The sequence below is a fragment of the Electrophorus electricus genome, chromosome 3 (assembly GCF_013358815.1).
Source record: "Electrophorus electricus isolate fEleEle1 chromosome 3, fEleEle1.pri, whole genome shotgun sequence".
In the NCBI taxonomy this organism is placed as follows: Eukaryota; Metazoa; Chordata; class Actinopteri; order Gymnotiformes; family Gymnotidae; genus Electrophorus; species Electrophorus electricus.
The window spans coordinates 21,642,010-21,768,052 of record NC_049537.1 but is presented as its reverse complement, the minus strand read 5'-3'; the positions used below and the strand labels follow the sequence as shown (position 1 = coordinate 21,768,052).

The following is a 126,043-nucleotide window of genomic DNA, read 5'->3' as shown; positions in this document are numbered from 1 at the left end:
CTGCTGATTTTGGAAACAGATTGACCTCAATTCAGGGAAGTTAGGGGGTGCAACAGGAAGTGTGCGTGTTTGACTTGTGCTGCACTTGAGTGAGATGCCACTCTAGGTCCATCTTGGGATGAAACAGAAAAGGGGGAGATGCAAGTTGAGTCAGAATCTGCCGAGTCCATTCCCAAAAGGGAGACGGAGTCTCGGGATCTTACACTGTGATCCTTGATTTGATTTCCTTTAGGGTACTTTCCTTTGGAACAGTCTCAATATTAGGAGGAAAGATTATAATCAAGTGATAGTAATCAATGGACAGCTGCTTGATCCAAGCGCAGTACTGACATATCCTCATTTCTTGATCCTTAAACTTGACTTTTATAGAATGAAGCGGGATACTCAGAATAATGAAGTGGTCACTCATCTCCTGATTCCAAAAGGTCTCAAGGAATTCTATTCCATATAGCCCACAGTAATCCCATGGCAGGGCTTTTAGGTCAGGATAAAGAACTAAACTACCTAATGACCCAGTTTTATTGTTCCAGCATTCAAGAGGATGTATGCAGGGGGTATGCATATTCCTCAGATTATCAGTTGGTTAGTCCCCCTATGAGCCATAGAATGCCTTGCATCCACTCCCCTTAACTGAGTTCCCATATGACTGTATCGACCTGGACCTTGTCGGGTCATTAGAGTGGAGTGCATGGGGACATTGTTTTGTATTAGTCTTGGTAACCTATGCCTGGGATGCTGAAGCAATGCCATGCCTCATTATCTCTACTCGTAGTTTGCAGAGGCACTCTTCAGAATCATCTCCTGATCTGATAACCACCTTATGTTGTGCAATTTACATACACTATATAATCTATTTGGGATTATGCCCATTCATACCAGTGAAAACCCTTAAAACATTATAAAAGGCTGGAAGCCCTTCTGTGTGCAGTGCAAGAGGTCCCACAAGCCTCCACAGGGCTTCTACCCTTTGAATTATCATACCAAAGGCCTGGGTGTCATCTGTGAAACTGGAAGGAGGGGCCTTGTAATAGAAAAAAACAAAATACAGTACATTCTTTACCTGAGAGCAAAACTCGACAAGCTGGGGCACTTAATGCAATAGAATTTAATTTAGGTTTAAGAATGCCAAGCCTGCACTTAAAGACACCCAGGAGACAACATATTCACATTGCTGCCGGTGTCAAATTCCAAATTACTTGACAACGGCAAGGACTTTTTGAGGTCCATGTAAATGTAAATGTAAAATGTCACATAACAGGTAGGGGAGGTTAACTATGAGATCAACTGAACGGCTAGGGCAATGTGCTCCAGATACATTACCTCAGCTTCCTGAAACCATGAAGGGAACTGGTCCCAGTTTCCTTGATAATCGTGAGAGAGATGAGTTGGGACCAGAGATTCCAAAAAATAAAAAAGCTTGTTTGATCTTGCCTCTATATCGTCTTCCCCTCTGGATTAGTGTCATGTATGGTTTTGGAGAAGAAACTGCTGTTGCTTGTTGTTAGTTTTGATTGTCTTGAAGCAATTTAAAAAGGGGAGCTTCTGAAATAATGTCTGCATTCTGGTAATTCTGGTAGCCCAATTCAGCACTCTAGACTGGTGATGTATGGTAAGGGATGGAAAGCGGTGGTTAATAACTTTCTTGGTGCACCTAATCATACACTGTAGGTGGTTTCTGGAGCATGCAGTAGCAGAGTAGCAGAGCTGAACCAAACAATAAAAACAGGTAACTATACAGTTGAAAATTACTTTGTAGAAGTGTATGAGGATTATATTATAAATTATGTAAGGTAGACTTTCTCAAGAAATGTCTCAAGAAAAAAATATGCACTTCTTGATTTTGGATAGTTTGCTCAAATAATAAATCAGGTATGATTGTCCAGGCTAAAATCTACAAACAGGATTCTGGCATACTGGCATTTTGGACCCTATGAAAAAATATCACATTGGGCTTCACCACCTAATAATATAATATTTGTACCTTTTCCAATTCCTACTTTTATGGGCTGCTATCTTAGCTGCCCAAAGTATTCTCAGTTCCTGAACTGTGAACCATGGTTTTGCATTGTTGTATTTTTAACAATATTTTTTTTTAGATGTGAAGCACCTCATGGACCCAAACTTCAACTCACTCACATAATCACTCACATTGCTGTTAGCACAGACACATAATTATCTGCACTGTGATTTAGCGAACTGTTTTGCACGAGGGATTTATATTGTGTGTGTTCTGCACTATAGGTTCACTTGTACTGTGCAAAAGTTCAAAAGGTTCAAGGTTCAAAAGGGCTTTATTGTCATTTCAGCTATATACAAGTACACAGCAAAATAAAACAATCTTCCTCCAGGACCATTGTGCAACACAAAACCAGTTCAACTGACAACACACTACACGAGTGCAAACAATGCAATACAGTGCAATAATGTCATACAATAAATACAGGACAGGACCAATACACAATGAACAGACCAGTTTATTTTGACCAGTACACACTACTGGGAATATGTAAAGTGAGTTTGTGCATAAGAGTCAGCGACATGCTATACTGAACATAGCAGTCACCGGTAGCAACCAGAAACAGTTCAGAATAAAGTACTGATTTAGTACAGTATTCTAGCAGCAAGTATGAAGAATGTGCAAGAGTGCAAAAGGAGTGCATATTATGTGTGTGAAGTTTGATATCAGCAATTTGTCCGATACAAAAACAATGTGTGTGTGTGTGTTTGTGTGTATGTATGTATGCATGTATGTATGTGTGTGTGTGCATGAATATGTATAAGCATGTGTGCATGTATGTGTGTATAGAAGTGTCCATTTGTTTGAAATTGGAATTGAAATTAGCCATAGTTCAGAAGTCTGACGGGAAGAAGCTGTTGTACAGTGCAGAGGTGAGGGACCAGATGCTGTGGTACCTTTTTCCAGATGGCAAAAGGGTTTGTGTGAGGGGTGTGTGGGGTCTTCCACAATGGTGGCTTTGTGGACACAGCGTTTTGTGTAGATGCAGTCATATTGCATCAAGGATTTGGAGGAACAATATTTTGTTCTGCTGTAAATGCTGTACTGTAAGTTATTTGGTATGAGCAGCATTTCATAATTTTATTATGTTATTGTTGAATCAAAATGACTTGACCATAACCTTTGTAATACTTAGAGGGGTATAGTATACTTGAATTATAATTTTTACTTTGATTTCACTTTAATCAAAAAGGAAAAGCATATCTTATGGACCCATGGAGAGGACGTTCCAAACTACGTGATATTGTAACGACCCGAGTGCCGCGGAACAGGACGAACAGACTCCCTCGACAGTGACAGACGTTTATTAAACAACGATGGCACTCACACTTAACATAAACGGTGAACATGAACCTAACTAGCCTGACCACTGACAACGACAACAAGAACGAGGGCAAACAAGAACAATGACCGACAATAGTGCACACACCACTCTGGGTTTAAATACATAGACATAACGAGATTAAAACCAGGTGCAGGTGCGCGCAGGCGTGGTTACAAACACGAAAAACAAACAAGACCCTCCCACTGCACGCGGCGGGCCAAACCACGTGATTCGTGAGAGGAGAGCGTTCTGTCACAGATATCCGATAGCCTCAGATAACTATTGGGCTGCAAGGAAACAAGATAAAATCTAATTAACAAATAATAATATATAATGATGAATAATGAATAATTGATAATTAGCTGTATAAAGGATGAGACAGACACCATGCTGAACATCTTGGTCTGTCTATACTACAGCTTTTCCCACCACTCCCTGTCACACCCAGAACAAGTCATACATGCACCTAGTTATTCTAATGCAGAGGTAGGGTAAAGGTCATTTGATGATGAAACAGCAAAGAAACTAAAGATAAACTAAAACGAATATATGCCAAACCCTGGTCTATAAAGTCCTGCTCCCATCTGCCGCAATTACTATACAAACCTGTTGTCTCTCACAAAGATCAAAATCACAATGGTCAACCCAGCCCAGCACAAATATTCAATTGTAAAATACAATTGAAACATGACATGACTTTTAACACACTAACATATTTCCTTATAGAGCACACTAGATGGATCTAAACAATGCAATAAATGTCACAGTATAACTAAGATACCTACCTAATAGACCTAAACTGAAATCCCAGCTCAGTAGGCTAGCAACTTCCTATAACTTTGACACTCTGGACCTGTGTTAAGGCTCTAAGAGGTTGCCACACCCTGATACTTTCAGGATTTGTAATTAGGCTGCAAAGATGCCAAAAAAATGACAGAACAAGAGTTAATGTAATCTTTTAAAAATACCTTTGCACTGAATTTAACATCTACTTAAAATAAAATACACTTTAATAAAAACTTTGGAAGAAGGTGTTTGAAACAAAAATAAACACTACATTGCCAAAAGCATTCATTCTTCTGCCTTCGCACGCATATGAATTTGACATCCCAATCTTAATCCATAGGGTTTAATATGCTCTCCGCATTTGTGAGGTCAGACACTCAGACAAGGCCTGGCTCGCAGTCTCCTCTCTAATTCATCCCAAAGGTGTTTTATCAGGTTGAGCTGCAGGCCAGTCAAATTCTTGCACACCAAACTCACTCATCCATGTCTTTATGGAACTTGCTTTCTGCATTGGTGCGCAGTCATGTTGGAACAGGAAGGGGCCTTCCACAAACTGTTCCCACAATGTTTGGAGCATGAAGTTGTCCAAAATCTCTTGGTATGCTGAAGCATTGGCCGAGCCCAACTCCTGAAAAATAACCCCACACCATAATCTCCCCTCCACCAAACTTACACTTGGCACAATGCACTCAGACAAGTACCATTCTCCTGGCAACTGCCAAACCCAGACTTGTCCATCAGATTTCCAGACAGTGAAGCATGATTTGTCACTCCAGAGAACATGTCTCCACTGCTCGAGTTCAGTGGCGGCATGCTTTACATTACTGCATCCGACACTTTGCATTCCACTTAGTGATGTAAGGCTTGCATGCAGACGCTCAGCCATGGAAACCCATTCCATGAAGCTCTCTATGCACTGTTCTTGAGCTAATCTGAAGGCCATATAGTTTGGAGGTCTGCAGCAATTGACTCTGCAGAAAATTGGCGACCTCTGTGCAATATGCACCTCAGCATCCGTTGACCCCGCTCTGTCATTTTACGTGGCCTACCACTTCGTGGCTGAGTTGCTGTCCTTCCCAATCACGTCAACTTTGTTATAATACCACTGACAGTTGACTGTGGAATATTTAATAGCGAGGAAATTTCACAACTCGACTTGTTGCACAGGTGGCATCCTATCACGGAACCACACTGGAATTCACTGAGCTCCTGAGAGTGACTCATTCTTTGTAGAAGCAGTCTGCATGACTAGGTGCTTGGTTTTATACACCTGTGGCCATAGAAGTGACTGGAACACCTGAATTTAATGATTTGGATGGGTGAGTCAATACTTTCGGCAATATAGTGTATAAACAGATAAAGTAAACCATTATTCATGCAACTGCATTTTTGGCTTCGACAGAAGTATTCTCTGCTAGAATTTCACTGTTACTCTCCTACTTATTGTGAAAGCTCTAGTAAAACTAGCTTTCAAGTATTATATTCTACTTGACAAAATGGATGTTAACACTACACTATGTTTAAATTGCATTAACTTTAGAAGGAGCACAATGGTAGCCCCCCAGTAAAGATTTCAATAGTTAACTGATGATAAGGATTGCTCAGGCCACATATTTTTCTAATACGTGAAAATGCTAAATCAAGTTTTCCCCAGCTTACATTTGGCAGAGGCTACTATTAAATATTCTGCATATCTCTTTTCAAAATTGTATCAAGGATTTACCAGCCTACTGCTCTATGCACATGTGCAAGTCTGTACAATACAATGTAACTGAATATTGGAAGTGTAGGGATATATAGAGGCACAGAATTAAGCAAATAGTCCTATGTGACAGAACAATGGAACACAAAGACTACTGCCATCCAAAAACATTCAGCCAACAGTAGTTCTGAAACAGTTACATTTATCTGACACTTTTATCCAAAGTGACTTACAATTATGACTGAGTACAACTTGAGCAATTGAAGGTTAATGGTCTTGCTCAGGGACCCAACAGTGGCAACTTGTGGTAGGGCTTGAACCAGCAAGTCAAGTATCTTAACAACTGTGCTACCACTGAAACTGACCATCAGTGAAGAGCTGCAGGATAGGTAACTGAAATCCAAGTTCACACAGCAGATCAGGAAAATGTAAAACTCCAGCAACACTGCTGTCACCTAACAGTCATACCAGCACATTACCTACTACTGTGTACCTACCCAGGAATGGGTTCCTGATCCGGCCATTGGGACCAGTGCGTTGGGGCCACTGACTCCCATGGGCCTTTGGGGGCCCTCAGTCCACAAAGCCCAAGGCAGCTCAAAAAACTGTGGAAGCACCACTACAGGTGTAAAAATGAGATCCCTAGATTATGTACCAATCACTAAATCAATTAATTAAAAAAGAATAATATGATATAGGCTCAGGCCCGTGTAATATTGCCTCAGGCTCATGGGTCTATACACTGCCCACTGTGCTCTGGAGGCTCTGTCTACCCACCAGTCCAGGAAAAGGTCTACATATTCACCAATTGCAAAACATAGAAAATATATGATTGATTTTTCATTTTGGTTATGCTTTGATATTGAATGTATTATTTGAACAAGGTGGGAAGATAACTTTTTAGAAATACTCTTACTTTGTGTATTCAAGTGATATGTTGAATGATGGACATATAAATTACATTTTTCTATCATAGACTCATGGAATACTGTTGTTGACAGTCCTAAATAATATTTTGCACAGTGTGTGATCATGATATTTTTGTGGCTATGTGCATAATGTGTCCTTATACAGTTAACACCAAATGTTTGTGTATGAGTCTGTGTTGGGGCAGGGGGTGCAAAAATTAGGGCATTACTCCCTTTCCAGACACAATGAACAGCTATCATCTCTTAGATAGGCCTTCAGCTCTGTGGACTTGGGAACACACATGTTAAAGTCCATGGATCTGCAATTTCGAGATGACTGAAGCCTTAGATGAAGCATTAAAGTGTGTGGAAACCCTTTCTAATTATTGTGTTCAGGTGTCTCAGCCACACCCACTACCAAAATGCATACGAAATCAAGCACATATAAAATCAAGTCATGCAATCTCTATAAACAGATACTGGTAATAGAATAGGTGAGTTTAAATGTGGTGCTGTCATAGGCTGTCACATTCACCACAAATCAGTTTCTGCGCTGCTATATCTGCCTGGTCAACTCTAGTGCTATTAGTGTTAAATGTAAGTGTCTATCAGCAACAACAGCCCTGCCACAAAGCTGTATACCATGTATTCTCACACAGGGACACAGAGTACTGAAGCAGATATCTTGTAATAATGTCCTATCCTCTGGGCATCACTCAATACAGAGTTCCAAACTGCCTCTGGAAGCAACATGTTGAATTGTATGTTGGAAGCTTCCTGAAATTGGTTTCTATGGCTAAGTAGCTGCACACAAGCCTAAGCTCACCATGCAAGGGTCACTATGCCAAGGGTCAGCTAGACTGGTATAAAGCATGCTGCCATTCAACTCTGGAGCAGAGGAAACATGTTCTATGTAGTGTTGAATCACTTACAACAGTTTGGTGGATTCCAGAAGAATGCATCATGCCACGTGCCTTGTTGAAACAGCAGTTTCGTATCTAAAACTGATTTTCAGGAAAGTATACCATGGTACATCAGAAATACTGAAAAGTGTCTAATGAAGTAGTGGGTATTTATGTCAACTGATTTCCATTTATTCTATGACCATGAAAATAAATATTTGCAACAGCAGGATGGAGAGGAAAAGGATTATCTGGCCATATAGACTCCAAAGGCAATTGTTACTGGTCCTGTAAGTGTAATAAATTAGTGAAAAGTGGTTATACATGTGTGCCTCCCTGTTTTTGAAAATGGTCACCCTAAATCTAGGAAATAATGAAGTTAACTTTCATGTGACACTCACACTTTCATGTGATACTCACAAACACATCACTGACAAGACCTACCAACTGGCAAAAGTGGTTTTCACTATATGACTTGATAGCACTGATATAGCACGTTTGGTATGTTTTGCAGGTTTATAGTTTTAACGCTGTAGCTCTATCTTGGCTCTTTAGCTAACATGTATAATAAATCTGCCATCTCAAGTTTCAGTTTAGTTTATGATTGCGATAGATCTCTGAGTTGCAACAAGTCTCCATGGCTTATCGAGGACATTTAGAATACACAAACGCTTAAGTTACAGTCTTTGCACATGGTGGCATTCAGGAAGGGTTTCTCTGTGAATCAACAATAAAACACCCATTAACTACACATGCAGTTTATTGGGACTGCATAAGCAATTTTCCCCCCTTTACTTGGCATCGGAGTATATCAAGATCAAAACGCACCATTTGAGATGGTGAAGGTATAAATATATCTACTTGTACTCTGCACTAAAAGACAATTTATTTTATTGTATTAATGGTTTTTGTAAAGTGTGCCTTAATCCAACCTTGTACCAGACATATGTCTGAAGTTTCATTACTTTGAGAAAGAGATTAAATGTCTTAAGAATTGCATCCATTTTTCACAAATGGACCTGTACAGTGTGTCACATTTTTGAGGTCCAAACAGGGCAGTAAACTCAGATGTTGAGATGACTCATGCCACTGGTTTACCTAACACTCTGCAAAGCAAAATTATTCTTCACAAAATGTATGAACTGATAAATACCAAAAACAAAACACGATAAATATAACCATGTATAACCAGAATATGTTCCTCTGTACAGTGTCCCTCTATATTTCTTAAGTACATCACTTAGATTTGCTGCCTTTGAAAAGACCAAGTTCATGCCACTCAGTGAAACAAATCCTGTCCGCTACAATGCAAAGGGGAACGTCACAAGACCTGCATTTATATATGGTCTTCTTCTGTTTCTTCCTTTGCTGGCAGAGTACACAATATTTCCTCCCAGCTGTGGCTCTGTCTCTTTTAGCAGAGGCTGATGTGTCCACAATTGTAATTGGGTAGCATTTAATCTTCTCCTCCACCTGTGATGGTTGCACAATGGCTACCACCACCTCTGGCTTAGTGGGTCCCTGCTGTGTGGTAGTTGCATCATTCTCAAAGTCTGCAAGTTGTAGGCAGAGGACCTCCCTGAATTTCTTCTGGGTCAGAGGTTTCTGATTCTTAGCCAAAACCTGCTCTTTGTAAATGATGTAACTATTTACCAGTGCAATGTCAACAAAATGAAGGAACAATTTCCTGTACCACTTTACTGTCTTTTGGGTCACGCTGAAGTATTTGATGAGAGCATCAGAAAGGTCAACACCCCCCATGTGCTTGTTATATGCTTTCACTGGTTCTGGAACGGGGACGCATTTCAAAGACCAAGTTCCATCATGATTTCGGACACGACGCTGCACTGTTTCTCCCTTGTACGCCTTATGGATGGTAGAGCACACTGTGACCTCACGAGTATCCATCCATTTCACATACAGGAGTGGGCCATCTCTGATCCACTTGATGTCCCCTCTGATGGCTCTTTTAGAAAGAGCATTTGTTGGGATTTGGGCAAAGTCAATCTGATTGTTCCTAATGGTACCACAAGCTTCATATCGTTTCTTGTGCAGGTCACGGAAGAGAGTTGTACTTGTATAAAAGTTGTCCACATATATATGGTACCCAGTGCCAAGAGAGCAAGTAGACAGAAGGTTCATAACAGTGTCATAGGCCAGGCCTTTACCGGAATGGGTCTGAACTTTGCCCTGATAAATGTCAAAGGCACATGTGTAGCCATTCTTGGAGTCAGCGAGGACAAACAGTTTATAACCCCATTTAGTTGGTTTGTTTTTCATGTACTGTTTCATGCTGATGCGAGCTTTTGTGGCCACCATTCGCTCATCTATTGAAATGTTCTGATAAGGATGGTAGTATGCTTTGCAGGCAATGAGAATCTGCTCCATGAGGGGCTTCAAACGGAAGAGCCGATCACAGCCTGGAGTGCCTTTTAGTTTGTCGTTCTTCATAGTTTCTTCAATGTCGCTCATATGCAAGTTCGAGGAAATTGCTTCAAACCTAAATCCTGCCATGACAGAGGAAGGGAATGGAAGATTAAGGAGTCTGTCCTTTCTCCACAGGTCACGTATTGTAGATGCTTTTAGGAGGCCGCAGTAAATGACTAGACTCAAGTACTTGTATATGTCCCGGTCACACACCGGATTCCACAAAGTCTTCATCCCATTTTTCAACCTGTGCTGTGCATACTTGTTGGTGTTTTTGCAGAGAACCTTGATCACAGATTTATCAAAAAATAACTGAAACAGTTGGAGGGGGGTGTATTCTTGGTGACAGTCAAGTTGTACACCAGGGGTGCGGGCAGGAGAAAAGGGGTGCAGAACTGGGGACACATCATCCTCATCAATATTGTTCCACCTGTCCTGCTCAGAAGTGGCCAGCACAGCAGCACTCGCTCTCTTAATAGCGGGAGAGGATGTTACATGATCGCTGACGCTTCTCTGTCTCCTCACAAGATTTGGGGGGGGATGGGTCATTGTGGTGGTAGAGAGTGAACTCTTCTCTGAAAGAAAGATGGGGGGGGGAGCCCCTGTAGAATTGAGTGAGCTGGGGATAGACAATGGAGCATTTCCTTCCCTAAAAGAAGAAATAAAGTTGTACATGCAGGAAAGGCCAAATTAATCATTAATAAAATTAATATTTTTACTGAACAAAAAGTGGATGCTAAAGTTGTTAGTACCATATTTACCTAAGAGCTATTTCTGTTTTAATTACTACATTAGCAATAATCATGCAAGGTTTGCTACTTTTGTACTGTCTTCTAACATATAAGTAATCCTGCTGTCACTACATGACCAAGAAAAAAACCCGGCATATATAGTGTGGCATTTATCTAGCGTAAAACCCCCGTTCTCCGACAGTTCCAGGTTCTTCCGTCTTTCTTGTAGTTTTAAAATATTACCCAAAATAACTTTTAAATATACTGGTCATTTCCCTTATTTATATGTTCATGAATATAGGCATTTAAAAAAAAAAAAAAAAAAGTTTTAACACAAGCGCACTTTCCAGTGTGAGCCTGTGAGCCCGCGTTTTCACTATACCTTTTACCGGTAGCTAGAGGAACTTTATCTTAGAACTTGAATGTACTTTAAACTTAATTCACTTACCAAAAGTAACTTATTTTGGAAGTTAATTAAACATTTCTTTTAAAAAAACACACTTATGTCATTAGGAAGTTTGGACTTACTATTACGAATATTGGACTTAAACGTGCAATCAAAAAAACAAAAACAAATTCACTAATACGAGTTATTAGACCTTTAACTGTGGATGCAGTACTTACATGTCAAGGACTGACTCTAGCCCTTGCTGGAACGCTTGTTCCTCCGCTGCATGTGCACCGTTTTTCTTCAACGCATTAGTCCCATTTTCCTCGCCGGAGTCACTCAGAAATGTCAAAGACTTTTTTGCACTCGCCATGACGCCACCCTAAGTTCGGACCGCAATGTGTCCGCTCAACCCGCGCACGATACAAAAACTACCTGTATGAGTAACCAAAAGCCACCAAAAACCAAAGTGACGTCGGAAATATCCAAATGCCGATGCCGTGCAACTCGAATACCTTGCGCTAATGATAGCATTGAGTAAGTGGATAAAACCAATAGTGAGGGAAGTTTCTATAGAATAAAAGCCTAACAAGGTGTGAATGTAAGTATGTACCTACGAAAGTACAGAACGGTCCTGGGTATGACAAGATAGCAAAACACATTTTATTTAGATAACAACTTATTTTCCTTGTCACCTCACCATAAAAGTTGTTTTCCCAATTTATTTCAATTTCATTGTGTCGAAATATGTATTTATGTATTCATGTTATACATATGTACAAAATGAATTCAAAATTGTCACATTTAAGGCAGTTCATTAGTGCAGACTGTATGAAGATCTTAAGTAATGATTACACGTCCATTTTTCCAGACTTGACTGCAGGATGGCTGTTCATCAGAGATGGTACTGGGAAAAAAACTACTGCTACCTCTTGTTGGTTTTGAGCATCATAAAGCATAAGAAGGGGAGTTTCTGAAATAAGTGACATCTGGAATGATACAAATTTTGAAGGTTGGTAAGCAATGGCAACCTGCAGAAAATGGCATCCTTCATACTCATAATGATAAACTGTAACTGTTTTTTGGACTGTGCAGTATCATTCTTCTAATGATGTATCAAATATATATTTGTATTCTGTGCTTTCTTTACAAGTGTTATGGATCCATTTGCAGAAGGTCTGGTTGACCTTGATTTGGCAAATTTTCCCCAGTAAAAAATCAGGAAGGATTGCCCAGGCTAAACTCTACATACAGGATTCTGGCACCCATGCATCCGAGGATGAAGTGCAAGCCAATATTTACAGCATCATCCACAGATCTGTTTTCCCTGCATACAAACCAAAAGCAATTAAGGTATGAAGCAGTAACAGTTGTCAGGCATATGAGAATCAGGAGCACAGATACATGCTACTAGACACTCAGTGAAGATGTTGGTGTTCAGCATGGTGTTTTAATGTGGTTGTGGATTTACAGTCAGGTCTAGCTGCCTTTATACAGTTTTCTTTTTTTTTCCAAGTGCCATATCTTGTTCCTTAATTAGGAGGGTGATGTCAAGGACTGTGGAAGGTGTAGATTCTGTCAGACTGGTTGGGTGGGGGTTGGTGTGGTACAGGAGTAGACTGGGGGACAGCGGGTCCTCTTGAGGGTGTGAAGTTACAGGCTGTTATTGGTGTTGATGGCAAGAAGCTGTGGGTGGAGGTCTAAAATTGCTATGAGCAGGATTATTGAAAGCCCTTTGTGTTTCAAATCTGCTGTATGTCAAGAAAAGGCTTGCCAAGATACATTTGATATAGTGATATATACAGTTTATACAGTAAATATATAGAGTATATAGTATTATATAGTACTATATTAAACATAGTAGATACAGTTTGGAGCCCTTTCCAGGCAGTGAAAGCATTTTTGCAGAGTTGAGCTCATGTCTGGCACATTTGTATCTTTTCCTGTTCCTGCTTTTATGGGCTGCTACTTTAGTTGCCCAAATTATTCCTGAACCATGAACAACAGCTTTGCATTGTTGTATTTATATACAACAGTTTTTGTTGGATGACAGACTTTCACACACCTCAATCAGCTACATCCAGATTTGTGTTGTGTTCATGTTCTGATCTCTGGACCAAGTTATACTGTCTGTATTTATTGTCCTATAATTGTCCTGTAAACTGGTTAGCACTAGGGATTAATACTGTGTGTTCTGCATTGTATGTTTACTTGTATTGTGCAGTCATATTGCAAAAAAATGTGGAGGAACATTATTTTGTTCTATATGGTTGCAATGACAAAGGTCTACTTGACTGGACTATAATAAAAATATAGAAATATTGTGAAGTTACTTTGTTAAGAGCCATCAATTTTAATTTATATTGCACAGTTTTATTATCTGTTACTGTTAAATCAAAATTAACTGGACATATAATTTGAAAGACTTAGAGGTGTATAGCATATTAACCAAAAGTATTTTTTTTTAATGTTTAGTACAGAAAATGAGTAAATAGACAATTATTCATGTTTATTATGGTTCCACTTTAATTAGAAATTAAAAACATATCTTACGTACCTATACAGAACATAAGTACTAATCTGTGTTAGATCTACTTTGTTTTAGCCAGCTCTTGATAGCCTCACAATTTAAACAGATCATGATTACAGTAGTGGAGTTTAAATGTAAATTTAGAGAGGAGTCTTCATTCAGATAGCATCCTCACTAAGTAGAAAGAACAACAGAATTACTAGCTAAAGGTATTAAACGCATGTTAAAAATGAAGATGAAAACTAGACTCAAATAACATCTTTATTCGAATGTGTGTGTGTGTGTGTGTGTGTGTGTGTGTGTGTGTGTGTGTGTGTGTGTGTGTGTGTGTATGTGTGTGTGTGTGTGTGTGTGTGTGTGTATTTTAATTTGCTGTCTATGAAAAAAAAAGTAAAGATTTGTTGACATCGAGCAGTGGGTGAAGGTCGAGCAGTGGGTGAAGCTGACTCCAGTGGGCTGCTGAATGAGTGGGAAACCACTTGTCGTAGGATGTGACGCTCATCTTTCTGGACATTTTTTGCTTCAATGGAATTTACATTTTAGAAGTGTTTTGTTTTCACACTTGTCTATGTTAATATGCACACACTCAAAAGATCACATGCTTTCATGATATTGGTCACATTTTCAGTGACTGGTATAATTAGGAAAATGGAGGAACAATATGACATTTTGCTACTGAACTAAACAGTCTGCAGGCGTTTGTTTGTATTTTATAAACAAGTGTTTATACCCACACACACACAACACTAAATTCTGTAAAATAGAAGTAACAATGTAACACTTAAATTTATTTTATGAATAGGCTAACACACAGGTTTAAACAAACACAGCACCAAATTCCAAGATGCACACAACAATGTGACACATGTTGAAACTCACAAACACTGCATTAAATTAGATTAATGTAAAATTTCATCTAAAATTCATTTTACAAGTGAGTTTTACACCCATGTTGAAATACACACACTGCAACAAATTCAGATATGAATGTAACATTTGTTCAAATTTCCCTGTGAGTTTAAAAAAAAAACCAAACAAACACACACACACAGAGAGAGACCAGTGGATGATAATGTGTACTAATACTAATTATTCACTATTCTACGAGAGTCTTTACTAGGCTATATTTTCGATCCATAAATGTTCACTTACTTAGTCATGACTTGCATCTGTGACGGCTCCGCAAGGAGCAGGACGCAAAAATGTCTCTCGATGCAGACAGACATTTATTTACACTAGACGAGTCACTGAGAAACAATAAACGATATGGCACTCACATGAATCAAACCGTGCAACGTGATACAAACGATGACCGATAAACAAGCGCACTAACACAGACGCTAACACCTACAGTGACCGACAACAAGCTACCCCAACACAGGGGTTTAAATACATACATAAACGATGTGAACAACCAGGTTCAAGTTCGTGGTAACAAACAATGAGACAGTCACACAGAAAACAGTCAACAGTAATCTGACAAGTGAGAAAAGGCGCGTAACGTTACAGCATCCTAAAACACTTTAGTTTTAGTACATTTTGATGCATATAATACCTGAACAAGCCAGAATACCTGGTCTCACAAAGGGTTTGAGAGAATTTGGAATTTCATGCCCAATGTGTGGCTGTGATTTGGTCCAGATTATACGTTGGATATATTTCAAGGAAGACTGGGTTGTGGCTGAAATATTGCCCAAATGATCCCTTAAGTCATTGCAGTCATTTCAGGGTGGTATTTGGGACAAATGAAAGTAGTAAGTGTGGATCAGAACTGGGCCGTAAATCGTTTGCTACTTGGGTTGCCAGTTATAGCAAATCGTTTTAGCGGTTATTCTGCAGATTTAGACAATGCCGTATATTATTTTCACAGTTTCACAGCGCGGTCCAAATCGAACAGGTTCGCTTCTGTCACATCTTAGGGTAGATAGCCGGAACGCACGAAACTACGAAGGGCTCAAGAGATGACCAAAATTCGTGTGTGGGGTGCAAATTACCATACTGTGTAGGAGCTGACGAGGAATATTTCTCGATAAATAAACTAATCATAGATAAATAAATACCCGTGCTCTTTTGTTGTTGTTGTTGATGATGACGTTACGTCTTAGATGCAGTGCTCTTCAAAATACCACCATAATTCAGCATTAATTTAATGCATCTCTGGCACTGTCACTGATGTTTTAAAGTGACCTAAAATATCCAACAACTGGTATTCACTAAAGAACAATATCAACATCACACAAGAAAGTAATTCAGTAATTCTAAGAAATATCCTGAACATCAAGACAACTTAATTAAAGGAAGAAAGGCATACGTTTACCATTAATTATTTGCTACATTGATATCTAGATGTGTAGAAATAACAATTAGAGAGGGAAAAACAATGTAATCTAATTAAAACGCAAGAACTGTAATGAATATAGATCATATATGGTAACATCTGTTCCAATTAAATTAACATTGGGGGGAATCGTTGTTCACCACAGCTATTATTATTGTTGTTGTTGTTTTTGTTTCTGTTGTTGCTTTAAGAACATTATGTTATTACTAGTATACATTTTATCACGACTCAAAAGAGACTTATTTTCATTAACACAAGCCTGTCAAACCTCTGACGGCATACGAAAAACCGACTTTATCTTTGCATCTTTTTAAAATCGGAGAGATTTTCTTAAGCCTGAGATGCTCCTTTTTGCCTTTGAAAACACTTGATCTTGTGTGCCTGATCATAATCCATCCTCTCAGGTGGGACTATGTATCTTACCTTAACTGGTGATAAAAACGCAAACTAGCCCTATTTACACATTTATTTTATTGTGTTTAAATAGGCTAACATTATTTTTAGTGTGGTAGGTGTTCATGATTCTCTGATATCGAGAAAGCTTTGTGTTTTCCGTTTTTTCACCTTTGGTGTCGTTTCATGGAGAGGTGTGCAGGGCCCACACAACAGAAAGTTTTCATCCCTCTCTTTCCGCCGTCTTTGCTCGATACAGTTACGATATTTTATACCAAGAGAGAAAACAGTGTCCTAATACATTTTATACAGTATTCATGAGGAAAGCGTTTCATTTGTTTATATTAGTATCCGCCGGTATAAAAAGTAGCAAAGGAACGAAGCTCTAAGTATAAATGGCCAGCAGAGGGCAGCATTAACTCAGTATTTGAGCAGCTTGTTGTTTCGCGTCAACCTACTTAAAGAACCACCATTACAGTAAAGGGTTGAATGAAAAGGCACTAAAATCTAAACTTTTAATGCAGCATATTCAATACTGAACAAATGCCTACTTACAAAAAACAAATCTTATATAAAGTTGTAAAAAACAACTGCATGTTTTGTAGGGTAATGGTTTTCCTAAAATACATCTGAAGTTAAACCTAATTTTGACTTCCCGGAAATCTAATTCAGAAATTTTCAGTCGTCTGCATGTACGAAGACAGTTGCTATTTAATTTAGCTTTTTAAGTTAAAGGGCTGCTGTGAATATATCAATAAAACGTAATGTCTAACAGTAAATAGTAACAATTTATGGCTGACTCCACTGACCTGTCTGACTAACGTTTTACAATTTGACTTGCAAAGGTTCAGCTGCATAAGTCTTAATTCATGAAATAATTCTGTCAATTAGAACAGGGTGCAGCTAGCCTAACTGCTTCTTCTTTTGCATAGTTTCCCCTTTCTTCTGACACTGATAGAAACTAATGAGTTTTGTGGTTACTGATGTATGAAACTGAAGGACTGTGAGTCATGACATCTGACACTGGGCAAAAAGTGAACACAGATGGAAGGCTTCTGCATTTAAGGCTCCTATTGTTATAGTCTTTGCCCACTAAATGCCCACTTAATTAGCAATTGGCTTGCATAATTTCATGCTGATCTGTGAGTCTTTTATTTTTATAGCATAAAGCTCATAATGTTTTCTTGAGGTAGCAATTTATATGAATCAAAAATGATTTCTAAGATATATTTGGTGATCAACATAAAATGCAAATCCCTAGTCTTAAGTAATATGTAATATAATCAATTTAGCATAGGCAATTTAATAGTGCTGCACAGTGCTCTTTTCAGCTATTTTAGATAGTGCTACTCTCAGCGTGGATAACAAGTACACCCAAGTTCATTGACATCTCTTTAGTTCTACTAAAAGAGGTGATGTCACACAAATGCACATGACAGCTGATGGGTTCTAGCCTGAGCTCAGTTAGCCCATACTTTTAGGGACAGAATAGAGAGGCTAAACACAAAGCAACCAAACTGTGGAGTTCATTTGTCAGTACATTATTGCTGTCTAAAGACCCATTTCTTATAATTCTAACAGCAACCACACTGTGCTTGATACAATAAAAAACTCATTTTGAATAAAAATTATAACAGAGCTTTGAAAAAGATTTTAAAGAGTTTTGAAACATTTAATAATGAATTTTGTTTTAATTTCCAAATGTTATATGAGAGAGGATATTTTAAGACATTTAATTTTAAGGCTTACCATGGCCATAGTGTGTCAAATTTAACTGCAGGTTTTGAGCTGTATCTCGGACTTAAGATCTGGAAATCCAACAAAGAGCAGATTTCTTTCTCCAGCCTGTAGAAGAGCAGCCCACACAACCCCCCTGACCTAAGGAAACCTGCCAGAGGGTGAGACGGGTCAAGAGTTTCAAAAGAAACTGGCCTTATTAATCATTCACGCGTGCCAGTTGACGAGAACAGCTTAACCCAAGTCTTGACCCAGCATCAGGTTGGTTAAATGATTAATAGCTGTCCTTATTGTATTGAAGGATGCTGTCGGAGACATGCTCACTGCAGTGGGGTGTTTGAGAATAATATGCTGGGAAGGTGTAGGTGGTGTGCACATGAGCTTGTAAAATGCAACGTGTTAGAATCAATAAGAGACTACATGTTCTTAACCTAATGGAACAAAAATTTAAGAAACACAGCTTGGGCAAAAATCCATGTAACCTTCTAATGTAAATGAATATCCTCACTTTTGGAAAACTATCAGTGTCAGTAGAATAATGTTTCATAGTGGTTAATTTCTAGCTAAAGACCCACTTCTTGTAATTCTCTTTTTTTGAGCCAGAATGAGTAGGAGCTCCTTTTGTATTTCTTTTTTGGCGGTCTATGTAAAAGAGCACTCTCCTGGTTAGCCTGCTTGTTAATTAGGATTTGAATAGATTAGTGTCTTGAAACAGTCACATGCTAAGTATGTCATCTGTAACACTGATTGCCCGGCAACCATTCATTACCATGACTAAAGAAAGGCTACTTATTACTATGTAATGAATCTCTAATGAGGTAAGTAATTCAGTGATTGAGCTGTGATTATGTTCTTTGTAGCATACTGAATTCTAAGTGGAACAAATATCTCTATGCAGAATATATTCCAAGTGTGTATGTCTGTGTACTTAAATCATATTGCTATTTCAGTGGAAGAGGTTTCTATAGATTATATTGTTTGTTTATCTGGCACTAAAGGGTGATTGAAAACAAACAAGTTCCAAGAAATGGTGATTTACAGTGGGACTATGGCCTTGCCACTCATTTACAGCCCTACTTATGCAGTGGTTCCCCAGCCCAAAATCAAATGAGGTTTAATTAGAAAATGTGCAATTAGCATCACTCTTCCTCAGTCTGACAGGGGCCTGGGTCGGCGCCAGATCCGGCTTGAAGCACGTCTGAGACAGCTGGTCCGTTAAAGGCCGGCAGCCATCTTCTACTGCTATGCTGCTGTTTAAGGCAAGGTGCTGAAGAGGAGATCTTGAGGAGGAGATCCGAATGCTGAAGGACCAGGGGGATGAGAGGTCCCACTGGTCACTTGTTATAAGAAGTCACTTGTTATAGAAAGGAATAAGGCTCATACTTCAGAATGTTGTGCTGGTATTACTAAAAATCTAGATTTGAGTCATGCATAGATCTTTCTCCTTTCATCTGTGCTTCTGTGTACTTAACGGTGATCCAAATCTATGGGTATTCCAAAGCATTTCTGGTAGCACACACCATGCGGCTGACATTTTGTCCATTTTGTTTTTTCTAAGAAATGTCTGCACCAACTGGCTTGATTGTAGTCCCAACAACGCAGTAATCATGGTATAAGATGTGAGACAAATACTGAACTGTCACTGTTGTGGACTGATGCTAAGCAGAGCTGCTCTTGTGGGTTTTATTGTCTGACCCACTTTCTGTGCTTGACTTGACTGGGTGTCTGCTATCGCTGGGTTGTAAATCATTCAGAAATGTATCATAAACTGTGATATTCTAACGGTACATATAGTCTATTGTTCTTAGTTGTATGTTGCATGGTAAAGTGGTAACAGATTTGTTCACCCCTTAAGCTAATTGTATCTTTGTGTGCAGTTGTTTCAGATATTTTTCGCTAGGGGGCTGCGTTTATTCGATGATGTTATTGTTATTGTTGCTGTTAATGATATTGATGATAATAATGATGACAATGATGACGATGATACTATACATAATTTAAGTTTGATCATGTTGAAATTCATGGGTAGTGCAAAACAGTCTAGTGCCAGTTTATTTAAAGCAGCGTGATGAAAGCTTTAGGCTATATTAACCACACCTTTTGACTCATCGGGAGTTTTTCATTTCAATGAATGACCTTATAGAGTACAAGTGTGGACTGGGCTGGGACGCACTGATCAGCGCTCACGTTTCTGTGAGGCATGTTGGGTTGCGGAGAAATTGAACCCAGTCTCGATGGTTGTTACTAAAACGCGTTATGGATTACAGTTACACAGGACTGTGATGCTAAACAGTTTAAATGCTGCTGCTGTGATATCTAGAAAGAGACACTGAGAATGGGTAAAAAACAGGATTATAAATGGGACCGAAAAATATAACATTGCGAGATATGTGCACAAGAGCGCGCATGCTGGTGATTTCGGTAATATCTTGGTATTGAACCAGAGGGTTCTAGTCGAACTTAGTTTATGTGAGCTATATCCACGCCAGCGAGTGTGGAAACAAACCTTGACACATCGGACTAATGTAACATTTAAAAGGTTTAAAGGACATAACTGGGTAAATAAAATTGTGTTTTGGCACCAAAATAATTAATGACAAGATCCTCCCATCTATTTGTGTCACGTTTTCTAGTTTACTTGCAGTGAATATAGTGAATAATAGGCATCTAGAACAATTTACTGAGATTTAATCAAAAAAAATGTAATTCCACAGAGGCAGGAGGAGCAACTGATCTCGGATCTCGGGCTACTCTTAGGGGCAGAAGATATGAATAATGTAGATCGTCACCGTCATAAACATCTATAGGTCGCACTTTTTTCTAAAGCAACAATTATGGTCGTGAAGGGTAATGTGGAAATAAGTATTCGTCTTCTCTTCTAATTTGAGTGTGACTTCAGGCATGGAAACGGGCTTGGTAGCGAATCATAAACTGAAAAATGTTGGAAGTGGAGATCCCCCTCCTTCGCCTCGCCATCATCACACACCTCCACAGCAACAGTCGCAACCATTCAATCAGTTCCAACAGCATCACCAACGTGAAATCCAAAATAATATTAACAACCATCCGTTTGGACATGGAGACGTTGCGAATCGACAACATGGTGGAAAAGAGAATATTTATGGCAACCAAGTCGAACGCTGTCATCATTCGCTGAATAAAAGTGAAGAGGAGGATCAGCCGTGCAAAACGGGGGCTCGGATGGGCAGCAGGTACGACCACTCTAACTTTGGATCAGCGAATAACAACAACAACACTAGCATCCAGTCTCAAAGTGGGAACAGTTCAGTTTTTGAGTTTAATCATTATTATGGGAATGGAAGAGGAGGGCCTTGCTTTGATCAACATGGCGGACAACAAAGCCCTGGTACGGGTATAATGCATTCGGCACAGAACAACATGGATCAAATACAAAATTCACACGAAGAGTATCATAATAACCCTTATAACCACTATCCGAACTACCGACCTGGCTACGGTGGAACTGGATATGGTATGATGAGTCCATCACGACAAGGAAACATGATGGGCCCTGGTAGCAACTCGGCTGCTGCTAGTCATGGTAAGGCTACCATGGCTTCTACCCCATCTCCGGGTGGAAATGTTGGAGGATTTCAAAGGTTTCCAGGACAAAATCAACAGCACCCTTCAGGTGCCACCCCAACTTTAAATCAGCTTCTGACATCCCCTAGCCCAATGATGAGAGGTTATGGCAGCAGCTATCAAGATTACAATAATCCTGCTCAACAACAATCAAGCATGGGACTAAGCAAAGAAATGAGCTCCCAATACAGCTCAGCAAGCCATAGTTGGGGCGGGCAACAAAGAAATCACCCAGCAATGAGTCCAGGAAATAACGGGCAAGGAAACAACAGATCCCAGGTAAATGCGCGGTGAACTGTTTGTTTGTGTATTAGGTTTGTAAAACATCTATCATCAAGGTTTCTGTTAACGTTAGCACTGTTGCTAGCCAGACGATAAGTGGCCCGCTGCTAGATCGCTAGCTACTTGTAACGGCAATGCTAACGGTAGCCTATTTTTTATGCTCAAAAGCAAGGGCGATGACGAGTATTTTCATTTGTTGTGTTCAAAAACGGTTGTTTAGGACTCCTAATCCAGGATATTTAATATATATAATTGGTAATCTAGTATCTTCCAAATGCTTGACAGAAGTAACTTGTCAAGCCCCGTCCAAGGTGACTTGTGTAGTTATCCTAGCTAGCTAGCTGGCTGGCAAGATAGCACTTTGTTAGCTAGCTAGCTAGCTAGTTGGCCTACGTTTTCTTGCGTTGAGCTAACGATAGCTAGCTAGCCAAGTTTGCTAACGCTAACACCAACACGTCATTCATTCTCGCGGAAACTGAAGACTGTATTTAGCTAACTACTTTCATGCTAATGTAATACATATCTACATGTTGTTCTTTTATTATATTAAAAACAATGTCGAGTCTTTTAAAAGCAATAATGAACATGAAATAATTACGTGAAATGATCGTAAAATAAATTTTCTGATGGTGGAACATTCTAGCACAAGATCCTGGCTATCTTAACATAAGCTAGCTAGTGTAACTAGTAGCCTGTTATTTTTGCATCCTGCTAACTAGCTAGCTAGTGCGGTCACTTTTTCACTGCCAAGACTAATTTTAGCTGTTACGTGTCCGTCTTTCTTTAAAAAAAAAAGTCGTTTTTTTTTCCCTCTCGGAAATAGCTGAACTAGCTAGCGTTATCGGTTAGATACATTCGAGTCAAAGCCCAACATGTAGCGTAAGTGTAAGCGTTAAGGCTAAAGCTAAAATAAACTTAGCAGTGGTTGCTAGCTGAAGGACTGAGGATAGCTGAGCTAACCTAGCTAGCTTGATTTTTGGTCAGTTAGCTATCCTATCTAACTACTGGGCTAAAAACAGCCGTTCTCTAAGTTTTGCTTATTGTTACATTGGCAAACTTGTATACAATATCAGAATCTTGGTTATTTAAATGAAATATTGTAGCCAACATATGTTGTGGGACATTTTATATTGTGATGAGAGCTTAACCAAATAGACAGATAGCTAGATAGCTACAGTATTTTGACCAGATCACCCATGTGTAGCTGTGATTGTTGGTTCGCGGCGGAGACAGCACGAAAAAGAATTTGGAGAAGTTCAAGCCTGCTTTACACTTCCAATTTTGATGTCTATAGAAGTGACGGATAAAGAATCTTACTAATATAGTTCCCTTTTCTTAGTCCAATGTCTGAACGTTTGTTGAATGCTTGTGTTCATAACCAGCTATATAACGTTTTAATTCTGATAAATCTGTGCAACATTTTATTTTCGCTACATTACAGCAAAATGTTTTTAAGAGGATTACAGATATACCTAACCACATTTTTTACATCTTGTGCCATTTTACAGTGCAAGTTAAAATATGTTTGTGCTTCTGACTGGATCATTATGGTCTGTAATAAGGAAAATGCATCTTCAAAACGGTTATTATATTAGCAACACGTTTTTGTTTGTGGTGGATCAGCAGTCCCTTTAGACTTGTATTCTTGGGTGATGTGCTTTTGGGCAGTGCATGCTCTTCAGTAGCACCTCTGTGGATGAGTAGCTCTGACCTTCACACATGCAGATTAGCCATGTGCTCACTAGGTGTTATTGCCAGCTATCTCAGCAGGAAATGTATGGAGCATTTGTGCTCCTGCGCCCTGGTTATTCCCAGGGCCTGTCCAGCCTCGATCTGACTGAAGGAGGTGCCAAGATACTGGCCAGCCCTCCTATGTGTCACTGATCCTTGTGTTGTGAAAAAAGTTGTGACCACTAGGCAGTGTTTATATTCATTTAATGATTTTAAAGAGCAGTAAAAGGTCATATATTGTAGTCGTTTTATTTCCTTTAGGCTTGGCTAACTGTTTATTAGTTGTTTTTAGTGATATGTCATTATGATAAATAGCCTATTTCCGCCATTATTGTGATGTACAGGGACTAAATAGACTAAATTAGGCAGCTTCCACTCAGTCATGAACCATTTTTTGCATGAACAGTAAAACATACTTTTGTCTTGTAGAGCAAATAATATTAGAATACAGATAATAATTATGCTATAATAAGAATCCCCATTTACTTCTTATTTTAGACCACCAGGTATCCTTGTTTAATTATATGATGATTATTCAGCATGACCCTTTAGAACATTAGTTGGGCAAAATGAGCTCTGTTTAATTGCTCCTCTCTTGTTGTTCCAATAAAAATTCTATATCACCATTTTCCTAACTTTAATATCACATGTGGCATTAATGCTTAAAAAACAGTTATTCTTGTCAGTTACAGTAAAAGAAAACTTAGGCTACATTAGGTGAGTAGATTTCACTTGACAACTGACTTTCAAAATGACAGATTACTGTGTGATTGTGATTGTGATGAGTTTTCTTCTATAAAGTGTTTTGCTGTAGTGTTAAAGGAGGATCTTTTAAGTCAAGAGTTAGGAGTATTTTATGTTAGTCATTATATGTATACACGTATGCATGTATCTGGGATATAGGTGAGGGTATGTGTGTAAGGGAAGGAGAGAGTCAAAGAGAAAGAAGGCAAGCGAGTGACTGGAAATTGCAGTGTGCCACAGCACAGTTGCTGACACTTAAACTGCTCGTTTAAAGTGTCCTTGCACGCTTTCTCGATTGCAGACATTTTCTGAGAGTGCTGCTTCAATTGCCCTGAATTTGGCAGTGATATGAGAAGATTAGCTTGGATAGCTCTCACTCTTTTTGGCAAAGCCAACTCATTTGAGACTAAACCTGACTCCCCCTATCAGGGGATGGCACACTGCCCTGAATTTCTGCACTTGCCTGCCATTGGGCTATATGAGTGCTATCGTCAGCTCAGCAAGGTCAGGAATGATAGCCTGTGTCTTTGTCTTCATTTTGTAAGGTCATAAAAATGATAATGATTTAGAATTGTCACACTTCACACTGCACTCTCTTGGTAAACTACTGCAACACCCTCCAACAGGTGGCACCTATGGACGCAATGGCCATGAAGCGATCCCAGATCTATGGCATGGGTAACAGCCCTTATTCTCAGCAGCAGCCAGGTGGAACTTATTCCAGCCAACCATATGGAGCACCTGCTCCACACCGATACCCAATGGGGATGCAGGGGCGTGGCCAAGTTGGTATGGGAGGGATGCAGTACCCTCAACAACAGGTATGGTCATTTCAAGGTAACTTTTTTGGCTTTCTGGTATTGTACAAGAATTATATTTCTTGAGAAATTTACACCAAATAAACTTGTTATAACAGTTGGTTTTTGCTGGGGGCTTGTAGAGCTATAGAGAGGGTATATGATCCTGTGGGGGAGTAGTACATGATGGATCACAGTGTTGACTGAGCACAGTAGGATCTAATGTTCCTCTCTGTTAGGGAAGGCAAGGCTTGGGTAGGTTGGGCTCGATAGTCGTCTTCTGCTCTACTGCTATATTTAGCCTGACCTGCTGGTTGGAGTGAAGCACTGCTCTGAAGACTAGATGGCTCACACATTGTCCTTGGCTGCTGATACATAGTATGTGTATGGGATGTATGTATATGTAAAACCTAAATGCAGTACCACACACAATATCTAACTGTATAGGCCCAGTGGAAAAGAATAACCGAATGTCCTTTTTGTATCTGGTTATTAAAATCCTAACCAAAAGGGCTGGAATCCAGCCTTGCTTTGTTTTCATTTTTATTCTCACACATGCACAGTCACTTACTCACCCATTCCAAGAAACAGACTAAAAACATTTGTCTTAGCATTTGTGTTTAGCAACACTGAAACCTATTCACTTTGCATATATTTATTGGAATGTAGTATTATTGTTGGAACAACATTATATCCTGAATGCTGGCTATTCTCTGCTGCCTTCCGTGCCCATTCTGCTGGTTTCTGATATAAGATAAAATTCTGCCAGTCTCATTGAGACTGCCTAGTGTGATTTCCCCTGGTCATGGCTGAAAGATTGAAATCGGCAGAAAACATTCTCTGCCTGTAGAAGAATGGAAAAAGACACACTGACCAAAGACCACCACCTCATTGTGGCCATCGCATAATTAGATCATTGCAGGCTGGAGGCTTTATGTAATCTTTAACCCGAGGGAGGGTAACGTGTCAGTAATGCTGTTATTTTCGCTCTCGCTGACCTGAAAGGCTAGTAATGACTCTTTATTTATTTTTTTTTTTGCTTTTGTTTTGTTTTGTTTTTTGCCTTCTGAGGGCCTAGACAGCTTGAGTACAGAGCTTTCTCCAGACTTACATGAAATTGGGCATTTTAACCATTCAGATGTCAAGGGGGCTCTGCTGTTATTTACACTGACAATATTAGGGAATGTGTGGTTCAATGGGTGGGGGTGATGCTGATTACCGATTTCATGCTTGCAGGATCAGTCATGGCCAAGAACCGTGATGATCCTCTGAAAATAATCTGTTATTCTGTTATTGAAAACAAACAAATCGCATGTCATGTCACAATGGCATTGGCATAAACACAGCACCCTGGCGAGCTTCTACGGACCTGTGTGACCATGCATCACCTCCACACTGGCAGTTCACTGTAGGGCTTCCAGACACTGACAGACTCTTGGGCTGAGCACACCAAGTTAACTAACTTTAGGATCATATTGTAAGACTTATGGTTAAGCCCTCCAAGCTTAAAATATTTGTCTTACAGCTTTTTGATATTTGTGTTTTTACTGCCATATTGTAGAGCTAAGAGGCTTCCTGCCACTCACAAGTGGCTAGAATCAGACCTTTGAGCCTTGGGGGGGGGGGGGTCTTATGGGTGCATAGTTTAGCATTTTTGGCATGAAGCCTTTTCTGATTTTTGTACCATGCTTCTGTGTATGATGAGCCTTCACTTGGGTGGTGTGCTACATCATATACTGGATGACTGACCATGCTTTGTGACTGCCTTTGTTGTCAAGTTTCAGAAAATAGAACATTAAGGTATAGCATTAGAATTTTTGCTAAGCTTTCTCCATATGTCCTTATTTTAATCACAACAATGCTAAGCACTATTAAGTTTACAGTTAAATTCACATCTGGTGATTTTTAAAAATGGCTTCAACTTTGCTTCTTCTGCAGAACAGGGCTATTTGCTGTTTTTAATAAAAATGGACAGGACCCTAAGATTGGGTCCTCAAAATGACTATCTCTAGTGAAAAACAGCATTACACTGGGTGTCAAAAAGGATATCTTGGTCAAAATACTGAAAATGTCCTTTAATACTCCATCTGTGCTGTGAGTTCACTGGTTATGGGGAGGGGCGTTTGAGTGTGCACTGTCATAATGGTGACTGGCTTTTGTTCTGTATTTGGCCTGAATGACAAATGCAAATGACTTCAGATGAAGCAAAGGGATGTGCCAAATAGCATCTGTTCCCCTGTAAACCTGTTACATAAGGCTGTCACAGAGTCAGATTGCAGTGGTGTGTGTGTGTGTGTGTGTGTGTTTGGGGGTGGGGGGAGGGGTGACGGATCTTGCTGCATTTCAGTATCAGTTACACACACCCCCAAACCCCCCTCTGCCCCTGCCCCCATACTCGACTCATCACGGTCCCTCATACTGGCAGCAGCCTGTTGAAGGTGTGGTTCTACCACTCCTGATTTTTCTCTTTTGTTGGAAGTGGGCCCATGTGTTGCAGCTCGTGATGAATTGATATAGGAGACAGCAGTGGCAGCAATGTTCCCAACAGATGGCTCCTTCCGCATTCATTCGTTCGCTAAGGCAAGCTGCCGTCAGACCTGTTTTCTCAGGCCTCGGGCGGCGACACTATAGTGTCTTTCCGGCTCCCGCTCCTGATGCAATCAGTTCGTTGTATACACTAAACTATGGAGTGCTGCAGCACTTCAGGATATATTAAAGTCCTGTTTTAGAGACAGTTCAGAGACCATGGACTTTCAGCATAAGCTACATTGGTACCACTGCCTTCCACATCAAGAGATGTGCTGAGGGGCTGGGAGCGACATCACCCATGCCCTTGTGTGGTGCCTGCGCTGAGTCTCATCATCCTGGTGTCTTTTTGCTTTCGCCCAGCAGGTGCCGGTGCAGTATGGACAGCAGGGCATGAGTGGGTACTGCCAGCAGGGCCAGGCTCCATACTTCAGCTCTCCGCAGCAGCCGCAACCCACCGGCCCCTCACAGTCCCACTATGCCCACCCCCGTGCTCCGCCTCAGCAGGTGAGTCCCCGCCTCTGTTACCTCCATACCTTTACACAGCTGGCCACCGGGAGAGATGCGCAGACATTTGCTAGTTTTGGTTGTTTTTTAAAACAGGTTTTTCATGTTCTAAAATCATTCTTCTGTTACTATTGCAGCCAACACTGCATCTGGCCAAAGCGAACACAAACACACACAGCTTGAACCTCAGGATTAGTTAGTTGGCTGTGTGTACAGCCTGCTCCTTCTGGTTTACACACCACTAGCATGTTGTGCTCTGCTGCGCGCGCACACACACACGCTCTGGTGAAGGCTTCAGTAATAAGCTGACCTTCAGTAGATTTCTCTGGGTTGTGTGCATGGGCGATACGGGCATGTTAATGACGCCAGTCATATCACCTCAGCTTCTGGTTATGACTTTGTTGTGGTGCTGGCGTTTTTTGTTTGTGTGTGTAAGGGGGAAGCGTGTAATCCTTTTTTTTTTTTTCCTTTTTTTTTTTTTTTTTTTTTTTTTTTTCCCGAATGTCTGGACTCCGACAGTCCGTGGCAAGAAGCAGGTGCAAAAGCCGAAGAAGATGGTAGGGAAAGGACGATTTTGGAGGGAATTCATTTTGTTATTTTCCTATGAGTAATGAATGGCTTTATCAGGAAATCTCAAACTTAAGAAAACATTAGTATAATTGATCTTTTTTTTTTTTTTCAGTTGGAAATTCAAAGAGGAAGCCCTTCGTTGTGTAGTGTCAGCTAACTTTACATATCTGAAACATAGATGAATATTTGAATGGTGTAAGGACGGGGCGGACAAATACACTCTCCTCCTGTGCCACCCTCCACTCCCAGTGCTGCTCCCTCCTGCAGTATCTCGGCTGTGGCTCGTGCACAGCTAGAGCAGTGCTGACTAACAGCCCGCTTTTAGATCAAAGCCGCACACCTGCATAGAGTCTTGGATCGCCTGGCTGGCCTCGCCTTTTGGAAAAACGACGGGCGAGCTGACCTGACCTCGTGCTCTCGCTTGGCGCCGGGTGGAGCCGCGCCGTGACCGTGATCGGGACTGCCTAGAAGAAACAGAATCTTCTCTTGCTGGAGAGATCGTGGACATCTGTCAAGGATCCTGGAGCAAAGCTCTGCAAATGAATACCAAGGCCTCTTCTATGACTGATTAGGGATATAGCATACAGCAGAAAGGATATTGTTAGGATTTATCTGTTCTCTCCTCTATTTTGTAAATTGTAGAGTGCTGTGGGGGGTGGGGGTGGAGAAAGACAGGAAGTGATTTACTTTCCTTCCTCTGGAGTTGTGATGTTTGACGCATCTAATAATTCTTGATGCACAAACAGTGTGCTCCTGCCCCAACCATAATCGCAAAACTACAGTAAACAAATGACAAACTAAAGACCTGTAATGTGGTCTTTCTGAAGCTGTCAGTCATTGTTTATGGAGAGTGGCACAGCACACTGTTCTGTACTCTCTGTACAGTTCTGCATCATGTGGTTTTGGGTTATTTGCTTGTTTAACTTCCTTTTAAATCAGGAGTTTTGTGTATATTAAAATGAGCTTGCCTCTTCTTCTGAACAAAATTCCTTTAGCCTTACATCTAAGCAATGCAGAATCTCTCTCTCTCTCTCTCGCTCTCTCGCACTCTCTTGCACTCTCTCTCACACACCAAAGTCAAGGAGTTGTCTCATCCATCATGGCCAGGCCTGTGGAGTGATGTGAAAGCTTGGAACAGCTGACTAGGTTAGGAAAGCACATCTCAGCAGGAGCAGCTTTTAGCTTCACTGCACTTCAGTGGCGCTGAGTGTGCTGAGTCCATACCGCAGACGCAGGTCATGGCTGGGCCTGCAGCAGCCGAGGGTGCACAGGAACTTCTGTTCAAGGGAGAAGCAAGAAGGCACATCTGTTCCCCAGGAGAGTGGTGCCTGACCTTCACGCCGCATAGTTTTCTGCTGATGCCTTCCATCTCTAGGTCTCTGCCTCTCTGGGCTGCCTCTGCCTTTTTGTTGATCTGGAGGCATCTGTTCTTATTACTGTTGAGCCATGATGTCATGGCTGGACTGTAAACAGCAGTCTTGTGGGTGTGACCTGGCCATGACCCAGTTATCACGGCACTTCACTACCCAGACACACACACACGCATGTTTCTAAATAAATGTCAGACTGTGGCATGCATGGAATTTTTTTCCCCTCTACTACACACCCACCCTATCCTACTCCACCTTCCTGTGCTGCTGTTTTGAATGGAGAAAGGTTACGCAAGAGTGCCATTTGTGTACACTGGTGAATCAAGCACGTGGCTACCTCAGACTGTACGTTGTAGAGCGTCTGTGTATTTGTTTGTCCGACGGAGTGCATTGTGTGACATCGGGTTGTAGGTAACGACGCAGCAGAAGTAAACTCTCACATTGGATTCATCTCCAGCCTGTTCTAGACCAGACTAGGCAGGAGTGTTTTCACACCTCTGGCAGCCATGTGGAATCCAACCTTTAGATCTTCCACATGCCCTTAAACATTTCAACCTTACAAGCAGCTCTGCTTGTTTGAAGCACGTAGCAGCTGAATTATGGGATGGTGTCACGGGGTGCTCCTGCATTTTTGTGAAAGCGTCACTGATCACACGCGAAGTCATGTCCTGTTGTTTTGCCATGGAAGAAAACTTGAGGCTTTCTCTCTGGCTCTCTCTCTCTCTGCAGGATTCTTCTCAGGAGGGGTATAGTAGCAGAGGTCAACCTGCTTTGACTCCTGGGAAGCCAAACCATGATGAGATGGGGATAAACCAACAAGACCGGCCGTCTAGCCTTCCGGTGAGTTCTGCCCGAACTTCTGGGCTCTGAGAAGTATTTGTTAATTTATCTTTGTGTGTGTTTAATTTCTTTTCCAGGTGCATTTGTAACCATATGTTTTTAAACTAGCACCGTTTTTCATCTGTATTTTTGTTGTAACTCTTTTTGCAGTGTCTGGCATGTTTCTCATTTTTCTTGACCTAAAGCTGGTTATGAGAGAAGCAGCAGCTATGTGTTTTGTTTTTGAGGTCAGAAACTCGCTAACAAAAAGAAAATAATGGTTCCTGGTGCCAGGGCTTCACTTGAGCCTGCCCCCCCCCCCCAAATCTGAATTTGAGAAATTCACAAGCTTCAACTCATGGAGCAGGAAGAACAGCCTTTTCTGTTAAAAAGCCATGCTGCCACTCTAATAAGCAACACAAAGCAGGGCTTGAGAAGGCCAGGAAAGTGTTTTTTCACAAGTGCTGAAATCGCCCAAAAATGTGCCAAGGAAATGCAATGGAGTGTGAGCAGGAGAGGGAAAGAGAGAGGCTGTGTGTGCGCGCGCATTCCTCTCTCACTGCAGCACTTCCTCCACTGGTGCTCTGCTCTCCACTGAGCTGTCAGCCAGCCATTGGACGCTTGGCCTGTCAGTCAAGGTGGGCTCACGGGCCTTCCGAGCCTATCACATCTGATCCAGCACACACGCATTTATATTTCTGTTCTAGAGAGCAGAGCTTGTAGATTTTACTTACCCATTTATCCATAAATTACCTCAGTGATACTATACACAGAAAAATAGCTTTTAAGATATTTTCACACTTGTATTTTGGGCCATTTGGATATAGAGTTAGTAACCCCACAGAGAGAGTCATGCGCCCTGCCCAGGAGATATGTTAGAGACACAGGACAGTGAAACCATCCACACCCCAGGGTTGGGTAGTGGGTTAACTCGAGTTGCGGTGTCATATCCATGGTGCCGTGGCATGGAGAGGCAGAGGCAGCATTGTTTCAACACCATGGCTTCTCCCTGCTGATCTATTTTTAAATCTCTCTTTGTGTCCCTCTGGCCCATTGGCCCAGTGAACCCTGCCAAGTAGGAGGAGTGAAATAGAAGAGTGTGCGTGCGTGTCTGCGTGTGTGAGGGAGAGAGAGAGCGAGAGACACAGACAGGCTGTGTGAGCATGTGTGCGTGTTGTTAACTATCTGTGGCTGACATTCAGAATCTCGTGACTCATAATGTCAACAGCTAAGATACTACAGATCAGACCTGAGGTGTTACTGAAAGCAGATTATGTTTACATATGGCAGCCTTTCATAAACTGTTAAACAGTAATTATTTAGAAGGTGGTTTTATCAGTGTTATGTTCTAAATTATGAACAGCCCTTCTTAGTCTCTTGGTCTTCCACTTTAAAAATGCGATAAAGCTGTGAGTCTATTTCTATTGGTAAACAGAAGAACACTGGTGCTGGTATTGTTAATGTGGCTGTCACCTGTGTGTGTACACACACACACACACACACACACACACACATGCAAACACAGTGAGTCTTCCTCTCAGCTCTCCCTCTGAAGTCTGAGCTGAGGCTTTGAAGTCTGGCTGCTGCTGGTAGTGTTGCCATGGAGATGTGTTGAGTATCAGCCCACTCATGGATGTGCATAGGGCTTCTTATTGATGTCTCATCAAATCATTCTTCTAATGGAATTTATAATCAGTGAACTGTTTGTTTTCCCTTATGAATGGTAAAATATTAAATTTTGCACTGCTAAGAACTCTAGTGGAAGACTATCATAAGAATGCTTGTTGTATGTTTGTTTCTCCTGTGAATCAGGGTGAGTATGGAAATGAGCTTGCTTGTTTGTTGTGAAAGAACGGAGTTCTTTACAACCGCGCATCTAACTTTTCCTCGCCAGCTTAAGCCCATCTCCATGCTGGCTGGGCTTTTTGTACTTTCCTTGTCTCTGTGGTGTACGTTTCATTTCAACTTTGGCTGGGGGGGGGTGTTGACACCACCCATCCTGGCCCATCATATGAGTAGTGTGATGCCCCAAGCTGCGCCTATGCATGTCCTTATCTTAACTAAGGAATCCCCATAAAATCCAGTGTTGGGAGGGTTTTTTTTGTTGTGGTTTTTTTTTTTTTTTTTGAATGTTCTGAGGGAACATTGCTCTCCCACACATAAACACAATGTAATCCACCTTGTTGCTACTGACGGGCCCCAAAGGAAGCATGACCTGCTGAGGCTGTGATCCAGTGAGTCTCAGAACAGCAGGCAGTTCAGTTTTGTTGGTCTTGTTTTCTCCAGTGTCAGCATGGCCTCTGTGGAGACACTGAACCTTGCACAATCGCTCTGATGGACAGCTTTTGAAACAATATGTGAAAAATGTGTCAGGATGCTGCTTGTCTAAACCTTTTGGCTGAAGAAAATGGAATTTATTAACGGATGTTATCTGTCATAGTGGAGGTCAGGAAAGAGGTTGTCCATTTCAGATGTTTGCTAAATTTTGACAGATTATTCTGGTGCATGAGCCATGGTTATCAGCACTCGTATATCAGCCTAATGCCAGCAAGTTAAAGGTCGGCCAGTGTGACCCAAGCACCTGGTGTGTCTTTCTCTGGACGCTCATCTGCATTGTGGGGTGGCCTGTTCACTGGGCTTTGCTGGGGTTTTCTGAGATGATGATGGCTTCATGTTGAATGAAACTGTGGCTGCCTATGTCTCACTGTACATGTGTGGGGGGGGGGGAGGAATTGGGTGGGGGGTACATGGCCATCTGCTCTACTGCGTAACTGGCTGAATCACCAGGCATGCTGCCCGCATGCCGGTTGGGTAATACGCAGCCTAGACCATGTTCTCCATAGCAGCCATCAGGTAGGATGAATTCCAGGATGGACAGCGTAACTCATTGCACACATCATGATACAGTATTCTTATCATCTAGTAAGACAGCCATGTTTGAAGAGAGCAGATGAAACAGGAGCATGAGTTAAAAATAATTTGATATATACCTTAAATTGCCAAATGCTGTATAAATCATAAACATTTGTCTATATAGTCCATGGGGTTAATTGATGGTTCTCTGAGATGTTTCTCCTTTTTTTTTTTTCCGCTTGTAATCTTTTCACACTATACTTGAAACAGTGATGATATTCAGGATGGTTGTGAAACCTGTATCTTTATCTTTATCGTTAGCCGTCTGTCCGTATCCTGCTTTACATCCTATTTTCGTGTCCTTGAGGTAATTTCTGCTGTGTGCTGCTGACCTTTGTGTGCATCCCCTTATAAATTATTAGCTGTCTTCTGTGAAGATTTTGAGCTGGTGCCTCACCTGGAGTAAGACAATAAAAACTCAGACTCGTTGAGGCCTTTGGTCTGCCTGTTGAAGACTCATCACTCACATCGTGTTCCATGCTTCCCAGCCAGCTTCATTCCCCTGTTCTCTCCCTCTGTCTTCATTTCCCATAAGCACATGATTAAATGAAGTGTTTATGCATGTGAGAGTCTCGCTGCACATGTATGAATAGGCTGTGATCGTGTCCATATATTCATATTCAGTATGGTGTCATATGTTGTCATGCTCCAGAAATGCTGTCTGCTGCTTAGGGACCATTGCTCTGCTCAACACCCTCCTCATGCATATCCCATCTCTCTTTATATATATATATATATATATTTTTTTTATATATTATACATGCATGCATGCATGCATGCATGCATAGATACATAGATAGATACATAGATAGATACATAGATAGATAGCATATTACGTGGACTGCAAAGTGCATGTCTGCATAAGATGATGGTCCTGAGATGTGAAGCGCCGATTCCCAGGACGGGGCTGTGTACTGCCATTGCTACAGTAAGTAGAGCAATGACGAGGCTCCAGAATTAGATGCCACGCTGGCATCAAAACAGGCCCCCTAACATTCTCACATCTTCATGCGTAGACCATGGAAAAACCAAGCAAAATCCTCAAAAAGCAATCTTGTTACAAAACTATTGATGGTGTACTGAATGTATAATTAGCAGGTTATAGGTAAAAATACGTTTAAGGTGTGTGTGTGTGTGTGTGTGTAATACACACACACACACTTTTTTTGTTTGTTTCATGTGAAACAAATATATATATATATATATATATATATATATATATATATTTTTTTTTTTTTTTTTTTTTTTTTTTTTTTTTTTTTTGTGTGTGTGTATCACGTAGTGCCAATCAATTCTTTTGAGAATGGATAGCCAAAGGCAGTGGTTAGTAAGATTAATAGGTGAGTGTTTTAACAGAGTAGCAAGGACAGACACACACGAAAGCACGCGCACACCCTTACTTCATTCATACCTCAATCAGCTGTGTCATCGCTCACTCGGAATAAATACTGCTTTGGTGTGCTTTTTATCCCCTTCCTCTCTCGGTGCCTGGAGTATTTTTGGCTCATGCAGAATTGATGTGCATTTTATCCTTTTTACCTGCTGCTTAGAGCTTTTCTTTTGCATAGCGGGGGAATAGTTAGCGTGTGTGTGTGAGGTGTGGTTGTCTTTCTCCCCAGTTTGTGCCCTACATGGAGTGTGGGCTTTTTAAATCGTTCTGTATGAAAGAGCAGTTGAAATGGCTCTTCTTGGCTGCTATGTACTTCATCAAAGGGTTCCTTTCGAAGGAGAACACAGCTAACACACGCTGGTCCTTGTTAAATTCCCTCGGCTTCATTTGGCTTTCATTCCCGTTCTCTCCCTCTGTCTTTTTGGAATAATAAGGTTGTACTACTTGGCGGGACCTTACTCTGATAAGAACTCTATAACAGGTCTGCGCTCAAAGTCCCAAACCAAGAAGTCGTGGCGAGCTTTTCCCCTAACTCGCTTGGTTTCTGCTTGGGATACAACCCATGCATCAAAGAGCTCTGCTTGAACAGTGTGGCTGTGTGGGTTCAACCTAGAACCACATTCATTAAAATGTCCTTATAATAGGAATAGCATGCTTGTCAGTCAACAAGGTGGCTTTTGGCTATTCTGCAGGATTGCACAGTTAATCCTGCATCAATTATATCAATTATATTGGGGGAAACACAGCAATTAATGCGTTAAGCATTACGCTCAGTGGACTGCAATTTCTGGTTCCAAATGTCACTGTATCAAAAAGGGTTTTGTATGGGCTGCAGTACGGAATCTCGGGTGACATTGGGGAGGTGATCAAAAAGAAGTTTGTGTTGAGTGTTTCGGCAGTGTTGCTTCCCCAGTGTGCCATCTTCTGTTATAATCCTTGTAAAATGAATTGATTGTCAGTTTTGTGGTAGTAGCACAGATCTACATTTACACTATGACCAATTAATCTTTTGTCTGTACCCATTCTGTTCACTGGATTCTAATTAGCAGATTCTGATATGTAATAATAATCAAATGACATAATTGGCCTACTTTTTGCCAGGGGATTTTGACTCAAAATTAGAGCAAAACTCTTATCAAACCATGTTACTCAGACAGGTCTTACAATCTGCTTTGGGTGAACGTGGTGTGTAATGCGGCCACTGGAAACTTGCATCCCTCGTTTACTCTTGTCTGTGTTTTTGTTAACTAATTAGTTCCCAGGCCAGAGATTACATTAGAGCTGTTATTATGGTTCCCAGGTCTATGCAGTCCCAGTGTAAATGGCGCTCTGTTCATGTGTGTCTTGTTTTTGAGCTGACCTCCTTTTGTTCTTCCTTGTATGGGGCCTCTGCACTCTTGCTGCCTGCCATTTTGGCGTGCTGGGATGTCTTGTCCAGTTGTCTACGGCACTGTAGACCTGAGTGGTGGGCTGTCCTTTCGTTGCACGCCTGCATGTTGGCTTGTTGGAGGTGTGTTGGATTTGATCTCTTGCTGGGTAAAAAGTGGTCGTCGTGGTGGGGTGGCATCACAGCCGCGTGCGCACGGAGCTGAGGCCGGGAGCGTCTTGTCCCGCGCTGCTCTGTTGAGGCTTCGAACACGAGACACCCAGAGGCACCGAGCCGTAGAAAATCAAAGCATGTCGTTCGGCGGAAACGCAAGACGCGGGTTGGTCTCTCTCGTGCTCTGCAGTCAGGTGTGTGAGAGACCCTCATCTGAATTGGCTATATTTTTTTTTAAGTTGACATCTAGCCGCAACTTGCGTCGAGATCTCTTTTAGCATCTCATGAAAAGGAAATGTTAAAGATGTGAAGATATTGGCGTTACAAACAGTGTTTCTAGCTTACAAAAGGGTGGAAGGAGAAGGGAAGCTGCTGGGCGTGCATGTGCGCGCGCACGCTCTAGAGAGGGCTGGAAGCCGAGCGGTGCCTTAGCGTGCGGCATAAGAACAGGTCTAAATAAAGGAAGCGCACTGGATGTGGGGAAGAATGGGACAGGATGGCAGACGGTTCGGAGAGCCAGCACACCCCTCTCCACACCCTCACTCCCTTTGTGGATTACGGTTGTCTTTTCACTTGTTTCAGATGTCTCAGCTGGGTTTGATCCCCTCTCCTGAAACAAGCGCGTCTCCCTGCTTTTTGCAGTCCTGGCTGCTGTTCCTGTCTCCCTCCATCACCCCCCCCCCCCCCCCCCCCCCCCCCCCCGAACCAATCTTCCTCTCACTCTTTCTCTAGCTCTCTCTGACATCCTCCCTCTGTCTGTCTCCGTCTCTGCTCCTGTCCCATCCCTCGTGCATAAGCGGTGATGGTGAGGGGGAGGCTTGTCTTCACAGAGAACACAGCTGTGCTGAAAAACACCCAACCGTCTTTCTCGCGCGCGCTCTCACTCACACTCTCACACACACACATTGTGTACACACCCCTTTTGTGCTGCATTCTAATTTACTCTGAGTGTGTGCTTGAAAGCAGTGCTGTTTATTCTTCAGCCCTGGAGGCTGGCGTGCATCTTGTCAGTGCTCTCCTCTCCTCCATCCCTCCTCGCCTCTCCTCTCCTCCATCCCTCATTTCTCCCCTCTTCTTGCTTCCCTGTTCCTTTTATTCCTCTCCCTCTCTCTGTGCTCTGTGACTCGTTCTCCATAATTAGGACGGGCATGGAAAATGAGAGGGGGGTGGAAGGTGGGGGGTGGATGCTGATGAGGCAGACAGGATAGGGAGCTGATAGGCTGAGCAGTTGGCAGGGGGCGTCAGGGGGATGGGGAGCAGCGATGCCATTGGCTCGCCTTGCCCCAGAGGGACTGAGTGATGGATGGAGGGTCTGTGTGTGTGTTTCTGCACGGAGCTAGGCTCTTCTCATCAACAGCTCATCAAATCAGCCACTGCTTCAGCTCTGCTTGCTCCACTCACCCTGCTGCAAGTGTGTTAGTCATTGCCTGCGCCAGGGAACGGAGCTCTTTGCTTTTCATCCAAATTTTTATCTGTTGTGGGTTTTTCCCCTCACCTTCCACTTTTCTTTCTCTCGTCACATAAAGACCACACCGTCTCATTAGAGCTGTCTGCGTGCAAACACAAACTCAACGCAGCCCTGTACTCCTGCGTCATTGTACTCATCTAATTACATCGCTGCATTGCTCTAATTGACTGAGTGGATCATAGTAACGGGGCTTTCTGGCCTCAGACCATGCTGTACCGGGGCTCGCTAATTGATGACTAAGGCAGAGCTTGGCTTGACCATGCAGTTGTGATGACCTTGAGAGTATCAGGGAACTACGCTGGCTCTTAAAGTACCTGATGCAAACTTTAAGCCAGTGACCCACTGTCTACCTGAAGCTCAGAAGCTGGTAGCGAATTGGGGGCCTTCCGAGGTAGAACAAACAGGAGCTTCAGCTAGTGAGGTGTTTGCACGCTGGCTGGCACCCAAGGTGCCTCTTTCGTGCCCCTCGACATGAAATGAAGAACTGTCTGCCATTGCAAAGATTAGATTAGTAAGTTATGAAGTGAGACTTGTGAGTGTAGTGGGCAGGGGTTGGATATATATGCATGCCTGCATGCTATGATTACATGGAACCCAGCTCTGTCTTTGTCTTTTTGTTCTTACATTGATAAAATAAGAAAAAAATGATTACGTGTGTCTCACAAGCACCTACTGACTCGATTAGACTTTCCATTTATAAGTCTTGCGTGAGATTTAGCTTCAGATATGGAGTGGTGCGGTTGTTCTTTCCAGTGCTTTCATCTTCCCTTCTCTCCTCTCATTTCCATCACCAAGATACCAAAACAAAAGTGAGCACACTTTTAGAATGCCGCCGGAAACGCACTGCTGCTAAGACCTTGTGTCTGCCCTCCACAGCCAGCTGCACATGAACGTAAATGGACATCCTGTCAGACCTCTAGGCATCAACCTCCCCTCCAGAGGAGCGCAGGGACGAGCTCGGAGCCGTATGAAGATCAGAGCCTGTGTTGGAGCCGTGTCTGAACACGTGCTTCTTTTTTGGGGTCCCCTGATAGCGTATGCTTGTGCAGGAGCCATGTGGTCTGTTCCTTTGATTTCGGGACAGGATTGTTCCTGGGGATCCCAGGGCTCGGGCCATCAGCACTGCTCCCCATCAGCCGCCTCCCAGCAACTGTTACCAAGACAGCAGACAGCAATGGCAGCAGCTGGCATCATGCCAGCTCCAGTGGTTGAGGAAAGGGGGTGGAAATAGATGGGGGATGGGAAACTGTCACTCTCTCACATGTGTTCTCTCTCTCTCTCTCACTGTCATTGATTAGTGCTGATAGGAACGAAGGGAGGCAATTAAAGCACTTTAATGATGCCTTTTTTCATGCTTGACATCAGAGATAATGAAAGTCTTGGACGGGTCCCAGAAATCTCTGTCTGTTTATTTATTTATTTTTGTTCTCTCTTTGTTCCTGAATGTGCTTGCTGTCCTCCTGACACACTCAAAGGCGGCGTGTGAGCAGGCGCTCGGAGGGAGTCGGCCTCTCTCCACCAACTCCTACACCAGCCTCAGATCTGCACTGTCACAAGCATCATCTGTCACCAAGCTGCCCTGCTTCAAATGATGCCAGGCAGTCCCGTGTGGATGTGTGAAGTGTAAGGTGTGTGCGCGGGAGGGCGGGTGAATACTTGATAAGGTGCGAGCGTTTGTGGAGCTCCCGCTGAGAACATCGGGGTCTCTGTGGACATGTGCTGTCACTGCAGATGCTAGAACAGTGACATCATCTACGACAAATAGCTTCCATCAGTGTTCAATACTCAGTGAGCCATAGGAAAGAAAGTAAGTGTGTGTGTGTGTGTGTGTGTGTGTGTGTGTGTGTGTGTGTGTGTGTGTGTGTGTGTGTGTGTGTGTGTGTGTGAGAGAGAGAGAGAGAGAATGCGCTGTCATGGCAATAGTATTTGCTCTATCGCACAGTTCTATGATGTTGAAGCTGACAGCTGAAGATATGACAGCTCAGGACCTGATAAACCTGACAGATATATGTATACACACACGCATGCGTGCACACACATGCACAGCCTGCCCTGAACTACTGAACTAGTTTCTTCTGTTTGTTGAACATTCAGAATGCTTTATGGTTCGCACGCACGCACGCTACTGCTGCTGATTTTGGCCTCTCCTCCTCTTCCCTGGTATTCTTTGTTGTGTGTCTGAAAATGGAGAGAGCTCCAACTCTTCGTCCACACACACTTTCCCAACCCTATCCTCCCACCGGGGGCCCAGATGGAGAGGCCTTAATTTCTTCTTCCATCTGCCTTCCCCTTGCCTTAGATAGGCTGTGTGCTTTTAAACACACACTTTTATTTCAGAAGTAAACCTTATGAATACTGTTAGAAGCTTTTGGTGATCTTTATATTAGAATCTGTGTTCTTTTTATTCTTTCATATTTTATTTTCTTAATCTTTTTATACTGCAGTCTTTTGTTCTCGTTCTCACCCTCTGCATCCTCCTGGTGACTGTCTAATCCCTCTCCTCACTCCGCTGTAGCGCGATCTTTGTCTAGGGAGCTCGTTTGCTCGCTCTCGTCAAACTTAATATGGCAACCAGCTCTTGGATTGTCATGCTTCACAGCAGGGGAAGAGGATTCCTGCGCAAGCACAGAGGCCATGTCCTCACCCCCATCATACTGCTGCACGGCTTTGCCACCTTATTTCTTTGTGGTGAAAGTCTACATTATCACGTCATTTTAGTGCTGGGAAGGCATGGTGCAAATTGTCATACCAGAGGTTTTAACAGGGCAGGAATGGTCTCCGGCTTGAGTGTTGTTACTCCTCATAGTTCTGTGCTGACAAAAAGCCTGGATAAGACCACAGAGCGTTATGAGAGTGGCATGCGGTCCTGCCGTGTATGAGCTTCCTAAACACACAGCAATCTGCCTACTGGGCTTCGGCAAAGCTTTGTACAAAGGCTCGCTCGCTGCCATACGCCGTCATGCCTGGCTCCCCAATTAGCCCTGATTAGTCTTCAGAGCTTTAATTGGCCACAGGGGTGCGGAGGAGACGGGCCCAGGAACAGTGGCGAAGAGGAACACATGGGGATCTGCGTCGTTCTACCCTCCCAGTCGCGGAGCAAGAGAGGGGGGGAGAACAGAATAGCAGGAAACTCAGGTTAGTCTAAGAGGGCAGCCTGCAAGAAACCTGCATTAATGTATTTACATCCCCTCGCACCCTCCCTCCTTTCCATCTAGTTTAGAGTGGCAGAAAGAGCTTGAATGGCCAATGAGGCTGAATAATTACATCCATCAATTAAGGAACCTGAAGCGTTAACGAATCTGAATAATTATGAACATAAATCATGCAAGCAAAAAAGTCTGCTTTTTTTTTTTTTAAAGGTTTAAGTGGCTAGGCCAATGCTCTCCATATGAGAGACTGAAAATACAAAGTAGAGAGACTTTCCTAGTTATACTATTAAAAGTTTGTGCTATTTCAGTTCTTCAGAATATTCCACTTGCACAAGATCAGAGGACGGCCCTCACAGCTTACGGCTTTAGCAGCTGTTTGCCGTTGAGGACGGTGCTCCTCAAACCCCACCCTGGGATAAGACAGAAGGCAGAGATCACACCAGAGTGTGGAAGCGAATGTTGAAGCCGTGCGTTATGTTGAAATGAGACTGTCCTGTAACTCACAGAGAAAAAGCATGCAAGTCACAGTAGAATTACTATACAAGATGAGTGGAAATTAACTCATAGGAAAACTTACCAGTGGAAATATTAAGAGCGATGTGGGCTCATCTTTGACCTCTAGCATGGCTGCTTTGCGGCGGGTCTCGGAGCCTCGCTCCAAGGTCCGCTCCTCCCCATAACTAGGTCAGCACCATCAGGCCTTTTATTTCAGTCAGCAGGCGGACAGGAATGAAGTCATCCCTCCCTGACCAGTCAGAGGTTTCCATACTGCTCATTCCCAGAGCGCCATATGCTGTTGCAGCAGAGCCAGTTCAGCCTCGTGCATGGCTCTGATGCTCGGTGTGCTTCACTGGGGTGGTTCTGGTCTTTTGTGTGTGTGTGTGTGTGTGTGTGTGTGTGTGTGTGTGTGTGTGTGTGTGTGCGCGTGTTCAGCCTCGTGCATGGCTCTGATGCTCGGTGTGCTTCACTGGGGCGGTTCTGGTCTTTTGTGTGTGTGTGTGTGTGTGTGTGTGTGTGTGTGTGTGCGCGTGTTCAGCCTCGTGCATGGCTCTGATGCTCGGTGTGCTTCACTGGGGCGGTTCTGGTCTTGTGTGCCTGTGTGTGCGTGCGTGCGCGTGCGTGCGTGCTCGTGCATGCGTGTGGGAGTATGAAATGACGGTATGGTATCTGGGTAAAGGATGTGATGGTGGTTTTTGATAAAAGGCCATTGAAGTGGTATTGGCCGTAGCTGCTGTCACCTCGCTGTTGGCCACCTGCTCAAGCTGTGTTCGTACGAAGCAGGCTATTTGGAGACTTGGTTTAATTTACTGCTGGCAATCGTGTGGTCTTGGATACGGTCAGAATGCCCGTGGGGTAACGGCTTTGGAAAGGGGCCTACGAAAACAAGCAACTCCCTGGCCATATCTAGCCTGGCACGGGCGCTTGTTTGGGCAGGGCATCTCCAGTGAGAGTGCTTGGCTTTCCTGGCTGCATGCTCCATTGAGATGAAAGTCCCATCAAATGGCTGCTCAGGTTTTCCATTTCCTGCTGTTTGTGAGCGGCTGACGTCGCCACCTTGCCAGACTGAAATGCAGCAGTGTCATTTTTGTCCTTCTTGGCTGTTGTCTCTTATAAGTATGTCCTCCAGACAGAAACATGGCACTCGGGTTTCAGTCCTCACTTTTTTTTGTGTGTGTGTGTGTGTGTGTGTGTGTGTGGTAGGACCTCTCTGGCTCCATAGATGACCTCCCCACAGGCACAGAAGCAGCCCTCAGCTCTGCAGTCAGCGCTTCAGGCTCCACCAGCAGCCAGGGCGAGCAGAGCAACCCCGCCCAGTCACCTTTCTCCCCTCACGCCTCGCCCCGCCTCTCCAACTTGCGCAGCGGACCTTCACCATCTCCTGTTGGCTCGCCTGTAGGCTCTAGCCAGTCGCGCTCTGGACCCATATCACCTGCTAGTGTACCAGGTAAAGGGAATTTTGAGAAATAACTAAAAATAATATTTCTGCTTTTAGTACTGTAGGTTTTGTCAATTGTGCCTGTAGTGTAGTCCAGCACTGCTATGTGTCATTTAGCTCCAGACCTCAGTCACCACTTTATTCCATTACTGGAAACTTCTACTTTGTCGACACCAGCAGAAGGAGCTGTAGCCATCTGCCCTCGCGCTGCGCTCTTTGCATTTGTACAGCTCGTAAGGCCTTGGGGGGGGGGGGGGGGGAGAGCTTGCTTGTGCTTCCATCAGACATGGGTCAAAGGAGGGAGCCCAAGTTCACAAACAAGACATCCAGTCATTAAAATAGTTTGGAAAGTCTATGAGCAGTTTGGTGTCACTTCAACGCAATTATGCTCCTACAGTGTGGGGGCATTGTTAATCGCTGCTGTCTGATAGGCTGGCTGCCATGGCCTTTGAGTAGCTGGAACTGCTGCTTCCAGTCCTCCGTCCTGCTCTGGACGCCACTAACAAGGTCTGCGGGAGACCATTATACCAGGGTGCGCGCGCGGATGCCTCCCCCCTGCTGGGAGAGCCGTCCACCATTATACCCGTGCTGAGGGGGCTACAGAGAGCAAACGTGCGTGCACACAAACTTTGTATGGCTCCTGAAAGACCGATTTAGCCCCACAGATGTACGTCCCTGAGGACGGGTTGGGTTGGCTATGCTCATTTCGGGCTAATGTTTGCACCATTTCAGAGCACTGTCATTCTGTTTGTTGGTGTATGTCTAGGTACACAGCTGGCCCCGCAGACACCGGGGAGCGTGTCGGACGTGGTGTCCCTTTCTGCCCTCAGTCAGTCGCCCATGTCTCAGGAGAGAGGTGAGTGAGCTCAGAAGCACGGCACGCACACAAGCGCACGCATGCGTGCAAACCCTTATTACCAGACTGTGGTTCCCTGCCTCGTAATGGTTATCCGTGTACGTTTCTCATCCGTCCTGACAGTGAGTCTTAACGCGCTGTTTGTCCGCCGCCCGCTCCCTCTCGCCGCCATTTTCCACAGGCGCGTTGGATAAACGAGCTCATTTGGGTGACACATCGGCGCGCGTTACGGCTCAATCGAGCAGCAGTGCTCCGGCGCCAGGATGCAGGCCCCAGTGCCTCTGACGGACTGCCTGCTGCTGGAGGCTTTTCCGCTCCTCCCACGCCGGGCGCTGTTCTGTGCTGTTCTCAGAGCACCACCCGGAGCGTCCTTCGGGTCCCAGGGCGGCAGTGCTGCTGATTATCGGCTGCGAGCGCATGCTCGAATGCCGTAGTTATTCCGGCTTATTGATTCCAGAGCAAGATTGCTAGCACGTGAATGTAGCGTTGGAGCTTGTTGCTGATGAGCTTTAACAATGGCAAGCCGGGACATTTGTGTAAAACGTGTAAGCTGATGCCTGTTGGCTTTCCATCCATGCCACAGCACAGCTGTTTCTGAACTGGGCTGAATATAAACCACCTATTTTCTGGTTGTTAATGAGTAGCTAGAGGCGTAGCCAGGTTGACCTGCTTCTGCCTCTACCCTTCCTTGGGAAGAGTGGCAAGAATGAGCCTCAACTTACTTTCCTATTTCCGAAAACCTGTTTTTAATTGCAAATGGAAAATAAAGCATTACTCAGAAGGTGAACCACAGTTAAAGTACCTGGGAGAGAATAATCATCTTTGTTATTATTTTGAGCATCGTGTGCACTTGTTGGAACTCAAACTGTGTGTGTGTGTGTGTGTGTGTGTGTGTGGTACGCATGCACATGCAATGTGCTGGTTTCATGAGTTTCCTCTTTTGTTACTGTTTGGTTAGGGGCCAAAATCAAACTGCCAGTCTCTAGGACTTTAATGGCTAGTGTGCGTTCTGAATGACAGACATTCTGGCTCACTCTCTCATTTATTTTTCAGGCCACACACACACACAAAGCATTCCACTAGTCCTTCACGGATGGTTGTGAACTGGGTCAAGAATTCCTTGTGCATACACAAATGGCAGATGTGCCAATAGGCTGTCCTGATATCATCTTGGGTTTAATCAATATTTAGCATAATCTTTAATTAGTTAATAGTTAATTTAACTATGTTTAGAATTTGGTATACAAGAGAATCAAATTTAAAAAATCGTTTTTTATTAGATGCATAATATTCTCTTGCATGTCAAACTGACAGCTTGCCTCCTTCTGTTTTGCTTTTGCTTGTCCAGGATTTGCACACAACCTGCAGCGTAATGTCCCTGGGCTTGGCCCTGGCTCCCAGTTTGGCCCCCAGCAGCCTGGGCCCTCCATGTCTCCCCACCCCTCTCCTATGGGCCCCATGCACCACAACGTAGGCACCTACCAGCAGGGTGGTTCCGCCTACGGCCCCCAGGGCGCACAGTACGGTCCTTCAGGTAGCGAACGCCGTCGGCCTTCTCGGACCTGCCAGTGGATGCTTTAGTAATTCTGCTCCATGATAATGCTTTGGCTTCGCCCCGTTTGTTTCCTGAATTTGCATTGATGAGTCTATGGGCAGAAGCGAAGCTTTACACAATCATTTGGTTTAATTTCCCCTATTGTTGCAGCTGTGCGTGTGCGTGTGCGTGTGCGTGTGCACGCATGCGCATGCGGGGAAATGGCCGTGATCCACCTCTGAATGGGACTAGGCAGTAATCCATCACGAGTGTTATGGCATGCCTGGGTAATAAATGAACGGCCGTTGTGCATGCCTTCACAGTATCGCTGGGCCCTGCCTGCCTTCCTCTTCTGATTGATAGTCCCTGTTGTCCTGTTGTTTCGCTTGTGTAACTGGCAGCTGGCTGAATGCAACGGAAATGCGACCACTGTGCACTCGACACTGACGGATCGGCGGAGCTGGTTGAGAGTGGAGGAAGACAATGCGATGATTGCATGTTTAGTTATTCATGGAAAGAATAATTAAAAAAATATGCTTCTATTCTATAGGCTGCTTGGTGAGAGCATGTGTTTTAACTTGCAGAGTTTCCCTTTTTTGGTCAAAACTTTGCGCCATGGTGGAAGGTGTATGGAGAAGCAGGCTGCCAATTGTGTTGTGTTTGGCGTCAGTGTTGGCTTTTGTTTGGCCCTCCACGTAACCTGAGGAAATGGTTCAATCACAGCGGAGACGCTGATTCCAGGTCAGCGCTCTGGCTGCAGTGAGGCGCTCTGTTGCTAATGCAGCACTGACTGAACTCTCACCACAGCCCTGGTGTGGATCCAGGGGACATCTTCCAGGGACTCTGGGTATTCGGATGCAAGGCAGCTGTCGCGCATCACTCAGATCAGTGGCGCCATGCCCTCTCGTGCCCCAAAGGGAATTCTGGGATTACGGGGACTTGGAGAGGGGCAGCACAGAGCGCCTGACTGTGCCTGAGCTTTCGCATGTAATTGGCAGCGCTCTAGGGCCCTGCCTCGCTCGGGAAGGGTAAAGATCCAGTCCTTCCAGCTGCCAGCAAGCTTGTTAGGGGTTAGGACTTGGAATAACTGTGCACTGTGGAAAAAATAGCAGCTTTCCCCAACCAACACCTCGACCTGCTTTATATATTTTTGGAACTCTTGTGCCACATCAAAAAGTTTTTTTTTTTTTTTTTTTTTCCTTCATGTTGAGGGGAGAGGAAGAGATGCCAAGACCTCAGATTTCCTGCGGGACTCCCGAAACCTCAGGCAGCTCGGCAAGGTGGAGATTTCTGGCTGCATTTTGACAGCTGCAGTCATATTGGAAATCCCTGTTCTAATTGTGCCTCAAATGTTACTCGGCAAAGACTCATGTATAATGATGATATGCATATGGTTTCAACACACATTCAGAATGCTGGAGACCTAAGGCGATTTTTGAATGCTGGGAGCAGTTTGCAGATTGAAATCATGTCTCGTCGGGAGCGCGCACAGCTCATTAAAGAGTGGCTCTGTAGCGAGTGGCTGCAGCTCCTCTTGTGTGGAATCTCCATTCAGCGCTGTGGAAACTTGCTGACAAAGTGGCTGCCTGTGCAGCCAGCTCCAGCTGTTCTCCCACAGAGCTCGGCTAATCTGGATGTCTGCTTCAGAATGGGAGAGGAAAGAATGAAGTGTGCAAAACACCTTGATCCCCTTTCTGACTAGACTGAGCAGATTTTCATGGAATCAAACCAGTAACTACCAAAGTCCCTTTCCTTGGGTTTAATATGTTTAATGTGAGCTAATGAAAAGCTCACATCCCTTTTTGTTAACTTTATCCAAGAGCCAACGCTTTGTGTCTCTCCAGGAAATTACCCTCGTCCACAAAACTACGGCGGCGCGCCTGGTCCCAGCTACAGTGGCCCCGGGCCGGGTATGGGCCTTGGCATGAACGCCAGCAGCCCCATGCACGGCCAGGGCCCTGGGCAGCCCTGTGGCTCCATGCCGGCTGGGAGGGGGCCAGGTCAGCCAGCCGGTGGGCGTCCATACCCGGCAGGCTCCAGCAGCGTAGCCCCCACCTCACCCAACATGCCCCAGACCGCGGGGCCTGGCATGGGCCCCCCACCGGCCACGGGTAGCCGGAAACCCCACGAGAGCTGCCCCGTACCCTCTGCACAAAACCCCCTTGCTGCTCCGCAGGCCAGGTGAGTACAGCAGCCCTGTTCATACTGTATTCATCTTAATAGTCCATCCATTAGCATCTGTCATTTGTTGCGCTTTAATAACAGTGTTGACTACGTAAGTTTTATTTTTTTTGGGGGGGGGGGGGTTGGACACTGAATTAATTTATTGTAAACATAATTTGGCCACTGACATCTGCATGTTTATAAATGGTACAAGCAACTGAAACTCCTCAGCACTAAGTATGGTTATACTGGGTATATTTATATCCTTATTATCAGTTAAAGTGATCTGGCACCCAACCAACGAGGCTGTTGTGCCCTTGCCCTCTACTCCAGGCCTCCGTATGCCCGGTCCCCTGTGTATCCGGGGCTGCCTGGGCTGGGTGGACGTCCTTCCGCCTTCCCTCCCCCCCCCCATTTTGTCCAGCCCCACGACGGGCCGTACGGCAGTGGCGGCAGCTTGGGCCTGCCTCTGGCTGAGCAGTATGGGTAGGTGCAGCAGGCCCCGCCACCCCGCTGCTTGTGCTCCTCAGCTGGCCTGTCCTGTTCAGAGCCTCCCCACCCTTTGCAGCCTCGAAACACTAACCCCGCACACCTCCCGTACACATGCTTACGCACCAAGCCACCACAGAGTACTGCACGTCAGCCTCCTCGCCCGGCCTAGTGAGCGTAACTAAAGTTGCCGTCTAAGACAACCTGCTGTGCTGAAGCCTGGAGCCCAATCGATGCCCTGCACTCATTCTGGGTGTGTATGCACGCTACTGATGTATGGTGCCACAGAAGCAGCCATGTATGATCACTGGCCCCAGCTGCTTGCAGCGTGCTTGCTGTGATGAGCGTCCGTCTGCGGGTTGGGGGAAATAGGGGACAAAGTAACCGAGCAGCAGCGTCCTGCCCCCTGGTGTGACTCAACACAATGACTTCCTCCCTGATATCCAACTGAAAGACTATAAATTGGATAAGATGTGACCTCTGGCACATCTTGGTATGAGTTCTCATCACTCCAAAGAGCTAAAATCCCATTAAACAGAACACTCATGGTGAGCTTGAAATAAAGAAAATGGACTTTTTAGGATGCCATACTCTGCTCATTTCTCCATTCCACTTCTTACTGGACTATGCAACGAGTTAGCCGACTATTAATGATAGCTGCATATAGACACACTTTTCTTTTGATATTGTTTGATGCTATTTTTTTTTCTTTTTGACAATTACATCTATATTCTAGCCATTTGGTAGACACTCTTATCCAGAGCAACTTATGGAAGTGCCTAATTAGATGAACAGTACCTAATGGCTTATATTGCCTAGCATAAAGCATACTGCCCTCCTGTGGACCAGAAAGATTTCTTTTTTTATAGGCTTTTACCCCCTAGTTAAGGGCCAGTTTTAATTACTACAGTGCATCACAGTAAGCCAAACCTTTCTTCTTTCCCTACCAACTGAAAATTTAAATGCTTGGAGTAACCTTCTGCCCTTACATGTCTGGCTTTATGGTGCAGAAATACTAAGCACGCAACAATTCTGCTTACAGCTAACTTTATGGATGGGATTATGGGATGTCATAAACATTGCTGCATTTTGCTGTGTGATCAGCTCTCTTGGCTTTGTGTTGGCATGTGCAGGCCGAGTGGGTACCCAGCCGGGGCCCCCATGGGTGGAATGGGCCCAGGTGGCCCCTATAACCAACCGCCAGGCAGCAGCTCGAGCCGGATGAACCTGCAGGGCTCAGGATACAATACAATGCCTGCCGGTAAGAGTTTGGAGGACTACTGCAGTTACACGTCTGTTCACTGTTAACCTGATGTCCTATTTTTGAGCTGATTAAACGTGAGTCTTTTTGTTAGTACATCAGGATTCTTCAGTTCAGTCCACAGAGACTCTCAGTCCACATTGTTGCTGAGTTCCATTTCTTAATATACCTGAGCCAGCCAGTCAGCCCTCTACAGCCCTTACGTGCATTACAAGGCTATCGCGTGTTTGGAACACAATAAAAACATGGTTCTTCAAGCACTGGGTTGAAAACACCCTGTCCTTAACTTATTCTTAAGTTAAAAATCTATGTGCAAGGGTGAATATTAGTCTTAACTATAACTGTGTACATTTTTCGCACAAGTGAACCATCCACCAGACTGCTAGATAAGTTCTGTCTGATGACATTACAGATGGGACTGTGTTTGTGTGTCTTTGCAGGACCCATGCCTATGGGGCCAGTAGACACTGTGCCAGCCACTGACCCCAAACCAAAATTGGAGCACAAGGAGGAAGGAGGTGCGGTAGGCGCCGAACCACCCAAACCGAAGGTACAAACATTTCTCTCTCTCTCCGTCACCTGGTCGGTCTTTTTCTTTCTCTGCCATTCTTTCACATGAACACATGATCAGAGGTGACTCTACCTTTTAAATTATGTGAGTAATCATTTGCAGCCCTCCACGCTGCTGTCTGACTGCCCTCTCTTCTGGCTTGTGGTACAGCTCTGCCGTCTGTGAATAGCGCTGTCAAAATTGGCCAAAAATGTTGGTACATTATTTCTCACAAAAACACACTGGTTCAAACCATTCAAATATGTTTTTCGCATTATGTCCATAAGACCGTAAATGAATACAGTGAGAAACATAACTAGCTGCATGCATAGATGGGTATATTTATTTCAGCTAAACACGTCTTTTAACTTTTCTTTGACATGAAATGGGGGGGGAAAATAAAACGCTTGGGGATTTGTAGTGCATGAAGCTTCGGTCTCTAGCCTTCGATATCTAGCGTTAGCTATTTAGTTAGTTCTGTACGTTTGTATTTTTGTTTAAATAAGTCTGCCACACAATTCAGAGAAATATGATGACAAAGATCTTTTACCCCAAGGGGTTATCCATGAAATGTGCAAAGAAGTGCTATTAAAAACAGACATATCTTAGGCTACTTAACTTACAATTTTGACGCTTGAAATCCCAAAACGCACGCTAGCTAGCATAAAAATAGTCGTAACGGGTCATACTAATATTTTTTCGAAATGAACCCTGAGGCTGCTAGTGCGTGAATAGGTTTAACTAGCTTACATATAACCGAAACTGTGCGGACTACAGATTACTCTATGCAGCCGAATTGGGAGCGGTTGTTGTTGATTGATTGATTCACGTCCATTTCCGTGTGATTCCTGTTCTGCAGTGCGTTCAGTGCCGAGGCCCACGCGAGAACTCGCGAGGCGGACCGCCGTAGTAGTGCTGCTTCCCCCTCCACAGTCGAATATTAATTTTCACAACCGAATGTCTGGGTTTTAAACAACACAGTTCTATTACACAGTCGAATTTCGAGTATTTGGACAGCAGTAACTGTCTCGGCCTGTTCCTCCAGCCTGTGGTACAGCTCTGCTGTATGCGACTGCCCTTTCCTCTGACTTGTGCTACAGCTCTGCTTTGCTTCACTCAGATCTTTGAGCCGCCGCTGTCCTACTCCAACCAGAAAACACAGACATGCTAATCGTCAGCGTGCAAAATGTTTTCCCATATTCCATAAACGTGCGTTACCAGGTGTGTGTATTTGACTCCCACCAGCTTCACTTACTTGTGGAGATTACGAATTGTGTATCTCCTGTAGTCAGGCTCTTATGATACAAATGGAGCAGACTCTCATTGGGCTTTCATTCCCATCTATTTTGGCTCTGAAACACACACACGCTGTGTAATCTCCCAAATCTTCATGTCCTTGGAACAACCTCTGGACCTCCATTTATACGAGCAGAACCTCTCTGGCAGCTGGGTATGGGGGTGATATTGATTTATAAGCCTATGGTTCTGGTTTCTGTTTCCTTTTGTAAAAGCCATCTTGCTTTCAGTGCTGTCTCATGTCATTGCCACAAACCTAGGCTCATTAAAGGATAAAACTGTGCCACTGACCACGTTACAATACCATGTTTTGAATATGGGAGAATCCGGTAGTATACCGGCAGTGGGGGGCAAAAGCAGATAAATAAAAAAGCCAGCCATGACTAATGGTAGTGAGGGGAGCTCATGGTTCATTCGGATTCCGAGAGCGAGTCGCGCTCATTTTCCCATGCCTCCTTTGATCTTGCCCTGTCTGATCTACACGCGTCAGGACGCAAACAGAACTCCTTTTCTTAGGACTTCTTAGTGTGCCATTTTTTGATACCACGTTCCTGTTTGCCTTTCTCTGCTCTCTTTTCTTTTATGTTGCTGTTGCTCGTTTTTTGGCTTGTCCTGTGTAGTACTTGTTGGGAGAGTCGTTACAGATTTTTCTAAAAAACATTTTTTATTTTTTGTGTGTGTGTGTGTGTGTGTGTGTGTGTGTGTGTGTGTGTGTGTGTCTGTCTGTCTGTCTGTCTGTCTTTCAAGTTTCTCTACTTTGTTGACGAACGGGGGGGGGGGGGGGGGGGCTGATGTGAGAGTGAACAAAATTCCTCTCTCGTCTTGCTGTCGTTTGGGTTATTGAACGAGCGCCCTTCTACCTCCGCATTGTGCCTGCTGTTGTCATGGTGACAGTCGGCATAGCAGCATGGTTGTTTTGCCTTGTCTTTACCAGAAAGTGGAAGCTGCTCTGCTCTTTCAGAGCTGTGCGTTCGCCGTCATGCTGTCTGAACTGCTGTTAAATAGTTCCCCTCCCTGTCTGGCTCTCATGGTTGTCCGAGCGTCGCTTTCATGCTAGCTGGTGGCAGCTGGTGATTAGCAGCAGCGAGAGCGAGAGGCGCAAGCAGAGAAGACGAGACGAGCGCTCTCCTGCGATCGCCGAGTCGCCGCTGCCGACTGGAGCTCTCCCTCCTCCGTGCTCTCAGGTTGTTTTTGGCTCTTGCTCGTGCAGGGAAGCTCCTTTTGAGGACAGCGGCGCACGTGGGTGGGCGCAGCGCGTGCTGGGCTGCGTGCATGCGACAGGGAAAAATGGGATGAAGGGGAACTGCAATTCCTGCTCGACTTCAGCCATCTCTCACGCATATGCTCCTGTTGTGTGTTTGTGTGTGTGTGTGTGTGTGTGTGTGTGTGTGTGTGTGTGTGTGTGTGTGTGTGTGTGTGTGTGTGTGCGCACCTTCCTGCGTGGCTGTATCGGGGTGGTGTGTGTGTGTGTGCGCGCTTCTCCTTTCTCGTTTGTTTTCGGCGACAGGACAGCTACGGCTCTCAGTGTGTGTCGCAGCCGCCAACCCTGTCCCCACTGTCCCCCAGCCCTGCTAGTCTCTCGTCTAATCACGGCGATGACAGTGACAGCATTAGCAGCCCTACCTGGCCAAAGACCCCCACCAGCCCTGTGAGTGCCACAAGCACTTTTCCTCTCTCTCCCCCTCTCTCTCCTGCACTTTCTGTCATTTTTCTCTTTCTCACTGTTTTTTTTTTTCCTTTTTCTTTTTTATTCCTCGTCGTGTTGTTTTGCCTCTGATGTTCACATTGCGACATAATGGCGTTCTCATTAGTTGGACAAGATGAGCCTAAGAAATGATTTTTAAATGTGTGACAGTAGAGCAATACTGTCACACATTTTTTGAAATTTCTTAGTCCAATTTAAGATTTAGCTTGGTTAGACATTGCTTTCAAACTTGAAGATCAGTCTATATTTTCAAAAACCCTTTGGGAATTTTGCAACTGAAAATGTACTTTTCCAACCTTTAAAACCTCGCTGCTGACTATTCTCTTCACACTAACTTCTCATGGACCAACTTGGGTGCTTTCAGCAGCTGGGTTGTGTTTCAGTCTTGGGTAACAGAGTGGATGAGAGACCACATGTTGGGACTGTGAACTATCAGTTTTAAGGTGATCAGGAGAACAGGCTGGGTCGAGTCTCGGAAATGCCTCCTTATTATTTTATTGTGATTGCAGTGCCACATTAGTGACGTGACGTTAGATGGTGTTAAGCTGCTATTCTAAAGAAGTACATTTTTGTTTGGAAATGTTAATAATTCACTACTGAGGTATATGTGCATGCACGCATGTGTGAGGCACGCACTGGTGTGTGGGTGTGTGTTTAGCTCATTTCCTGCTCCTCTCCACCTGGCAGAAGCACAGCTCCGCCACCATGACGAGTGAGAAGATCACCCGCCTGTATGAGATGGGCAGTGAGCCAGAGAGGAGGGCCTGGGTTGACCGTTACCTGGCCTTCATGGAGGAGAGGGGCACTCCTGTGCCCAACCTCCCTGCTGTGGGCAAGAAGCCTCTGGACCTGTGCCGCTTGTACCTGTGCGTGCGGGAGATCGGAGGGCTGGCTATGGTGAGTGGCCTTCGCCTCTCCATGGCTTAGGATGTTATGCTCAGTAACGCTCACATAAAGGTCTGGAGCCGACACGTTTCTACGCAGAGCCATAAAATAAATCAATCACTCACTTGCATAGCTTATGTTGGCCATGTGTTGGCAATTATTGGGGGAATAAGTCGGTGAACATCTGCCTAACGCTCAGACTTTTGGATCGTTGCCCCAGCCCATGCTGTAACCTCTCCCTTCTTCCCGGTCCAGGTGAACAAGAACAAGAAATGGAGGGAGCTCTCCACCCTTCTCAACGTGGGCACGTCCAGCAGCTCTGCCAGCTCTCTGAAGAAGCAGTACACCCAGTACCTGTTTGCCTACGAGTGTAAGGTGGAGCGCGGCGAGGAGCCTCCACCTGACGCTGCTGCTGCTGATGGCAAGAAGCAGGCGCAGCAGGCCCGGGTCCAACCACCCTCACCGGGTGAGGAGATCTCTCTGCTCCACACACACAACGACCGGCCCTCTGATGGAAGGAATCGTTAAGCCTAGTGCCGTTAAGAAATGCCCTTAAGGTCTCTAAGATTGTTGAAGTTATCGGCTTGCTCGAAACGCGGCATACCATTATGGTTGGTTATTCTCATGCTGCGTTTTTGGCCTTGGGGTGGTAGACATTTGAGTCATCTCTGACCAGTGGTGGAGAAACTGCTCACGACTGGAGGAGTTGGGGTGACACGCATGCAGTGTTTTTATACTGCCTTACAGTGCGGATCAGGGTTAGTTCACCATTTAGGCTAATGGATGGTTCTTCAGGCTTGAACATGTCACCTTCATCCTGTTCACATCTGCCTTGAAATCAATTTGGTTCTGGCTGTGCAAGAGCTAAAAATATCTGACAGGTGATTGAGTCAAGCTGAGAGAGAAGTACAGAGAAAGAGGGGGATGGGAGAGCGAGTGAAAGAGGTACAGAGAAAGGTGGGAATGAGAGAAAGAGTGAAAGAGCTCACAACTGGCCAGCTGAAGGGTCCCCTCCCCCCCTCAGGCTGCTAGCTGATGATGTCAGCGAGAGAGAGAAAGAGAGCGAAACCAGTCAAGCAGCAGGAGGGGGGGATTCCCCTGGAGGAGATTTAACAGGGGAGGAGTGTGGGATATAAACAGGAATGACCTCTGTATGACACCCCCCCCCCCCCCCAGTGCACAGCCGACCAATGAGCCAGCAATTTCCCCCCCCCCTCCTCCTGCTCCTCCCCCCTCTTCTCTGACTGAATATGCCATTGAGGTCACGCGAGTTTACATGGGCTGCCAACGTGAACGCTGGCCAGGCCAGGCCTGGCCTCGGATGGCCCGTCTTCATTTTTTACTCTTGGAACTGAAGCTCCTGTGGTGGCTGGCGGCTGATTCGGTAGATGCAGGCTTCTGTTGTTTTGCCCTGTTCTTTTAAAGCACTGTTACCCCATTCCCTCGTTTTACCCTCTGCTAAGGGTAAGAGGAGGAAGAAAACAAGTAAACAGAAACCCGGTTTATTCAGTTTTTTCACAGTTGATTTAAGTGTGAATTTAAGTGTGTAATTAGGATGATGTATACACATGCCGTTTCCTTCATTGGGTCTAAAGGCTAAAGTAGTCACATTTCTTTGGATTATGGAATGAACTCCTGAGATTGTAGAAGTTAAGATTCTTTCTTTTGGTACTTAATTTCCTTCTATATTATTATATTGGGTTTTTTTTTGCAATTGCAAGAAATAATCTGATTTCAGCGCTTGCAGTAGAGATATTTCCCCCCTAAAATGTTTTTTTGTTTTTTTTTTAAGCATTCTACTTTTTTAAAACTTTTTTTTTTAATAGAAAGAAATATTTTTAAGAAATATTATTTTCAGAGAAACAAACAGCTGACATTCCACTTTATGAACTCTAAAAGTTTCACAGTTAAGAATGTTGTTTTTCCCCCAGGCATTTATAGGTAAAGTTTGAATACCAAACATAAAAACAAAGACAGAATCTCTGTTACACTCGTCCTAAAATCCTGTGAAGTCTTATCTGAAACGAGACGTTTACTCTTGTGGTGATGGTGGATAATGGTGGAAGTAGTTTATATTCCTCATGTCGTTTGTAGGTCTAGTGGTCCTCCTGTGTGTTGCAACTCTCTCTTGTTTGTGACATGTTTTCTCTTTTCCCCTATAGCGAACTCTGGGTCTCTCCAAGGGCCTCAAACCCCTCAGTCAACAGGCAGTAGCTCACTGACAGAGATGGCAGGAGACCTGAAACCCCCGACGCCAGCCACCACACCCCATAGCCAGATGACCCCCCAGCAGACTGGCAGGTTGGGACTGTTGAAACGATGCAGTGCTAGCCTGCTAATGAACTCAACAAATGTATCTGAATCTTTGTCCTCATTTCAAACCTGTTCTGTGGGTCCTTGAGAGAGTATTTCAGAAAAGCCTAAAAAGTTTTGTTTAGTATTAACTGGGGTACAGAGATCCATGATGTATGATTTTCACTGTTTCATTTCATTGTGCATTGCTTGGGTTTGATGGGTCTGGTATCAGTAACGTTGAGTTGCAAATCCATTACTATATCTATATCCATTATAGCCTGATAAATTACCAGCTCCACTTAACAAAATATAGGTCTTCTGGTTGAGATCTGGATTCTTAGGATAAAAACACAGCAATGTCATAGGAAATGTTCCTACAGAAGCAAGTTTGCAAATAACTGAAATGTAACAAAGTTGATCTTGAGTTGAACATCCTGTGCTGAAATTGGGTTGTTCCACAACACCCAGAGCCAGCTATTTGAGGCTGGGATGCAGTAACAAGCAATTCAGTATAACGTGATATGGACATCTTGAACTCTCTCTTAATTTTACCATAAACCTCTTGGTTTAGAATCTTTTTATTTGAATTCTCTTGACTAATGAAAAACCAAACTGAATCAAGGCAATACCATACCTTGTGCTTACCATCTGCTTACTGGGTCCATTTTTAGAAGTAGGTTTTAGACTTTTCAGATTGTTGCAAAAATAAAACTCTGTTTACTAACAAGACATTCTCTGTTGGATTATCTTAATAAAAACTATTTGAACAGAACGAGATCCTGAATAGACAGAGATAAATATGGTCAGGAGAGCAAACGAGGGTGCTTTCCAAATATCAGTTTCAGCGCAGCAAGCTTTGCCTTGTTTTCAGATCCATCCATCATCCTAAAAGAAAAGACCTCACAATTGCTGTATAATGGTTAGCCCCATGCAATGTGCATTAATGACAGCCACACACACACTCTCCCTCTCTCCCTCCCTCTCTCTCTCCCTCTCCCTCCCTCCCTCCCTCCCCCCCTCTCTCTCCTGGGCTCTTAGCTGACTGGCCTCCCTTCAGATATATTTAACTGCTTCAAAATGTTGGCAACCCCTTGCTTATTAACATGGGCCTTGAGCGCTCAGTTCAAGCGAATGCATCACTATACGCGTAAGATAGAGGAGTCGAGCTTTGAATGTAACTTCAGGCCCCAGGGTTTTAAAGTGCCTTGCTTTAACCTCTACAAGCAAAACATCTAGAGTTTGGCTAGATTGTGACAAAACAGTTTTAGTTGTTTGTGCAACGACAATATAGAATCTTAATTTCATTTTAAGTCCTCCAACACCAGTAAATGTTTGTAAACAAGACTCCAGTACTGAAGCATCTCCAAAGACCGTACCTTGGATTTAGTCATCAGATCAATACCTCTTGGCTTTCGATAGCCGATCGATACCTCTTGGCTGGCTTGCAGAATTGTAAAGTTATCATCTTTTTGCACAGATTGGACAGTTTGCTTCGCAGTAGGATCCAAAGTGCCCAATTTTGAAAGCTTAGTCTAGAAACCATGAAACAATTTGAGACACAGATAGAGGTGAACACTGCATTTTGATTTGAGTGTTAAATTTATATATATATATATATATATATATATATATATATATATATATATATATATATATATATATATATATAAAAATATATATATATATATATATATATATATATATATATATATAATAATATATAAATAAAAAGCAGTGTAGAAGCACTATGCTTTGCTTGCTTGGGCAGCTGATGGGGACACAGTTTTATCCCCAGTCTGTCCAATGTTTAAGTAAGGCTCGGTCAACATCAAGTCCCGGGTGACTCCATTAAAGCACCACTTTGAGTGCAAAGAGAGGCTGTATGAGCAGTCACCTTCCCTTCCATCACTGACAGCAAACATTCCAACTTTGCTTCCTAAACATTCCTGCCTAATTCGGGTTCCGCTGCACCATCTTTGTCTTGCCCTGGCCTGTAGGAGTGGTGTGAGCGTGCAGGATCCCTTCTGCGAGAGCAGCGATCCGGCTTTCCAGAAGCGCACCGGTGTGCCACCCGGCATGATGTTCCCACAGCAGGGCGGCGGCGGAGCTGATGTCAGTGTCCGAATGCAGTACGATGCCAGGGAATCCTTTGGAGGGCCCAGGAAAGGTAAGCTAATCACTTTAGGACTTCACTGAAATCTTAACTGTTAGTCTGGATGGCAAGGCGCCTTTCCTTCTTGCCAGAGAACAAGCATGTTGTATTTCAGGGTATGTTTTAGTAGGGCCTAAACGCCTGGGAGTGAAGTGATTTGTTGAACAGTGCTGCCCTCTGGTGTCTGCAGTAGTGCTGTATCTAATGGTTTTCAACTGTATGAGTAGTAACAGTTTGTAGCACTGAAAGTTGTGTGTGTGTTTGTAGGTAGCAGTGAGTCCTTCGTGCCAGGACAGATGTCCAGCACTAGCTTGCAAGACGTCTACCCACGAGGACCTCCTTCAGGGCAGGGCATAGGCCCACGACCCCAGTACCCTTACAGCCCTGGCTTTGACAGAAGGTCGGTGAAGTTTCACCAGTGACTGACTGACCATGAATAAAACCTGATCTCGTGTGTTAATTCATCTTTTACCATACGTTTTCTTCAGGCCAGATCATGCCATGGGCCCAGAGGGTGGCATGGTGCCCCCTGGGAATCAGAACAACATGATGCCTTCCAACAGTGACCCAAGCATGTACTCGGGCAGTCGGTACCCCATGCCTCCGAGGTAAGGAGATGGAATTTGTGTGCGTGAATGTGCAGGATTAGGTCTGAACTGAATGTGTGAACCTGCATGAGAACATTGCTGATGTCCTAAAAGAATACAAAACTGGCTAGGTGAATATGGACTGATCAGTTGGTAGTGCTGCTAGAACAAAACACAGGCAGCAGCTTTCAAATACAACTCTACCCATAGCTCGACCCAAGTCCCAGATGGTGTCAGATACATTTTTTAAGTTAGAAATAAAATATTGCTATTGTACTGTGACTTTGATTAAATTTGTAGGTTATGCACTACATGCATGTTTTTTTTTATCTTGCTTTATCAATGTAAAGCTCTTGGAATGACCTGTGTATGACATTGATTATACAAATAAACTTGCTGTGACTTACAGTAATGTGTGTTCTTCCTTTAGGCATGGACATGAAGGTTACAGCCAACAGTATCCACAAGGCATGCCCTATGGCACACATGGAATGTACCCACAGCCACAGGTTGGCATTCAGATACAATATATTCAGCCACTTGCATCATATCATTGTAATTGTTACAATTTGAACACAACAGTATACTCTGTTGAATGCCCTTTTACCAGGATGTAAGATTTGCTTGGCCATTTTGCAGAAAATCTTAACCTGAAACAAAGAAACCATCCAGTAAGCTTAGTGTAGTTATGACTATATGTTAATGTCATTGATCTCTCTCCACTCCTCAGGGCTACAAGAGACCTGGGGAAGGGATGTACGGACCCCCAGCAAAGCGGCATGAGGGCGACACCTATGGCATGCCGTACGGTGGCCAGCAGCCAGATATGTACGGCCAGTATGGTGGAGGGTACCCAGAGCGCAGACCCATGCAGGGACAGTTCCCGTACCCATATAGCCGTGAACGCATGCAGCACGCAGGACAGGGCCCTCCCCAGCATGGTATGATGAGTGGAGGGCCATCCACCACGCCCAGCGGAGGGCCTCAGGGGAACATGTGGCACCCTAGGACTGACATGGGCTACCCTTACCCTGGAAGGCAGGGTCACGGGCCCCCATACCCATCCATGAGCCGCGCAGATGATCCGGAGGCGAGGGCAAACCAGGACGGTCAGTGGCCCGGTCACCCTGGCCAGCGTCAGTCGTCTTACCCTCCCCAGTCCTCCTCGAGTTCCATGCCTCCCATGACAAACCGCCAACCCCCGTCTTCGTACCAGTCCCCTCCGGCCGCGCCCAACCACATTGCTCGGGCTCCTAGCCCAGCACCCTTCCCACGACCCATGGGAGGTTCCATGTCCCCCAATAAACCTCATTTGATGCCCTCTATGAAGATGCCTAAGCCAGGGGTTCCTGGGCCCATGCCAGGCTCACAGAGTGGTGGTGTTCCTGGTCAAGGGCTCCCCCCCATACACCGAGAGATCAACTTCCCACTGGATTCCATTGAGGCCACACAGCTTCAGCTAAAGCCTCGTCGACGCTTAACCTCCAAAGATATTGGTAAGTGAGATGGTTTGAAAGTTTTTTATATTTGTCAATGTGCAACAAAAACAAAACATAAAAGGCTCATAAAAATACAACCTTCTTGGGAATAACAGTTCTGAAAGCAAACATAAGCAAGCATAAACATAAGCAAACACTAGAAACTTAAATCAGTGTTATTTCTTGAAACTTAAAGCTTTCTAAAATCTTGCTTAAATTAACCAACAATTACCCCCAAAGGGACAGTGACATTTTTGGTCAATGATTTGATTCCTTTGAACGAAGGAATAAAGAAACTGTGCTTCAACAGATATGGCCTGGCATCTCTTTAAATTATGTGATGGTGGTAGGCCATAAATAAATATATTTTCGTGAGCGTTTCAGTTTGGACATTAGACATACGCTTCTTCAGAGAATTTGTGTGTAAAGTGTAAATAATAAGGTGTGAAGAAGTCCCTTCAGAACTGTCGTTACTTTGAAGGCACTCCGGAGGCCTGGCGTGTAATGATGTCTCTGAAGTCTGGTTTGCTAGGAGAGAGCACCTGGGCCTTGGACACTATAAACATCCTGCTATACGATGACAGCACCGTGTCTTCCTTTACCCTGTCCCAGGTAATGCTACTCATAAGCACAGTCTGGGGCACAAGTAATCACATAGCTGCTCCAAAATCTAAAAGATTGGCTGTTAAAATGTTAATAAAAATAACCTTTTTTTCTCCTGTGTTTCTCTAGTTGCCTGGTTTTTTGGAGCTCATTGTGGAATATTTCAGACGATGCTTGATAGAGATCTTTGGGATCCTGGAGGAGTATGAAGTAGGCACAGAGGGCCAGAAAACACTTTTTGGTCCCCTTCCAGAGCCAGGAGAAAAACACGAGCTTGATCATCGGGAGCTGGATAGCCGTTCGGATACTGAGCAGGCGGACAAGAGGCAGGAAGCGGAGCTTCAGAGGCCCGTCCCCGGCAGCACAGGCGGACCAGAGCATTCAGAGAAAACGACGGCAGCGGAGGCCACTGATCAGGAGGTGGGGCGAGATGGGGAACTGGGTAAAGAAGAGAGTTCTCCTACAGAACCTAGGCCCAAGCAAGCCAGCAAATATGACAAGCTACCAATAAAGGTGGAAGAAAGAGAGGCAGCCGCTGACCGGGTGGAGGACCGATCCGGGCAGCTGGGCTTGGCTGGAGGGTTCACCAGTGGGCTGTTGCACTGGAAGGCTGGTGGTGGTGACTCCACCGCACACATCCAAACCCACTTTGAGAGGAAATTTCAGGAGCTGGGAGCTGAACTGACACTGATCAAGTCTGAGTCTGAGGAGGAAAATGGCAAAGAAAAGGATAAGGAGGGTCCCCGTAATGAACAGGCGTCTCATAGGGAAGAACAAGGCCCTTCCGGTAAGAGCCTAATAGCCACTATGGGCGAGATGCTGTGTTCGCGCCCAGGAGCACCTCTACCAGAGGGTGAGGCCCAGGCGTTGTGTTTAGGCAGCCAGGAGAAACAAGGCAGCATCACCCTGCTGGAAGATGAGCCACGCTGCTGGGATGAGGCACCGCTGTCCACGGCCGAGGACTGGCAGGACGAGCTAGCCAAGCGATGCGTATGCGTGTCCAACATAGTCCGCGGCCTCTCCTTTGTCCCAGGTAATGACATTGACATGGCGCGGCACCCAGGCCTCGTGCTCGTTCTGGGCAAGCTAGTGCTATTGCACCACGAGCACCCAAAGAGGAAAAGGATGCCCCCTACCTACCAGCGTGAAGAAGAGCGAGGTCTGGCCTGTAGCAAGGACGAGTGGTGGTGGGACTGCCTCGGCGCCTTGCATGAGAATACCTTGGTCACCTTGGCCAACATATCGGGGCAGCTGGATCTGTCCATTTACCCCGAGAGCATCTGCCTGCCCATCCTGGACGGCCTTTTGCACTGGATGGTGTGCCCATCAGCCGAGGCGCAGGACCCTTTCTGCGTGGCGGGTGGCTTCTCGTCACTGACGCCGCAGAGGCTGGTGTTGGAGTGCCTGTGCAAGCTAAGCATCCAGGACTGCAACGTGGACTTGCTCCTGGCCACGCCCCCGTTCAGCCGCCAGCAACGCCTCTACGCCTCGCTGGTGCGCCACGTGGGCGAGCGCAAGAGCCAGGTGTGCCGCGAGATGGCCGTGGCCGTCCTGTCCAACCTGGCGCAGGGCGACCCCACGGCGGCTCGCGCCATCACTCTTCAGAAGGGCAGCATCGGGACCCTGGTGGGGTTTTTAGAGGACAGTGTTGCCATGGCGCAGTACCAGCAGAGCCCCCACGGCCTCCTGCACGCGGGACACCCGACGCACCCGGAGCCTCCCAGCGTCAACATGATGTGCCGGGCTGCCAAAGCCCTGCTAGCAATGGCTCAGGTGGAGGAGAACCGGGCTGAGTTTGTGGTGCACGAGAGCCGGCTACTGGACATCATGCTGTCGTCAGCGCTGAACTCTAGCGTGGTGGCCATCATGTGCGAGGTACTGTTTAAGCTCGGGCGCTCGTGACACAAATAGCAGCCTGAGGTGCCATCAATGAGACGGGACGCAGTCAAGCCACACAGGTCGAGAGCTCATAGAATCGTTGGTGTTATATTTTTATTTAATAAAAAAAGACAAAAAATGTTTTTACATACAAATGGATATATAGAAAATATATATAGCTCCTCTACCCCATTTTTTTGCTATTTTTGTTTTGGATTTTTAAATGATTTTAATACAGATATTTAATAATTCGGTTTTTTTTTCCCTGTTCTTTTTTGTTTAGTTTTTTTCCCTTTCATTTCTGTTTTAACCAAAGTTGATAGATACTGTATGTTAGTTTTCAGAGCTTTTTGTTCTCAAAATATTTTTCCATTGTGTTGTTCAGTGGGATATTATTTGGGGATGCAGATTTATTTAAATTGTGAGATGTGTTGTAGATAGAAGTTCTCTTGCAATGTGTTAAGATAAGAAAAAAAAACACTGACTTTACTCAAATATACATGTATCCAGCTCTTAAAAAAAAAAAAAAAACAACAAAAAAAAAAGCATTGTGCAATAGGGTTTAGTTGGCTTGTTGGAGGGGAGACTACCAAATGTGAATGACTCTTTATCACAGGCAATATTCAAATTTGACAACCAGTATTGCACTGCGTAACCACACCAGTATCTAAAGGGTAAAATGAGAGCTGGTTTCAAACGTACTTGCTTCCACCAGTATGACCATCGCAGAATCACCTCTCTGAGCGCTGAACTCTAAAGTGCTTCAGGTCACCACTCCTCTCCATTCAACTCATGGGCTGATTTGTATATATGAGCTGTACATTAAACAGGCCCTTTTCACTTTTTTATTTTTCCTCCAAGAGATGTGGTATTATACAAAGTGATGGTAGTTAATGCTATTAATAACCTGAAAATTAAATTTTCACAATATCATCTGTCTGGGGAGTCTGCTGATGTGTAATAAGCTTCTGTATTCACACAGTTCTGTAAAACAGATAGGAATGGTTTCCCCAGTAGCCTTAGATGTCTGGCTTAAAAAAGATAAAACGGCTCATCAAGAAGTTGGTGTAACTGTAATCCATCTAAATTAAGTTATCCCAAAATTACTTCAACAATTCCAATGAAAATGTACAACTTTGAACTTTTCATGCCATATAATTTGATGACCATTGTTTACTAGTATAAAGTCTTTATACTACATGTTCCACATGTTTAAACAGTAAATGTACATGAAATCTGGTTGAGCACTGTGAAGATTGTTTGAGTGTTTGTCATTTAATTTCATGTAATTCTGGAAGCCTACAGAACTTCAAAAAGGAATGCTAATGCTGAAATGTTATACATCAAATTTGGGGCCCCTGTTTATTTAGGTACCATGTCATGTTGAAAATGGTATGTTACTCGGTACCTCAAAGCTGGCATTTAATAGGATTTTTAAAAAAACTATAAGCATTTGACTCAGCTCGTTTGACTTGACAGTTTTCTGTCAGGTTGAACCAAATGTGCTGGAGCAAAGAAAACTGAGCAGTGACATCCCCTGGATTGTAAAAATTAGGCATCCAGCTACTTGCAAAAATCAAACAAATAAATGCCTAGAATAAAGACTGACTATTCCTGATTTCTAAAACATTTGGCAAGCGTGTTGCAGTGCTGAAGTATAGCTCTCATGTCGCTCTAACCCACGCCATAGTTGCTGCAGCATCAGTGTGTGCCAGACCTCTTTCCCATAACAGCTAAATTTGTGAATAACATGCTGTCACCCTTGTGCAGTATTTTTGGAGCCTCTTGACAATGTTGTAGTCTTTAGTGAAAAGGTCTCTTCCACAGCTAGCCAATTTAAATCTCCCTTAAATGTGGTGTTGATCCAAGTAAATGATGGTGTGAAATCCAAAAAAAAAACAAAAAAAAAAAAAAAAACTAGAAATATTTTTTCAACTATGCTTCTCACATTTTTATTTGACCCAGATTTAATTTCTCTCATTTTGTCAAAACTAAACAACTTTTACAGTGTTCTATTTTACACTGCTTGCTCTCTGACAATTAAGTTCATACCAATAAATGCAAGTTCAGCAAGTTCATGGCCAGTTCAGCAAAATGTCCCTTGAACAAGAGTGGCTGCACTTCTGTGACATCCAGGAGTACTAATACACCTTAATCAAGTTTGCCACATTTAGACAGATGGGGATCCACAAAGTTTGCACTGAAGCGCCTCTCTCTCTCTCTCTCTCTCTCTCTCTCTCTCTCTCTCTCTCTCTCTCTCACTCACTCACTCACTCTCTCTCTCTCTCTCTCTCTCTCTCTCACTCACTCACTCACACTCTCTCTCTCTCTCTCTCTCTCTCTCTCTCTCTCTCTCTCTCTCTCTCTCTCTCTCTCTCTCTCTCTCTCTCTCTCTCTCTCTCTCTCTCTCTCTCACTCACTCACTCACTCACTCACTCACTCACTCACTCACTCACTCACTCACTCACACACACTCTTAGCTCCAGATTAAGGATCTTAACTCAAATCCTAACAAGGCTACTGTGGAGACTTTAGGAGATGACAATGATGATCATATCTGATCAGTTTGTGATGAGAAGAACTGCAAATAATCCTCATTTATTCTCATCTTGGCCCGGTGCTGCTTCAGGGCATGTTGACTGTCCAGTGAGCAAAATTTTAATATCCTGTTAAAAAGTCTCTGAACAACAGTGATTATTTTGTCTTGAAGATAGAGTCCCAGTCAAAAGGTATTCCATTTTGTTGTATCGCTTCATTTTTTGGGATGGCAGGGAAAGTCGACTGTATTTTTTGTCGAAATTCTACCAACTGCAAAAGAAATAATGAAGTAAGGGTCAGCATTCATAATGTGAACATCCTGTTTTGAAACTTACAGGGCTAAAGCAAATACATACACTATGAACACCCAGAGCCTTCCACACAGCAAAGGTAAGGAGGCCAACACCACACCAGGCATAAAGGGAACCCCATCCCAGCGCACGCAGGGCTAGTGATGCTCCACTCTCTGGGACTGCTGCTGTCCCCAGTACACCCTAGAGACCAAAAAATAAATAAAAATCCCGTTACTTTTCACATGAGAAACTTCTCAGATAAAATCACAAACCCAAGCTTTCAATCATTAGTATATTAAACAGAGCTATTGCTTATATTACAGCAACATCTTAAGATGTTTACTACTTTATAGAAAGTTCAACAAAGGATCTCCAAGAACTGAACATTGAACATATTTTTAAACAGCCTGAAAAATAATTTATAATATGTTAAGCTATGATAAAGATAAACAAGCTCATTGTATTTCTAATTGAAATCCATACAGTATTGCCAGGTGAGCAAGAAAGATGCTGCTATCCAACCTGAGCTATTGAATAAAGACCATCTCTCAGTCCATTTTAGCATGGCTGGGGACAACTCTGTGGCAATCAGATTTGCAAGTTGTCCCAACACTTGTGACTTACTCATTGAATATTGCTCTACAATTAATCAAATTTGGCCTCTTTAAAAAGGTGTATCTGGCTAAGATGCATGTTTACAAAGAAAAGACTATAGCTAAAAATGGGGGGGGGAGTATTATTATTAATAAAAACAATAATAATAATAATAATAATAATACCCATATATAAGGCAGTTTATATTATAATACAAATATATAAAAGTTTATATTGTCATGCATATACATTTAAAAAGCCACACCTTGTTAAACCATTCAGGGCTCCTCTTCTTAGCCAAAGCAAGTGTGGACCCAAATCCAGTTATCATGCCTGCAGTGGCTACTGTTGTAAGAAAAGCACCACCTGGAAAAGAGGGGAAACAGATAATAATACCATAGTTGGTTGTTATGGGAACAGAAAATGTTGCAATGAATGGTTGCTTTAGAACAACTTAAGGTTATGCAGCAGACAGTTGTGTTGCAGTCTTCATCCTATTAGTACAGCCTAGTCCAAGGTTTAAGTCACATTTATTTGTACAGTTAAAAACAATGTACTGTACAAATGACCAAAGTGCTTTACATTTACTACGATTTTGACATTAGGGATAAAGTATGGAGTTAAACACATGTACGTAAGAAATACTTTCAAGCAAAGGAAAAGCAAAACTACTAGAATTTTACATTCTAAACAATACTGCACTTAGAGAAAACAGGAACATGCTCAGATGTCCTCAAATAGCAGCGAGAAAAGAAGTCTTAAACCAAGATTTAACAGACGGTGGGAAAGAATCCACAAAGCAACCATGGAGAAGGGCAGGGGTAACGTAAGTGTGTTTGATAGATGTGGCTGTGCTAGAACTTTACTCAGAATGTCACAGTGGTTTTCACCATGTGTGCCTGTGAGATTTATCATCATAAGTAAAAGCACAACCACGTCATGTTTCATTTTCCCGGTAGCTTCTCCTGGTATTGTATTTCTCAAGAAACGGAGGACACCTTGCACAGCTGTGCTTTTTATAGTTAGGGTCTGTAAACTGTAGAAAAGGTAAAACTGCAAGCATCACCTTTTCCTTTGCACTATTCTGAAGAATAATATATTAAACAAATTATTAACATTTCGCCATATACCAGAGTTAAATTAATGCAAATACGGTTTTTGCTTTTCGATAGTTAACCCTAGCTAGCTAGATAGCCAGGCAAGGGTGTGATGTAGCCACCTTAACTGGTTTAGTGAACAAAGGAATACGTAGGGTTAGAATGCACTGATTTCTCCTGTCAAAATAACCACAACAGCAATCGTTAATTCTACGTTTCAACAGTCACATACCTTTCAGCATCTGTAATTTAGCATCGTCCACACTGTTAGTGGCAACAGGAGTATTGACATTCACACATTCCTCTTCAGATGTCATCTTGACTGTGTCCTTCTTATGTGTTCCGGTGTAAACATTTATGGGAACCAATGTTTATTAATGAAATACCATTAACATTTCAATTGTAGAACTAGAATATTATAGCGTTATATTATAGCGTTATTAATGTCGTGAGTTGATTACTAGCGTGCTTCAAATAGTTCTGTATGTAGCAATAGCTACAAAACAATCTACACTCTACCGTGTGTGCTAATAGTTTACATTTGTTTCCTCCAATCGTCTCCTTAACTCCTCCCGACCCGGAAATATTTTCTAATTCGCCGTGCTGGTAATATAGGAGGCGAGTGGAGGGTGCTAGCTGAAGTTTCCTCAAGATATTTCATTCGGCGGGAACATAATTAATTATAACCCAACAAGCTACTTAAGCGTGTCCTGTGCTGACAGAATTGCTTTCTTGGGAGACACCTACACATGACAATTGCAGTGAAAGCTATGCCAAGTCTACAAAGATTGGGTTGAGTTGTGGAACCTATTACTTCAGTAATGATCAAACAGCAAATGTAACTAGTCAGGATTGGTTGCAGGTAGTTCTTATTGGTTATATGAATTATATAAGAATTATAACGGCATTAAAACTGCATACCTACAGATGCTGGTTTAGCGTAGGCCTATGTTAAGATGCAGATGTTTTGTAGTTTTACGGGAGATTTGAGATTTCACTTTGAGAGCGCTTCCTTAGTGATGTGTTACAAAATGGATGCTAAACAACATGGCCTAACATTTTATAGGACCGTCCCAGTATGGTTTCCTCGTCTCCCCAACTTAATTTCCCTTCCTTGATGTGCAGCCAAACGTTACTGAAGAAAACAAATTTAAAAAATAAGCGATATATTAGGTAATAAGAAAATAACGAATTGGGACATTTTGGAAATATTTTGGAGTCAGAAGGGCTTGTTTGTCTTCTACATTTTGATAGTTGAATGTTCCGGTGTTCTAGGTTATTTTTTTTAATTGGGACAATTTCGAAAACTGATTTGCACTTTTTTAGCATTAATGAGGGGTTCGATTGATATTTAAACGCCATAATCCAGTATATTTAACAGAACTCGCACGCATACCGTCTTAAAGCCTTTTGCCATGAACAGTATGCGGTGGGTTATTAGCTATTGGTAACAAACAAATAGAACTCGTATAACATCTAATCTTATTTTAGCGTGTATATTAAGCAGGTCTTAGTACTTTTGCTTTAGACACAATATCCCTAGTTTGATTAGTGGGGACAGATCAGAGACATCATGAATACATTTGGTGAAGCTAAACAAACAAAGTGTAAGTGCAAAATACACACATTGTCTATACCTACCTACACATGCATCCTGTCTATCGCTGTGCAGCAGGATCTCAGCACTCATGATCATTAGCACTTGTTTGGTATAATTGGTTGATCATACACCTGACTATAATCCTACAAAATCCCTGACTTTGTGCAAGTGTACATATAAGAAATGATGCTGGTTTGAAGGCAAAGTGTATTAACACCAAATATTGATTTGATTTACATTTTTCTTTTGTTTGCTCACTTTGCATTTTGTAAATTGATACAAATAATAATTGTTTATTTTTTGTTTGAAAGGATTCTTAGTTTATAGCATTTTTTCACACCTGCCCAAAACCTTTGCACAGTGCTGTATATATCCTCCTGAGACCCTGCCTATTCATTTGTGTCCTCTGTAGTGGACATTGTGTTTTTGCTTCTATCTTTTCACTCATTTGAGTTACTCTGTTAATTCCTGGTGTACAAAGCATACATCACTTTCCAGTGATGCCACATGTGTCTGGGTGGGAGGTTACCAAATTTTTCTTTTCTGTCAGTACAAAATGTCTTCCATAGGAACAAGTACATTTTATTGAAAGAAAAACGGTAAGTCAAATATTGATTAGTTACTGATGTTTATCTATAATGTTTTATATTGTATTGTTTATTAACATGTCAGGAATGATGTAGTGAGGTTTGAGAGTAGTTTTCTTATTACTGTGTTGAAATAATAGCCAGTTTATGAATGTCCTCTATAGTGGACACCAGGATAATCTTGATGTCTCTCATTTTCACAATGTTTTTCCACATTGCTGTAGTAGACAGGACAAAAGCAGATGAGATTTTGTACAGAATAATAGAGGCAGATTTAGATTTATCAGATGAGGAAAATGCTGAAGATGAGTTTGGACCTGCTGATGAAGAGGTAGAGAGCGCTGAAGAAGAGACAGGCTCATCAGACGAGCTAACAGGCAAAGGTGAACATGAAACCCTCCGTCCTCTGTGGTCAAGGACTAGCACGCATGTTCTAGTTGTCTCCAGTGTAACCATACATGATGCTATCCATAGTAACATGCATCACATGCTACATTGTTATTAATTGCTGCAAAGTATTTTTTATGGTAAATGAACAACTATATTTCATTGTGATCAAAGTGGTTAGAGATAAGAATTCCTCGGGTTATTTACCAACATCATTTTGGAATTTTTTCATCCCTATAGATTCAGTCCTGTGCTACCTATGCCCTCTGATTATCAAGATGATCCTACAATCCATGCAAATTGGAGTCCAACTGAGTACCTTTCCCAGTACATTGATGGCAACATCTTTAAAAACATGGCGATATTCACAAATCAAAGGGAACTGCAAGTTAGGAGTGTCTCTGAATACCACACCACAGGAAATTAAGGTGTTCTTTGGAATATCAGTTCACTTGGCCTGCCTTGGTTACCCAAGAATCAAGATGTTTTGCTCCCAAAAACAAAAGTGCCAATAATTAACAACAGTTATTTTTAACAACACTAAAAATAGTCGGAGACCTGGATGTGACAGAAGAAACAAAGGAAACAGATATTCTTTGGAAAGTAAGACCTCTTTGACAGAGTGAGGCAGGGATGCCTTAGCCTTCCAAAACCAAGAAAGCTCTGCATCGATGAGCAAATCATTCCTTTTACAGGCCGTTGTCCAATCAGGCAGTTTGTTCCAGGCAAGCCGTACCCTACTGGCTTGAAGGTATTTTTCCTTGCTTCTCCAGATGGTTTGATGCTAGACTTTGAAGTGTACCAGGGGAAGAATACATTTGCTGACAAAAAATCAAGCATTGGGGCAGCAGCAGTCCTACATATGGTTGAATCTGTGCCTGCAGGAAGTCAGCGCTTCTTTAACCGATATTTCATGTCGGTGAACTTGATGGATATATTGCTGGAAAAGGGTTTTGCTGCAACTGGAACCCTAATGAAAAACAGGGTCCCAAAGCCATGTCAGCTAACTGGTGACAAACAATTGCAGAAAGAAGGCAGAGAAGCATCAGTTATGGTGGTCAAAAATAGTCTTGAGCTGGCAATTACAAAATGGTATGATGATAAACCAGAATTAATGGCCTCTACCATACACGGAAAAGATCCTGAGGACATCTGCACAAGATGATCCAACAAAGAGAAGTCTCACATCCAAGTGAGAAGACCAGCAGTCATCAGACAATACAATGAAAACGTGGGAGGGGTGGACTTGTGTGACTGAATGCTGAGCTTTTACAAAATGTCAAGCAGAACCAAGAATCTTAAATTTAAAAGTAACGGAATTGCATATGATTTTTGTTTAACTGAAATATGTCAATACAGAATGTGAAAAAGTTCACTATGCATCTGGTTTAATATCACCTTTATAGCTGGAATGTCAAAAATACAGCAAAGCTTTTTTTCCCATTAAAATTATCCTGACATCCTCTACAGTGGGCATGCTGTTAAATTAAGAATAAAATAAATTTTGATAAAGTGTGAATTGTTTGTCTTACTCTTAAGAGACAGAAAATCACAACAACAACAACAAAAACCTAAACTGAACTTCTTTTTTTTTTCCACTCGGTCTCAGGAGGGGATGGAGATTTTATTTATATATATATATATATATATATATATATATATATGCGTGCTGCACAGTGATATATAGACAGGATGTGTGTGTGTGTGTATGTATACAATAAATTTAAGACCAGATAGATAGACAGTCTTAAATTTTATTGTATTATAGAAAATAAACATGTCGGAATTGAAATTTATGTTGGACCACAATAATGAAAATTGTTTTTATATTTAAAATAAAGATGGAAAGGAACGATTAAGGAAAAGGCTTTCCACTGAACGGAATTCTGATGGTGACTGACAGTGACTTTTTCTTTTCGGCTAACGTGTGGCAGAGCGCGATGAATGCCCATGCAGGAGTGGTGTTCTCAGCCGCATTCGCTTACCAAGACCCGTCCTGTTTCTCATTGGTGAATAGGGTACAGATTGCCTCGATAGTAGAACAGCTCTCATGCATTTTTCCCTGACGAACATACCAACAGACAGTTAAAACAGGAGCCTTCAGAATACCACAGGCCTATTTATTGTTGTAGCTGTTCTTCGGTAAGCAAATAGAATGCGTTTATTTTTTTTGAGGAGCCAGAAATAGCCGGTATACGTTTTCTAATCAAAAAGCCAGCCTTAAATGAATCACAACCCTCAGTACAAACAACGGATATACGAGGACACTCGAAGGACGCGCTTTATTTTGGAATAAGCTGAGAAGTCTCTCGATGGATAGGCAGTGACATCTCTTCACTTAACTGCAATACATCATCGACCAAGGAAAATCAAAGAACCCAGGCAAATTGCACCTAGCCTAATATCTGCAATCTCTTGATGTCGGAGGTGGTCGTTTCGTCTCATGTCCGAGTACCTGACGGACGGAAGCGCATTCTCCAGCTGTTTTTATCGGAGGGAAATTAAACACAATGGAGGAATGCGTCAAGCAAACACGAGAGTTAAGCTCTGTTCACTTTTCTTTTCCGGCTCTCCTTTCATGACAATGTCTTGGCCGCAACTGAGTGTCTATATATGCCGTTAATCGTTCCTGATTTAATCCAATACCCCGAATCAAATAAACTAGTCTACTATTGCACTTACTTCTGAAGGGTGTTGGGGCAAAACGATGGTATGGTTCCAGTTTTTCTCTACCATCAAAGGTGATGCGTTTATATTTGGTAGTTTGGTTTTACTTTTTTGTTAGAAGACTTGCTGCTTTAAACTATTTTGTAGGCATCTGCAGTAATAAACCATAGCAACAACATGCATCTAGGAATAGATGAGCCCAGGGAATGCCAGTACAATCAGATCTGTACACATAACTCTTCACCCATGGAGACTCCCCACACAAAGAAAAGGAGAGTAAAGAGAAAGTGGCAGGTCTTTCCTGGCCGGAACAAGTTCTACTGTGATGGGCGAATCATGATGGCAAAGCAGACCGGGGTGTTCTACCTCACGGTGGTGCTTATCTTGGTCACCAGTGGACTTTTCTTCGCATTTGAGTAAGTGTCACAGTCACTGTGCATAGCCCATATTCTGTTTTTACTAGGTGCATGTTGTTTTTCCATGGTATTAGCTGGCACGTCCCAATTTGCCCCAGCATCAGGCTTCAGACTTGACTCATGATCCTGATGTTGGTTGGGTCAAACAATTCCCAGTTATGATGGTTGGCATTCCTCACTTATCAGTGGATAGAGATAAAATAAAAAAAAGAGGACAGCTGCACACACCTTATCATAGAAAAGATGCACTTTTGTCAGAGGGCCCAGTCATTGGCAACTATTGCGTTATGTTGAAACTTAGGTTTGAAGTTTTCCAGGAGAGAAATTTTGATTCAGTTTAACATCCCTGGGTCAGTTTCCCAGACAACACTAAAGCCCGGTTAAGTGTTTCATTTGATTAAATGGTCAGTGGGGGATTCTCTTTCAAAAAGCCTTTTTAGTGCAATGTTAAACTAAAAAGTCCAGTGTTGTCTGAAAAACTGAGTTTATGTCTATAAAGCGTCACAGATTAGGGTTGTAATCTAGGATTAGTTACCTCTTGTTGGTACAGTTAATTTTCTGTAATTATATGAAATATTATATGTGATCCAGTGTCAGCCTCTTCTGAATTCTCTGATTAGGATTGTACTCATGAAGAAAGTAGTAGAGAATGAACATGCTGTGGAAATCCATTCTGTCTGGCATATCCACCAGTAGCTGTATATGACTGTGTTCACTTGCGTTTGTTGTAAAGGGTGATTTTGTGTTTCTTGGTCAGGTGAAGAAATTGGTGTTGACGTATGTGAATTCTTACAGTCCCGAGTTGGATGTAAATTCCTAGTGAACAAGGGGAGCTTGTGTTGTCTCGTGTCTCTTCAGGAACAGGCTCAACTATTCAAAGATGTGTGGTTATGATACCCAAGGGGTTTGTGTGGGCCCATAACACTGCTTAAGTGTAATTTTTAAGTGCAATAATAAGTTAATCAAACTTTAGACTAAACTTCTCATCAGAAACATTTCTTAAGTGAAATATTCAATTTGGAGCATCACATGACAGTGAAAAGTGAACAATCATCTTTTGAACATAATGTTTCGCTTTTGTTATGCTTACTTTGTGAAGGAAATGCTCATGTCCGCTGGTGGGAGGCCAAAGCCACGGCCTCTGAGCATAAAGGATGTGTAGGATGAAACGTTTCCAGTGTCCCCTCCCTTGCCTCTATCCATCTCCTCCCTACAACCCACAACCTATGCTGCAACTTTCAAAAACGTGGCACCTCCTCTGTTGACGTTTCCTTGGCAACGGTTTCCTTTCTCACTTTTATGTGTGCTTTAGAACAACAGACGTCTCCTAGGAAACAGTAGAAAACCCTGCCCACGGGTTGATTTGGTGCCCCCGGCTGCGTCATGCTATTTTAAATGGCAATAAAAGTCATTAAAGTGGCTCTTCGTGCCATTAGAGCCAGCACTTAGTGCTGAGACGCAGAAAACTGTAGTCCCAGAGTTCCAAAGCTGTCATGCAGGTTTTGTGTAATGTGACATTTAAGATGGTCTTGGAATTCACTGGCGGAGATAATTATTTTCCAGCTGGTGACTGAGAACTGTTCAGATTTGCATTTATGCATTTGAAGGGGCAAAAAGAGTCCGTTTTGCATTTCAGTTGCATATTCATAGACAAGAGAGGAAGTAGGATATTACATTCCATTTATAGGCTGTCCAACATAAGCCCAGCTGGACTAGCTTTGGTCCTACAGAAAATGCTCTGTAACTTCAGTATGTCTTCCATACGACCGTACACCCTAGCATAGGTACAATCAGCATTATTATTTTATGGTAGTCTTTACCTAAGACAGGGTTGGATCTCCATGCTGGAGGAGCCTTCTGTGATTTTGTATGGCAGTTCCCATATGCAGATACAGTAGACGCGCCCTGGAATGTAAGCACAGGAGAAAGACACAGCAGCCAGTATGAAGGTCTCAGTGTCCAGTGTCCACGTTTAGCTGCAGAGTCTGCTCTGTTTAGCCCTGTGTGTCCTCAGAAATAATATGGGGATGCCACTTGAAATATAATCCTTCAGTAAAGTCAAGAGCAAAACATGCCACTGGCTGGGGCAGACACAACAAGGCATGATTAAAAGGTCTCCTGAGAGATACACAACCTTTTTTTTTAACGAACAGCTGATTGTATCTGCACACTTGATTTGGAGTCGGTTAAGACAGCATCAGATAACACGGAACAGCAATTGGACCACTCAGTTTCCAGCATAAGTCATTATAGCTTTGAGGCAGGATACTAGCAGACAGTGTGACTGGATTTTGGGTCAGTTGTGCTATGAATTGTTTGCAGATGTATTAAAGTAGACATCTATACAGCACGTTTTATCAATGTTATAGGGCTAGTCACACTAAATCAGGGTTTTTTCACTACATAGCTTTGTTTGTTTTGGTTTTGTATACATCTGTGAAGATGTTGCACTTGTGAAGTTTTTATTATTTACTATTATTAATAAACTAGAGTAAACTAACAAGCTAGTATACACCACATAAACCACATTCCAAAAAATGTGATATTTTCCTGTGAAAAAAATCTTGACTGTAATCTGCACTTATATTCTTTCTGCATGGCCTCTCTTGAAATAAAGTAAAGACTGAAGATTTCAGATGCCCCAGTCACACACAGAGCAGATATCATGGAGAATTAAATCCTGATGGGATCATGGGACAAACATGGAAGAGCTGTCTCTGAGAGTAACAACAACAATTCTATTAAAATACCACAGATGGTTTTATCAGGAAAAAAAAAAAAAAACTGCCTAAGGAAACCTCTAACAACCTCTGCGTTAACAGCCTCTGTTTACATTTTACGTATGTCTCTTGAAGATCTGAAATCATATCAGGATTGTTCACTGCAGTGCAAAATATTAGCCAAGGATTGCAGCTGTGGTGAAACTGGGCCAATTTCTTGTTATTGTTCTTTTATAGCTTGTTTCCATTACTTCATCGTTCGCCTGTAGCTAAAAGGTATTGAATGTTATGATAAATATTAAAAACAAAAGCCTGTTATCAAAAAAAAATTATTTTCCCTGATTCCATGTTGTTCAAAGCCCAATAAACACAGTTATAAAGACGGGGGCCCATGAAGAACCAAGAGTACTTTAACCAGGTTGGGGACAGTGTAAGTGTTTTATAAGGACACATGTACATACTATTTATTTCTGGTGTGCTTAAAAGGTTCATGGAGAAATGTGGAGAAATGCACTTTCTTGCAAAGCATCGTGAAGCACTAATTGAATCTCCCTTTCATTTCTTTGTCCATTTTCATTTAGTTGCCCTTTTCTGGCCTCCAACCTGAGCCCTGCCATCCCAGCCATTGGCGGAGTCCTGTTTCTCTTCGTCATGGGCATGCTTCTCCGGGCCAGTTTCAGTGACCCAGGAGTTCTGCCTAGGGCCACCCCAGATGAGGCTGCAGATGTGGAGAGGCAGATAGGTAGGCATGTGCACAGGTTGGCCTCCGCTGGCGCTCAGCTTATTCTAAAGAACTCTTGGCTTTGATGAGGGCAGTGTTGATCTCTTGAGGTTACATCACTACCTGGCAAAAAAAGTTTCTCTTCAATGGAATGATTTCTTTGACCTGGCAAAAACTTCTACATTTTGAAAGCACTTCAAACAAATAGATGAGAGTTTTTTTGATGATTTTTTCATTTTAATTGTACTTCTACAGATTTCCATGCCAGGTATCTGAACATGTCAGAGAGCTTGGGTGTTTACTTTTGCTCTTTTCACTTTGGAAAGACCTCGATGTCTATTGGCTAATGTAGAGGGACTACTCAGTGTGTTAGGATTTGGAGTGAGAGGATTTGCCATTATCTTTTCTCCTCTTGGGATATGCATAATGCATGTTCTTCTTCTGTCAGAGTCTGCTGCCATTTTAAATGGGGGAAAACTGGTTAAATATTCATAGAGCAGAAAATGAAGTGCTCATTGTAGTGTTTTTTTTTTCTCACATTTTGAAGGCTAATATTTAACTCGGGTGAGAGGGTAAGTGCATAGTTGTACACACATTAGCAAAGTTAACCACACCTCAGGCACCAAGCAACTCTATTATCATACAAATTCTTGCATGAAAATGGTTGGGGGGAAAAAAAAATCTTGACTGACTTGTTTCTTCACGCCGGCATAATCTACTCACTGCATAGTGTGGCGATGCTACCTCATGTTCTTCACTGAGGGCTTCATACACCCTTATGCGAGAAAGTAATTCACTTGGATTCAGAGACATGTAGATGGGGCTGGGCTGTTAGGATGACGGCATTCCTCGTGCTCAGGAGAATAATCTGATTCCTAGTAAACACTAGGAATGCTTCATTATGCTCCAGGGTTTTTATCCCTGCTGATCCATGTATCTTGAGAGAGCTTGAGAAAAGTGCTGTGTATCATGGAATACCATGCGTACAGGTCGAGTGCACCTTAATGTAACTATTTAGGGTTAGTGGTGTAATGCCTCGGCACCACACACTTAGTGTTTCATCTAACACACCTGGGGGGACTCCTACTGAGTGTCAAACCTTTTTGGTCTGAATTAGGTGTGCTAGAGGTGGCAGGAGACTGAATGGTGTTGTGTCGTTGCCCTCCAGGGCTGGAATTTGCCACCTGTGATCCGGTTTAATCACGGTGCATAGAGTGAAAGACGGGCAAGGATTGGTCATGCTTTAGACGTGGTGATCGAAGGTTCCCTCTGTGCTATGGCTTGTAGATGCAGCCAATGGTGCGGGTGGTCCGGGCTATCGGCCTCCGCCTAGGACCAGAGAGGTGGTCATCAACGGGCAGACGGTCAAGCTGAAGTACTGCTTCACCTGCAAGATCTTCAGGCCGCCACGAGCGTCTCACTGCAGCCTGTGTGACAACTGCGTGGGTAAGCATGAGGGTGAACGAGTGAGTGGGTGAGTGCGACTGTGTGTCGCACTCTCACCGACTGCCTTTTTTTCTTTTTTAATGCAGAGCGCTTCGACCACCACTGTCCCTGGGTGGGCAACTGCGTGGGAAAACGAAACTACCGTTTTTTCTACCTGTTCATTCTCTCCCTCTCTTTCCTTACCATCTTCATCTTCGCCTTCGTCATCACCCACGTCATACTGAGTGAGTAACACTTCCCACCCACACCCACTCTTCAGTCGCTGCTCTCAATGCTGCCAGTGTTTTTATCCGCACACATATTCTGTGGGTTAAACTGTATTTCTGACGTTAGCTTATGTGTATCTTCTGCAATTACAGCCATTTCAAAGCGCCATACATTGGTGTAGTTAAAGGCATTCAAAAGTGTCATACACTGCTATAATTAAAGGCACTCTGGAGCTTCATACACTGTGATTTATTGACAGTATTGCTGCCTTAAATAGTCCAACCAAATGTACTTGAGATATGAGTCAATCTGGAATTGGACAGTGATGCAGTTTTCATCGGTTTGCTTCCAGGATATTGGATTTTGAATATGGCAATTGTTTTGTTTTCTCTATGGTTCACCTAATATCTATGTAAACTTCCTCAAAGTTGATATTCTGTGTGATATAAATCTATATATATATATATATATATATATATATATATATATATAATTTTTTCCATGTCATTGTATTAAGCTTCCTCTTTGAGAGCTTGTGCAGCTCTCTGTGCATGGGGAAGCTTCATCTTATCAAGTGGCTACTCTTCTCCGCCTTCTGACTGACAGTAACGGAGTCGCGGTTCTGGGGGCCGCTGACAAGGCAACATCTGTCCTAGCGGTTTCTGGGCAAGTCGTGGAAGGCAGTTAGCCACTGTTCATCGCACATGGCCATTCAGTCCCACCTCCAGGATGGGGGGCAGGCCTTGTTTACTGGTGGATCCGCCTACGTGCACGTTCCTCGGCTGCCCTAGATGATTAGCGCACAGACTAGCTTGTGGCAGGGGAAACAAGCAGCGAGGTAGATGGCTGTTTTAGGTCATCAGTAATTGCAGAAGGAGTTGTTGGTTCAGTCTATAGGAAAGTATCACAATATTGTGAAGTATCATAAATATGGTCTCAGGAATATGTGCATTATATTTCAGGGTCTGTATAATCAGTATAGCTCTTTCTCTGCTTCAACATTTACCAGGTTGTGTAGCAGCTGTCACTATTAAATCTCACTTCACTTCTTATTTGTTGCTGTATCATGTACATCGAGGCTGCCGAAGTCTATCGCTCTGCAAAGTTTAGTTTCAATCTTAATTCTAATCCTAACACACCTGATTAGTGAAGCTTGTCAGGTGCCAAGAGTGCTGGATTCTAGAAAACTCTATTGGGCGGTAGACCTCCATAGACCAGCCTTAGGCACACCTGATATATGTATTTCTGCTAGTGGGCAGCTCTTTTCATTACATGTGATTTGTTGGGTAAGCATTAGCATTGTTCACTATTGTAATTGGCTGTTAAAATCTAGTTTATCTCACAGGCTTATCATTTCATTGTGCCTCTGCCCATGGCTAGGAGTGTCACACATCCCTGTGCCATTTCCGTGCATTATATAACCCATGCTTTGCCTGCAGGATCCAACCGGACTGGTTTTCTCAGCGCCCTCAAAGACAGCCCTGCCAGATATCCTTCTACAAAGGCCCTGTGTGTCTGGGTGTGAGGGTGTGTGTGTGTGTGTGTGTGGAGGGGTTGCTAACAATCTATTTCTAGCTTTCACACCTCCAAAGCCCAGTGACAAAGAGCAGTATCTCTGAGTAGGTTGAGAGAAGTAATAACATGGCTATACACCCACTCACTTTCCATTACCCTCTCAGACAGCCGTTCCATGGGAATATAAAGGAACGCAGCTTTAATGTAAAGATGGGAAAGGGTTTGAACAGGGAGTTTGAACATGGAGGAGTCAGGATGTCAGATGACATCTTTCCTTTTGTTGATTTTTGTTACTGATGAGATGCCTCGTGGCTGGGTTCATTAGTCGAAGCCCACCTGCTGCTCTCAGTGAATTATCAGCTTCCCAGGTATCAGTTACTGCCTAATGATCTCTTTTAGAGAGAGAGAGAGAGAGAGAGAGAGAGAGAGAGAGAGAGAGAGAGAGAGAGAGAGAGAGAGAGAGAGAGAGAGAGAGAGAGAGAGAGAGAGAGAAACAGAGAGAAACAGAGAGAGAGAAACCTGCAGGTAATCACATGCACATTCCTTAGTCCCCAAGCAAATAAATCTCACAAATGAGCTTTCTGAACTGAAGGGTTGTATAGCAGGTGTTGCCAGTAAAGGGCAAAGTGAAGAGCAAGTGTCACTTTTTATAAACTAAAATAAAATACAAACAAACTACATTGAATCATAACTGAAACAAAAGGCAAAGGATTATTGGCCTTAAAACTAGTAGGTTAAAACATATTGATTTTTTATTTCAAGTTAGGCTCCTGTAGCTCACCTGATGTAGAATAAGGAACTAGCAATATCAAACTCTTCGGTTCAGTTCCCAGGCAGCACACAGACCGTCATGCTAATAAGTCACTCTGAATAAGAAAATCTGCCAAATTCTGAAAATGTAAATGTAAAATGGTTGTGGTTTGAAAAGAATCTTCAGGCTCAGATTAGGACTTTAAGGCAAAGTCTGGCTACAGATTACTAACACTAAGGTTGTGATTAAAATCCTAAAGTTTAAAAAAACATAAGAAATCTTATGAAATCATAAGATTTGTAATATATTTTCACATTAATATGCATTTGTAATTTGTCTGAATAGCCATTACTTGGATTCATTTACATTTCTAATAAAAATAATGCATAAAAAATAGTGTAGTGTAAAAAATCTTGTATCTTAGCTTCATATTCTTATTTACATCTCAAAGCTCTGCTGGGAGAGATACCAGACACCTTTTGGACTTTTGTTTTGACTGTGACTGATAACCATTCATTCATTTGGGTCAAGAAGAGAGAAAGTGTGAATGTGTGTGTGGGTGTGGTGTGTGTGTGTGTGTGTGTGTGTGTGTATGCATGCGTACATGCATGCGTTTGTGTATCTGGACTAGTCTGGATGTTGTCATGGAAACAGTGTTCCGCTTTCCTTCACTGGTGCACTGTGCTGGAAGTTGTGGTGTGTTTTTTCTCCGTCTGGTCCATCGTGGGCTTGTCAGGCTTCCACACCTACCTGATCAGTTCCAACCAGACCACCAACGAAGACGTGAGTTAGCAATGCCGTTCTTCACCCCCTGTCTCCTCCTTTCCTATCCCAACCGTCTGTGAAGAACCTCCTTGCGTGGTGTTACGATGGTTAGCATCCCAGTGAGGTGTGCAAACAGTGAGCAAGAAATAGTTTTAAGGGCTTGAATGTAGGCAGTGTAGAGCACATATTTCATTCAAAATCAGTTATGCAATTCTGTTCTATACCAGCCCCTAGAGCATAGCTATGTTGAGCTACAGGAGATGCTCAGAGGTGCTTGAGAGGCATTGGCAGACTTCACACGTCCCAGAGGACGAGTGCATACCCTTCACTGGTTGAGGATATGGGCATACATGATTGAGCTATGAATGAATCAGCAAAACAAAATCTAATGGCCATGGGAAGTTGTTACGCAACTTCAGGGCCCTGTGATTAAAATAAATCCATTCTTTTTAAGCAGAATTTTAAGCCTGATGTGTGGGAACAGTTGAACGTTTCATCATAGCACGGTGTCTCAGAATTGCCTCATTCCAGTCTGCAGTTTTGTCCCAGACAGCAGCTCCTGATCTCATGGAGCACATCCTTGTTTCAGATCAAAGGGGCTTGGTCATCCAAGCGGGGCAAGGACAACTACAACCCCTACAGTTCCGGCAGCATCCTCACCAACTGCTGCACCGCCCTGTGTGGCCCCCTTCCGCCCAGGTGAGTTGGCACCAGTTAAAGCACATCATTCACTCGTGTTTTCTTTTTCTTCTTTCTGTTCTCCCTCATCTCCTCACTAAATCACACTGTCAGTAGTTAAACTGAATCTGGGGGGGGGGGGGAAAAGTTTTTCAATTAAGATTTCCATCTGCACCCTCAGGAAGTAATTACATATGCTCGCTGATTCTGGGAATTGATTTGGCTTTGTCGGAAGCACTGTGATGAGTTCAGCAGTTTGCAGGGCCGGTGTATGAGTATGAACAAAGTAGAGCAGCCCAGATAACCACTCCACTCTGCTCCTCTGGGCCGCTCTACTGCAAGTGAGTTATTTGTAGGCACATTGGCAGTAATTCAGTAATTCCTAGATTACTTGGCATTATGGGTATGATGGCTGCCTCTCTTCATTATTGTTCATGGTGAATACATAATTGAGGGTTGTCTTGGGTTTTTTTTTTGGTTTTTTTCTTTTGAAGCATCTTCACACACTCACACACCCACACACACACTCTCATGCTGACGCACGCCATTAGCAAGTTTCCCATTAGCACAGGGAAATGGCTGAGTCTGGCTTGGTACAAGTAGTTACCATCTGTTTCATGTGTGGGTGTGCAGAGTGGGAGGAAGTCCCAGTTGCTTCGTACACATACACACACACACACACACACACACACACACACAAACAAAGGCAGGCAAGCACCCAGTGGCAGGGACCCTCTTGAGTGCCTCAAGCTCACTCATTCTGGAGCTCTCACCCACGTTCGATGACTCACGGACTGTGTTTGCTCCAGGCTGCTAATCTGCTGTCCTCTCCTCTCCTCTTCTTCCTCACTCACTCTGTGTCCACCCTTCAGCTTGATTGACAGGCGAGGATTTGTGGAACCAGACAGCGCTCAGCCCATGGCTCAGTCAAACGGCACCAACACATGTCCCTTGACTCAGCTTCAAAGTCATATGGTAAAATCTGTGGAGTGAGGGGGTGGGGGGGCATATCCTTTCTCCTCTGTCAGAGTGATAAGTGCATTGTTAGATCAATAGGAAGTACCTCATTTATACGCTAAGGTTACTCTTTAATAACTCTGTGAGATAAGTGCATAATGTGGTATTGATGTGTTTAATCTGTGTTTGAGTACTGAGGGGATTCCTGAATAACCAATACTTGTGTGACATGGATGCCCGGCACAGGGTCCAATATTCAGTGCTTTCAACCGACTAATCAGTAGCATGATGGAATCATGCCATTCTTTTGTTGTTGTTGTTTTTTTTTAGAATAATATGGAAAAGCATAAACAACAAAATATCAAATAGGATTTTATCTCAGAGGGCGTGTTTTTCATTTTGTGATACTACCAATGTTAAAACGGGTGTTTTGTTTTACTAATAACCTCTTAGCTTCTGCCTTCTAGCTGTGGCTGGTGTTCTTAAACTTTATCGTGGTCTTCTTTTCGCCAAAAGCTCTTCTTTCACCAAACCGTTTTCTTCTCCAATGAGTTACCCTATCCCATATTTCTGTTAACTACTTCCTATTGTATTTTCTTTGCATGTGTCTATCCTTACTTCTCTCTTTCTCCCTCTTCTTCTCTCAGTGTCACCAAGACCAGTGCATCCAGAGCACCAAATTCGTTTTGCAGGCTGCTGCCACCCCACTCTTGCACACCCAGCCTGCATTGCTGAGCGGCGGAGGCCCCCTCATGCATGGGAAGTCTACCGTGGGGGTTCCTTGCTCAGTGCTGCTTCCCAGCCAGGCCTCCCTCCCGCTCCTCACCTCCCTTCCCTCTTCTGTCCCGGGCATGAGCTGTGGAGGAGAGCTGCTGTCTCTCCACGACTCAGAAAGCCACTGTCCCCACCAGCTCCCCCACCAGCACTTCATCGGCTCAGAGGAGACGCCGTCGCCCCCTGCCGTCATGCCCTGCGCCGCCCACGTGGGCCACCACGTGCACCCGGCACTGCACTATGACCCCGCCAGTCAGGACTCGCTGCACGAGGACTCCGTGCGCGGGCTGGTGAAGCTCAGCTCCGTGTAAGGAGTAACAGGAAGGTTCGGCTCGAGTGGACCAGCCTTCGAGAGGCTCGAGCGGTCGAGTCAGGGCCAGAAGCCATACTTTTTATCCGCACAGAATGACAACCACTTCCAGTGTGCTTTTTGTCGTATTAAAAGGCTGTCAGGCTATAACTCCATGAGACCCAAGCAAGGACCAAAAGCAGAGTCTTGGTACAGGAGAGCTGATTGGCTAGATCCCCACCCCAAGTGTACCTCAAGGTGAATTCTGTGCTTAAGGACCAAGTGCAGCATACGTTATCAGCCTACTGACACAATGACCAACCTTTGTTTCTATTAAGGATGTCATTGTGTAACCGAGTCATTCCACTACAGCACTGAAAATGTGACTATGGGCAAGGTCAACCCCAGAAATCTGTGTTACTCCCTTGTACAGGGATGTTTCATGACTATGGAGTGATGTCATGATGTCACACAGGGATCTCACATGATTCTGGAGTGATGTACTTTAAAATGGAAACACACTGATTTAAATGCAATCTCACTGCCTTTAAAATCTCTGGGGTTCTGACAATATGACAGTGGTTTGTGTGACGATTATGAAATATGCTATCGTCATATTGCATCACATTTTTTTTTGGAAATGTTGAAATCAAGTGCCAACACATTATAGTGATGTGACTATGTGCCAAATACAAGTTTACTGATTTACCATTGTAGAGGTGATATCTTGTCAATAAATTCACTTTATATGGAATCCACATTTCTGTCTTTCCTAAAAGGCCTGAAGAAAAGCCAGCCCACCTAACAACGTCTGGGACAAATATTTGCACATAAAATGTCTTTTATGTGACCTTTGTCCTTTGTACACTTCCAGGTTTATCCTGCTCAAAGTAGCCAATAGTAGGTAATTTCACATGTACTGATGACAATAACGGCTGAAATGGTAAGTACAGAAAAGGTGATAATCAATACCCTGATAGCTATGGTTATATCAGACATGGTATACTTTTACTGGATGACAATTTATTTCCTATGTTTTCACAGAAAAATAAGCATTATTAACAACACCCATTATTGACAGGGCACCTATCCAGAGACTATTGATGTTAGCTGATAGCTTGGTGAGAAGCCACAAATTTTAGTTCTGTCCAAACCTCAGCGTTCTAACAACTGAACTTCATGGTTGCCATATCATATGGTATTACAAATCTCAAATGTTAAATGCTTACGGTATTTGTCCTAAGTGTTTACAAGTTAAAGAGAAAATTCCCAAGTGTTTTTTTTTTTTTTTAATTAGGACATAAGTTTTTCTAAAGTTAATAATCAGCAGTAGATCAGTAAATAATGTGTAGAGGAAGTACATTTCCATTTCTTGTGGAAAAGACCCAGCAAGAATATTTGAGGTAACAAGTTTACCAACGTTGGTAACCCAACATTTATTGAGCCTGATATTCTCTTTACTCAGGTGACACCTTAGATTTCTGTAAGGCTAGACAGCCTATATTAAGGTCAACCAATATGAAGGTGACATCATCTGTCATTTATTAGGTTTTTTAGTGCCCTGCAACGGAATTACAGTTGTGCAAGTTTATAAAATTTCTATCTATAACTTAAAATCTATTAGATCCTATTTATAATTTAAAATCCAAAAACAAAAGCCAGAAGCAATATAGTGGTATAATTTATATAGAGAATTTACTTAGCACATTACATACAATAGAAAATAAACTTGTAAAATATATTAAGTATTTTAGCATAAAATTAGAGGAAAAACACCAGTTACAATTTACATGTCCCTAGGGTGGACATGACCCAGTTTTTGTACTTTCAGATTAGGGCGCAAGTAGCCATAGATAGATGAATAACAGAATTTTGCATACAAGGACTTCGACTATGCCCTCAGTGGACAAGGGCTCCCTGATGACCTTCAAGTGTAGCGCTGTTTGCAAAGAGGACTGTAAAGATTATATTTAGTAAGTACTTTGTTAAGCAGTCAATATGAAGTACATGAAGCAAGCTTTTTGTCTTGAACATATTTTCATCAGCGCCTTCATCCACTTTACCTGGCAGTGCAATAATTAGTAACCATGTCAGAGTCCTCTCTTAATTAAAGATCTGACACTCAGTTTTAATGACTGGAAATGCTAAACCTGGATCCCCATAACAATTTCCTGGTGTCTCAAGCAATCTGAAAGGAGTCAGTGCTGTGTGAAGCTTACAGAGCTGAAAGTCCAGATTCACAGTCCTGGGCTTCAGACAGCCTTCAGTGCTAATCTCACTCTTTAATACTTCGGTGGTCTGTTTCTGTGCTTTGGTTATTTGAGATCTCTTTATGGGTTTACCTTGGGCTATGTTTTATTATGGATTATTGCTTTTAATGAACATCAAACGCTATAGCAAAACTGCACAGTATTTATCACTTACTAATGTAGTCACACAATTAAGAGCCATATGTACACAGATATGTAAGGTTATATACAGCTTGAGTTTAAATTTGAGGAGAGGATACATTATTTAAAAAAAAAAAAAAAGCTGTAATTGTCAGTAATTATAGTATTCAGTATGTTGTACATTACTGTTATAGCATAAGTCTTTTAATAGACAAACAGATGAAATGGGACCATTACTGGTAGAGAAGAGCAGACAGGTCTCACACCCCACAGAATTCAGGAGTAGTTCCTAATTTGACTGCATTCGGTGAGATTTAGCAGGTTTCAGGATTCCACAGCATTCCCTATCTTGTGAAGCAGTTGCAGAATATATAATTTATTGTTGCCACAATACTATTCTTTAGACTAATCATACTGCAAATGGTCATGTTACTGCACCCCATAAAGCACATATATAATGTGCTTCATCTGTTCTGATAAAAGCTAAGGTTGTTCGTCTGTCTTTGATAAATAAACACATTCTTTTAATTAGCTGTAGCTTTAAAAACTTGGTCAAAATAATGCAGTTCTTGAAACAAATGTTTTGCCTATATGGGGTAGTTCTATTCAGCTTCCCCTATACATGAGATGAGACAAACCTTTTAAATCCACAAACTAAGACAGACACACACACACACACACACACACACACACACACACACACACACACACACACACACACACACACACACACACACACACACCAAGTTTCATACACAACAAAAGAGAAAGAACCAAACAAATAAGAAACTAAAACAAAAACATACAAACAAACACCACTCAACCCCAAGGCTTAAAGGCTTTGTTGTCATTCATTTTTTTGTTAAAAAGGTGCATAACTGGTTATGAAATTTGGTCTGGCTGTGGAGCTCGGGTGTAACACATCAGGCCGGGACGTGAGCACATGCGGGCCTGATCACCACATCCTAACGTCGAGCAGCTGCACGTCGCCCATTATTTCCAGCTCGTCAACACGGCTGAGGTCCTGCACACGGTGTTTGTAGCTCAGCTGGTGAATCCCGTTCACCGCCACCTTAAACTCCTGCACCTCACACAGAATGATCATCTTGGGAGGGTTGAAAAAAATGCAGGAAAACAGCGTCAGTGATCGGAAGCAACACCAGTCTCCTCCAATCCAATGAAGCACAGAAATGCTACTTGAGTGCCAACAGCTCCCACTTGGTGGACATTCTTTAACTGCTAAACATGAGAGTGTTAGTGAAGCAAGTTAGGTAGGTGGATGGATGAATGAGTGAGTGAGTGAGTGAGTGAGTGAGTGAGTGATAAGCCTGGTCCCTGAGGTGCTTTACATCCAAGAACTGGAACACTTGATTCTCATTAGAACACAATTCGGTTTCCAACTTTGTATTTTGTATGTACAAAACTAAATAACTCTTTTCACACACCAAATGCCCTAACGGGATCTCCGCACTACAGCTGTGCTTGCAGCTACAGGATCTGATAGAGTCACTTACCTCAAAGTATTCCCCCGGCTGAAAGGGGAAGCTGGGTAGGGTGTTCTCCTCTGGACCCCAGCACTCAGACAGGTAGGAGTTCCGAACAAACACACCGGTCTTAAGACGTGGGTTTAGGTGTAGTGCAATGTCCTCGGAGCCCCCAACGTGCAGGTTCACAGTGAAGCTACACACAGTGGTGCACGGGGGGGAAAAAAAAAGAAGCAAAGCACAGAAGTCACTAATCAGAAATCATAGCTGATACAACACCTAATCAAAGGCGGCTTTATGTTTTCAGACCATACATATTAGACATTTATTACTTTGTGACATTATCCTGGTTCATACCTGTGTGAATAGGCACCAATCTGGCCCTTGATAGTGATTGTGTGTCCTGGACTCAGGCCCTTCGTTAGCTTTCTTCTAAATGGAAGACTCTAAAAAGCAAGTACACAAATGTAAAGATGACACCTTGTCTTAGATCAGGTCCCACGTGTACTTTATCTTCCTTGAAACATACAGATTTGATGTGATGCTGAAATGAGCTTCCTAGAGCTGTTCTAGAGCTTCAGAAGCACTTTGCTTGCATAGCTAATGAAGGACCTCTGATCAAAATGTATTGCTTCTTTGTAAACCCCTGTACACTCGTGTGTGTGTGTGAGGGTCCCCCTTATACTCCAACTTTCTACGAGAGGCCTGACAGTTCAAGGGTGTGCTGCAGTATTTTTGCTGTTCTTGGGCTTGTGCTTTTCTGCATTGAGACTCCTGTCATTCCTGGGATCTTTTGGAGCGGCTCCTCCAGCTTAGGGCTCATAGCTCACAGCCCCGAGCTCCCCATCACCACTGGGACAACCCTGGTGTTAACCTTCCCCATTTTCCTGGATGTTACCGTCCCCTCCTGTATATTACATACATTTCAGAGTGACAAGTGCTCACCATATCGAGTGATTCTGACAGCACAGCCTGCAGGACAAAGTAGCACACAAAGAGCATGTTAAAGAGCCTGCCTTCACCTTCACCGTTCAAACATACAGAAAGAAGCTTGGTCCTGGTAAGAGGGTATTCTAAAGACGACACTACAGCCAGTCACGCGCCAAGCTCTCTGTTTCCGTCCGTGGCTCTGAGCATTTTGTCGCTTTCCAGTTGCCTTACGCAACTGATTCAGCCGCTGAAGGGCTCAATTATGAACCAACGAGGGGAAATGCATGTGATTGAGCCCTGAGATTGCGAACCACTTCCACAGGAAATCAGTATTGATTGCGAGTGATTTCGATTTGGGCAGAGGTTATAGGTTGTTTAAAAAAAACTAAACAAATAAGAAAATGCACATTGTGTGCATGCACACAAAGAAAAACACATAAACCAAAAAATGAAAACTGCACAAATAAGGAATTCCACTCACATTATCCTTTGTCCCTGGCCCAGCCACATCAGCTAGAGAAACGGCTGAATTCTGTGAACAAAGACATGGCCTTCACAGCTCCTTTGACCGTTTTTAGTCCAAACCACACTGCTAATATCTGAGCAAGAGCCAAAACATTGATTCCTATGCAGAGCTTCTCAGCCAGGCCCTGTTTTTGAATGTGCTCTACTGCCCCCCACCCAACACAGCTAGACCAGCTTAGCTAAACTTTAAAACATAAACAATCACGTGGCCATGACCTGTGAATGAACAACTGCTTTACGCTTTATGCTTATATTTTATACATTGGTTAAGGTAATGTTCACGATGGTCATGTCAGGTACTTACTGTACTTGGGAAGAATCCTATGGCCTGGATCTGAACCTTCCCTGATATTGCCAATGTGTCCACCTTGCCCAGATCTACTCTGTGCTTATATTCTAGCACATGAGCACCATTTACTGCCACCTGGAGGTAAAGATTAAAATGGCAGAAACAGTTACTGGTAGAGAAACTCACTTTAGGCAAACTCAGTTTCTTAAAGCTAGCAGGAGAACTGTGGGCTGAGGACAGATTAGGGTAGGCAATGAGGAAAGAGTCACCTTAGGTTTTAGTAAACCTTCCACCTGCTAAACTTTCTTTCCATAACCACTAGCTGTATCAGATTTACCAAGGTGGACTGCAAAGTGATGCTAACTCTTGGAGTGAGGCTTCACAACATTAATCTTGCCCACTCTAAATCTCCAGACTGCGAACCTGTGAACTCTTGTCTCATAAACTTTGGAATAACGTTCTGTGGCATTTACTGACGGGGTCAGTATCACGTAAAGTCTGTGAAGGTACAGACTATTATATTTAATTTAATATATATCTTTTTTTTTTTTAACAATGATTTTGCATTTACCTTGTAAACATCTTTCTCTATTAGTATGATGATCTCAAAAATGGCTCCTTTCTTGAACGGCATTAGAGAGTGGATATCCTCTTTGCCCCACTGCTCATGCTGCAAACTGTTACAAACGATGTAGGACTTCTTGAAGCGAGGGTTAAAGTGGAAGGCCACATCTGCCCTGGGCTTAACACTGCTCCCACATGTGAAATCCACCTGAAACCTACAAGAAATGGTGTCTCTCTTTGATTGGCTGCTCAACCTGACCTGTTCGAGTTTAAAAATATCATCGATCTATCATATCCATCCTGGTTAAACTAAATTTAAATACATTATTCTGTAGCTTCCAACACTAGACTTTGGTCAGTGGGAGAGCACCTCTCAGCGGACTCTATTTCATTTAAAACATAATGCTTAAAGTAATCGTTTATTGTTGCATTGTATACAAGTCCTAATTTAAATTTAATTGTGCCCTTATTTTACTAGTATGGTAGTAGAGTTTACCATATGTAAACTCTACTGTGTTAACTCTTTGCTTCCCCCTGCCCATTTTTCCCTGTTAGTGGGATCTCTTTTTGCTTATTCTGTGTTTATGAGTTTTTTTAAGACTACGCCATACAGAAACGGCATACTCTGGTTCTTCTTCTACACCAACGCTACAACACTATACATTTTTAGAGTGACTATACATTATTTCATTATATGTCTTAGTAATTACAGATTTAACTGAACATAACTTGAATATAACTGTCAACTTCATGCACGTGAAAACAGCAGTGTACCATAATGCAGATTATATATGATTATATAATATATGCAGATACCTGTCTGCTTCACTTGGAACTGATCCTTGAACAAGAACCATTTCGCCTGGAGTGAGTCCCCCAAGAATGGTTACAGCGAGCGGAATTGTCTGTGAATAATTAGATTAGTTTGCTCTAAATCAAACCTTTATTTTTCCATCAAGTTAGATAAATACAAAGGATCTGTGGGGAAAATGACTTGCTACCCATTTCAACCAGAGAAATCATTGCCTAACATAACTAAAAACCGTTGTAATTTTAACAGTTTACTGCGATTTGCATTCAGTGAAGCCCAACAGTACAACTGAACTGACTGATAAAGGCTCTCTATTGCCTAAGAAAGATAGCTAGCAGCTACCTGGCAAACATTTTTCTTTTGCGCCAGGACTTTTGAGATCAACATATCACAGACAGGACAAAAGAGTAGTAGTTAGATTACTACAGTAGTAATCAGATAACAATCAGCATGAAAACGATGTGCAAATAGCAGTATTTCGCACACTTTGTCAAACTGCACAAGTTAGCTAGGTTAACCTAGCTAGCTAGCAGACAAGCGAGTGCTGAATAATAATTTATGAAATAAGAGTAAATTTCTCACAGGGTTCAAAACAGTTTGTTTCGGATTCCTAACAGACATGTTGTTGTGCTGTCCAAATAGGTCCTACTGTATCCAGCCCAAATTAATTTGGCAAACTTATGGAGTATATAAAAAAAATGTCTGAGCTCACGTATATTACAGTTTAACTTCCTTGTTCAACAACGCTTCCGACGAAAGAGACCAATGACAATGACCTGCGTCTTGTGACAATGTTCCTGCTGGTTTTTTGCTCTTATCGTTAAAACTATATTTTGTACATTTTTATAGTCAATCGTTCATTTTCCTATTGTATTCGCAAGGTTGTTCTATTTCCCTCCAAACATGAAATCTTGCTATTTTTTGTTTCATTGACTACGTATTCACGAATCCTGTAGTTGAACTGCGTCTTTAAAAAGTTGAGAATGTCACGTTATCAAACAAGGAAGTAACATGTCAGCTGTAAATCGGGTGATAACTTCGTGCTTTTGGTAGTATATGCCTAGTTGATGCTAGCGGACTGTTGCTGCAGTGCAACGGGGAGGAATCCGCAATGATCGCACACTCTTTGGGCTTGTTTCTTTTACCGTGCATTTGCTTATGCGCTGCTGAATATTATCTTGTGGATGACAGAATCGGACTGGGAAGACGATTTGATGGTATAGGCGGCTTAAGTGGAGGAGGGGTAGGCTATGTCTCTTAAATTCACTTGCTGCTTATTTGAATGAACTTCAGCAGTGTAGGGGAAAAAAACGTTTTGTCTTTGTTCTTAGGCCACTTCACGACTTTTGATCAACTACAACGAATCTTATCGGAGTCAAATACTGGATTACCTGTTCAAGGTAGTAAACTATACCATTCTATACTAAATAATACATCCACATATGGTATTGAGACAGTTCAGGATATAATGCTGTATTTAGAATACTAAATGCTTATCCCATGACTACGTTTTCTCCTAGCCTAACTTTGGCGCTTCATTGCATATTCTTAAAGTAGAAATTGGTGGTGATGCTCAAACCACAGGTAAGAAATAATCCATTTGTGCACGTCACTGTACTAAGTGGTAATGCAGCAATTTTAGTGAAGATATGAAAATAAACGGCATACTTAAAAAGCATTGTTGCACAGACGTGACTGCCACGTCAAGTGATCAGCTGAATGTCACAAGGTTTCAGGTTAGTCAGGAATAGTCACATGGTTGTCAAGTTTATGATTTTTTTAAATTGACAATTTTAGTGCGGGCTTTGGGAGTACAAGCAGAATTTACAGCATCTTATAGTGCCCATCAGACAACAGTTAATTATAGTTTTCAGATGACAAAACATAAGGTAGAGAATCTTTGCTTAATTTTTACTTTTTGCATCTTTATAAAAGGCTATGACTAGAAGATCTGAAAACCCATAGAGGGTATAAAGAAAACAACTGTCCTGTGTATGTCCACAGGAAAAAGGGTATAACCAGTGATTATACTAACACATTGCCTTTTAATTTTTTAGTTTTACAAGCTTGCAGTACATATGGATTTTTTTTTTCTTCTGTAAGACAGGACCCTGGGTATACAGACTTGTACAGTCTTATTCAGCCAGGGACAAATTAAACTTTCATTCAAAGCCAAGGTAGCATCCTATTAAGAATGATATGCCTATTTATTCATCTATTAATCCATCTATGTCTTTTGGTTTTTTTTTTGTTTTTTATAGATGGAACAGAGCCATCACACATGCACAATGAGAATGATGAAAATTATTTTCGTGGTTATGAATGGTGGTTAATGAAGGAGGCCAAGAAGAGGAACCCGGATATAATTCTTATTGGTAGGATCTAATTAGACAGTCAATCTTGAGAAGGAAAGCAACACACCATGCAATTATCTGCTGAATCTCATGTTAGCTGATCTGATGTTGTTGTTGTTGTTATTGTTGTTTTTAGGTCTTCCTTGGGCATTCCCAGGATGGGTTGGTCAAGGGAGCAACTGGCCATACACATTTCCAAACATTACAGCTAATTATGTAGTTTCTTGGGTCATTGGAGCAAAACAACATCATGGCCTTGATATCAACTATATAGGGGTATGTTCTGAATGTTCTGTTATGCTGTATCTTCACAGTTATTCAAGATGAGCTTGTATTTAACAATACAATGTTCTGTTTTTAAGATATGGAATGAAAAAGACTACAATGTAAAGTACATAACGGTAAGAAACTGTCATACAATTTCTTAAATTGGGAAATTGTAAAATCTCTCAAATTCTTTTAAATCAGTATATCATTAGAACAGTTCATGAATAGTTAAAACAACAAAGCCAGAAGTAGTTTGGTGTGTGTGTATATATATATTTGTTTTAAAAATACTATCTCCTATGTTTTGTACTGTGGCTGTCCAGGTGCTTCGAGACACATTAGACCGAGCTGGTTTAACAGGTGTAGGCATCATAGCAGCAGATGGAAACTGGGACATTTCAAAAGCCATGCTTGGTGATTCATATCTCAATGATGCTGTTGAGGTCATAGGGTAAGAATCTGTTCTGAATCAATTACTTGTAAATACTTTTATTATATGACTTGAGTCACAATGGGGGCTGAAGACTTTTGTTCTGTTGCCAGTGTTCACTACCCAGGCACCATGACCATCAAGGAGGCAATGATTACAGGGAAGGTGCTCTGGTCCTCTGAAGATTATAGCACGTTTAATAATAACATTGGTGCAGGATGTTGGGCACGTATTCTTAACCAGAACTATGTAAATGGAAGAATGACCTCGTGAGTAGAATGCTTTATGTTGTTTAGGTTTATGTTTTCATTTCCAAGAAATAAATGTAATGCATGACTTCTAAACTATTTATCTGTTTTGGGTGTCTTTTTAAACAAATAAAAATAGGACTATTTCCTGGAATCTCATAGCAAGTTATTATGAAGATCTGTCTTTTGGCCGAGATGGTTTGATGACAGCAGAAGAGCCATGGAGTGGGAATTATGTTGTGGAATCCCCAATATGGATAACTGGTACTCAGCAATCAAAACAGAACCAGTGGTACTGAGGTTAAAAAAGGGCAAAGTTCAAAATGTCAAGTAATCTACAGTTGCCTTTTTGTGTTTCTTTTTTTGTATGTACTCTAATTTGTGGTGTAGCTCACACTACTCAGTTTGCGCAACCTGGTTGGACCTATCTGCAGACCGTGGGGCACCTCAAACATGGTGGAAGTTATGTAGCATTAACAGATGGCAATGGCAACCTCACAATTATAATAGAAACCATGGTGGGTGTTTTATGTTTTCCTTCGTCTTGTGAAATGTCAAGTTTGCGTGAAACAGTTAGATTTTAGCCTGTTTTCCTTCCTCTTTTTGCAGACCCACGATCACTCAGAGTGCATACGGCCTTCACTCCCACCATATACTGTTTCTCCCCAGACAGCAACATTTCAGCTCAAAGGTTCCTTCGTAAGTGCAATGACTCCTCGTAAGATTTCCAGGCCACTAAATATTAACTAGAAAGTTTATTTGTTGTCCCTGATGTTTTTTAGGTTGCACTCACTGAGCTCCAGCAGTGGTACTCAAAATTAAATTTTATGAACAAAAAAGACACACTCTTCCAGAATATCACTCCCATCAAGGTAAAAATGACTCCTCAAATTCTTAAAAAAAGAAAGGCGAGATCAAGATATTTGCGTTCTTAATATCCTAAACAGTACATATCCCTAAATTTGTGATCAGGTGTCCAATGGGTATTTTACCTTGCAACTGGATGTTGATGAAGTTTATACAATTACAACAGTTACCAGTGGGCACAAAGGCCTCTATCCTGATCCCCCAGAGGCTGCACCATTCCCCAAGAAATACTTTGATGACTTTAATGTCAGTAAGTTCCTTTACTCTCTTTATGCTCTTAAGCAGCAACACTATGAAATGCAAGGTAAAGGTGGTAAAAACATGGCACCAGCTTGCTAACCATGCTCTAGATTAAGCTTTCTAATATGCTCTTTCTCATCATATTCCTTTCATGATCAGGTAGCCCACCTTTTTCAGAAGCCCCGTGTTTTGCTGATCAAACTGGAGTGTTTGAGTACTTCAGGAATCTAACAGATCCAGGGCCGCATGTGTACACCTTGCGCCAGGTGGTTACCCAGCGGCCGGTAACGTGGGCTTATGATGCTGACCAGACCATCACTGTCATAGGAGACCACACCTGGTGAGTCCATTACAGATTCTGTCTTCATGACCCATTTTTTAAAATCCACGAAGTAGCATCAGGGCAATGTTTTGTGGCCTTTTTAAAATTATTTGTTTAGTTTTCAGGTAATGTTATTATTTTAGTTGCCTTCATTTGCATGCTTTGGTGGGATTGATTCTATGCTTTTCATTTCTGTAGGCAAAACCTGTCAGTGTCCTGTGATGTCTACATTGAAAATGAAAATGGAGGAGTTTTCCTTGCAGCCAGAGTTGATCAAGGAGGGGAATCGGTCAAGAGCGCCATGGGTGTTTTTTATTGGGTATTTGCAAATGGCACATACAAAGTGACCAATGACCTAGGTGAGTGACCATTTTTTTCTGTTTATTTTTTTTCTTCCAAAAAGCTGCAACAATAGTGTTTCTCATTGTTCCCCAGCTCCCTGAGATTAGACTAAGCGTGATTTCTTCTTCTTCTTTAAGGTGGTGAGAAAGTTCTTGCTGAAGGGTTGTCTGGTACAAGAGTGGGCATATGGCACACATTAACTCTCACTGTAAAGGTAAAAGTTTTATTCTTTACAGTACTATATGTCTGTTTACATGAGAATTCATCCCTAATGTTGCACTTTGTTTCAACAGGGTTATTTTGCCTTTGGGATGCTAAATGGTTATCCTCTGTGGAAGAATGCTGTGGTTCTTCAACCACTAAATGGGTGGGCTGCAATAGGGACAAACTCTTTTGAATATGCACAGTTTGATAACTTTAAGGTTGATGCTGACTGATCCCTTGTTTAATTTTAGATGTACATTCAAAATGTGAATACTTGAACACTTCAGCACTGACAGTTAGCGTTGTGTTTGAGGATAAAGATAACCGTAAATTCCATTTAAATGCCTTTTAGGTGTGTGTGTGTGTGTATATATCCTTTTGTGGCGAATGTATGTATGGTAATCTGAGATTATTCATAGTAAACGATAACTGTAAATTTCCAATAAATGTACATAGATATGTAATTTTTAAAGAATGTTTTCTATTTTTAATAAAGATTTTACGATTCAGAAAGTGTATCATTCATTTCAGACTGTAATTGTACTAAGTTTTCTCTAACCGAGTACAAGCAGTATCAGCAAATTTGAAAAGTAGTCTGACCTCCCTTAGCAACCGAGTTGCATAGCATTATTTGCTTAGTAACTAAAACATGGCGAACGGCCAGGAGATTCGCCGCGCTAAACGCATTTTTATTAACAACATCGATTCATACTCGTCGAAATACATTGCCAAGGTAAGACCGTCAGTTTAGCCAGTTTATTTGTAGCTGCAGATTTAGTGATCTTTATATCTGATGTCTTCGCGCTGTAGTACCTGTCCACCTGCGTTGTTGGGGAGTCTCTCGAACACACTGGAGAGGAAGATGAGAAAGTTTCAAAAAAGGAAGATAACTTGCAGGATGACCAATTTCAAATCGTTGGAACCATTACAAGTAAAGATGAGAAGACTAAACGTTTTGCGCTTGAAGAATACTCGGTGAGCCTGGAAGTATTTTCACTCCACAAAATATTCTGAAGGGCATAGAGTTAAACCCAGGCAAATTATGATAGTTAACCTAGCTAGTTAGCTCCATGTTGACGTTAAATTACATTTCCAAACACCTGGTTAGGCTTTAAATCGAGATGAGCTTCTTCACCGTTTTATGGAATGTGATATCATTGTGTACAATATCTCGGAGGATGCTGATGTGACTGATGAAGCTACGTGGGCCATTTCAGGTGACCGCTTTGTCAATTATTAGTTTATTAGCTAGCTAGTAGTTTTATTAAACTAGTAACGTTAGTAGTTTTATTTTTTGCTATATAGAATTTTCAGTATGCTTACTAGCTTGTTTTCTGATTACAGCCCTCCACAGTGAAATTGAACACTTTGGTTTTCCCAAGATATTCATTTTGGTGTCAACGTTAATGACCTGGGCAATGACTAAACCAGCTGATCCTGTAAGTGTTCAGTTATTTGTTTCAGAGACATTTGACAGAGTAAAGTTTGTTTTTTTTTTGTTTTGTTTACAGATTACCTTCTTTCTAACTATTATTTTAGGATGACCCCGAAATGCCTTTGACTGAAGATGACTATAGACGGAGAAGGCCACATCCCAACTTTAAAGAACAAACTAGCGCGGAGAAACTAGTCCTGAAGTTAGGGAAAACGGTTAGAATACAGAAAAATTAATGTTGTGCTCTGGTGATATGTCTTATAGTTTAATGTCTTTCATATCTGCTATCCTTAACAATGTTCTCCTCAGAAAAAGTCCAAGCTAGCCACTTATGTTGTGGCAGCAGGCCTGCAGTACGGAATGGGTGAGGGAATACTCCACTACTTCTTCAAGGTACTTTAACTCGTATGGATATCTTGAGTTGTCTATGTCTTGGCTCAGGTCATGTGGATATCATGCACTCTGTGGTTCTTGGTTTTAGCCTGATTCTTTTATGCAAAAAAAGTGCAGTGCTTCCCGGGAGTAGATAAAATGCTGATCTATGATGCTAATGCTATTATCGTCACAGATGTTTTGATGTTGTTGATGTGTAATCCGAAACTTCTTTTTTAAATCTCAGGGATCTTGGCTTGGAGAGTGGAACAGCATCCCTATTTTTGGTCCAGGCACTAATGTTATTCCTGCCATCCATGTCTACGATCTGGCTGGGTTTGTGGGACTGATATTTATTCATTGTAGTGGTCGTTGCAGACAGTTTAAACTTTTTTTTTCAGGCACATACTTATTTTTCTACAAATGTACTGTATAATTTTATCCCCAGGATAGTGCAAAATGTAATTGATCACAGACCCAAAAAACACTACTTTATTGCTGTGGATGACTCCAAGAATACATTTGAAGGTATTGTAAAGGTAACAGTTCTTTACATTCTCTGCCATCTTAAAGATATGGTATGAATGGTATGAAGTATTTTCTATATAATGTATTTAATTAGGATTATCCTCCGTCTGCCAGGCCATTGCATATGTTTTGGGTCCTGGAGAAGTTAAGACAGTCCCCAGAGACAATGCATATCTCACAGAGGCACTAACGGTACACCTTTTTTGCTTTTGTGCATTTTTAATAAAGGTTTTGGTAGGTTGTGTGGTCAAAGTGTACTACACTCTTCATATAGTGTAAACATATATTTGCATAAATGAAATCCTTCTTGGACCAGTGTTGAATGGTAAAATGTGGTTGTTTCTAGCAAGCTGATCTAGATTGCCTGAGTATAAACCTCCGGTTTGAGCCAGTTTTCCCAAAAGAGACACTCAGCGTGCGCTGGGTGTGTGAATCTGGATTTACTGACAACATCAGCCGTGTTGTGGAGGAGTACAAAGAATGCAGGCAGCTTATAGTAAGTATGACAGCATGTAAACTGCTGCATGTAACTAGCACAAAGGAGTATGTACCTCTGTATCAGACCACAGTGGCTGTCAGGGAGCAACTGTAAGGTGAATGACTACTTAAGAACAATGTCATAGTTAATTTGATTGTCTTTTCTCTAGCCCCTCAAGATCTGTCTCCTTGGCCCCCCTGCTGTTGGGAAGAGTTCAGTGGCAGCAAAACTATGTAACCATTATAAGCTTCCTCATATTAAAGTCAAAGAGACCATTGAGGAGAAAATCAAACATCTGGTCAGTGTTATTCATAGCAAAAGTTAATACATGAATACAACTTTTTTTCCATTGCATGAAACTAAAACTATTTGTCCTCAGCAACAGGAAACTATGCACATTTTATTACGAAAGAAAACCGACTTGCTCCAAACAGGAATTTTGTCTTGAGCTAATGTGTACATATTTTTGCATCAGGAAGAAATGCTTCAATTGAGTTATGGGGGAAATGAGAGTGATGAAGCATTTCAGGTGGCCCAGGAGCTGCTGGACTCTCTGAAGGACAGTCTGTCTCAGAATGGTATACCATCCCATCCAGGCATATACTTTCCTCTGTCAAAAGACATTCTTGAAAGCAGACTATGAGGACTATGGCCCATTGGGTCACCAATTTGCATCACAATAATTTTAAGAGTATTACAACATATATAGAATTCACCATTGCAGTTTGTGTATGTGTTTGTGTGTATAGGACAAGTTGATGACCAGAATGTTTTACGGGTCATCAGAGAGAAACTTAACTCAAAGCCTTGTAGAAATCAAGGGTTTGTTTTGGATGGTTACCCCAATACATCTGAGCAAGCTAAAGATCTTTTTTATGGTGAGGCACCTTTAGTACTACAGTGAACTAGTACAAAAAGCAGTAAAGATTTTCCCAAATTCCCAAGGTACATTTAAGACTTTTAATTTTTAACATGTCAAATGTGTCTCAGATGAAGACATGGAACTGGAACAGTTGAGATCCAAACTGCAGCCTTTTAACAAAAAGATAATACCAGGTTAGTCATTAATAGCAACACTGGAGGGTCACCTTACTTCTGTAAATTCAGAATATTTATGATTCATATATTTCTAATAAATAAATATAAGCTAATATGTCACAGTTTTGTTTAAAGGTGATGACCAAGTATTTCATTTAACCATTTACTTTCTTGGCTTTAGAGCAGTGTAAAAACATAAGCATCTGTGTTCCTCAGTGCACTCACAAGGTCGACTGGGTCTTTTTCTCTGCAGAGTATGTCATCTCTCTGGATGCCACTGACGAATTTCTGAAAGAGCGGGTGCGGAACCTTCCACAGAGTGTTGCAGAGAGCATGCACTACACTCAGGATGAGTTTCTGCAGCGCCTCTCAAAATTCAGGGAGGAAAACACAGAGGATGAAACGGTGCTTAACTATTTTGATGAGCTAGAGATCCACCCCGAGCACATAAGTGAGTGTCATTAACTATACATAACCAGTGCTTGATCAAAGGGAGTCACTCTGAGATAAAGCAGTTCTGATAGATGTAACATTGGCTAAAACATCATGTCAGATGGCAACATTTATCCACATGTTACAGTTTGCTGTTGATCATCTCTCGGCTTACTGTGCTCCAGTTAACGGATTAAAGCTCCTTTCAGTCATAGATTTTTAAAGTTCTTGCTAACTTCTGCCAGACTTGAACTCTGCTGAAGGAGTTCACCCCTCCCTGCAATCCCATCCACACCTTTGTCCAGAGTCCCTCCTGCCAAAGACTTACATGCTTAGTGTTTCAGTATTCTTAGCCTGCCTTTCTTTCTGCTCTGTGTACACACATAAACTAAAATTCACATGCCGGTAGAGTTGACACCTTGTAGAGAAACTTCCTAAGTTTAATACCACTAGACCTCAGGATTATAGAGGTCAGGACAGCATTTAGTTTTTTTTTTTGCCTCAGAACAACTATTTTAGTGATGGCTATCAGTTTATAAGACCAATTTAGCTCCGGTGTTCTCAAAATCAATTGCTTATGTAAACTGTATAGCCAGTCATATGTTTTTTTTTCCCCCAGATATCAACAGCATCAATGACACTGAGAATGAGGCTGTGATTAAGAAGATAGTCCAGATAGTGGGAAAGCCGATGAACTATGATCCCACCCCAGAGGAACAGGCAGAAGAAGAGCAGAAAAGGGCTGTGGAGATGCACCAGCAACTCCTGCAGGAGGCAGCAGAGAGTGTGTGCAGGGAGGCTGAAGAAAAGGCCAGAATGACTGCCGTCCTAGAGGAATGGGTAAACCGGAGGCTGACCGTTTCAGTTGACAATGATGTATGTGATTTGCATTTGGACAGCACAGTGAGAGCTTTTGGATATTTCCTGTACTTTGTCATGGATCAAGCTATTTCTAAATGTAGAATGACAACAGGTTCTCCATGAAGAAAAAAAAATCCCCTCGATTACAAGAGCCTCAGTGTATTTTCCATCAGCCACGTTTAGGTTCCAATCTCCATCAGATTTCATCTTAAATGAAGCAGTGAAACTGGCAAGTCTTGTGGCTGAAGCTGTTGATGTTTTTCCTTTCGTGTGTCCCTCTAGAACAGAAATGTGACGGAGGTGAAAAAGCAAGAGAAGGAGCTATTAGAGACACGCTCTATTCCCCTGAGACACTACCTGATGAAGAATGTCATACCAACGCTCACCGAGGCCCTACTCGAGTGCTGTAGAGCAAAGCCTGATGATCCCGTTGACTTTTTGGTATTTGTCTTTATTTTGCCTTAGTTTTTCTCCTTTGTTTTTAGATTTTATGTAGTCATGGATATTATAAACTACTCATATTCAATTTTGTTCTGCATTTCAGGCAGAATATCTTTTCAGGAACAACTTGGAAGACTAGTCATCCACTCTTGGCTAGAGCTACAATGGACAAAAGGAATGTGATTTTCTAACTTCCTGTTGTTAATGCTTTTTTTCCCCACTGTATTTATGTAATGTGTTTCCACATCTTATAGTCATGAAAAATCAAGGACTCTTTATATCCTCCAGTGTTTGAGCAGTAACAACAAACTGTTTTTAGGTATTCTGTGGTCAGAGAAAGTGAAATTGTAAATTGAAATATGCATTTTTGGATTTTCTTGCATTCAAAGCTTCAAGAGTGAATGTGCAAATATAATGCCATGGCTTAAATCATTTGGTTGCAAGAATTCAAACAGAGATGCATTTATTTCAGTTTTTAAACACTGTAATATTACTAAAAATCAATGATTATTTAAAGTGTGCGTTACTTTAATAATTTAAGTAATTTTTATATTTACTCCTCCCCCCCCAATTCACTGCATCATGGAGAAATCCTATATAAGTTTGGGGTAGCACTTCATGTTGATTTATAATTTAAGTCTCATACAAATAACCCTACATTATTTAGCCTTATTTAATTTATATTAGCTTCCTATTAATTCAGAACTTAAATATTAAATGTCAAGTTCATAAACCTATTGTTACAATTAGCACTATAAAATACTACATATCATCACCGTCTTACCCTGCCTGTGGGTGGCCTTACCTTTTTCCTTACACTTGGACCCTTTACCAGAGGCCTGGGAGTTTGAGGATGCGGCACAGCATTTTTGCTATTCCCAGGATTGTACTCTTCTGGACTGAGATTGACATTGTCATTCCTGGGATCAACTGAAGCCACTCTTTCAGGTTATGGCTCACAGCCCCAAGTGCCCTATTACTGGGACAACCTGGGTGGTACTGTCCATATTGTCTGTCTTTCTTCCTTCAGTTTCTGGTATTTTTTGCAGTGTTTTATATTACATCATTTGGATGTTTCCATCATTGGGACTGCCACATGTATCACCACTGGTTTTCTGCATCTTATCTACTGTCACAATTTCCAGCTGGGAAATGGAACTGGTCAAATATATGTGTGAGTGTGTGTAAATTATATAATTTTAGGATAATATTTCACTAAATTATCATTTGGATCTATGCCTTGTGGAACTCTTGGGGTGAGGGGGATCTATTTTTGTGCCCAAAATAACTTTATAGAATATTTGAATAGAAAGGTCAGAGTTTCTTTAGCATAGGATGTGTGGTGGATCTATTATTTTACTCTATATTTTATAATTTGTAGTAAAGTGATGTATTATTTATTTTATTTCTGCCAGATGAACTAGTATTGTCAGACGACATACATTTCCTATGTCAAGCACTTTAAGATTATAAAACATCAACAATAACCGCGATGTTATGATCTAGCGATTCTGATTGCTGTCCACATGGTGGTGATATGTATATTAATTTTGGTAGGGGCCTTTATTTTATCACTGAAGAAGAATAACAACTTGGCCGTTCGCGTTGTTCAACCGCCATGTTTGTGCAAACAAAAGAAACACTTTCCGCACCTGTACAGTCGCTTAGACTCATGCATGGCTTGCACCTCGTGACAACCACAGAAGAACATCAAAATGTAATATAGGCAGTGTAAAGCTTTGGATTAGACGGCGGCTATCATAATGCCCTTGTAAGTATGCTGTCTGTTTTCAAACACGGTGATAAGAAATCGGAACCAATTAGGCCTAACGGTCACTTAGCCAGCTAGCGATAGTTAGCTACTTCTAGCTAGCGATTCGACCCATCGTTAAAATCTAATGGGTTAGTTGTATTAAGACTTGGTGATGTCAGTGCAGATGTCTATATTACGTTGCATTTATGCGTGTGAATTAGTCTTATTTTATGTAGTATGATCATTTCAAAAGTACCTAGGTTGGCTGTCTAGCTAGCTAGATAACACAGCTAGGGAACGTCATTGTAGGCCAGCTAGCTGGGTTATCTAGGTTAATTCTATCGAGCGACACCGATGTCGAAAAGTATCGGTAGTAAACATGTCAGTTCAAAAATCTGACGTCTGAGAAAAGTGATAGTTAATGCTTACATTGATTCAGTCATACTTGCAGGTAACAAGCTACAGGGATCACAGGAGTTAGCTATGCTAGCTAACTAGCAGACTAGCTATTATAATGGACATGAATATTGTTCAAGTGGTTGAAAATATCTTCAGGATCGCTTAAGTAACGTTAGATTAGCTAACCGTGGTCACCAAAAGGTCTGACATAGCCAGCCAGCTAACTGGTATATATAACTGAATTGTGGCCATCTGTACAGACGAAATATATGTAATCGATTCGTAATCGCCGTTTGTATTTTAGCTAACCTAGTTAGTTACATTTTGTTGTTAGCTAAAATTAACATTTCGCAAGTCTTTATTATTTTCATGCAGCTTCACAACATTTTCAACTTTGTCGCAATTGTCACCTCTATCATTTAAAGTTTCACTTTTTCACGGTCATGGATGATTTAGAAATATGAGCTTGTAGAGGAACCAAGTATATGTGAAATACCAGTACTTTTTATATATATAATATTGAATGTTTTATTAAATATTATAAAGATGGCAATATAGGTGGGTGGTGAGATATTTGATCAGACGAGTAGCATCCTTCTTTCAGCACAATCGCATTGTATTATAATTGTTACCTGTCTGACTTCCTGCATTCTCTTCCCCTCAGTCCAATTACGAATCAAGTGCAAACAGCCCCACAGACGCCAAGGCACTATGGGATAACATCTCCCATCAGCCTAGTCCTGCCGAAGGAGTCAGACCTGGTGCTAACTCAGAGACTGACCGAGGCACTGAAGCCTTTCGGGGTATTTGAGGAGGAGCTGGAACTGCAGCGGAGGCGAGTGCTGTTAATTTTCTCATAAGCCTGTGAGCAGTACATGAGTTAGCAGTTGAGTTAGAAAATTGTTTGAGAAGTTGAACGCTCTGTTATCTGTCTGCAGAATCCTGGTTTTGGGGAAACTGAATACACTGGTTAAGGAGTGGATCCGTGAGATCAGTGAATCCAAGGTATGATGTTACCTTCTGAGCAAAATATTTATTCCAACTTCAGGAAAGACAGTGAAGTAGAATTTGATCTCTCTCCTCTTTTCAGAATATACCAGCATCGTTGATGGACAATGTTGGTGGAAAAATATTTACATTTGGCTCGTACAGGTTAGGAGTACATACAAAAGGTAGGCAAAATTTGTACTTCACTGCACAACACAGCATGTGAGCAAAGTTGAGCAGATGGAAAAAGAATCATGCATATTTATCTCAAGAAGAGTAACAAAAGTTGCATCAGTTTTTGTTGGCCTGCTTTGAAGTTTTGAAACAAAGGAAAGTTTTAATAGACATTAGCTTAATGTGTCACAAGCCTCAGATTTCTGCTGGGTTTATTAGCTCCTACTCATTGTCTGAACTTCATGGCTAGACAACGATTTGATGCCTAGAAAACTGGTGTATGCTTGGCTGGACAATACATGCAGTGGCTCCTGTGTGCAATTACAGTGATATGGAATAGCTGCATCAGGGCATGCTCCAGTCAATGAGAATTTGGCTTGCTCTGCTCACATGAGCTATTTTGAAGCAACTGTTTTCCCCATTTTGTTTATTTAAAAAAAAAATAGCTAATAAAGTCGGTCTGTTGTGTAGTTTGATTGTGAACTGTGAACTGTGAACTTCAGCATGATAGTTGTATGGCTCCACGTCCAGGTGCGGATATAGATGCCCTCTGTGTCGCCCCTCGCCATGTGGAGAGGACTGACTTCTTCACCTCTTTCTATGAGAAATTAAAGGAGCAAGAGGAGGTCAAAGACTTGAGGGTATGCCATTTAGGAAATGTATGTCAACGTTAAGTTTATCCTCGGAATGGCAGACACAGAGTAATTCTGTGTTTCTTTGCTTCCTCTGATCTCTAGGCTGTGGAAGAGGCTTTTGTTCCTGTGATTAAGCTGTCCTTTGATGGAATTGAGGTACCTTTTTAGTTTGATTGAAATGGTTAAGTTGTCAGAATGTGAATGTGGGACAGAGGATCAAATGACAAATGTTTTATTTTTTGGACAGATTGACATATTGTTTGCCCGGCTGGCGCTGCAGACCATTCCAGAGAATTTAGACTTGCGAGATGATGGTTTACTGAAGAACTTGAACATCCATTGTATAAGGAGCCTGAATGGTAATTGAATTCTTTCTTTCTTTATTTTCCATCACATGTTGCTTTGAAAGGCAAGTGAAAGATTCCATGTGTGACCAGGTTTGTTCTGTGAGATGTATGGCTCATGAGTGATTTTGGGTTCAGGCTGCAGGGTGACTGACGAGATCCTTCATCTAGTACCCAACATTGAGAATTTCCGGCTTACTCTCCGAGCCATCAAACTGTGGGCCAAACGTGAGTCTTCCTTGTTAATATTTACCCACATTTACTCCCAATTTATTGCCTTTTCATTTAAAGCCTGTTTTATAAAGAGTTCTTATGTGGCAGTAACCGGGAGGAAGTAAAACTTAGTGAGGAACCTGCTGAGCTCTTAAAAGAGAGTTAAGCCATCAAAGCATACAGACCCTGTGCTGCTTATTGTCATGAATAGTTTGGCTTGAATGTTCTGCTTTTCTGTGAGAGCTTTCACTTCAGTAAACAAAATGCTGTTAGCAAAATAGCCATTGACTGTATGGAGGCTTAGGAGTGATTCCATAAAAACACAACTTTAAAAACACATTATTAGTACTTTATCAACACCACTTTGTACAGTTTGTTGTTAGATAATGTTACTGAGGGAGCCATTACTGTTTTTGCAACCATTTTGAAAAGAATATATTTATAAACACATATTTCCGTGTAGTGGTAATGAGACAATATATTTTCATTTTGTGTTACTTGGCTTGTGATTTCTTGGATTTTGCAGTGACTTCACCCACTAAGCTCGGGCTAAAACCCCCTTGTAGTGATGGGTGTTAGAAATCCAGCATAGTTCAGACCTTATTTAATCTGTGTGCCTAGAACAGTAGCAGAAAATAGAAATTTTAACCACACTCTTTCAAACAGACCATTGTGTCGGGTATTGTGTTGGGAAGCATCCAAGTATTCAAATTCTTTTTTTACTTTGTGTGAATTTTGGGAAAATCGAAACTAACCTGAATTCTGTTTCAGGCCATAACATTTATTCAAACATATTGGGTTTCCTGGGTGGTGTGTCTTGGGCCATGCTGGTGGCACGGACCTGCCAGCTCTACCCCAACGCTGTGGCTTCCACACTTGTGCACAAGTTTTTCCTGGTCTTCTCCAAGTGGTGAGTTCTCCTTACAGTTGTGTACAAACAAACAAAAAGTGCACAAACAAATGCCAGTGAACACACGTGGAATGTGATCCTGTCTTCCTTTTCGTTGTCATGTGTTGTTAGGGAGTGGCCCAATCCAGTCTTGTTGAAGCAACCAGAGGACTGTAACCTCAACCTGCCCGTCTGGGACCCAAGGGTACTACTGCTGCTCTGGAGTATAAATCTGTATACTCTGAGCCTGATCCTAATGGGATGCAAACGTGTCTGACTTTAATAAATGTTCTTTTTGCCTTTCTTACCCTTAAAATACTGCTTACATTTTGCCTCTGTATCACTTTGTATTAGTGGAGTGGTATGATAAAATAAATAAATAAATTCAGTGAAATGTCATTTGGTGCTCTTGGGTTTTTTGCAGGTAACTCCTAGTGACCGATATCACCTCATGCCCATCATCACACCAGCCTACCCTCAGCAGAACTCCACATACAATGTATCTGTGTCTACACGGAACATCATGGTCGAAGAGTTCAAACAGGGTCAGTCACATTTGGCAACACGCTTGTGGATTAATGCACTTCCTTACAATATGTGGCAGTACTAGAGAAGTATGTTTTATAATGCATTTATTTTAAAAATGTAAGAAAGAAAATTGTAGGGCTAACGGGTGTCTTGTAGTTCTTATCTTTTGACTCCTTTTGTTTTCAGGTCTTGCCATCACAGATGAAATATTGCAGAACAAAGCAGAATGGTCCAAACTATTTGAAGCTCCAAACTTCTTTCAGAAATACAAGTATGTATTGAGCTGCTTATCCTGTTGGACACACATGGTGAGATTCAACTATTTCAATAAAGATTTATTTTTCAAAATTGCACACACAGCCACTTCTACGTAGTATCTGCATAAACCTCAACTGCGTCATATGTTGCGTACTGACATTATTTGAGTATGAAAAAATAAAATTATTGATTAATTATGCTCACATTTTGAAATACTTTGAGCATAAAACAATGGGCTTGACATATCTAATAGCATTTTTGTGAATCCAAATGTCATGATTCTGGTTTAATATTAATAATTGTAGTGCCCACAATGTACCAATCTCGTCTTTGAAATCGTACTGTTTGTCTTTCCTAAGGTAGGTATTTAGAAAACGCAAACTGATTTTTAATGGTTTTTCTTGTGCCTTATATTTGTATACAATTCAAAAATAAAATGTTTTAGTTCACAATTTGTACAATGTATTTCTTGTTAGTCTGTGTTTTTATAATGTTTTCCCCCCTTTTTTCCTCCATAAACATTTAGTGTGCATGTTGTCATCTCATGATTAAAAAAAACATGAAGTTAACACATTTGGGTTTAATCATAGTTATGTTCAATGTATTGCTCTGCTTTTGAAGCACACAGTGTGTAGTGAACCACAGAAATCTGAACACCCATTCATTTAATCAGAACCTCTTTTACAAATCTCTTGTTGGAAGGGGAGAGAAAGCTGAAGGTCATAGTTGAAGCACTTCCTAGGTGATTTGATTTTCCTTGTGCATCATGTTTGTCTTTTTCTGTGTATTTTAATTAAGTGAACTAAAGATCTAGCAACTAATGGACTGTTATTACTGTTTTTATTAGATTTTATTTATTACTGTTATTTCTATTAAAATAAAACTGGAAGATGCTCCTCCATTTCCTAAAACTAAAATCTAGCAGTTTTATAATACTGAAAAATGAATTACTTATTTTGATTTTATCATTTGAAATATTCAACTGATTTTGTATAAATAAGCCCAGCATTCTTTAGCTGACAAATCAGTATCGCATATATGGTGCCATCAAACTGCAGATGACAATTTACCTGTGCCTTTAAAAAAGGAGTTCATGTACAGCACAATAAATTCACTTCTTGTGCTAGTTCTGTAAATTAGACAAGATTGATACATTTTTGCGGGGTGTTTTTTACTCCCATATAAACCGCCCTTGTTACCATGGCCTTTTTGGACCAGTGTGATGAAAGAGCTAAAGCATCTTCCTGCGATGAACATAAGTGAAGTGTCAAAAGCACATTGGTGACTAGCTTTACTAGTTCTTGTTGTGTAGTGATATTCAGCCTAGCCGCCTTTAGCAGTAACTTTAGAGGTTCCTTTAGTGGGGGGGCCGTGGCAAGGACAGAATGGTTTTCAGGCAAATGTTTCCTTATTTTGTTTTCCTTTTCTTTCTACAGGGTACGTAACGTGAAAATAAATGTACGTTTGAACTGGTGTAGTGCTTTTTATTTCTTTTTCCCTTTTTTTTTTTTTTTTTTTTTTTGGTAAAATAGAATGATGAGCCCTTCTCTCATACTTAATATTCAAAGTTTGTGTTACTTCAAATTCAGTACCTCCTTATTTCTTTGTGCATGTTTAGCCGTATGCTAGTGCAGGGTATGCTCGCTGCTTTATTTAGTAACAATATTGTAGAGGAATTTTGTAAACTTTGTCTTGGGGAAGCTTATATTTATGGTGTAGAACTATGTTTTTAGAGCTGGGTTCACATTTTCGTGTGTTTTGGCCGCGTAGATTAGACCTAGCTGTTTTGATTCAGTGCTTGCTACTGGGTTCCGCTGTGCTCCCAGAGTGGGCCTGAGTTTAGGTCTGGTTGGCCCTGAGGCGCATTGCTTTCCCTGAGCTTAGGTGAACGGCTTCTGCTAAAAGGATGTAATGGCATTGTTCTGTCTTTTATGTTCCAAGGCATTATATTGTGTTGCTAGCAAGTGCGTCCACTGAGAAGCAGCACCTGGAGTGGTGAGTACTGCCCTTTCGGCCCCAGTCACATGATTGGTGTGAAGAGCCCTTTTTGCTTTGCTAACATTGGTTACCAAGTTTGTCTGTCTGCCTGTTGATATGTAAGATGTTTTAGGTGACTTCATGTGGGATATTTCCAACAGGATTGGCCTCGTTGAGTCCAAGATCAGAATCTTGGTGGGGAACTTGGAGAAAAATGAGTTCATCACACTTGCCCATGTGAATCCTCAGTCTTTCCCAGGACCAAAGGAAGGCAATGATAAGTGAGTATAAGCGTTCATTTCTCCAGTTGAACCTTCATTCAGGTAGTTGGCTACAAATGATTTTCAGATGATTCAGTTAAGTACGAACGTTTGTCACTCAGAGAACCAGGTAATGCCACTTGAAAAATAACATTTTAACTGAAGGTCATTAAAATGCCACCCCCCCCCCACCCCCTGAGAGTGTGACATAACATTACCCTTATCAATGTTTATCAAAAACAGGGAGGAATTCAGCACAATGTGGGTTATTGGCATTGACTTCAAGAAAATGGAAGGGTCTGAACATCTTAATGTGGACTTGACATTTGATATCCAGTCCTTTACAGACACGGGTAGGAAATTTCAATACTGTTCATTACTTCACTTTGGCTCTCCTGTGTGGGCAATTTCTTTTTTAATGTCCATGTATTCTAAATAAGTCGCGTGTTTTCTAAGGTTCCTTACAGGAGTTAGGCAAGGTTGATGCTGACGTAAACTAATTTTCAGGCAGAGCTTTTCTCAGTAAATGTATTTTTAAACCTCAGAAAGGAATCTATCAGCAAAGAGTTCCCATTTGAAAGTTGTTCCTGGTTAGTTAAACAGAAGGTGGGAGGCAGTTCCCAGTAGTGTTTTGGTGCAGTGGTCGATGGTTTCTGGGCAACCCCCAGGTCTGCCTGCTTTAACCCTGATGCCCCCCCCCCCCCCGGGTTCTGTCTGAGTGCAGTGTACCGGCAAGCCATCAGTAGCAAGATGTTTGAGCCTGACATGAAAATAACAGCCATGCACGTGAAGAGGAGGCAGCTTCACCAGCTCCTGCCAGACCTGGTCATCCTGAAAAGACGAAAGGCAAGCGCACCTTTCGCCTTCAGCCTCTCCTTGCACGCGGCTCGCCATCTGTTGTAGGCGCACGCGGTGGGGGGTGTTTGCTTGACCTCCTTCCGCGGTGCGGCTTTGACCGTGTCGAACTGTTTAAACCACCCCCCAACCCCTCGTCCAACAGCACTCCACGGACGGCCTGCGGATGATGAATGAGAGCAGCGTGGATCTGGCCCTGGACAGCGACAACAGCATGTCTCTGCCCTCCCCCACCAGCACGGCGCCGTCCTCCTCCTGCCTCGTTGCTGCCAAGAGTGTGCGCTCTGCCAGTCCCCACGGGTGAGCCCCATCACACCCTCACCATATACCTACCACTCGTGAATGTCCGAGATTTCTTTTGGTTGGCTCGTATTTGCCTTTAAGGGGAATTGCTGGATATGTTTTTTTTTTTCTCTAGTTTATAATAACTTTCTCTTCTAACTCCTCTTGTCCTCGCTACCATACGCACAGCTCCATAGGGATCACTGCCATTTCGGAATCACAAATTAAAACGGACCTTCCGGGAGGCGCGCCTGCAGTTGGAGGTAGGTGTGCACGCGCCCCGAGGTGTATGCTGTCATTCCTAAGACTGGCGTTTACCCCAGCGCTTTAGCATAAAGCTTTGTTCCTCTGTTGCGCTGTCCCTTCTAGAAACCAAACCCCCCGGGGCCGTGGGTGCCAGCAGCAGCCCGGCTCCCATGGGCCCCCCTACGGGCAAGAGACCGGGCTCGCCTCTCCTCTCCGACAAGGACAAGAAGCTCAAGGTGGAGCCGGTGAGGCGACAGTTTCCTCCTCGCTAGGCCTCTTCCCCGTGACCCTTACGCCTTCTTTTATCGCACGTCTCGCATACATTCACTAAACGTCTGTCGATGTGAATCAGTGGCCTCGTACAGTGGTGGAATTTGTAGCCAGAAGCATAAGGGTTTTTTTTTTTTGTCTGTGAAAGTGAATCGATGTAAATGCAGTGGACTTGTTCTTTTCCTGAAGGAGTCTACCTCAGAGGCCAAAGGCAGAGAGCACAGGGACAGTCAGCCTGCTGTGGAGGCTGAGGTACACATTTCAGCTGTTAACACGTGTGCATCCTGCTCGTTGTACGCAGTGCTTCAGTTCTAAAAGCAGCGCTGTTCATTTGCACTAGGTAGGAGATCCGACCCCTTTAGAAGGAGAGACCGGGATGACAGTAAGTGCAGAAATGGCTTTTTGTTCCCCTCAAACAGGCTTGTATGGAGGTTTGATATATGACCTTTGATGGATTATATTCTTGATTTAAAAGTTTGGGTGTTTGTGATTTTTATTTATGTATATATTGTATGCAGATAATTTAAAAAAAATTATTTTATTCCTCATGTACAGGAGTTGGACATGGAAAAGAATATTCCTCCAGCTCAGGTGGAGTATAATTACACATGAAGCTTTGCAGTGATGTTCTATAGGTTTGGTCCATCATCAGCTGATCCTGACTATTGTATTTAATAGAGAATTCCAAGTGCGGATCTGTCTGATGTCCCTCTCCTCCCTGCCAATCCCATTCCTGTGGTGAAAAACTCCATAAAACTCCGGCTAAGCAGGTAGTCAGTCAGCTCCTCGGCCTCTTTCACAGCGGCCCGATGGGAGACCCAACAGTGGCACCCGCCCCGTGCAGAGTGACAGACGGCCTCGGGCGCAACGTGTACCCGAGAGCCCCACATGCAGTGCTCCGCTCTGTCCACAAGAGGGCAGCGCTGCTCTTCCGTAAACTCCCTGATGGTTGTCGCCCAACTCCTTTCCTCCACGGAGAAAACAATGATGCATAAATATGATGTCATGCCCTCACAGCCTCCTTGTAACAACTAAACGTGTGTTTGTGTGAGCACGTTGACATAACGCTTGTATATTCCCATAGTCCTATCTTCCTGTTTGTTCTCAGACACCGGTAACATTTCCTCTACATAAGTACAATTTTTTTTGTGATTCTGTAATAATGTGGCATATTCTCTAGACTGCAGTAGGTTGATTGGGAGTCAGTCCACTGTATATGAATCTTATTTGGAGATCAGGTTTAAAAAGGTGCTCAGATAATGAAGCTACATCAGGTTAGTCAGTACTAATGAAAATAGTTGTTTTTAATAGAAAACAAAGATGGAATGAATGAGAAGGTCTGACCAAATTAATCTCTGATTTAGAGATTATTCTAGTCTAAACATCTCTGCTGTTTTGCATTGATATCATCAAGTGGTATGTGTACCATTGGGGTGGAATGGGTAGTATTTTCCTATCGAGCTTGATTCCTGCTCGCATTGTCTCGTTTTATCTCATTGAAATATATTATTTAAAAAAAGAGAAAAATGCATTTATTTGCTTCAAACCTTTCCTTTAGTGCCAGGATTTTTCTCTTTCTTTCTTTTTTATTTTATTACCAACCTGGAATTAGTGATGCATATTTAAATGCATATTGACCTGGCATTAGTAGTACATTAACCCAAGCATATGCTGTCATAAGCTTTTGGATATGATGAGGAAATCAAAGCTGTAGTACATGAAGTTTGTAATTAATGGTAGCTATTGAGGCAGAAGAATGATTTAGTTGATTCTTGAAACGTGCACGGGCTTTTCTTATTCAGTAATTTTGCTTATGTTAAGAGATTTGTTGGTCTTACTTACATGTATGAAATCACGTGGAGGTACAGTACTGTTGTCTCAAGAAAGGTGTTGTTCTATATATTTCACCTCTTCAGTGAAAAACCTCCTTTGGTTTCAGTATTCTCAGTTCAACTTTACATAGGCTTATTTGTAAGAACAAGCTATTGTACTTTTTTCACAAATAAAGGTCTACAAAGTTGCAATGAAACGCTGTGGTGAATGCTTTGTGTAATACCTAAAATTGGATCGAGAACAAACGCGCTTGAGGTGTCTGAGGTAATGCGAATCTCAGCTATGGCTCTTCACACATCTGCTGATTTCTGTAATCCACAAGCGCCTCACTTCATTTTCCTACTGTTAAAGTCACAGTATTGTACACTGTGTTAAATGGACTATTTTCCAATTTTCTTTATAACAGTCATTATCATTTTCATCTAATAATTTGCTATAATATTAATTCATGCTGTACTCTTCATCTGCCAAAATACTTCAACAGTCTTGGACCTTTTGTGTCCAATAAGGCTTAAGTGGAGCATTTAGGAGAGACTTATTTTGCTTGGCCTTGCCGCGATCGATAGAATAACTAGAATAACCTTCATCCCAAGCATCCACCTAAACTATGTGGATTTCCTCCACCCCCTGCCAGCCACACACTGCTTACAGGGTCCTGAGCTGTCATCTCCGTCACGGAGCATGGGTATGGTCCTGGAACTGGAACTTTGGAGTTGTCAACAAAAGCTACAGCGGTTATCCTGTACCTTTTAACCACTGTGTTTTTAGAAGAGCGCTTTCGGTTCATAGACATGATATGATTGTATACTTAAGGTGTGGCCAAGTTTGCTGCTCTCTTGTATACTTCTCTAGTGTCAGTGCAAATATTTAGTGCTGAAAACTTATGCTCGCTTCTCATTGGTCAATAAGCATCTCTAAAATACAAGCCGTTTTCTCTCACCTTCTCGTGCCACTACAGTATTGATTGGTTTTTATGACTTTACAAGGCCCCCTTCACTGCCCAAGCTGAAGCGTAGCTCTATTCATACAGCACGTCGGTCAGCAAATAATCTTAGACAAAGGAGCTGTCATTGTTGATTCCCATCTTTAGTGTTGAAATTCTTTTGGGGTATCTGTTAAAGGAAATCATATTTTGTTGCTAAGTGCTGCTTTTATAGAACATTACTAGGTTGTTTCTCTAAAAATGACTGATTCTGTTGTGCTTCTCTGTCTTATGCCTAAAGTGGTTTGTGAAAAGGCAGCCCAATTACAAAGCATTTTTTTTTTTTTTTTTTTACAAATAAATGCATAACTAGCAAAAGAAATACTCTTTTGATAGTTATGTATTTATTTGTAAAAAAAAAAAATAATAATAAAAAAAAAATTTGGGCTGCCTTTTCACAAACTGAACTGAACAGAATCTAAATAATTACATTAAGCTACAAAGTACTTAGTATTGTTTTGTTGTTGCTGTTTTTACTGATAGGTTTCTAAACGAGACAACCACTTCATCTACTTTGGGTATGCTGACTGTCAGTCCAGAGATATCTAGAAATAATTTTAAAATCGCATTTTCTTAGGTAGATGTACAGTAGTTTCTGTACCCTTTGCTAAGGGAGCCTTGTTACCCAATAGCGAGTTTTATAAGACTGATGCTATCCTTTTCTGCTAACCCTCTAACCCAGCACAGCCTGGGAGAGGGCGTGCCTGGGTAGCGCACAAACCAGCCAGTCACCCCACTGAGCACCCATCTGCGGGGCTGTTAGCAACAAGACAGATAGCACATCCTTAGGACATGTTAGGTGTCGAATTGAGGGACTGATCCACTCAGCTTCCTTGGTGGAAGGCCAGCAGTGCTGTCAGAAGCCTGGCCAATGACAACAGTCATGTCTGTGCTTACAAAGTCTCTTTTTTATCTTAATGTGGTGTCACCGACATTAACTTTGCTCTGTATCAAGCCCTTGGAAATTGGTTTTCAGGGTTTGTAATAAGCTCATGGACAGGTCCTATTGTCTAAAGCTGATTTCTAGTCTCTTCCACTTTCTTCTTCTGAACAGTTGCTATGAGATCTCGCAGCTTCTTTCTTGACTGTCCTCTTTATACCTGTTTTTGTTCACTGTGTCTGTCTACAAAGTTCCTGTTTTCTCTCTACCACTGACAGCCCCAAACAGGTGATAAAAGAGGAAGCTTCACGTTAATGAAGTGCTTGACACTAAACCATTGGTGTGTTCAAAGAGCAGTGTCGTGTTTCTGAAATGAAAGGGCTTTCTCTTTCCTCATCCGGATCAAAAATTCCAGAGTGTTAGAAAATACATCGCACAGAGGGATCGACTAAGGCTGCTAATGAGAGCAAAGCATCATGGGTGGAAAAGGGGATTATTGCATCATATAGCTGGTGAGACCAAGGATAGGACAACTTTTTCCAGATATATATTTTTTTTGTTTCCTCTGAATATTTGTGATGTGCCATATACATCAAGAGCGGCCTTGAATATGTGTAAGTGGTCAGCATTGTATACACTTGTGGACCAAAATGACCCAAAATAACAAGGTCCTGTGTCACATTGTGAATATGGGTAGTCTGCTCAAACAAATCAATGTGTAAGTAGCCTTGGGAGTGCATAAGTACAAAGTCTACACAAGGGTACTTGAATGTCTCCAAAGTGAAATGTGAAATGCTGATAGTCCTCTGAAGTTATTAAACTCAGCCCGATGAGCACCAAATGAAATATGGCCTGCAGCAAACGACTGTCTGATAAACCAGATTAATGGGTTAACTCGAACATTTTAACAATAGCAATTAACTGTGGCTAAATTACAGTAATATACATTTTTGTCAGGCTAATAGACCTTCATAAAAATAGAATATTTATTTAAACATTTTAAAGCTAAAATACAGTAATAGGTTATTTGGACTGTATGCTAAAGCAGTAGTGTTTAGTGTGTCTTTCCATTCGCATTGTCTCTGTGGCTTTACTACAGTGAGTTATATAACTTTATTTATAGCATACATTTTCATCTTTATCTGATCTATTGCATAAGTAACGTTAGGATATCTGCCACAGAAAGTTGCTTTGTGCTTTGTCACAAAGTAAAAGATTCTATTTCCTGATGTAATCTGAAGCAGCTTTGTTGATAGCTGTCTCTAGACGTATATATGGAAACACACTCAGATGTACAACTCCACTGACTACAAATGTCTCGAAACAATAAAACCTTACATCCATACCTAATGTGAATGTGGCCTCTGTATTTGAATATTCCTGAATATTGGGACTGTGAGTGGCAATACATTGCTCCTGATAAGAGCTAGGTACAGTTTTATTCCTAGTTTTAGTCATTGCCAATAGCCAACACCTAGTAATTTGTTAATATTCACTGAAAATACCATGCAAATTGTCCTTTCTTAGATCCTGAGAGACCAAACACTGAAATAAGAATATCTCACATCCTTAGAACTCCCTGAAACATACTGTTTGACTCATTTATTAGGCACACACAGCTTCATGAGCGAGTATGTAATTGGACCTCTTGACACAGTTTCAGTCTGGCCAGAAAATCCTGTCACTAACAATTGACGAGCTGTGCATAGTAACGCACGGGTCCCTTTACCATTGGTGTCTCTCGACACTTTACTGTAGCACTGTAGGAGTTCACTTCACTTTAGTCAGAGGAACCCATGGTGTCTACGTTTAGCCCAGATGATGCCACGGCAGAGCGGATGCTCACACCCACGCCGTCCCCATCCTGTGCCCTGTTGCTCCGCTCCCTGCTCCGAGTCCCATGGTCACACTCTCTCCACCACTCTCGCATGATAATTAATGCCTCAGTATGCAAATGAGAACAGCTGCCAAACTGCTGCATGTTTTCTCCCCTCCTTCTCTCCAGGGTGTTTGTCAGCAGTGCATTGAGGCTTTAAGCCGGATGATGAAATGCACCGAACGGTCACTCTTCAGGTCTTAGAAGCCGTAACAGGATGAGTATTATTGGGTCACCAGGCCTTGGACCTTCGTGGGGTGCCTGATCCCCACGAAGAACGGTGCGACTCAGCAGGGGCTGTGCCTCGGTTTAACCCCTCTGGTTACCCACAAACGATCCAAATGCTGTGTACTACCAAGTAAACCCCAGACGAGGCAGAGGCCTGATTTGTCTTGTGCTCTGTTGACAGTGGAAATAACTGGGTCTGCACGCTGTGGACACCTCAGTGGTTCCGAATGCATAGTTGATTAACCAGCCACTTCCACATGGAAACGGAGGAGCCACTCCGAAGCCAGCCGTGCGTTCAGCCCTTCCGCTGAGGTCAGTTGCACTGAGGCGAGAGACAGAAGTGTCTCGCTATTTCAAATTTCTCTTTGTGGATAATAATGGTTAATAACAGCCCTTTCAGTGTCATATTTGACATGACCAGTCATTGCAGTAATTACAATCATTACAGTCCAAAAGATGTCAAGTTATCCCTCTTAAACATAGACTGCTCAAGAAAATCAATTATTCAATCAAGAGGGCCCCCCTCCTTCATTGCATTCAGTGAGGTGAATGAAGTTGGTTCACTTAATTTTAGGGGCCAGGGTGAATGTGCCACTGTGCAGACCCTTAATTTCAGAGCTTTCCAATGCTCAGTTTCTGTTCAGTGGAATGTTGAGTTAATTGTGTCAATTGAGGAAGGCAGAGCAGATTTGAGCACTATTTTTATGAGTTAGAAGGACAATCAGACAGGTTACACTTGTGTAGCTCTTTTCTCTCTCTCTCTCTCTCTCTCTCTCTCTCTGCTCCCCATGACCAGTGGGATTGTCAGGATGTAATTTAAGAGCATGGGCACAAAGACCAAATGCCAAGTAGACAATAAGGATGGGCGATGCGTTCAGATTTAAATGTACCAGCTCCTGCTCCAGACAAGGTGTGTAATTAAGATCACTGGTATAAAAAGGAGAGTCCAAAAAAAAAAATAAAAAAAATAATAATTGCACTGTACTTTAAATACAGCAAGTAGACCAGCCATCATCCCCCAAGAAAAATTAAGAACCATGGAGATTTAGCTGATAATTGCAAATTGTTTGAATAGCTAAAAAGTTTGTGATTTATATTTGGATCAGATGGAAATTAAGTTACAGACACCATATGCTGTAAATGAACATTTTCGGGGTTTTTTTTTCTGTTGATTCATACCGTCTCCTATATTAATTATAGTTACGATGGTCCTCATATAAACTTGAGAACCTACCAGTATCATTACATGTAGTTGTAGACCCTTTGCAGAACTGGTTCACTCCAGAAAAAAGAAAGTGATTTTGACTATCTGCATGTTTCTCAAATGTTCCTAGCAGGACACATAACAGCTATAGAATGCCCTGTGCATTGTATATGTTGTCATTACAAATACACTAGTCAGGAGCTAATTGAATATTATGTTCAGGAAAAATGAACTGTGATGAAAGGTTGTCATGGCAACATTAGACTGACATTACAACTTGACAGTTCTCTTGTCTTTCGAGTTAGTGTACTAGGAGTATGCATTCCCAAAACAATGAAAATAATATATTTTCAAAGTGTCTAACTCTATAGAAGTGTCTGAAAATGCAAAAAATAAAACCAAAAAAACCCCCCCAAAAAAACGTGTCTGTGATCGTCTTCCCGAGTCGTGACCCTACCTGCGGGAGTGAACAGGGGGGAAAGGCCTGTTTTGAAATATCGTACATATCTTCATGAAGAATATCAAGTGTGGTGTTTCTGCTCCAGCCATGCAGAGTGGCTCACTGCTCCACCATGCTCCCAGCCCTTTTCCGTTTAATTAGATTTGTAAAAACAATTTTTGGAGAGCTTCATTCTGTAAAAGCTCTCAGGGGTTAAAATCAGCTGAGCGCTTCCTTTCAGCTTCTTTTCAGCAACGGAGCATAAATTATTTAAAATTGTGCGACCTTTTATCTCACCCCCTTTGAAGGCAGCAAATTAAAAATGTAAATGGGCTCCCTAATTAATATGCAAATGCATTCATTCCCAGTTAACAATTAGCAATTAAACCTGCACTGTCTGGAAAGAGCACCAGACAAAATTAGCAACTTATTTTTGCCTTATAGAAACCTGACACAGAAATGTTTTGTTGAACAAGGTGACTTTTACAGGGTAGGGATCATGCTTTAGTGAAAAACAACAGCAGGAAGGACAGGCCCAGACCATGGCCCAAACACTTGGAAATGGCTAAGCAGGACACAGATTTTTTACAGTATTTATTGTGATGTGCAGTAGGGAAAAGGGAGGCCATATGTTTATGGAGAAGACGTAATGATGTTAGGACGTGGCTCATCCAAGGTTACGTGCTTAAGATCATCCGCTCTCTAGTGGGCCACTCAGCTGATGATTGGTGGAATTAAAACATGCAAGCAGCATTGAGGCTTTAAGTGCTTGGCCCCATAACTAAAAATAATACTAGAAGAAGAATTAGTGTGGGGGCGGAGCATTTCATTAATTTGCGGATTAACGATGTGCACTAGCAGTAGCTTGTTATTAAAGTGCTATTTCTGAATTACAACTTTGAGAGCAGAGCCCTTGGGATGAGCATGTTTAGTCAGCGTTCTCTGGTTAAGCAACTGAGCCTTTCTGGGTGTGTGTGTGTGTGTGTGTGTGTGTGTGTGTGTGTGTGTTTGTGTGTGTGTGTGTGTGTGTGTGTGTGTGTGTGTATGTATCACATTGCTGTTTCCTCTAGTGGATACAAGATGTATATGCCCATCCTGATTCTGTTCATCTGCATTCTACATATGTCATCACATTACAGAACTAGAACACATACCATGGAAAAACTTTAGTGTAATGTTTTTTTACATTTTTTTTTTTTACATTTTTAATGCACTGATTAATGTCATTTTATTTTTAATGTGCTCATTAATATCATTTACAGCCTTCATCATTTGCATTTAACAAATTATGGTTATTTGAAAGTGTCTGATAACACGTGTTGTACATGTGTAATTACGGGGTTATAACTGGTACGTTAAAAATAACATTTATACCAATACTATTTTTAAAAGCAGCCAAACACAAAAACATTTGTAAAACCACTGAGGTGAATACATGTAAATATCATATACTTCTTATAACTCACTGAATACCATTCACAGATGAAAATGAATCCTTTCAGTAGTTCTACTGGTTTCCGCAACTAAAGCTCATTAATGTTTAGATGTTACAGCTGTATAGACAAAGTTGAAGGACTTCACATCAAAACCATTACATTCTTCTGTATGGATACCAGGATGGTTGGATAGTTAAAGATTCTCTGATCTTTTGACCACTGAATATGGCACTTCCATACAAAGGTTTGTGTTTGTACATTCAGTATCTTTCCAGTCCAGTGGGAGATTCAGAATAAGATGAACTGTGACGTTTCTGCTCATAATTAGCACAGACCTTTAGATTAGAAGCAGCGTTCATTAACACTTTGCTAATTGCTACTCTCTGCTTAAAAAGTTTTCACTTCGTGTTTTCTTTCTTCTCTTCCCTTCATTCTTGGAGGAAGGAGGAGGTGAAAATGAGCATCTCAGTCTTTTACAGGAAACTGTAGCACTTGTCTGAGACTCCCACTGTGCCAATATGTTGATTCAATTCAACTGACACCCAGCGCAGAGGCTCTCCTGTCAGTTCCAGTGACTAACCCTCCATCAATCTGTTCATTTGTTCATTCAGCACAAATGAACTCACATGTGTCTGCCTTGACAGATGTTACAAGTACCCGGTGCTAGTGCTGCCCACTGTTGGGGTTTCCCCACCCTGAACTTTAGGAGTAGAGAGAGCTCACATATCATCTGCTAAATTCATAGCCAGCCAGAACACAGAAGAACAATGCAGCCAGATCTCTGCTCTTACACGGTGGTACTGTGGCCAGGTCACATCCACTAGGTGGGTTACACCCTTATGTCGTTTGGCTGCTTGTCTTTACTGATGTTGCTGGTGTAAATTACGGGCTGCTGATGACAGAGAACTAAGCACCCAGACACCGCCCCCCAGTGCCCATTTAATACCCTCCAACCAATGCAGTCTCATGCTTAAAAAAGTGCTGAAAATGCAAAAAAGAAATGCAACGTAAAGCAATTTTAGAAATTTTTTTTTATTTGTTCATGTTGTTTGCCAGTTACTACACATATGTAGTAAAAACAGCATTCTGCCTGCACTCTCTGTATCTTTCATTAAATTGGAAACTGTGCATTGCAGTAAATTAAATTGTAAACAAATTGTAAATTTATGTTAAATTTGAATCTAAAGCTTATTATGTGTTTTTTTTTGGGCCTGTTCATAAGCTTTAGAATGCAAGCTTATCTCTGGCCTATTCCCAGATCATATCTCCATGACTGTCATTGACACAGGCCGGAAACTGCGTCTTTGACTCGCTTCCCCCTTCTCACCTAAGATGGTGAGCCTGACATGCACACGCAAAACAGTGACTCAGTGCATTACACAGAGATGAGCTTAGCACAGAGGTGATATAAAAATGATAATTGGGTGCCCTCTCTAAGGAATCCTGTTCAGTGTCTCTGCAATGATAGTCAACCTCATGAACATCCTGTCAAATGTAGCACCGATGCACTTGATGCCATTTGAATATACTCGTTTCCTGGGCTAGATATGATTCAGGGCGTGTTGTAACTGCTGGGGTGGTTTGATTATGGTTCAAATATAACTGACCTGTTTGCTGGGGCTCTTGCACAGGAAGAGGGCTAATGGAACACACTGGTCATGTGCCAGCACGGTGTTTGAACCAGGGCAAGACAGAGACCATGTGGAGACTCACAGCTCCATATTTCCTCATATGCCACTTCCAAGTAGTAATAATGACTGTTTCTTCAATTGCTGTCCAAGGCTATGTATTTTAGCATGCACACTGCAATAATGAGTTCTCCGTGGAGCCTAACCACACGTTGGTGTACAGCGAGCCTCTTCTCTTGCCTGACGTGCTCCAAGGACTTGTAAGCTGTCAGGCAGCACATCAAATGGAACCCCGGCTCGCGTTCTCCCGTGGGTTCCCGTGACACCTTTTCTTCCTTGTCCAAGGCGCGTGGGAGTCGCCGGTTTCCCGCCGCTTTTAACGCGCACTCTTCCGCTCCCGCTCCTCGGGCTTCAGCGCTCGCAACGACTAGCTTGTTAGCCTGCGCTCAATCAAAACCCGAGCCGAGGCGTTGCCCCTCCCCTTATTCCGCTTCCGATTAAAAAAAACCGCATTGATGAGCCCCCGCTGATGGCGCCGTCAAAACCGCCGGCTCTCCCGTTGACAGGACTTACTGAGATAAGACTGTTGAAAGTGCAGCAGGGTTTTTGCTGGCCTAGTAACACACATTATACAATACGCTAATTTCACTATCTTTATATAGGCTTACTGCGGCTGTTTTCGCATTTTGACTCTGTGGTGGCTGGATGATCAACTGTTCTCATGGCGAGGTTCATCAAGTAGTCTACACAACGGCACATTACAGACTACTCTGTATCATCATTTGCAACAACCGGTTGCGGCTTACCAATGTTCATCCCCAGATTCCACAATTAGGCCTTTGTTTACACCCCAAAAAGTCATAATAGGAGCAGGAAATTTAGCGCAATTATTCATAATTCCAAGGATTCAAGTGTAGCTACCTCATTTGCCTGGTAATTCTGCCTTTTAATTTCTTGCATATATTTGCACATTAATTTTGCCTATTGTCTGCTGTGAGGGGTTGTTTATTCTAAAGAAAGATTTCCTGTGTGATGTTTTTCACAGGAGTGTGGCCCAGTCGGTGGCGTTCCAGCTGTGAATGGTGATGATTTGTTTTGTCCTCATTTACAACCCATGGTTTTATCACATTTACTCCCAGCTCTCATTTTTTACATGCAGTGAGAGGCATCATCAACCCAGTAATAGTGATTCAGTAGGATTAAGTCACTCCCTCACTTTCAATCACTCTTACTCCTGCATTCTCCCTCATTCAGTCACTCTTAGGCACTCTCACTAATTCGCTCATTCTTACTCACACTCTCTCCCTCACTTTCACTCACTCTTACTCATGCACACACCCTCATTTACTTATCTTCACTCACTCTCCCTCATTTAAACACTATTATACATTCTCCCTCATTCACTCACTATTACGCACTCTACCTCATTCACCCACTCTTACTAATGCACTATCCTTCATTCACTCACTATTACGCACTATCCCTCATTCACTCACTATTACGCACTTTCCCTCATTCACTCACTATTACGCACTATCCCTCATTCACTCACTATTACGCACTATCCCTCATTCACTCACTATTACGCACTTTCCCTCATTCACTCTTACTCATGCACGTTACTCTTGATCACTCAACTCCTTACTACCTCTTGTTCACTCACCAATACTCTTGTTCCTTTAACTCTCACTGCCTTATTTACTTATATGCTCTTACTCTTACATACCCTTACACAGGCATGGTCTCTTGTTCACATTTTGCGCAGTTACTCAAACATATTTTCTGAAACAATCTAAAGATCCAAAGAAATGAGTCAATTTACAAAGCTTCTGACTGAAACAAAGCTAGTGAAATAGAAACAAGGAGGTCATTAACTAAATCCCCCGGGAGAATTCTTGACTTGTATTAACTTCCTGCAGCTTGGTAAAATCTATAATCATCAATAGACTCCCAATACAGAGCCCCTCTGGCAGAGTTCTCCCTGTGATGCCTCAACTCACCTTTTTTTACTGGCTTATTATTGACAGTTTAGATTCAGAGTGCTTCTGTCTCCCTTTCAGTCTTGCCTCACATAGCTTCACATTTCTGGTTGTCTTTTCTTCCTCTCAGGTCTTGGAAAGGTCTCTCAAGAAAGATGGGTTTATGTATGAAACGCAAGTCCGTCACTTTACTGTAACTGATGAAATAATTGCTAAGTCACACACAATCAATGCTGATGTAACACTGTTCCTCAAAGCTCTAGTACCTCTGATTGGTTGTGAGGCTACACTTTCCCTAATATTCAAATTAATCCTTGACTGCATTCATATTCTGGGTCACCCATGCAAGCATTTGCTGTTGACAGCACATCCTTACACTGGAATACAATTACTTTTCTGGGGCATTTGTTTGTGACACTGACAAATCATCTTGCCCTCCTAGTAAAACATCCCTGTATGACTGTATATGAGGTATCATGTCAGGAGTACTGGCAAATATCTACCATAACACTTTTGTCAATCTTTTTTATTTTCTTGCTCTGTATTTGTGTGTCCTTTGCTCACGTAAACCTTCTCGCAGGAGCTCAGCGTTCCTTTGAAATCTAGCTGCTGGTGTCTGTGGCTTGCATGCGTGCAGGCACTCTATCAGATTTGCATAAATAAGCTCCCAGCATGCCTGCACCGCTGCCCAGGTGCAAGGACATTTGCATATAGAACTGTGATAGGGCTCCCCAGGGTCCCCTTAGCGACTGCTGAGCGAATAGGGCGTCGGTAGCGGCACAAATGAATTCACTATTGAAATCACACACATGTGCCCCGTGTTTCTTGCATGGAGGCACGGAGATGTTCACCACCGAGACTGAGCTGAGAAAAATGCTGTACACTAACAGCAGGGCTGAGAAATGCTGACATAAATTCATTGATAAGTTGATTATACCTTTTCGTTATACTGTAAAAAGAATTTGCAAATGCTGTGCTTCCCATTGGCTGGTAATGTAATTGAAATCAAATTAGGTAACACAAATTAATTTGTGAACTCTTAGCTGTTTGTGCAAGTCATGCCCATCAGTATTTATCTCATTCTTCATTCATGGCCAAGGGTGTAGCCTTCAGCTACCCAGGGCTCTTTAGGAGCGAAACACAGCTCAGAGCCTGTCCCAGGAGCAGCTGTGTCTGTGAGCACTCACCAGTAGCCTTGCAGTAATGATATGTCTCTGCTGCTGGTGGCCAAGTGCAGGTACTTGGTTGTGAAAAAAAAAACAGCCCAATGTTGCCACGTTAGCTGACATACTGCATTCACCATAGCACCTCACACAGTCCAGGAAGTGATCACCTCTGCATCTGAAATTGGTCTGGAAAAAGGAATTTGCTGCT

The 126,043-nt window shown here is 42.3% G+C and overlaps 7 protein-coding genes and 1 long non-coding RNA gene across 12 annotated transcripts; 6 read left to right on the top strand and 2 right to left on the bottom strand.

The window, feature by feature from the left end:
• Nucleotides 1-20,944: 20,944 nt before the first annotated feature.
• On the top strand, nucleotides 20,945-63,441 carry arid1b (AT rich interactive domain 1B (SWI1-like)). Of its 5 annotated transcripts, none has more exons than XM_035524262.1 (22): nucleotides 20,945-22,065; nucleotides 25,170-25,364; nucleotides 28,230-28,373; nucleotides 31,043-31,153; nucleotides 43,294-43,537; nucleotides 44,295-44,384; nucleotides 45,733-45,918; nucleotides 47,763-48,099; nucleotides 48,415-48,567; nucleotides 49,704-49,831; nucleotides 50,272-50,381; nucleotides 53,185-53,325; nucleotides 54,070-54,279; nucleotides 54,523-54,733; nucleotides 56,430-56,568; nucleotides 58,560-58,729; nucleotides 58,982-59,114; nucleotides 59,203-59,322; nucleotides 59,732-59,810; nucleotides 60,032-60,797; nucleotides 61,261-61,391; nucleotides 61,512-63,441. In XM_035524262.1, the coding sequence occupies exons 1-22, from the start codon at nucleotides 21,085-21,087 to the stop codon at nucleotides 63,282-63,284; spliced, it is 6,552 nt and encodes a 2,183-aa protein (XP_035380155.1). In that variant the 5' UTR covers nucleotides 20,945-21,084; the 3' UTR covers nucleotides 63,285-63,441. The 5 variants fall into 5 exon arrangements, with proteins under 5 accessions (XP_035380155.1, XP_026854299.2, XP_035380156.1 ...); XM_035524263.1 differs by having other exon boundaries at nucleotides 20,946-22,065; nucleotides 28,233-28,373; XM_026998498.2 differs by lacking the exon at nucleotides 48,415-48,567 and having other exon boundaries at nucleotides 28,233-28,373.
• Nucleotides 63,442-65,667: 2,226 nt separating this feature from the next.
• On the bottom strand, nucleotides 65,668-68,296 carry tmem242 (transmembrane protein 242). Its single transcript, XM_026997950.2, has 4 exons — nucleotides 68,015-68,296; nucleotides 66,951-67,051; nucleotides 66,155-66,292; nucleotides 65,668-66,068 (listed from the first exon to the last, which is right to left on the bottom strand). Exons 1-4 carry the CDS (start codon nucleotides 68,097-68,099, stop codon nucleotides 65,955-65,957), a joined length of 438 nt encoding a protein of 145 aa, XP_026853751.2. The 5' UTR covers nucleotides 68,100-68,296; the 3' UTR covers nucleotides 65,668-65,954.
• Nucleotides 68,297-68,418: 122 nt separating this feature from the next.
• On the top strand, nucleotides 68,419-71,166 carry LOC118241047. The gene is made up of 2 exons (XR_004775807.1): nucleotides 68,419-70,352; nucleotides 70,597-71,166. It is a non-coding gene; the product is annotated as an uncharacterized LOC118241047 (long non-coding RNA).
• Nucleotides 71,167-72,209: 1,043 nt separating this feature from the next.
• Nucleotides 72,210-84,989, top strand: zdhhc14 (zinc finger DHHC-type palmitoyltransferase 14). Its single transcript, XM_026999042.2, has 9 exons — nucleotides 72,210-73,439; nucleotides 76,741-76,901; nucleotides 78,168-78,326; nucleotides 78,413-78,550; nucleotides 79,973-80,021; nucleotides 81,480-81,582; nucleotides 82,154-82,263; nucleotides 83,115-83,217; nucleotides 83,847-84,989. The coding sequence occupies exons 1-9, from the start codon at nucleotides 73,201-73,203 to the stop codon at nucleotides 84,282-84,284; spliced, it is 1,500 nt and encodes a 499-aa protein (XP_026854843.2). The 5' UTR covers nucleotides 72,210-73,200; the 3' UTR covers nucleotides 84,285-84,989.
• A 2,408-nt stretch (nucleotides 84,990-87,397) lies between these two features.
• Nucleotides 87,398-91,979, bottom strand: lgals8a (galectin 8a). Its single transcript, XM_026998739.2, has 9 exons — nucleotides 91,838-91,979; nucleotides 91,261-91,349; nucleotides 90,452-90,659; nucleotides 89,896-90,015; nucleotides 89,548-89,598; nucleotides 89,082-89,108; nucleotides 88,494-88,582; nucleotides 88,167-88,332; nucleotides 87,398-87,757 (listed from the first exon to the last, which is right to left on the bottom strand). The coding sequence occupies exons 1-9, from the start codon at nucleotides 91,874-91,876 to the stop codon at nucleotides 87,608-87,610; spliced, it is 939 nt and encodes a 312-aa protein (XP_026854540.2). The 5' UTR covers nucleotides 91,877-91,979; the 3' UTR covers nucleotides 87,398-87,607.
• A 139-nt stretch (nucleotides 91,980-92,118) lies between these two features.
• On the top strand, nucleotides 92,119-97,038 carry galca (galactosylceramidase a). The gene is made up of 17 exons (XM_026998727.2): nucleotides 92,119-92,498; nucleotides 92,587-92,655; nucleotides 92,776-92,839; nucleotides 93,517-93,630; nucleotides 93,746-93,885; nucleotides 93,972-94,010; nucleotides 94,200-94,327; nucleotides 94,420-94,575; nucleotides 94,694-94,818; nucleotides 94,945-95,072; nucleotides 95,164-95,253; nucleotides 95,337-95,426; nucleotides 95,527-95,671; nucleotides 95,821-96,001; nucleotides 96,182-96,342; nucleotides 96,463-96,539; nucleotides 96,619-97,038. Exons 1-17 carry the CDS (start codon nucleotides 92,367-92,369, stop codon nucleotides 96,760-96,762), a joined length of 1,983 nt encoding a protein of 660 aa, XP_026854528.2. The 5' UTR covers nucleotides 92,119-92,366; the 3' UTR covers nucleotides 96,763-97,038.
• A 139-nt stretch (nucleotides 97,039-97,177) lies between these two features.
• On the top strand, nucleotides 97,178-103,451 carry ak7a (adenylate kinase 7a). Its single transcript, XM_026998485.2, has 18 exons — nucleotides 97,178-97,262; nucleotides 97,340-97,504; nucleotides 97,638-97,746; nucleotides 97,874-97,968; nucleotides 98,069-98,179; nucleotides 98,274-98,357; nucleotides 98,584-98,672; nucleotides 98,785-98,875; nucleotides 98,979-99,056; nucleotides 99,211-99,360; nucleotides 99,512-99,640; nucleotides 99,818-99,920; nucleotides 100,092-100,220; nucleotides 100,333-100,398; nucleotides 100,634-100,831; nucleotides 101,432-101,652; nucleotides 101,956-102,114; nucleotides 102,218-103,451. The coding sequence occupies exons 1-18, from the start codon at nucleotides 97,179-97,181 to the stop codon at nucleotides 102,251-102,253; spliced, it is 2,097 nt and encodes a 698-aa protein (XP_026854286.2). The 5' UTR covers nucleotide 97,178; the 3' UTR covers nucleotides 102,254-103,451.
• A 255-nt stretch (nucleotides 103,452-103,706) lies between these two features.
• On the top strand, nucleotides 103,707-114,213 carry papola (poly(A) polymerase alpha). Its single transcript, XM_026998471.2, has 23 exons — nucleotides 103,707-103,885; nucleotides 104,931-105,101; nucleotides 105,205-105,271; nucleotides 105,357-105,438; nucleotides 105,959-106,068; nucleotides 106,165-106,218; nucleotides 106,310-106,421; nucleotides 106,545-106,634; nucleotides 107,391-107,529; nucleotides 107,641-107,713; nucleotides 107,933-108,053; nucleotides 108,223-108,307; nucleotides 110,236-110,289; nucleotides 110,433-110,552; nucleotides 110,775-110,884; nucleotides 111,256-111,377; nucleotides 111,532-111,686; nucleotides 111,858-111,931; nucleotides 112,038-112,159; nucleotides 112,374-112,436; nucleotides 112,525-112,566; nucleotides 112,740-112,775; nucleotides 112,863-114,213. Exons 1-23 carry the CDS (start codon nucleotides 103,878-103,880, stop codon nucleotides 112,956-112,958), a joined length of 2,106 nt encoding a protein of 701 aa, XP_026854272.2. The 5' UTR covers nucleotides 103,707-103,877; the 3' UTR covers nucleotides 112,959-114,213.
• The last annotated feature ends 11,830 nt before the right edge of the window (nucleotides 114,214-126,043 follow it).

Coding starts and splice junctions, on each gene's coding strand:
- lgals8a (XM_026998739.2), bottom strand. CDS start 91,876: ATGTCTGTTAGGAATCCGAAACAAACTGTTTTGAACCCT. Junction 90,016..90,451: donor TAGAGAAAGATGTTTACAAG/GTAAATGCAAAA, acceptor CTTTACCTCCAG/GTGGCAGTAAATGGTGCTCA. Junction 88,583..89,081: donor TGTCAGAATCACTCGATATG/GTGAGCACTTGT, acceptor CTTGCTTTTTAG/AGTCTTCCATTTAGAAGAAA.
- zdhhc14 (XM_026999042.2), top strand. CDS start 73,201: ATGCATCTAGGAATAGATGAGCCCAGGGAATGCCAGTACAATCAGATC. Junction 73,440..76,740: donor GGACTTTTCTTCGCATTTGA/GTAAGTGTCACA, acceptor ATTTTCATTTAG/TTGCCCTTTTCTGGCCTCCA. Junction 78,327..78,412: donor CCTGTGTGACAACTGCGTGG/GTAAGCATGAGG, acceptor TTTTTAATGCAG/AGCGCTTCGACCACCACTGT.
- tmem242 (XM_026997950.2), bottom strand. CDS start 68,099: ATGACATCTGAAGAGGAATGTGTGAATGTCAATACTCCTGTTGCCACT. Junction 66,293..66,950: donor GCCCTGAATGGTTTAACAAG/GTGTGGCTTTTT, acceptor TTTGGTCTCTAG/GGTGTACTGGGGACAGCAGC. Junction 66,069..66,154: donor AGGCTCTGGGTGTTCATAGT/GTATGTATTTGC, acceptor TTTCTTTTGCAG/TTGGTAGAATTTCGACAAAA.
- papola (XM_026998471.2), top strand. Junction 106,635..107,390: donor CATCAAACTGTGGGCCAAAC/GTGAGTCTTCCT, acceptor ATTCTGTTTCAG/GCCATAACATTTATTCAAAC. Junction 111,378..111,531: donor TCATCCTGAAAAGACGAAAG/GCAAGCGCACCT, acceptor CTCGTCCAACAG/CACTCCACGGACGGCCTGCG.
- ak7a (XM_026998485.2), top strand. CDS start 97,179: ATGGCGAACGGCCAGGAGATTCGCCGCGCTAAACGCATTTTTATTAAC. Junction 99,921..100,091: donor GGACAGTCTGTCTCAGAATG/GTATACCATCCC, acceptor TTGTGTGTATAG/GACAAGTTGATGACCAGAAT. Junction 102,115..102,217: donor ATGATCCCGTTGACTTTTTG/GTATTTGTCTTT, acceptor TCTGCATTTCAG/GCAGAATATCTTTTCAGGAA.
- arid1b (XM_035524262.1), top strand. CDS start 21,085: ATGGAAACGGGCTTGGTAGCGAATCATAAACTGAAAAATGTTGGAAGT. Junction 28,374..31,042: donor CCCGTGCTCCGCCTCAGCAG/GTGAGTCCCCGC, acceptor CTCTCTCTGCAG/GATTCTTCTCAGGAGGGGTA. Junction 31,154..43,293: donor ACCGGCCGTCTAGCCTTCCG/GTGAGTTCTGCC, acceptor TGTGTGTGGTAG/GACCTCTCTGGCTCCATAGA.
- galca (XM_026998727.2), top strand. CDS start 92,367: ATGATCGCACACTCTTTGGGCTTGTTTCTTTTACCGTGCATTTGCTTA. Junction 93,631..93,745: donor CCCGGATATAATTCTTATTG/GTAGGATCTAAT, acceptor TGTTGTTTTTAG/GTCTTCCTTGGGCATTCCCA. Junction 94,819..94,944: donor ATCCCCAATATGGATAACTG/GTACTCAGCAAT, acceptor TTTGTGGTGTAG/CTCACACTACTCAGTTTGCG.